Source organism: Gastrolobium bilobum, unplaced genomic scaffold (assembly GCF_033153095.1).
Source record: "Gastrolobium bilobum isolate Gb01-03AN ecotype WA unplaced genomic scaffold, APGP_CSIRO_Gbil_v1 utg1051, whole genome shotgun sequence".
Taxonomy (NCBI): Eukaryota; Viridiplantae; Streptophyta; class Magnoliopsida; order Fabales; family Fabaceae; genus Gastrolobium; species Gastrolobium bilobum.
Genome location: NW_026897568.1, coordinates 190,409 through 334,587, shown reverse-complemented (window position 1 = coordinate 334,587; position 144,179 = coordinate 190,409). Strand labels below are relative to the sequence as shown.

The following is a 144,179-nucleotide window of genomic DNA, read 5'->3' as shown; positions in this document are numbered from 1 at the left end:
TCTGCATCATTTACAATTTGATATGGCCCAGTCCATCTTGATTTGAGTTTTTCTGGGAATAGTCTGAGTCTGGAGTTGAAGAGTAGCACTTTCTGGCCAATTTTGAGATCTCTGTTTCTGATCCTTTTATCATGCCACTTCTTCATCTTCTCCTTGTACAATTTATGATTTTCATACTTGTTCCCTCTGAATTCTTCTAACTCTTCAAGTTGTAGCAGTCTTTTTTATCCTGCTACTTTTTCATCCATATTGAGGGCATGGACTGCCCAGTAAGCCTTGTGTTCTAGTTCGAGGGGAAGGTGGCATGCTTTGCCAAATATCAATCTGTATGGAGAACATCCTAGAGGTGTTCTGTATGCAATTCTGTAAGCCCATAATGCTTCATCTAACTTGAGAGACTAGTCTTTTCGAGAAGGATTGACTACCTTCTCTAAAATCCTCTTAACCTCTCAGTTAGAGGCTTCAATGAGACCACTGGTTTTTGGATGATATGGAGTTGCAACCTTGTGTTTGACTCCATATTTCTCCAACAACCTCTCGAGTTGGCGGTTGATGAAATGTTTCCCACCATCGCTGATGAGACAATGTGGGGTCCCATATCTGATTAAAATGTTCTTCTTTAAAAATTTTATAACCACCTTAGCATCATTAGTGGGTAAAGCAACTACTTCTACCCACTTAATTACATAATCCACAACCATTAATATGAATCTGTTCCCACAAGAAGGAGGGAAAGGCCCCATAAAATCAATGCCCCAGACATCAAATAATTCAACTTCTAGAATTGGGTTGAGGGGCATTTCATTTTGTCTAGTTAGGTTACCCTCCCTTTGACATTTATCACAATTTTTTGCATATTGAAGTGCATCTTTAAAGAGGGAGGGCCAGAAAAAACCTGATTGAAGAACCTTGGAGGCTGTCCTGATTCCACCTAGATGACCTCCATACGGGGACGAATGGCAGTGTAGAAGGATTTGGGGCTGTTCTTCTTCTGGGATGCACCTCCTTATCATTTGATCTGCGCATCTTTTGAACAGTAGTGGTTCATCCCAGAGATAGTTCCTGCAATCCTGAAAGAATTTTTTTCTTCTGCATTCTGTTTGCCTCGTAAGGTTCCAGCCCTGCTGCAAGGAAGTTGGCTATATCAGCAAACCAAGGGACATCCGCTTCTATGTGATTGATGCCAAACAATTGCTCATCCGGGAACGTCTCCTTGATTGGTAGTCCCACTTCAGTGTGTTCTAATCTGGACAGGTGATCTGCAATTTGGTTTTCACACCCTTTTCTTTCTTTGATCTCTAGAATTCTTGCAGGAATAAGATCCATCTTATCAATCTTGGTTTTGCTTCTTTTTTTGAGAAAAAGATACTTGATAGTTGCATGGTCAGTATGGATAGTAATTTTTGATCCTAAAATGTAAGGCCTGAATTTTTTGCAGGCATATACTACAGCCAACAGCTCTTTCTCAGTGACTGTGTAATTCACCTGAGCTTCATTCAAAGTTTTATTGGCGTAGTATATGCTACGAAAGATTTTGTCCTTCCTCTGGCCCAGAACTACCCCAATAGCATAATCACTTGCATCACACATTAGTTCAAAGGGTAAGTCCCAGTCTGGAGGTTGGATGACAGGCGTGGTAATGAGCTTGTTTTTCAAGGATTCAAAAGCTTTCAAGCAATCAAAGTTAAACTCAAATTTCATATCTTTTTCTAACAAGTGGCACAAAGGTCTAGCTATTTTGGAAAAATCTTTAATGAACCTTCTGTAGAAGCCTGCATGCCCGAGAAAAGATCTCAGGGTTTTTACATTCACTTGTGGTGGCATTTTTGCTATGGCTTCTACTTTGGCTTGATCCACTTCTAATCCTTTTCTGGAAATCTTATGTCCCAGGACTGTTCCTTCTTTCACCATGAAGTGGCATTTTTCCCAATTAAGCACTAGATTAGAGGACAGACATCTTTAGAGGACTTCTTCTAAGTTGTCCAAGCAGTGGTTATATGACGTTCCCAGCACAGAAAAATCGTCCATAAAAACTTCTACTCCTTCACCTATTAGATCAGAAAAAATTGAGAACATACACCTCTGGAACGTTGCTGGTTGTAAGAACCTGCACCGTTAATTAAGGTATTTAATTAATTAATTATGAAAAAATAAGAAATGATTCCATAATTGACCGTAATAATTAATTATGAGGCTTAATAATCATAATAAGTGATTAAGAATGCTGAAAGTCGCTTTTCGGAAGAAAAGTGCAGATACCAGTTCTGCTAGTCGGTATAAATGTGTACCGAAAAAGTATCCCAGAAAATTAAAGTAAGTGCATGATAATTACTAGAATAACATGTAGGACTTGTAAAACGAGTTTCAAGTCCAAATAATGAGAACTGGTGCTAGAAACCGGTACTGGCTTTGAAAAGCGCGTACCGGAAAGGTGCTCAGAAAAATATAAGAAAAATATGATAATTCTTAGAAAATTATGTAGTTTCATAATCCAAAGTTTAGGATTAAAATTCTAAGCGTAGAAATTAAAGTTAATACTGTGCGCTTAAGTGAGTTTTGGCTATATATATGCATTTTAGCACATAACCCTAGGCACTCAGATTTGTCTACGTGACTTGGTGGCTAACTTGCACCTTATACACTGTTCCATTGCCTTCCCTTCCATTTCTTGAGCAAGCTTCCACCTTTGAGGCTTGTTCTTCCATTTAAACACTTGGTGAGGGTGAGGGTTGGCCTTGGGACTACATTGGGGTGGTGTTTCTGAGTTAGAGAACCTGTGTGAGGGAGTTTGAAGAGCTGTGTTTGCTGTTCTTGAGGGGTGTGACCTTTTGTTGTCATTTTGATGCTTCAAGGTGTCTTCTTGTTGAGTAAAAGAGTCATCTTGTGTTCATTTTCGTGCATCCTCTTGTGGCAGTAGCTTGAGTCTGGTTGTGAGCTCCAAGAGCATCTCCATTTGCTGTTTTTGAGCTTTGGTATGTATATCAACCTTTAACTTGAGTTTTAAGGCTTAAAAATGAAAGCTTGATCAATGTTAAGGTTAAAAGATGATAACTTGTTGTTGGGTGAGGCTCGACACATCTAGAAATGCATGATTAGGTGTTTAAAATCGGTAAAAAGGGAACCTTTAAGGGATATCTTCACGAAAATGCAGAAACTGCATTCTGTCGTGAGATATCCGGATATTTGTCGAACTGATATCCGGATATTGGATATCCGGATACGTGGTTTTGGGATATCCGGATATTGGATATCCGGATATTGGATATCCGGATATGTGAATCTGTATATCCGGATATGCATATCCGGATATGAACAATGAGATATCCGGATATTCTGGGATTTCGCAGAACAGTAGCTGTGCTGTGCATACAGTAGGCTATTGGGGGTTTGTAGACCCTAGATTGATGAAGTTGAACTTCTGTTTTTAATGGATTAAGCCAGAATCATGGGATTTAGGGCTTGTGGCTTTGTTAGAAGCTTTAAGACTTGAAAACGTAATGAAAAGGCGTTGTCTTTAATTTGTATGCATGTGGTACATGTTTATTGATTTATATTTGGTCCATATCAGATTGTGATCTGCTGTGATTGGACTTTGAGCTTGTGGCATTGGATAGCTAGCTTAGAGGTAAGCTTTCGTGTCCTCGGTTTAGCCATGTTGTTGTTCCACCATGTCCCATGGGGATATGGTATATGCATGCTGTGTTACATGCTTTTGATGTTTTAGAAATGCTGTTGAGCTATTGTATGTTAGTGCCTTGTTGATATGCATGGAGGCGTTCCACCTATACGGTAAGCCTGAGTATGTAGGACATACAAGAGGGTGAGGCTGTGGGTGAGGTGCAAGCGGTGTTCCTTGTACTTCATGTAGGGAATAGACGTATTCCTACATTTCTCTGGCCAGTAGATAGTGATTACACACATGCCATAGATATCTGTTGCACTACATAGTTTTTGGAACTGATAATGATATAAATGCTTTTGAACTTATATTGCACATGTAAGTGAACTTGGGGTGGAAGATCCTTGAGGACCCATTGTCTTACTGAGATTTCTAGTTTAGAGATCTCACCCCACGTTTGGGGAATGCTTATTTCAGGGTCAGGTAATGTTGAGACCTCAGGCGGCAGGAGGCCGGAGCTGAGTTAGATTGCTGTTATATTATGCTGCCTTGATTGGATGCTGGATTTGCATGCTGCTTTTATGCTTATAGCTTCAGTTTATGTTTTGAAGATTTATGTTGAGACTTGTTGTTTACTATGTTTATTTGGTGAGCATGAGGATTGTCCATGACACATAGTATTTTTATGTCTTGATTATGTCTTGAGTCTTTTGGAGTTGTAATAATGTATCAGGATACTTGTCCGGATTACTTGATGTAATGCCGTGATTTAGATACACACTTTATCTATATATTGAGGTATTTCAGTAGATGTCTTATTGCAATTTACATACAGGCGATATTTTATGAAATTGATTAAGTAATCAAGTTGGTAATTGATAATGACGTCATAATTGAAAAGAAAAAGAATATTCCGCATTTTTAATTAAGCACCGCTTAATACGATGTAATGTTAATATTCCGGGTATACACGGGGTGTTACACTGGTGCATTACATAACCCGAAGGGCATCCTTCTGAAGGCGAACGTTCTGTATGGGCAAGTGAAGGTGGTCTTATGTTGATCTTCTGGTGCTAGAGCAATCTGATTATACCCCGAATATCCATCAAGGAAGCAGAAGTATTCCTTTCCTGCTAGATGATCCAACATCTGATATGTAAAAGGGAGTGGGAAGTGGTCCTTTCTGGTGGCGTGGTTGAGCGTAAGAACCTGCACCGTTAATTAAGGAAATTAATTAATTATATATGATAATTATGAAATAATTCCATAATTGACCCTAATAATTATTATGAGGCTTAATTAATTATGATAAGTGATTAAGAATGCTGAAAGTCGCTTTTCGAAAAAAAAGTGCAGATACCGGTTCTGCTAGTCGGTATAAATGCGTACTGAAAAAGTATCCTGAAAAATTATAAAAAGTGCACGATAATTCCTAGAATAATATATAGGACTTGTAAAATGAGTTTCAAGTTAATATAATGAGAACTGGTGCCAGAAACTGATATTGGCTATGAAAAGTGCGTACCGGAAATGTGCTCCGAAAATTATAAGAAAAATATGATAATTCTTGTAAAATTGAGTAGGTTAAGAATCCTGAGTTTGGGATTAAAATGCTAAGCGTAGCAATTAAAGTTAATACTGTGTGTTTTGTGGTTAAGTGGATATATATACTCATTCTTTGGGCACAAAACCTAGACTCTTTTTTCCTACGTGACTTTGGGCGGCTGAGGGTCTTCAAACACTGTTCCATTGCTCTTATTCTTTAATTCTTGAGCTTTGAAGCCTTTTCTTCCATTCCCTTCATCTAAACACTTGGTGTGAGTGAGAATCACCTTTGGGAGTGTGTTGGTGGCCTTGTTCTGGGTCTAGAGAGCTGTTCTTGTGGTGTTTAGTTGCTGACCTTGCTGTTTGGGGTTGTTGGAGCCATTGTCATGGCACTTGGTGCACCAATGAGTGATCTTTGGGTGCAAGAACCAAACTTGTTGCTCTATTTTCGTATTTCCTAGAAGTCAGAACTGTGAGGACCTTTTGGTGAGCTCCAAGAGCACTCTCTCCTCTGTTTTAAGCTTTGGGGTGAGTTACCTTATCATGATCATGAGTTTTTATGGCTTAAAGGTAGTGTCTTTGCATGTAATGTGTTAAGCAAGTAACCAATTGTCTTATGAACCTAAATGGACCTTAAGATGCATGTTAAGCTTCTGGAAGTGTTAAAAATTGTACCTTGGAAGGATATCTTCGCAAAATGCATAAACTGCATTCTGTCGCAAAATATCCGGATATGGGATATCTGGATATGATATCCGGATATTGATATCGGGATATGCCCCCGACATATATCCGGATATTTTGGGATTTCGAAGAACAGTAGCTGCATTGTTCATACAGTAGGCTATTGGGGGTTAGTGGACCCTAGATTGATGAAGTTGAACTTCTGTTTTAATTGAACTAAGTCATAATCAAGTGGTTAAGGGCTTATGGCTTTGTGTGAAGCTTTAAGACATAAATCGTAAAAGGAAAAATGTAGTCTTTATGTTTATGCTTTTGAGCTTTGTTCTTGATATGCTTGCTGGTCCTAATCAGATTGTGATCTGCTGTGTGTTGGACTTGAGCTGTGTGGACTCTTGGCATTGGATAGTGAGCTTGCAAGGTAACCTTTCGTGTCCTCGGTTTAGCCGTGTTGTGGTTCCACCATGTCCCATGGGGGTATGGTTATATGCATGTTGTGTTACATGCTTTTGATGTTTTGGAAATGCTGTTGAGTTGTTATATGCTAGTGCCTTTATGATATGCATGTGGTGTTCCACCTATACGGTAAGCCTGAGTATGTGGTACATACAATATGGTGAGGCTGTGGGTGAGGTGCAAGCGGTGTTCCTTGTACTATCTGTAGGTAATAGACGTATTCCTGCATTTCTCTGGCCAGTAGAATAGTATTGACACACATGGCATGAATATCTGTTGCACTGCATTGAGTTTTGGAACTTATACTGAGTTACTGCTTTTAGAACTTATATTGCACATGTAAGTGAGCTTGGGGTGGAAGATCCTTGAGGATCCCTTGTCTTACTGAGATTGCTGGTGTAGAGATCTCACCCCACGTTTGGAGAATGCTTATTTCAAGTTCAGGTAATGCGAGGGTTGAGACCTTTAGTGGCAGGAGGCCAAAGCTTAGCTGATAGATGTTACATGTTTATGCTGCTTTGCTGATAGGCTGTTATGATTGGATGTTGGATCCTATTTACTGTCTTATGCTTTTAGCTTCAGTTTATGGATTTATATGTTGAGACTTTGTTGGTTATGCTGTTGATTTGGTGAGCATGGAGATTGTCCATGCCACGTAGACTTGTTTATTGTCTTTTTTAATTTGGAGTTGTATTAATGTACCAGGATGTTGTCCGGACTATGTGTAGTAGATCTGTGACATAGATACTCACTTTATCTATATTATGAGGTACTCCAGTTAGATGTCTTTTTGCAATTTACATACAGGCGATATTTTATGAAATTGATTAAGTAATCAACTTGGCTAAGTATAATGACATCATAATTGAAAAGAAAAATATATTCTGCAATTTTTAATTAAGCGCAGCTTAATACAATGATATGTTAACAAACCGGGTATGCACGAGGTGTTACATTTTATGGTATCAGAGCAATGGTTCGAGGGAAAAGCCTGTATGTATTGCAATGATTAGGATGTTTGGTTGTGTCTATCTTGTGTGTTTGCTCCGTTGGTTTGTATTATGATGATGCATACGTGATCACTTTGCGTGGGTCTGATCAACTCATAAATTGTGTAACTTGTGCAGAGTCATGGTAGGATCCAGGAAAACACGAGAGACTAATGAGGGTCAACCCGACTCGGTCCTGGCTGCATTGGCTGAGATGTAGGCGGCCTGACAAGCCGACCAGGAGGCCATGAGAATGGCAAACCAGGCCATATTGGACGCCGTCAGAGAGGAGAACAGGAAGGCCATTGAGGATGTGTTGGAGGCCAACCGGCTGGCAAACATGACGATGATGAGAGTCATGTTAGAGGAGTTGAGGGTTGGTCCTGCTATTGGCCAGTTTCCTCCGCCACCACCTCCGCCTCTACCCAGTCTACAGGACGACAGTCAGAGTCAGATGGGTGATGGCAGTCACCTTACAGGGGCCGTGCAGACCGTCCCTGTTTTTGTTGAGGATCGAGATGAGATCGATCGCCGGCTGAATGCTTTTCGTAAGCATAAGCCACCTACCTTTGATGGATCTTATGATCCTGTTGCTGCGGCGCGTTGGCTACAGGCGTCGGACAAGATTTTTCGGGTCATGCAATGTACTGATCCGCAGAAGTTGATGTTCGCTGCCTACATGCTAGAGGGTGATGCCCATGAGTGGTGGACGAACACTTCTCATGTCTACGAGATGCAGGGCCTGTGATGACTTGGCCATTCTTCGAGGATTGTTTTCTGGGTCATTACTTCCCATATGACGCTCAGGAGAGGAAGCAGGGGGAGTTTGACAGGTTGGTTCAGGTCTCGTTGTCTGTTGCCGAGTACCTGGCCCAGTTCAACCAGCTGGTGAAGTTTGCACACTTCCGGATGGCGAGGCCTATTCCGACTTTCTTGGCTGCTAAGTTCCGCAGGGGACTTAGTGAGGATATTGTTGGTTACCTAGCTGGTTCTGCTTCGAGAGACTTTAGGACATTGGTACAGCAGTGTCGGGATATCAAGGACTTCTACAGCTCGAGTAAGGTCAAGAGGGCCAAGGTTGCTGAGGCGACGAAGGTAGCTGGTAGTTCCACTTCTTGGAGAGACAGGAAGTTTGGGAACAAGGGCAAGGGAAAGCAGATGGCAGCTCGGCAAGCGCCGAATCAGTTTAAGAAGACTTCTGCTCAGGGGAGTGCAGTGAGACCTCCTGCTCCCAAGTGTTCGGGATGCAGGAAGACTCATTTTGGGTCGTGTTCTACCGGCCAGTTGATTCGTTTCCAGTGTGGCAAGGAGGGCCACTTTTCCAGAGACTGTCCATCGACGACGGCGAGAGCTACTGCAGTGCAGGCAGTGCCACTTCAGATGGTTCCCCTTCCACATACTTTGGTACCGGCAGTGCCACCGTCTACTGGGAGTGTTTATACCCTGGATCGTCAGCAGTCGGATCGAGCTCCGAACCTAGTCAGAGGTATTATTACTATTGGTGCATCATCTATTGATGTCTTGTTTGACTCTGGGGCTACGTATTCGTTTGTTGCAACCCCGATTGCTGTGGGGCTTGAGTTGCCTATGTCTGTTCTTTCTCCACCGTTGCGGGTGACCACCTCCACCGGAGAAAATTGTAATTCTACCATTGTACATCGAGATGTCGTGTTTCAGTGGGATGGCCGTGAGTTCTCGGTAGATCTGATAGGATTACCGATGGCCAACTTGGAGATTATTCTGGGCATGGATTGGTTGTCGAGGAACTGTGCATTGACTGACTGTTGTGCCAAGCGTGTGGTGATGTCTCCGTGTGATTCCACAGCTAGTTCCTCGCCGTACATTTCTTTGCTGCAGGCTAGGAGAGCCTTGAGAGCTGGGGCATTTGGATATGTCATGTTGGGAGGTTTGGGGAGTGGGACACAGGAGGATATCACTGGCATTCCTGTGGTGAGGGAATTCCTCGAGGTGTTTCCTGAGTTTCCGCCACAGAGGGAGATAGAGTTCTCTATTGATCTGTTGCCTGGTGTTGGGCCTATTTCATTAGCTCTATACCGGATGTCGCCACCGGAGTTGGCTGAGCTGAAGAGGCATATTGAGGATCTTTCAGCAAGAGATTTCATTCGACCGAGTGTGTCTCCTTGGGGAGCACCGGTCATCTTTGTGAAGAAGAAGGACGGGACAATGCGATTGTGCACCGACTACAGACAGCTGAACAAGGTGACGATCAAGAACAAGTCCCCTTCCTCGGATTGATGATCTGTTGGATCAGCTCAGGGGTGCTTGCGTGTATTCGAAGATTGATCTCTGAACCGGATACCATCAGATTCGGGTGAAGCCGGAGGATGTCCCTAAGACCGTGTTTCGTTCGAGATACGGTCATTTTAAGTATTTGGTGATTCTGTTTGGACTCACCAATGCACCTGCTGTGTTCATAGATTACATGAACCAGATTTTCCAACCGTACCTGGATCAGTTTGTGATCGTCTTTATTGACGATATTTTGATTTACTCCAAGACGGAGGAGGAGCATGTGGAGCATTTGAGAATTGTTCTGCAAGTGCTGAAGGAGAAGAAGCTGTATGCGAAGCCTTCCAAATGTGAGTTTTGGCTCAAGTCTGTGAAGTTTCTTGGGCATGTTATTTCTGCTAAAGGAGTTGCAGTGGATCCGAACAAGATCGAGGCCGTGCTGGATCGGGAGAGGCCCAAGACAGTTACGGAAGTGAGGGGCTTTCTGGGTTTGGCAGGTTACTATCGGAGGTTCATCAAGGGTTTCTCCACGATGGTCCTCCCTTTGACTCGTCTTACCCGGAAGGAGACTCCTTTTGTGTGGACTCACAAGTGTGAGGTTTGCTTTCAGGAGTTGAAGGAGAGACTGACTACTGCTCCTGTGTTGGTCCTTCCTGATCCTGCACTTGAGATTGAGCTTTACACCGACGCCTCCAGGAAGGGGCTAGGTTGTGTGTTGATGCAGTTGGGCAAGGTGATTGCCTATGCTTCGAGGCAGTTGAAGCCTCATGAGGAGAACTACCCTACTCATGATTTGGAGTTGGCTGCTATTGTGTTTGCTTTCAAGAGTTGGAGGCATTATCTTTTTGGTTTGAAGTTTATGGTGTTCAGTGACCACATGAGTTTGAAGTATCTTTTCGACTAGAAATAGTTGAACATGAGGCAGAGGAGATGGATAGAGTTCCTTAAGGATTACGACTTTGAGTTGAAGTACCATCCTGGCAAGGCCAATGTGGTAGCTGATGCTTTGAGCCGGAAACCCAGGAGCTCATCCAGTTTGTTACTTGGTAATTTTGATGTGGTTGAGAAGTTCTGAAACCTGGCAGTGACCGCTCCATGTGAGAGTGCACTTCTCGAGATGGAAGCAGCAGACGTTGTGAATGAGAGGTTAGAAAAGATCAAAGAGGCACCAGTGTAGAGAGAGTGCCTGGATTATGTGAAGAACCAAGACGGTGTGTCTTGGAATGAAGATGGACTTCTTTTGTTTCAGCAGAGGATCGTGGTTCCTCGAGTTCCGTTGACCGTAGAGGTTATGGCAGAGGCCCATAAGGGCCAGTTTTCTATCCACCCTAGTGCTACTAAAATGTATCAAGACTTGAAGAAGGACTTCTGGTGGCCGGGCATGAAGAAAGATGTTGCTGTGTTTGTGTCTAAGTGTTTGGTTTGCCAGAAGGTGAAGATCGAGCATCAGAAACCGTCTGGTGAGCTTCAACCTCTTGAAGTACCACAGTAGAAGTGGGAAAGTATTTCCATGGACCTCGTGGTCGGATTGCCTAAAACTCAGGCGAGTTGTGACTCTATTTGGGTCGTTGTGGACAGACTGACGAAGTCTGCCCATTTTCTTCCAGTGAAGGTGAGCTTCACTATAGAGCAGTTGGCCAAGCTTTATGTTCGCGAGATTTTGAGGCTTCACGGGGTGCCTGAGAGTATCATCAGTGATAGGGACCCGAAGTTCACATCTCGGTTCTGGGAGGCGCTGCAGGAGGCTTTTGGTACGCAGTTGAGATTGAGTACCGCCTATCACCCTCAGACTGATGGATAGACTGAGAGGACCATCCAGACCTTGGAGGACATGTTGCGGGCTTGCACGTTGGAGCAGGGCTCGGCATGGGATAGTTACCTTCTGTTGGTTGAGTTTTCGTACAACAACAGCTTTCATGCTAGCCTGGGCATGGCGCCCTACGAAGCACTGTATGGTATGAGGTGTCGGACTCCTACCTGCTGGTCTGAGGTTGGAGACAAGGAGCTTTTTGGCTTGGACTTTGTCCGAGATACCACCCAGCAGATCCTGTTGATCAGAGAAAAGTTGAAGCAGACGCAGAATCGCCAGAAGAGCTACTATGGTGTCAAGCATCGTCCACTGGAATTCAGTGAGGGTGAGCACGTGTTTGTGAGACTTTCACCTGTCACCGGTGTTGGTCGAGAACTCGGAGTGAGGAAGCTGAGCCCGCAGTTTATTGGGCCATACCAGATTCTTGGTAGAGTAGGACCTGTTGCCTACCGGCTTGCCTTGCCTCCGAACTTGGCCAACATCCACGACGTGTTTCACGTGTCTCAGCTTCGGAAGTACATAACAGATCCTTTGCACGTGGTGCAACCTGATGATGTGGAGGTTCGGGAGAATCTAAAGACTCCCGTCGGACCACTCAAGATTCTCGATCATGGCGAGAAGCAGCTGAGGAGCAAGATCATTCCGATAGTCAAAGTGCAGTGGACTGGAATAACTCCTGAGGAGTGTACTTGGGAGCGTGAGGACGAGCTTCTCTGGCAGTACCCGAGTTTCGAGACAGGTATGTTTCTGATTTTGAGGACAAAATCCTAAAAAGTTGGGGTAAATGTAAGAACCTGCACCGTTAATTAAGGAAATTAATTAATTATATATGAGAATTAGGAAATAATTCCATAAGTGACCCTAATAATTATTATGAGGCTTAATTAAGTATGATAAGTGATTAAGAATGCTGAAAGTCGCTTTTCGGAAGAAAAGTGCAGATACCGGTTATGCTAGTCGGTATAAATGCGTACCGAAAAAGTATCTCGAAAAATTATAATAAGTGCATGATAAATCCTAGAATAATATATAGGACTTGTAAAACGAGTTTCAAGTTAAAATAATGAGAACTAGTTCCAGAAATTGATACTGGCTATGAAAAGCGCGTACCGGAAAGGTGCTCCGAAAAATATAAGAAAAATTTGATAATTCTTGTAAAGTTGAGTAGGATAAGAATTCAAAGTTTGGGATTAAAATACTAAGCGTAGCAATTAATGCTAATACTGTGTGTTTAAGTCTTGAGGGACTATATATACACTCATTATTGGGCACAAAACCCTAGAACCACTACTCCTACGTGACTTATACGACTGAGTGCACCCTTGCACTGTTTCATTGCTTCCTTCTTCCTCTTTGAGAGCCTAGGGGCCATTTCTCCCTTATTTTCTTGGTTTCATCATCCTAAACACTTGAGTGGATGTGAGTGTGACTTTGTGAGGGAGAGGAGTACCCCATTGCTGACTTCCAGCCACTGTTTTTAGTGAGGGGTGGGCTGAGTTTCCTTGTCTTGAGTTGTTGGAGCCTTTCCTTGGTTGTAGAAGCTCCAAATGGACATCCTTGTGAAGGAAAAACCTAGTCTTGCTAGCCATTTTCATTTTCTGTACAAGGCAGTACTAGAAGAGTGGTTTGGTGAGCTCCAAGAGCAACCTTTGCTTCTGTTTTGAGCCTTGGGTGAGTTGTTCCACCTTTGATCTTAAGTTTTAATGCTTAAAAGAGGTGTCTTTGCATGTAAATGAGTTAAGCAAGTAACCATCTGTCATATGAACCTAAATGGACCTTAAGATGCATGTTTAAGCTTCTGGAAGTGTTAAAAATGGAACCTTGGAAGGATATTTTCGCGAAATGCAGAATCTGGGTTCTGTCACGAAATATCCAGATATTTCATTGTGAATATCCGGATATTGATATCCGGATATGGGATTTGAATATCCGGATATTGGAAGAGAGATATCCGGATATTGATATCCGGATATGCCCCCGACGAATATCCGGATATTCTGGGATTTCAAAGAACAGTAGCTGCACTATTCATACAGTAGGCTATTGGGGGTTTGTGGACCCTAGAGTGATGAAGTTGAACTTATGTTTTAATTGAACTAAGTCAGAATCAAGTGGTTAAGGGCTTATGGCTTTGTGTGAAGCCTTAAGACATAAATCGTAAGAGGAAAAACGTAGGCTTTATGTTCATGCTTTTGAGCTTTGTTGTTGATATGCTTGCTGGTCCTAATCAGATTGTGATCTGCTGTGTGTGGGACTTGAGCTGTGTGGACTATTGGCATTGGATAGTGAGCTTGCAAGGTAAGCTTTCGTGTCCTCGGTTTAGCCATGTTGTGGTTTCACCATGTCCCATGGGGGTATGGTTATATGCATGCTGTGTTACATGCTTTTGATGTTTTGGAAATGTTGTTGAGCTGTTATATGCTAGTGCTTTTATGATATGCATGTGGTGTTCCACCTATACGGTAAGCCTGAGTATGTAGTACATACAACATGGTGAGGCTGTGGGTGAGGTGCAAGCGATGTTCCTTGTACTATCTGTAGGTAATAGACGTATTCCTGCATTTCTCTGGCCAGTAGAATAGTATTGACACACATGGCATGAATATCTGTTGCACTGCATTGAGTTTTGAGAACTTATATTGGATTACTGCTTTTAGAACTTATAGTGCACATGTAAGTGAGCTTGGGGTGGAAGATCCTTGAGGACCCCTTGTCTTACTGAGATTTCTGTTTAGAGATCTCACCCCATATTTGGGGAATGCTTATTTCATGTTCAGGTAATGCGGGAGTTGAGACCTCTAGTGGCAGGAGGCCAGAGCTTAGCTGATTGACGTTACATGTTTATGCTGCTTTGTTGATATGCTATTATTATTGGATGTTGGATCCTGTTTATTGTCTTACGCTTTTAGCTTCAGTTTATGGATTTATATGTTGAGACTTTGTTGGTTATGCTGTTGATTTGGTGAGCATGGGGATTGTCCATGCCACACAGACTTGATTATGTCTTGTTTCTTTTGGAGTTGTATTAATGTATCAGGATATTGTCTAGACTATGTATAGTAGATCTGTGACATAGATACTCACTTTATCTATATTATGAGGTATTCCAGTTAGATTTCTTTTTGCAATTTACATATAGGTGATATTTTATGAAATTGACTAAGTAATCAACTTGGCTAAGTATAATGACGTCATAATTGAAAAGAAAAAAATATTCCGCAGTTTTTTTTAATTAAGCGCAGCTTAATACGATCGTATGTTAACAAACCGGGTATACATGGGGTGTTACAAACACCTCTCAAGCTTATGAGATGCAGAGTCATGTCATGACGTGGCCATTCTTCGAGGACTGCTTCTTGGGCAAGTATTTTCCGTATGATGCTCAAGAGAGGAAGCAAGGAGAATTTGATAGATTGGTTCAGAGCTTGATGTCTGTTGATGAGTACTTGGCCAAGTTCAATGAACTGGTGAAGTTCGCACACTTTCGGATGGTTCCACCTACTCCGATGTTTTTGGCTGCTAAGTTCCGCAGAGGACTTAGTGAGGTGATTGCAGAGCATATTGCTGGAGCTGCTTCGAGGGATTTTGGCACACTGGTTCAGCAGTGTAAGGACATTGAGGATGTCTGCATTACAAGCAAGGCTAAGAGGGCCAAGATTGATGAGACCAAGGGAACGGGCAGTTCCACTTCCTGGAAAGACAGGAAGTTTGCTGGGAAGGGCAAAGGTAAACAGTTGGCGACTAGGCAGGCGCCTGGTCAGTTCAAGAGGACTGCTTCACAGCAGGGGAGCTTCACTAGGCCTCCTTCCACTCCTAGATGTTCGGGGTGTGGAAAGGAGCATGTTGGTCATTGTGCTACGGGTCAGCTGATCTGCTTCCAGTGTGGCAAAGAGGGCCAATTTTCTAGAGAAGGTCCGTCGTCGACAGCGAAGGCTACTGTAGTTCAGGCAGTTCCATTTCAGATGGTTCTGATGGCATCTACTTCGGCACCTGCAGTGCCACCTGCTACTGGACGTGTGTACACGTTGGATCGCCAGTACTCGGATAAAGTTCCGAACCTTGTTAGAGGTACTGTGCTATTGGTGATTCACCAGTTGATGTATTGTTTGATTCCGGGGCTACACATTCTTTTGTTGCAACCCCGATTGCTTTCGCGCTAGAGTTGCCCATGTCTGTGCTTTCTCCACCGTTGCGGGTGACTACCGCCACCGGAGAAAAGTGTGATGCTACTACTGTTCATCATGATGTAGCGTTCAGTGGGACGGCCATGAGTTCTCGGTGGATCTGATAGGATTACCGATGGCCAACTTGGAGATTATTCTGGGCATGGATTGGTTGTCCAGGAATTGTGCTTTGATTGATTGCTGTACAAAGCGCGTGGTGATGTCTCTGTGTGATTCCACAGCTAGTTCCTCGCCGTATATTTCTTTGCTGCAGGCTAGGAAGGCCTTGAGAGCAGGGGCATTTGGCTATGTCATGTTGGGAGGTTTGGTGAGTGGGACACAGGAGGATATCACTGGCATTTCTATGGTGGGGGAATTCCTCGAGGTGTTTCCTGAGGAGATTCCTGACTTTCCGCCACAGAGGGAGATAGAGTTCTCCATTAACTTGTTGTCGGGTGTGGGCCTATTTCATAAACTCCATATCGGATGTCGCCACCGGAGTTGGCTGAGCTGAAGAAGCATATTGAGGATCTTTCAGCGAAAGATTTCATTCGACCGAGTGTGTCTTCTTGGGGAGCACTGGTTATCTTTGTGAAGAAGAAGGACGGGACAATGCGATTGTGCACCGACTATAGGCAGTTGAACAAGGTGACGATCAAGAACAAGTATCCCCTTTCACGGATTGATGATCTGTTGGATCAACTCAGGGGTGCTTGCGTGTATTCGAAGATTGATCTCCGGTCCAGATACCATCAGATTCGGGTGAAGCCGGAGGATGTACCTAAGACCGCGTTTTGTTCGAGATACGGTCACTTTGAGTATTTGGTGATTCCGTTTGGACTCACCAGTGCGTCGACAGTGTTCATGGATTACATGAACAAGATTTTCCAGCCGTATCTGGATCAGTTTGTGATCATCTTCATTGACGACATTCTGATTTACTCCAAGACTGAGGAGGAGCATGCAGAGCATCTGAGGATTGTTCTGCAAGTGCTGAAGGAGAAAAAGCTTTATGGTAAGCCTTCTAAGTGTGAGTTTTGGCTCAAATCAGTCAAGTTCCTTGGGCATGTGATTTCAGCGGATGGAGTTGTAGTGGATCCCAACAAGATCGACGCCGTGCTGGATTGGGAGAGGCCCAAGACAGTTACGGAAGTGAAGAGCTTTCTGGGTTTGGCAGGTTACTATCGGAGGTTCATCAAGGGTTTCTCCACGATGGTTCTCCCTTTGACTCGCCTTACCCGAAAGGAGACTCCATTTGTGTGGACTCACGAGTTTGAGGAATACTTTCAAGAGTTGAAGGAGAGATTGACAACTTCACCTATGATGATCCTTCCTGATCTTGAGGAGCAGTTTGAGCTTTACTGTGATGCTTCTGGAAAGGGGTTGGGCTGTGTTTTGATGCAGTCTGGTAGAGCTTTTGCTTTTGCTTCGAGGCAGTTGAAACCTCATGAGGAGAACTACCCGACTCATGATTTGGAGTTGGCTGCGATTTTTTTTGCTTTCAAGATTTGGAGGCATTATCTATTCGGTATGCAGTTTGCTGTGTTCAGTGACCACAAGAGCTTGAAATATCTGTTTGATCAGAAGGAGCTAAACATGAGACAAAGAAGATGGATGGAGTTTCTGAAGGACTACGACTTTGAGTTGAAGTACCATCCTGGCAAGGCCAATGTGGTAGCTGATGCTCTGAGCCAGAAATCCGTGAGTCTATCCAGTTTGACGATGGGTGACTTCGACATCATAGAGAAGTTTCGAGACCTGAAGGTGAATTCCTTGTTTGGAGGTTCACTTCTCGAGATGGCTGTGAGAGTCAGGAACGAGCTTATGGAGAAGATCCAAGAGGCGCAAGTGCAGAGATAGTGTCTCGATTACGTGATGAACCAAGACGGTGTGTCTTGGAATGAGGATGGACTTCTGTTGTTTCAGAAGCGGATCGTGATTCCTGGAGGTCCTTTAACCGAAGAGGTTATGGTAGAGGCCCATAAGGGACAGTTTACTGTTCATCCTAGTGCTACAAAGATGTATCAAGACCTGAAGAGAAATTTCTGGTAGCCAGGAATGAAGAAGGATATAGCTGTGTATGTGTCCAAGTGTTTGATTTGCCAGAAGGTGAAGATAGAACACCAGAAGCCGTCTGATAAACTTCAACCTCTTGAGATTTTGGAATGGAAATGGGAGAGCATTTCCATGGACTTCGTTGTGGGTTTGCTGAAGACTTAGGTTGGCTGTGACTCTATATGGGTCATTGTGGACAGACTGACGAAGTCTGCCCATTTTCTTCCAGTGAAGGTGAGCTTCACTACAGAGCAGTTGGCCAAACTGTATGTTCGCGAGATTGTGAGGCTTCACGGGGTGCCCGAGAGTATCATTAGTGATAGGGACCCGAAGTTCACATCTCAGTTCTGGGAGGCGCTGCAAGAAGCTTTTAGAACTCAGTTGAGACTGAGTACAGCCTATCACCCTCAGACTGATGGACAGACTGAGCGGACTATCCTGACCTTGGAGGACATGTTGCGGGCTTGCACGTTGGAGCAGGGCTCGACATGGGATAGGTACCTTCCGTTGGTTGATTTTTCGTATAACAACAGTTTCCATGCTAGCCTGGGCATGGCACCCTACGAAGCGTTGTACGGTAGGAGGTGTCGTGCACCTACCTGCTGGTCTGAGGTTGGGGATCGTGAGTTTTTTGGCTTGGACTTCGTCCAAGATACAACCCTGCAGATCCAGATGATCAGGGAAAAGTTGAAGCAGGCGCAGAATCGCCAGAAGAGTTACTAAGATGTCAAGCATCGCCCACTGGAGTTCAGTGAGGGTGAGCACATGTTTGTGAAACTTTCACCTGTCACTGGTGTTGGACGGGCACTCGGAGTGAGGAAGCTGAGCCCGCGGTATATTGGGCCATACCAGATCCTTGGTAGAGTAGGACCAGTTGCCTACAGGCTTGTCTTGCCTCCGAACTTGGCCAACATCCACGACGTGTTTCATGTGTCTCAGCTTCGCAAGTATGTAGCGGATCCTTCGTACGTGGTGTAACCGGATGATGTGGAAGTTCGGGAGAACTTAAAGACTCCCGTCGGACCACTCAAGATTCTCGATCGTGGCGAGAAGCAGCTGAGGAGCAAGATCATTCTGATGGTCAAAGTGCAATGGTCCGGAAGGACTCTTGAGGAGTGTACCTGGGAGAGAGAGAACGAGCTTCTCCGACAGTATCCCTTTTTCCGAGACAGGTATATTCTTATTTTGAGGACAAAATCCTAAAAAGGTGGGGTGAATGTAAGAACCCGCACCGTTAATTAAGGAAGTTAATTAATTAATTATGTGAAATTAGAAAAAATTCCATAATTGACCCTAATAATTATTATGAGGCTCTAATAATTATAGTAAGTAAGTAATAATGCTGAAAGTTGCTTTTTTGACGAAAAGTGCAAATACCGATTCTGCTAGTCGGTATAAATGCGTACCGATAAAGTATCCCGGAAAATTATAATAAGTGCATGAATATTCCTAGAATAATATATAGGACTTGTAAAACTAGTTTAAAGTTAAAATAATAAGAACTGGTGCCAGAACTGATACTGGCTATGGAAAAGCGCGTACCGGAAAGGTGCTGCGAAAAATATAAGAAAAATATGATAAATCTTGTAAAATTGAGTATGTTCAGAATCCTGAGTTTGGGATTAAAATGCTAAGCGTAGCTATTTATGATAATATTGTGTGTTTAATTGTTAAGTGACTATATATACATTAGTTTGGCACTAAACCCTAGGCCATACACTCTTCATACGTGACTCTTGAGGGGCTGGTCAGCTGGTGCTTGGTTCTATTGTCTTCCTTCACCATTTTCTTGACCAAGTTGTCACATTTGCTTGAGTTCTTCACCTTTGAGCTTGTATACACTTGAGAGCTATCATTGTGAGGCGGTGAGGGTGCATATTCTGAGTTCTTGCCACTGTGTGAAGTCAGTTTTGAGAGCTGAGTTTGAGAGTTGGGTTGTGGGAACCTTGGTGATGGCATTTTGATCTTCAAAGTGTCACCTTTGTGAAGAAAGAACTCATCTTGTGTGCCATTTTCGTGCACCTTCTTGGTCTGCATCTTTGGGAGCTTCAAGTGAGCTCCAAGAGCCTTCTTTTCTGAGTTTGAAGCCTTGGGTAAGTGTTGAACCTTTGATCATGAGTTTTAATGATTAAAAGAGGTGTCTTGGCATGTTTAATGAGTTAAACAAGCAACCAACTGGTACGTGGACTTAAAACAGAATAAAAATGCATACTTTAACGTTGGAATGGGTTAAAAACCCAACCTTTGGATAGATATCTCGCGAAATGCAGAAACTGCAATCTGTCGTGAAATATCCGGATATGGATATCCGGATATTGATATCCGGATATGTACCCGACCAATATCCGGATATTCTGGGTTTTCGAGGAACAGTAGCTTACTGTTCATCCAGAACTGATGTTTGGGGTATGGACCCTAGTTTGAGGAAGTTGAACTTCTGTAATAATTGAATTAAGTCAGAATCAAGTGATTAAGGGCTTGTGGCTTTGTGTGAAGCCTTAAGACGTAAAACGTAAAAGAGAAACGTTGTTTTTATGTTTAAGCTTATGTGCTATGATTATTGATGATGAATTATGATACAAACAGATTGTGATTGTGCTGTTTGTGGGCCTTGAGCGGTGTGTGGACTCTTGGCTTGGATTGTTAGCTTGCAAGGTAAGCTTTCGTGTCCTCGGTTTAGCCATGTTGTGGTTCCACCATACCCCATGGGGGAATGGTTTATATGCATGCTGTGTTACATGCTTTGGATATTTTGAAATGCTTTTGAGCTGGTATGTGCAGTGGCTTATAATATGTATGTGTTGTTTCCACTTAGTCGGTAAGCCTGAGTATGTAGTGTCATACAAGATGGTGAGTCCGTGGGTGGGTGCAAGTAGCGTCTTGCATATTGTGTGGGTAATAGACGTATTCCTGCATTTCTCTGATCAGTAGAATAGAATTGACACACATGACATGATTATCTGTTGCATTGCACTATTTTATAACTGATGATGATAAACTGCTTTTGAACTTATATTGCACATGTAAGTGAGCTTGGGGTGGAAGATCCTGGAGGACCCCTTGTCTTACTGAGATTTCTTGTTTAGAGATCTCACCCCACGTTTGGGGGCGCTTATTTCAGGTTCAGGTAATTTGGGGGCTGATGCCTCTGGCGGCAGGAGGCCGGAGCTTAGTTGATGATTATTGTTGTTTATATGCTGACATGTTTAGATGCTGGATCTATCTGCTGATGTTATGCTTTAGCTTTATCTTATTATTATGTTGTTGATGTTGAGATTATGTTGGGTTTGATGCCTTATTTGGGTGAGCATGGGGTTTGTCAATGCCACTTTGATTCTGTTATGTTTAAGTTTAACTGGGTTGTATAAACTATTAGGGTTGTCTGGTCTACGTTTTGTAGTTCTGTGACTAGAGACATACTTATGTTATTTATGTTATGAGGTATTTCAGTTAGCTGTCTTTTGCAATTTAGGTACAGGCAATGTTTTGAAAATGAATTAAGTATTCAACTTGGCTAAGTATAATGACGTCATAATTGAAAAGAAAAAGATATTCTGCAATTCTAATTAAGCGCAGCTTAATACGATGATATGATAACATTACCGTATATATACAGGGTGTTACAAAATGCAATAGCAGGCCTATTGCAATTTGCAGAGTATGATAGTGTTCCTATAACGTTTAAGATTAAGAGCTTCAGGTTCTAGTTCCTTCTCGTTAGATTCTTTTTCCCTAAATGGATCTGTATTCACTTCTAGTGAATTGACCATCAATAGGTCATCATATAGTAACATTGGTGAAATAACCACTTTTGGAAGATGGTCGATCCGCAGGCCAAGACAATAGTATATTTGAGACCAGCATAAAGTGATCTTTGCAGCTTGATGCTAAACAACTTGCTGTGAATTTATTCTTTCCATATAGGGTATAGGGAATTCTTCAGGGATTTTCATGTAAATATCGTCGTCAAGTGACCCTGCAGTCGCAAAGTTCATTAAATGCATCTCAAGGTGCATATTAGTTGCCATGCTGATCAATTAACGAAACATAATAAAATTCATTTCGGGAAATAAACATTATAATTGATGTAGGGTCTCTGCGAAAACCCTTGTTCTTTCTTAATTGTCTCCTTCCATTCATTCCAATCTGAATGCTTCTGGCTTTCTTGAATGGTTTAATATTCTGGATCCAGATTTTCTCTTAAGATAACAAGAGCTACTGAGAAGGCAATGGTATCGCTAGCGGCAGATAATATTATCATATTTTCACCTTTATTAATATAGTTTATTGCATACTTTTATGTCAATATCAACCAAATCTACGTCATTTCCCAAGAAATTCAGATTCGGCCATTCCGTATTCCCGGGATTGTTCCAATTAGCAGCTGCATTTATTTCACCGGGTTCGCTTTCTTCAGGATTAACCTCTTCAGGAGACGTGATGAGTGACTTATTTTCATTTTATGTTGATTTATGTCTTTAGTCTCATTCATGCTTCCAGCATTGACTAGACTCAACCAAATTTTTATCTCATTAAATTCTCCACTACAAGTGGCTCATTTTCTGCAGGGATATAAGACTTACTCACTCCTTTGTGATCAGAAATATTTGGCATTTATCTTGCTAAAGTTTGCAAGGTAATTATATTTTGAACTTCAAGTTTAATTATGCTTGTACGTGGATCAAAATAATTCATTTAGTTTTTCTTTCAAAATAACTTCTCAAGATTCATTAAGCTTCTGGCTTTCTGCCCCTAATGCCGGAAAGTGTCCTCATTAAATATTTAAGTAAGACGTTCATCAAGGACCCAAGCACTTGATTTTGTATTAAGTCTAAAAAACTCACGTAAATATCAAACCTACAAATGACATAAGGACATATATAATCCAATCAAAAATGTGCAGATGGAAAACATACAGTTCACGTCCACGTATAAGTTCAAGAAAGGAGTATGCTTAAAAGCATATGAGATAGTGAACATCAGGTTCATGATTAATTTTTAAAATCAATGACAAACACAAATATTATTTCATATTTTTCTTTCATATTTCTAGAGATTAATGAGATAATTTTTTCTATATCAGGTCCACTTTTGGGGGCCCTTTCTAGAAATACGAAGTAACTAGTCTATTATTGACCTCTTCAAGAGTATCACTTTGAAGTCTAATTCCTTTTCTCAAAGAATAAAATTATTTTTGTACTTTAGACTTATTAGCCATGATGTCCTTTAGGGACAATCAGTCATATAATAATATTTGTAACTGTTTGCAATATTCTGCAAATTAATTATTATTTTGAATTTCAAGTTCACAATCATTTGGGCATATAACTAGATGGATAATTCATTAAATTGATTTATCTAAATAAATAATTAGCACTTCTAGATCTATTGCAAATATTGTTACAGACATTCCCATGACCACATCCATGATTATGTTATTGTATTGCATTCACGTCAAGGAATAACACAAAAATTGGCAGAAATTTTGCATGATCTAATTAACCTTTTGCCATATTTGGTTTTGATATCATCATAGAAATGATAAAGAAATATTATTTCACCGGCATGCTCCTGCTGGGAGATCTTATCTCAAGGTAACATTACGAACATAATCTAGAATTATAGTTTTTTGATATGATTGCTTCTCAAGGTAACATAATACAAGCTCTTTTGGATCCTTCAATCATGTCTAAAATTATAGTTTGAAACATTCGCTTCAGGGAATATGCTTTAACTCATTGGCCAAACATTACGAACATATTTTCTTGATATGACTACTTCTGGAACATATTCAAGAGGCATAAAATTAAATAATATTTTCACTGAAAATTCTATTTCAAATTATTAATCAAATTGGTTAGATCTTTTCAATCATGATATGGAGCTATAGTTCTTCAGAAATTATACCATATATATTCATAAGAATAATAACCAAGAAAAATTATTTGTTTTTCTAAAGTAAAGATGACTAAACAATCACACAAGAGGGGCGAGTTATGTGATACTTCTTTTTCAAAAAATAACTAAAAATACAACTTTTAATATGCAACTCAACCAAAAACAAATTCAAACAGATTGTAAACCTTTTTCCCAATATAGAATAGAATTAAAACATTCCAAATAACATAAATTCAGAAGTAATTTATAGATTATATGCAGCGGTATCAAATTAATGGGAAAATAGATGAAGTTCAATGTTTATGCCCACCTTTTCCAAGAAATCATTCAAGAACGAATTAAAATAGAATTCTTATGTTATCCAACCTTCATACAGATTCAATTTACACATATTACTGGAATCAAAAACAAAATCAATTGATAGAAATCAAAGAGATAAGGGTAAGGAAGAATCACATCGGGGTTTATCCTAGTTCACTCTCTAAACCACGTGAGAGTTATGTCTAGACTGATGTCGATTGTTTCCACTCTCTTCTAGCTTTTAACTGGTGCCAGAAAAACCAATTTACACAAGTTTTTACAAGTCTATGATCAAACATTTGATCACACTCAACCTATCACCTATAGGGTCTCTCTAAACGTTCAAGATTCAATTACAGCAATTCACTCTTGCCAAACAGATGTAGAGCTATCTCTCTATGTTCAATAGAAATAGAAAGAATAGAAAAGATTGAGAAACGAGAGAGTTATTCAGATTCTCCTATAAGATATACAAAAAGGGTCAAATGACATCAATTTTGTGATTTATGTGATTCTGAGTTTTTCAGTGTGTATTCTTGTGTTCAAAACCCTAATGATATGTATTTATAGGTGCCCAATGAGTTAGTAACCGTTTATAGTCGTTGGACATCTAAAATTTTGAAATCATGTCACTTTAATGAATTTACTAGGGTAAATGTCAATGCCTTCCCCGGGTAAATTGTTCTTCGATATTTACTCGGGTAAATCAAATCATTTCCCCAAGTAAATAATTTACTCGAGTAAATGTCCTGTTTTACTCGGGTAAATATAGAATAGTGACTAAGGTAATATGCAATTTCGATCCAAATCACTTCTATATGATTTCTAATCATTTCTATATGATTCTACGTGACTTCTGATGTATGTATGGTCATGTTTCACATTTGTATAACAACTTTTAATGTGGGTGAACTTGTATGCATGATGTAAATGAATATGTGTCACTTTTTGTGAGTTTTTTTTGTCTAACTTTGCAATCCTTGAGTTAAACCTCAATAACCTCATTTCTATAAGTTCTATAACGAATATAAGACTATTTAAAAGTAGTAGCTCAATCAATCTTCATTGTCTTCTTGATTTAGCCTTCTAGTACTCCATTTAGCTTGAGACTTTGACTTGATGGTTGACTTTGTCATTTTGAGTTTTCTCTTCAACTTTGCACTTTGTTATAGGCTTCTTGCAGCACTTGAAACTTGTTGCCATGCCGTGTATTGAGAGCTTCCATGTTGATCCTTTGTTGATGCTTTGTTATCATCAAAACTTCATTAACATGGTCTTCTTGACCTATGGTTCAACAATCTCACCCTTTTTGCCTGATGATAAACACTTAATTGAGAAATTGGGTTAGTAGTATTAGCAATTAAAATCAAACTCCCCCTACATATATGCTGCTCCTTACTAGGAAAGGAAAAGTCAACAATTTCCATAAAAAGTCAATATTTTTCATTCTTTGTAAAAACACTAAAGGAACGTAAGGTAATCAATAAGGTAGGAACATAAGGTAATCAAAATTTCTCAATTACAACATATTTCTCCCCCTTTTGGCAACATCAAAAAGTACAAAAATATGAAAATATCATATAATGTCAAAAAGTCAACTTAAAGTCAAACTATCTTCATATATATCAAGATTTTGCATCAAATCCTTGAAGTACATCCAAAACTCATTCAAAAACACTTAAATTTCCAGATTTGACAGTAATTACAGAAATGCCATAAACTTTTTTTAAAATTTTCAAAAGTTACTTCTTTTGTAAACTAGTGACATTAAAGTAACAAGTAATCATCAAAACTCACATGAATGGTATCAAAACATTAAAATAAGGTATTAGAGCATTAAAAACATCAATACCAAACATTAAATCATATAAGTATTAAGAGATGGTATTTAACAAACCTAATTCCAATTTTAGCTTTTCAATTGATCTTTTGGTAATGGTTTGGTGAAAATATCCGCTAATTGAGCATGTGAATCTACAAATTTCATATTTACATCTTCTTTACGAACATGGTCTCTAATGAAATGATGCATAATATCAATATGCTTAGTCCTTGAGTGCATAATGGAATTCTTAGTCAAATTAATTGCACTAGTGTTATCACACTGTGATGCTTTAGCTCCACTCTCCAACTTTGTCCAGAGGCAAGCATGAAAATAACTTAGGAAAGCTTGGTTCTTTCTTTACAAAGGAGGTTTCTTGATGGTCAATGGTGGTGTAAGTTTTTCAAACTAGCAAGATAATGAAAGGGTAGCGCTCAACTTCAAAAGACAGCATCTTGCAACCTCACAGGAAAAGTTTTTCTCCTTCCCAATGCTTGCTCTCAAGTGTTTGTCAAGGTTCCATGTTGAAAAAGTGTGTAAAGGTGGTGTCTTGGTGATTTCCTTAGAGGAGAAGTCATGGAACCATGATGAACAGAAGATGGCAGCAATGAGAGATGTGTGAGGAAGGAGTCTACATAGGTGAAATAAGAAAATGAGAGTGAGAGAGTAGCTTTTGCTATTTTAGGGAGACTCACAAACTTAACTGGTACTAATTTACAAAACCTCACTCGCTTAAATCTCTAATCATTTTGGACCACCGAGTCAAATAAAATTTATGGCGCATAAATCTATAATTTATTTTCAGTTCCGGGTATTTTTCTATACCTGCATTTTCTAACGTGGTACCCGCAGTATCAGCATTTTTCACCAAAAATGACTAAATTCCAATAATTAATATTTCCTACTAATATTATCATAATTATTTTATTGTCATTAACTTCATAAAATTTATGGAATAATAATTGCTAATCATCTTTAAGTTTCAGGCAATTTTGCCTACTGCATTTTTAATGTGAAACCCTCACTATTTATCCTTTTCTCAAAAGTGCTTTAACTTAAATTAATTAACATAATTAAATCTTCCATTTAATAATTCTCATTTAATTATTACTTAATTTCTAAAATTATAATTTAACAGTGCGAGTTCTTACAACAGACACCTTGGATGGTGTGATAAAAAAATAAAATTCACATCTTAACCCAAATAAATAAAATAACAACTATGCTAAGTGATAGTATAGAAGTGTTAAAGAAAACTTGTTTTCCTTTGACCAGAGGTAAGGAGTTTTTTTCAAAAAATAAAATAAAATAATTCTATCCATTCTTTCACTAATTTTACCACATAAAAGAAGGGCGTATTAATTAATACTATAGATTTAAAAGAACATAGTGGCATGACCACTGTTGAAACGGCATTAAAATTGTCGTTGATGTGTAGAAAGGATGATCCAAATAATGCACTCTTCTTGAGTAGCAAACTTCAACGAGGTCCTTATTTGAGGTGCCTCAGGTTATTCATGAGTTTACAGGCCCTTGTAGGAGGCATCATAAGTGAACGATAATAACAAGGGAGTCAATTGATTCACCAGTAATCCCCACAAGAACAGCTTCCATTCTTAAAATGATGGAACCTACGCAAATCACGCACTATAATTTCCCTTCCTGTAACAAGTGATATGTACTTAGTGGCATCATGGCAATCACCACAAACTCTTAGATTCTTCCTCACATGTATTGTTGTACCAGGGCTTGTATTCAAAAGTCCAAATGCAATAGCAAGCCTCTCACTATGGCTACTCAGCAATTGTTCCTTCACATCTTCTTCCACATCATGAATTGAATTGGTGTCCGGTACATAACCAGCAGCTTTTATCTCATCTCCAAGAGTCTCTAGAAAAGCATAGATTCTTTTGGATTGAGGATGATTGGTACTTCCTGAATAGAATGTGTGAACTTCATTTCTCAACTCCACCAAACTGCATCCTGGTGTTTTCTGCAGCCCCTTCTTCTCCATGGCCGTCCTAACCCGCGCCACTTTGTCCCACATTGAAGCAGAAGCATACATGTTTGCAAGCAACACATGATACCCACCCTCATCTGGGTCTAACTCAAATAGTTTGTCTGCAACATTCTCGCCCAATTTTACATTTTTATGAATTCTGCAAGCACCTAGCATTGCACCTAAAACAGTAATCCCGGGTTTGATAGGCATCTTCTGGATGAAACTCCAAGCTTCATCTAGCCGGCCAGCACGACCAAGGAGATCAACCATGGCACCATAGTGATCCATTGCAGGCTCCAAGCCATAATTTTCCTTCATGCTTTCAAAGTAGTAGAGGCCCTCTTCCACAAAACCTGAGTGACTACAAGCTGAGATAACAGACAGAAATGTTATATCATTAGGCTTAACTGCTCCCTTCTGCATTTCATTGAAGAGATCCAGAGCTGCTTGTCCAAGTCCATGTGTCCCATATCCATCTATCATGGCATTCCAAGTTATTACGTGCCGCTCTTGCATCATGTCAAAAAGCTTTCTCGCGGTTCGGATGGCTCCGCATTTTGCATATGTGTCAACAAGAGCTGTAGAAACAAAGACATTCTTGTCCATAGAAGTTCTTATGGCAAGTCCATGTATCCACTTAGCCTGGCGGGTAACTGATAAATCTGCAAGAGCAGTGATTACACTCACTAATGTAAAGGAATCAGGTTTAATGTCTTGAGATTGCATCATACAGAATAGATTTAAAGCTTCATTTACGCACCCATTTTGTGCATAACCTAATATCATGGCATTCCATGTCACGTTTGTTTTCGCTTTCAAATTATGAAATACTGAGGCTGCAATATCAACTCTCTTACACTTTGAATACATGGATATTAAAGAGTTCATAACTGACACATCAAAATCAAGTTTCTTCTGCTCCAATAATTTATGAACAAATCTCCCCCGTTCAAGATCACCTAAATTAGCACAAGCATGTAATGCTCCCATCATACTAACATTTGTAGGTTCCACCCCTTCATTCAACATCTTTAAAAATGTCGCAAACGCTTCTTCAGATTCACCATTTTGTGCAAAACCATCGATCATTGTATTCCACGAAATAACATTCTTGCTACTCATCCCCTTAAAAACCAACCTTGCAGTCCTTACAGACCCACATTTGAAGTACATATCCAGAAGCGCCGTCGCAACATTAACCAGAGATTCAAATCCTGATCTGAAAGCATAGCCATGAATAGACCTTCCAATACTCAAAGCCTTGATATCCGCCACAGCCGGCAAAATACTCACCAATGTGATTGAATCAGGCTTTTGGCAAGCTTCCTGCATCTGCAAAACCAAATCCACAGCTCTCCTGGCAAAGCCATTCTGCGCATATCCTGCAACCAAAGTATTCCAAGAGACCAAATCTTTTTTTGGCATTCTCTCAAACATCTTATACGCATCATCAATCTGCCTACATTTCGCATACAAGTTCACAACAGCAGTCATGGCAAATAAATTGGACTCATACCCATTAGTTATTAGCTGCCCATGAATCTCTCGACCCCTTTTGAGGTCCAAATTCTCACCACACAATTGCAACAAGTAAGTGAAATCATACACCACTGGTCTAACCTCATCACACTTCATCCTATGGTAAAAGGACAAGGCATCACCTAAAGTTGAGTTTTTTGCATACCCTTTGAGCATAGTGTGGTAAAGCACATCAAGCTTGTGCTCAACAGGCTCAAAGACACGAAGTGCTTCACTGATGCTGCCATATTTGCAGAACAAGCTTACAAGCTTGGTCTGAAACAAGTGCTCATTGTAAAAACCGTTCTTGATGATGAGGGGCAGGATTTGGTGAAGCTCTTTCATGGAAGTGCAGAGTTCTAACAGTATAGCAGAAGGGTGCCTATAGACATGGGTAGGGATGAAGATTCTTTGATACAGAGGTGTTGTTGGCGCGGTTGTTTTGGAGTTTGAGTTGGTGTTGGTGTTTGTGTTGGGAACGGGTGCAGGGTGTAGAACTAAGAGCTGTGAGCTCATTCTTCTTCTATCTATCTCACCTTCGATTCAATGGGGAAAATTACCAAGTTCTCGAGGTTCGTAACATTATACCTGCATAAAAACGAATCTAAAATTTTCACCACCATAATAATTAAGGGATTCTATTTGGTCATCTTATATGATATAAGTCAGGTCTAGAGATAAAGTTGTTAAGATTCACTTTTTAAATAAAAAATAAAAAACAAATTAAAAAGTGGATCTATTAATTTTGTCTCTGCGACGTGACGTAACTTGTGTCGTGTAACACGATGATTATATTTTCCAATAATTAATCATAATATGTTTATGTATGAATAATTTTGACTAAATATACAATTTTGTACCTAAAATATGTTATTTGTTTTGGTTTTTAAAAGTTTTTTCTATACAAGTTAGTTTTGAAGTTATCAATTTCTTATCAAGTTTAATGTATCCAAAACTGTTAACTTGATATTGTACTTTCAGGGTCTATCCCTGGCCAGGCCAATAATTTAAACTTAAGTGATATGGTGATATAAGAGTGTAAATAGATTTGGTTACTCTTTGATTTAAATAGCTCACAACTATATGATTTTATTTTATTTTTGGAATCGGAACCTATTAGTCCTGTTGAGACTACGTTATTAACCTAGACCTATTAAACTATTTAAATATATCATGGGATAGGATATTATAATAATTAATTAGTGTTACTACCAATCAATTTTATTATTAGATCGATTATGTTGATTCAACGGTTATATTTATTTCCATCTTTGTATGGTTATCATCTCTGAAGCATGGACACGCCTTTTTTGGGAGAAAAAGCGTGTCGGACACTGACACGTTCGGACACGCTCTGACACGCGTCCGACACGCGGTCAACTTTTTGGGACACGTTGACTAAGGGGACACGCGATTTTGACCGAATCCGACACGCGGTCAACGTATCTGGACACGTTTTGGCATTTTTTGTAAAAATAAAATAAAAATAAAATTTAAAAAAAAAGTAAAAATATTTAATAAAAGTTATTGGATTAGAACCCTATGTTCTGTCTTCAAGCTGGACGGCGCTGCTACCCTTTTCTTCTTCGTCGTCTCCGTCGCCTCTCGCTCTTGCTCTCGCCTCATCTCTGCTCGTCTCCGAATCAGAAACCGTTCCTTCCTTTGATTTTGATTTCAACTGTTTAAGGTATGTAATGTTCTTATGATTCTTTTGACCACAAATTATTAGAAACCGTTCCTTCTTCGTCATCGCCTCTGGACCCGATTTTGATTTCAATTAAATGGCAGATATTCTTATGATTATTATTTATTATCCGTTCATAGCAACTATGCATACATAGAGTCGCTGTCACTCCCAAGTGAATATGGTGTAAGCATGAAAACACCACCAACAGAGACAAACCAGAAGAATTGTGGTATGTAATGTTCTCTAATTCTTTTTTTTGTAACTTGTTCATCTCTGTATTCATCTTTCAACTGTTGATGTACAATTTATTATCTTAAAAACTAGTGATTATCAGTCTTATGTCTCTTGTTGCTTGGCTGTTGGTGAAGAATTAAGATACAATATATGTTTCGGGAAATGAAAGTTACTGAACCTTGGAATTGTTTCTCTTTCAAATCCTTTGCATTGTACATTTTTTAATATATTATGGTAGAAGTTTTGGAGGAGCTGGAAAGAATTAAAGGTGGGGATGATAAGCCTAAGCATATAGAGGACGCATATGTTCAGGTGCTATGAACTCCCTGTGTAACATACATATAAATGAAGAGATTTCTTCTTTTCTTGATTGGTGCCTCGGTGTGTTTCAGTTCCTGTGCTCATCAATGCTATTACATAGCTTATCTATTTTAATTTAAGAAATACCAGAATTTCAGACATGGCTATCATTTTGATTATATATATTAAAAATATTATTTAGTATCAAAACGTGTCCAGCGTGTCCAAATTTGATATTTTTTAGAATTAACGTGTCAGCGTGTCGTGTCCTGCCGTGTCCCGTGTCAGTGTCCGTGCATCATAGGTTATGATTCCACATATTTAATCCTTTATATTTATTTTCACCTGTGTATGGTTATGATTTTCCATATTTAATGCTGGGGAATCATAACCATATAAATATGGAAATAAATATAACCGTTAGATCAATATAATCGATCTAACGGTGAAATTGATTAGTAGTAACATTTGTAGTAACACTAATTTGTTGTTAAAATATACTTCCCCATTTATCATACCTTTAAGATTATGGATATAAATGAGTTAAGTCAAGTTGGACTTTAGTCTAAATAGGTCAGTCATGTGTGAAATATTTTGAGCCAAATCTAACTTATTAGCCTAACATTTGTTAAATTATAAGTTTGACCTAAGTTTATTAGCTTATTAAACCTTCAATATCTATCAATAATTATAAAAAATAAATGTATTAATTTATTTTTTAAATAATTATTTATTTATTTTAATTAAAATAAATAATACGATATAGGTTAGCCTATAAACTTGTAAGCCAAGCCTTGTAAAACTAGGTCTATGACTTATTTCTAAATAAGTTTTGTTAAGGCAATTCCTTATTTCTATATATACTAGGCCAGACCTGGCCTGATGTAGGCCAAGTATAAGCCCTTAATAGGTCGTTTGACCTATTTATAATCCCTATCTTAGAACTATCAAGGTTTAGAAAAATAACTAAAATAATATTATTTTATTATTCAAAATTATTTATGCAATATATTTTTTATTTTATTTAAAATAAGAGTAAAGCTCATTTTGGGTCCTTAACAAAAAACACGGTCCTTACTTTAGTCTCTTACAAGAAAAAATTTAGTAGCCTGGTCCCAATGAAATTCAAAGTGGACCCATTTTAGTCTTTTTAAGGAACTAATGTGGGTCTTTTTTTGAATTTCATAGGATGGCGATTTCAACTAAATTGGTCTACTTTAAATTTCTTAGGAATCGCGGAACTAATTTTTTTTTGTAAGGGACTAAAGTGGGAATCATATTTTTTTTAGGGATCCAAAGGGGCTTTACTCTTAAAATAAATAATATGATATAAATTGACATAAAGACTTATAAGTTAGGCCTTTTCAAAGCAGACATGTTTTGTAAATAAGCTATTTTAAAGGCCGACTATTTTATTTTACTAAAAGTATTAGGTCAAACATGATCTAATGTATGCTAGGTTTTAGCCCCTAATAAGCCATCTAACATATTTATATCCCTAATGATAGTTCAATCTATATTGTGATTTTGAGATTTAGTTATACTTAGTGACTTATACTAGAATTTCTACTTCTGTATTATTGAATGTAAAAAAGTAAGGATGACAAAATAAGTCAACTAGTCAGGTTTGTGACGTGTCAAGGCTTGATCTACAGGTGAAATCGTCCAACCCAAACAAAACATGTATTCATTGACAACTCAAAAATTCAAGCTCTGACATGATGTATCACAGGTCATGAGTCATATAGGTTGACACACAAAAATTTAAAAAAAAAAATTAACAAAAATATTCAAATAGCAAGAAAACATGAATAAAATATGTGAGTTGACTCATACCCGTAGCAAGTTCTGTCAAAATCGCCAAAATTCTATCTCTTTTTTTTTTGACAAAAAAATTTACTACTTAAAACTCATGTTATCTCGTGATACTATAATAACCCTAACCTGTGAATTGGGAGTTCGTAAGTTGATTAAGAGTTTAATCATGGTTTAGATGGATTAATTAGATGAGAGGTATCGTGATACATATAATAACCCTAATATGTGAATTGGGAGTTCGTAAGTTGATTAAGAGTTTAATCATGGTTTAGATGGATTAATTAGATGAGAGGTCTAATTATATGAATTTAAATCACTTTTGAGCAAAAGTGAAAATAGTGAAAGTTTTGGGGCTAAAGTGCAAATATGCAAAAATTTCCCTCAACTTAAAAATGATGTCATAACATGATAATTCAGAAAATTTTGTGGGATCAAAATACAATTCTTAGATGTTTAATCGTTGGCCAGGATTGATTGAAATTAAGAAGGATTAGAAAAGGAAATTATGGTAATTAATTAAAAAGGTATTTGACCAAGTCAAAACTAATCGTTGGCTTCATGTTTTCACTTCTTCTCCTTCGTGTGACCAGGTCAAGGCCGAACCATTATGCTTGGAAGAGCTTGAAACTCATTTCTTGATCTAGCTATTAAAACACAAAACTTCCAACATGATAAATACTTAAAATCACTTGGGGATCAAAACCTAACCATAATTTACCTTTGGGGGGCTGTATATTGAGAGAAAAATGGAAGAGAAAGTGGCACCCTATTGTGACCATGAAGCTAGGAGAGGTGCTTGGTTCATTTTGGATGTTGGAGAATACTCCTTGGAACATTGTTAAGCCATTGGTGGTAAGAAATCTTAATTTCATTGAAAGTTTGACGATGATAAATTTGTAGGTTTTCATGGAATTTGTTGAATAAGTTGATGATGTTGGATTGTGATTTAAACATATGTTGGGAATTATGCTAGGAAGCATAAATAAATAATGAAAATGAATTGAAAACACCATTTTGACTATGTTGATGATTTTCGAAAATATAACATATAACAGTGTGGTTTACTTGTATTCCAAGTAACATATGTTGGGCTATTGATGATGGATTGTGTTCAACGGTTGTGGAGTGGAATCAAGCAATGGAGGATTCCATGGAGATTGACTAGAATTCTTGAGGATTCAAGTATCAGTTAATTGATTGTGTAGTTTGCAACCAAGTGGTGACTTGGTGGTGTGGGAAGCTTGGAACAAGTAATGAAGCTTGATGGAAAAACATGAAGGATTCAAGATTAGGTAAATCCTTAACCTAGAGACTTTGGTATGGAATTGCGTAGTTATGATGTGTGGATATAGATTTATGTTCACTTGTTTGCAATTGAATTGTATTTTGGAATTAAATTGCAAATTCACCTTGTTAGTAGGTATTGATTATAGCAAGGTTGATTGTTGGTGTTTTGGAGATAAAGCAAGCATTGTGAGATTTATTTGGTGTGAAGAAATCAATTGGTTAAGAAGCTTCAAGAGGTAAACTTTCGGACCTTGAGATTTATCCCTTTATTGTTCCACCAAGCCCTAAAAGGGTTGTGGTTTATATGGTATTTGTAAATGCAATGAATTGCAGTATAATGCATGATATATGTTTGCTTGGTTATGGACACAAGATGTAGTCTATAAGAACTCGCACTGTTAAATTAGGAACTTAAATAATTTAATTATGAATTTAAGAAAGGATTCCATAATTGACCTTGAATAAATATAGAAAGATTAGAATAATTACCGAGAAGGTCAAATAACGCTTAAATCGCTTTTTCGATGAAAAATGCAGATATTAGTTCTGCTTCACGGTATAAATGTGTACTAGAGAAGTATTCCGTAAAATTGCAATGAAAATACAAATATTCCTAGAAAAATATATAGGTCAAGGATATCAAGTTTGGAGTAAAGATAATGAGCGGTGATGTCCGAACTAATACTGGCTATGTACAAAACGCGTACCGGTAAAGTGTTTCAAAATACTATAACAAAAATATGATAATTCCTAGAAAAATGTCTAGGTTCAGAATATTAAGTTTGGTAGAAAAATGATTAGCGAAGCTATTAGAACTAATACCAACGGATTAATTACGTGCACCTATAAATGGGAATTGCACACACTCTAACAGCCCGTTGTACACCGGTGTTGTTAACATTAATTATGATATTAAACGCAGTTGCAATCACAACAATTCATTTATAAAAATGCGAATAATTTTTTTTCGATTATTACGCGAGCATTTAAAACTATAAAAAGCGTAATAATAAAAAGTTGTGACCGCAACTGAAAACTCTTGCGGAATACTTATTTAAACTATTTTTATGTCTTACTTTACTTATTATAAGTTACTAAGGGGTTCTCATAAACTCACTTAGCCAATTTCTCAACTTTACGTTTTTACCTTTATGAACATATTTCACTAATTATTTTTTTGCGAACACACCGCTTAAAACCATACTTTCCTCTCAGGTTATATTTTTTTATTACTTGATTCTTTTTCTAAAAAGCTATCACACGCTTTAATCGGAGCTCGTTTGCTCCGGTTATCGCCGTTTGAAGTTGGATAAGCAAAACAGCCAACCAACCCAACAGCTCAAAACCTCTCTCACTCCACGAATTTCTGCAGCAAATCCACTCTTCCAATTGTTCTCAAATTTGTATGCTAAAAACTAGGCACCTCAACCTTCAATTTGGTATATCATACGCTTAATTTGACTGTTAAACGAAGCGGGAATTAATTTCCCAAAAACTGCCAGAAACAGCCCCTGTATAAGGGGGTTCTGGACAGTCTGTGTTCAACGACTCCTACAGGGCTGCGTGCAACCAAGAATTTTCTCATATTTTAACACCGTGTAGGGGATATCTCAAGATTTAAAATGGAATATGGAATGTCCCTATCGGACCTCTTTGGAGGGAGATATGCTCTCGTGAAGTTCGTCTAAAATCTGCCAATTCTACCGAAAATTCGCCAGAATTTTCTTTGTTTTTCTAAAAATCCCCAAATTTGCATAAGCTCTCTAGTACCTCAATGTACCTAATAATCCAATGGGTGGCATACACAAGAACCAAAATGCCTTGGGGCACTTACTACCCAACTCAGTTTATATTTATTACACAATATAACTCACTTTATAATTCTTAACTTGTTTCAATCATCAAGTCCATTTTCATACAATTAATCATAAACCTAAAATAGGCATAAAGCCCTTCCATCATAGTATATCATGCATCTCTTGTACATTTACAAATTACAACTTACAATTTGGTATATCATACGCTTAATTTGACTGTTAAACGAAGCGGGAATTAATTTCCCAAAAACTGCCAGAAACAACCCCTGTATAAGGGGGTTCTGGACAGTCTGTGTTCAACGACTCCTACAGGGCTGCGTGCAACCAAGAATTTTCTCATATTTTAACACCGTGTAGGGGATATCTCAAGATTTAAAATGGAATATGGAACGTCCCTATCGGACCTCTTTGGAGGGAGATATGCTCTCGCGAAGTTCGTCTAAAATCTGCCAATTCTACCGAAAATTCGCCAGAATTTTCTTTGTTTTTCTAAAAATCCCCAAATTTGCATAAGCTCTCTAGTACCTCAATGTACCTAATAATCCAATGGGTGGCACACACAAGAACCAAAATGCCTTGGGGCACTTACTACCCAACTCAGTTTATATTTATTACACAATATAACTCACTTTATAATTCTTAACTTGTTTCAATCATCAAGTCCATTTTCATACAATTAATCATAAACCTAAAATAGGCGTAAAGCCCTTCCATCATAGTATATCATGCATCATAATTGTTTTACTATACTACACATATACCTGGAAATTTCACCAATATCATAAACTCATCTCAATTATATGTTTATTATTCACAGTACTACAAAGTTCGTCTATGCTAATACCGTACATATCATAAATTTATTTACAACTTTTACTTATAATACAATTTTATAAATTTCATCAAAACTCAGACAAAATACTTAAGTCTGTTTTCCTTAAGTCCTCTAATCTTCACATTTTACTCGATGTCATCTCTTGTCCATGGAGCAGTCAACACTGCAGCCACGATATCAGGCTAAGAACTTACATTCGGTGCTCCAGGGTTGCCACGCAGGCTTCTTATGATGACCACACATGCAACACAAAGGAATGGGTTGATCAGACCCACACTAAGGAATCACATATGTAATAATCGATAAAAGTCTACATACAACTATGCAGCACATGACACAGCTATACATTATCAGAGTTCACTAAAAAAAACTGCTCTGATACCATAAAATGTAACAGCCCGTTGTACACCGGTGTTGTTAACATTAATTATGATATTAAGCGCAGTTGCAGTCACAACAATTTATTTATAAAATTGCGAATAAATTTTATTCGATTATTACGCGAGCATTTAAAACTATAAAAAACGTAATAATAAAAAGGTGTGACCGCAACTGAAAACTCTTGCGGAATACTTATTTAAACTATTTTTATGTCTTACTTTACTTATTATAAGTTACTAAGGGGTTCCCATAAACTCACGTAGCCAATTTCTCAACTTTACGTTTTTACCTTTCCAAACATGGTTCACTAATTATTTTTCTGCGAACACACCGCTTAAAACCATACTTTCCTCTCAGGTTATATTTTTTTCTTACTTAATTCCCTTTCTAAAAAGCTATCACACGCTTTAATCGGAGCTCGTTTGCTCTGGTTATCGCCGTTTGAAGTTGGATAAGCAAAACAGCCAACCAACCCCAAAACAGCTCAAAACCTCTCTCACTCCACGAATTTCTGCAGCAAATCTACTCATCCAATTGTTCTCAAATATGTATGCTACAAACTAGACACCTCAACCTTCAATTTGATATATCATAAGCTTAATTTGACTGATAAACGAAGCGGGAATTAATTTTCCAAAAACTGCCAGAAACAACCCCTGTATAAGGGGGTTCTGGACAATCTGTGTTCAACGACTTCTACAGGGCTTCTTGCAACCCAGAATTTTCTCATATTTTAACACCGTGTAGGGGACATGTCAAGATTTAAAGTGGAATATGGCACGTCCCTATCGGACCTCTTTGGAGGGAGATATGCTCTCCCGAAGTTCGTCTAAAATCTGCCAATTCTACCGATCGCCAGAGTTTCCTTTATTTTCTTAAAATCCCCAAATTTGCATAAGCTCTCTAGTACCTCAATGTACCTAATAATCCAATGGGTGGCACACACAAGGACCAACAATGCCTTGGGGCACTTACAACCCAACTCAGTTTATATTTATTACACAATATAACTCACTTTGTAATTCTTAACTTGTTTCAATCATCAAGTCCATTTTCATGCAATTTCCACATACAATTAATCATAAACCTAAAATAGGCCTAAAGCCCTTCCATCATAGTATATCATGCATCTCTTGTACATTTACAAAGTACAACTTTAAACTTTAAATTACAACTTACAATTTCATGCTTTAATTTACAACTTGAAACATAAAACTCAAATGACATAAACAACTAGACTTAGGCAAAACGACATGAACAAATATGACATGAAACTCATCCTACATACATATGGGATGTTCATGCCCTAAGTCTAACCTAGGCCATTAGGCCAACAAAATGCAAAATGATAAAGATGCTCCCACTAGTCATCCTACGGGCTTTTGCCCACCGCTCCAACGCCACTGCTAGCTCCTGAAATAAATTCCCCTAGACGGGGTGAGATATACGGATATATCTCAATAACCCAGAGGCTCCGGAGAAAACTCTGTCCAATGGCTCACTTCGATGCATATAAGTAATATAAAACAACCACTTTCAAAACGGGATATAGCAAGGGATTTAGAGAAACTGGGAATATCGGGATATAAAATACGACGAAGCGGGATGGTAGCTACCAATACCACGCAACGTCCTCGGCATATATAAGCCTACGGGTACCCCTACCATCCATATACACCCGAGACATTCCTAGTGTGCTCCTACCCGGATGACACACCACGACCCTAGGTCAACTGGAACACCTTCTTGGAGACCTATCCAGTGGAAGTCCGCACTGCCCGAAGGCTACACTGTCTACTGGCCAGAGACTCGGTACATAAGTACCCTCATAAATGCTACATGCATGCTCATGTTGTTCTACACTACTCATATACACTTCCTACCATTACCCTCAACAGGTATGGTGAAACAGAAAAGGGGAACAAGCCCCAATACCAAGAGGTTACCTTAATACGTTCCTCCACTTAGCTCTATAGCAACTTATTTCCCAAACTTGTTACTCCACAGAATGCCTACAAAGAGGACATTCCCAATTACTCAAATTTCACACAACACATGCTAATTCACAATTATATATGCATTGATCCAATCACTTACCTCAATCCACTTGGTCCAGGACCAAGGGAAATCCACTGATTCACGGTTCGGGATTCAAATCATGCAACCATGTACAGCCATCAGTATATGTAAATTCTATCAAAACGCTAAAAACCACAAAATCACCTCCCCTCCTTTGGAAGGTTCGGCCAAACAAGGCCATTTTTCAAATTTATTTTTCTAAATTTTCTTTCTCATTTTATTACACATCCATAGGTTGCCAAGAGGCTAATTCAATTGTCGTTTCTCCGTTTTACGTCTTTTAAGCATCGTTTTGCTAAATAATTCCTTCTAGGTTCTTTTATGTCCATAAATATAATTTATTATTCTCCTTTGATTCCACCACTTTCCGACCACCACACAACCCATTTTAATACCATTCAACACTTGATATATCATCCAATCAACACAAACAACCTCAACTCCCTAAAGCTCTCTATATGGCCGAATTGCACACTTGGAATTTCTAAAGAATTCTCACTCAATTTTAATCATTCCACACCTCATACAACACCATTATATCAACATATAATCATCCAACAACTCACCAATAAAATCTTAACACATTTTCCAAAATCCAAGTCATGACACCTCAAAAATATCCTAAGTTAAAAATCCATATTTTTCACCTAAAAATTTCATTGCATTTATCACTAATACACATTATCTCTAACATCACACATCAACAATTCAAGGTTTAGGGTTCATAAATATAATCTACAATTAAACCATCAAAAGTGTTGAAACTTACCCACAAACAAGTCACCAAGGCTCCACCAATTAATCTCCAAAGAAAGCTTGAACAAACCACCACAAAACTCCAACTTTCTCCCAATTTTCGTGACTGTCCAGGTCAGTTTTCTCCCAAATGAGAGAGCTTCAAGACTAATGGATACCACCAATGTGTTTGGAAGGTGATTTCCAACAAATTTCAAGCCAAGAATCGATGGATTTGGTGGAGAAATGAGTGATTTATGGTGAAATGAAATTTTGGATGCAAATGGTGATGGAGGGGCTGTATGGTGCGTGAAGAAGGAGGGAAGGAGAGAGAAAACCGTGGGTTTGAGGGAAAGTGAGGTGATTTAAGTGAATTTGAGTGGGGTGGGTCCCACACGCGATTTAACTTTAATCTAATTATCAATTTCAACCACAATTTCATAACCTACGTATTTTTCTCGTTCATGTCATATTTTTGTTTCCTAAAAATACTGATAAAATTTTCACGCTCATCGGTACAATTATACCGCAGTATTTTACACCGGAAAAATCACTATTTATCAATTTTTCTCAAATTTGCCTATCCACTCGATTTTTCGTCCTGAGTTCGTTTCCGGCATTATTTTTGTCATTTGAGGTCTTCAACTCAATTTTTATCTGCCTAGGGTTGCGTGTTGGCTAATTACTGTTTTGCCCTTTCTTTGTATTTTTGGCCTAATCTTCAGGATTTTCACTAATTCTTCACTTAAATCCTCGTTTTATATTTTAATACTTAATTTAGAATTGTAAGGTGTTATACACACCCCTAGGTCAGAAATTTCAAATCCTACGTAGCTCTTGGCTACCACCTTCTACTCCATTTGAAAAACTAAGTTTTTCTTCACTTACACACCCGAGGACTTCACATTTCTTCTTGAATATCCTCTTCCATCATAGTGCATACTTGTTAGCAAATATTGGGGGAGTGGAAAGAGTGTTCTTGTGAGGTTATGGATTCTGTTTTGGGACATTAAAGGGTTGCCTTCTATTGATGTGGAAGTGGAAGCTTGTTCACCTCCATTGAAGCTTCAAGAATCAATCTTTGGGAAGAAAGAACCTACCATGGTGTGTGATTTTCGTGCACCACAAAGTCAGTGGCTTGGAGCACCTCCTAGGTCCTCAAAGTTTCTCCATTTTTTTGATTTCAAAGGTCCCTAGGTAACTACAGGTCATTTCCTTTGTAGTTGTTGCGAAATCGGCAAGTATATCGTTCGTTTCAAGTAATAAAAGTAATAAGTAAAGATCGTTCCCTCGAGGATTAATGCACCAAGTATTAATTAAACTATTCCCCTTAAGCTGGAAAAGAAAATTGGTTTGATTGTGAAAGTGATTAATTATTGTAATTTCAAAACAGAATTTTAAAAACAATAATAGTAAAACGCATGCAAGAAAAGATCAAGAACGTAACAGAAAATATGAGATTGATTGAAAGTTGTAAAAAGACTGTAGCCAGGATGCACTTCACCTCCGATCCTCCCTTATATTCCTATATTGTATTTTATAATTAACTAATTGGTTTGATCAGACAATTCATTATTTCCCTATAAATTAGTTGAACCATAATGTCTTAGTGATTTCAACCATTTAACCCAATTAGAATCCTAGTGTCCTAGTAATCCCTCTTGAACTAAGCATTAAGCAAATGAATTAAAAGTCTGCAATCTATGCAAGCCTATGTCTAGGTCATGCACAAATTGTTATTCTACCCTTGTCCAGACTAAAACACGAATATGTCTATTGTGAGTCCTAACCCTCAAAGCCCTATAATTAGAGTGGCCAATTCTAATCAGGATATGGAAAAATTAACACAGGTAGAATAAAACAAACTAACTAATTAACTTATAAAAACAATATAGAAAATATAAAGGATTCACTTCGGGTCCGTGATCCCAACTACAAAAAAAAATTACCCAGACATATTCATATCTGACTTAAACAAATTAAAAGAACAAAAAATGTGCATAAACGAAAAAGAAAAGAAGAAGAAGATAGAAGATCAATGTCTTCGGTCTTCAACTCTGGCAGAATCTTGATCTCCAACGCGAATCTCCAAGAATTCTCTCAATTCTTTGATCCTCACTACTCTCTCCAGCCAAATATGTGTGTCTTCTAGGGTCTGAGTCTCTATTTATAGAGTTTACGCCCTTGCTTAGAAATCTTGATCGAATCTTCATCATATATCTTGGTCTAATCTTTCTGATATAGTCTGAAATCAGCTTTAAGATTTTCCCGTACTTCTCGCGCTACTAGCGTGGATCCCACGCTGATAGCGTGGGAGTTTTGTTCAAGTACTGGAAGTTCACGCTACTAGCGTGGTTCCCATGCTGACAGCAAGGTTGGCAAGATTGGCTGGCGCTGCAAGCGCGAATGCCACGCTAATAGCGTGGAGTTTTTGGATGAAAATTACTTATGGAGTTGACAGCGCCACACCCACGCCAGTAGCGTGGGGCTTCAGTTTTGTGCTTCCAAATTGGGCTTCTTTCTATCCTGTTTTCCTACAAAATCAAAAGGAAATGAGTTACAAGATCTCTTATTGAGATTTATCCATTTAATAGCAACTACAACCCTTTTTTATCCAAGATTGATCAAGATTCTTTTTCTTTTTGGCTTAAATTCGTATATATGCTGGAGACATATCAAACAATTGCCAGATTTGAAGTTGATGTCCTCAGCAATGTACTAGATCAAAAATAGAAGCAAGGATTAATTCTGTGGAGAAAAACATGGAACACAATTATCTTAAGAGATCAGAATGCTATGCATGTATAACTTCCTTGTTAAAGACTTCAGACAATGCTTTTCAGTTTAATCAAGAAATTCAGATCATAACTTAAATGTTCTTCACTAGATAATTATACAACTCTCATCGCTCTAGTTCTGACAATGCTTCCTTCTCAATCTTTATTTTTGCCACTTTTCGTCATTTCAGGATTCTTATTCCCTTTTTCACTACCTTTTTCTTTTCTTTCTTTGTTTGCAGATGTTTTCTTTCTTTTCTCTTTTTAAGCTGCATTTTCGAAGACCATTTTTCTCCTTCCTTTTTCAACTTACTTAACTTTTTCTTTTTGAGAAGTACCTTGACTTTTTTCTTTGATCAGCATTTCAATCTCTTTCAAGGTGTGTCAATAGAGAAAGGGTTAAGTAATTTTTATCAGGTTTTGGAATAAAATGGTCTAAGGCTCAAAAAGGGCTTAACAATGGAAATTCTTTTTAGGTAGATTGTTTGGCTCTAAGTTAACAAGAATAAACATGCCTTTATCATGTCAGCAATGAATGCAAGCCAGAGAAACAGTTCAAGTTCTAGAAAACTACTACAGTGAGGCCTCTCTGAAAAAAATATTTCTGTTTAGGCTCAATCCTGACAGTTAGAATCAAGCTAGAATCTAATTTCAAAATTTCACATCAAGCATTATCTAAGAATTTTCATCAAAATAGTTATACAAACGAGCAATCATCATTCTCAGATTATAAAAATAATTTAATGCTCCACAGATATCATGCTTCTTATAATTCAATCTATTTAATCATTGAGTAAGCTTTGTAAAATCTTAGGAACGTTTGTTCAGGAATTCACTATTTTTGGGTTTTTTTAATTTTTCTAAAAAAACAAAAAATTGAATTAAAAATTAATTGAATTAAAACAGCAAAAATTAAATAAAAAATTAAAGGTTGAAATATCTCCCTTTTTTAATAGAAAGAAATTATGTTTGATGTCTCTGTTGTGTAATTCCACAGTTAGCAGGTATTGCATACGGTATGCGCCCAATTTCCAGATTTAGAAAGTTGATGTCCTCAGCGATAGACTAAACTAGTCGAGTGAAGCTAATTCTGCGTAGGTGGAACACACACACACACACACTTGTTAATCAGTCAAACAAAATAATCATAACTTAGCATGTAAAAAAGGAAAATAATCCAACCATAATATCCAAAGAAAATAATCAAAACAGCAAAATAAAATGCTAAAGTGAAATAAATGGTGAAGTGTGTGTGACATGTCATGCAAAATAATCATGAGTCCTCCATGGTGTCATCTGCATCAACTGTTGCGGCGGCTGGAGGATCATCCTGCTGAGGAGGTGAAAACTGAGGTCGGTAGCTGGTGGTGTCAATCCCACGGGCTAAGCATATCTGCTCCATCATCCTCATAATATAATCATTATGGACCATTATCTGCTGTGTCTGACGATCAAGAGTCTGGAGGAGAAGAGAATCCGCATAGGGGGCTACAACTGCTGCCGGTGCTAGCTCATCCTCTGGCTCTGGCTCTGGAGATGTTGGAGGTGGTGGAGGTGGGGCTTCATCTGGTCCTTGAGAAGCTCTCCACAGTGCATGTCTGATGGACTCATTCCGCATGGCAGTAAAATGTTGCTGGCTCATGGCCCGCAAAATCTTTACATCTAGGGGTTCCTCATCGGGTATCTCCACTCCAGCCTGCAAACATAGTTGTGTAATCAATGAACTATGTGCTAGGTGAGCATCAGGCTTCCCATTAGTGATGACGTATACTATCCTATCTGACAGGATAGCTCCAATGTTGAGATTCTCCTCCCCCATGAGGGTATATAGCAATACCGCTCTCTCCCCATTAAGATTCAGCCTGTCAATCTTTTCTGGCACCTCCGATTGCCCACTCTTTTTCTTCCATGCAGAATGTGGATGAGTGATGGAAATCCGGACACTCTCATGAATATCTAGCATGTCGTCCCTGTCAACATTGGCACAAAACTCCTTCAAAATTATGTTGGAGCTGGGCTCAGGGAAACCTACCAATGTGTTCCATTTTCTTCTCATAATTGTTTGCCACACTGGACAATCCTTATCTAGGAAATAGCTTATTGGCCTCTCTGATATTATTTTCTTGGGTAGGAACCACTTGATGTACCGGTCCTGGTAGTCAGGTGTCAGGAACTGGTACTGTCAAATTCAGAAGAAGAAGAGGCTCTGGGCCTCTTAGTGCCAGATGTACTGCCTCCTTTCTTGCCACACGGGCTAGTTCCTTTTGTGGTCTTTTTCGCCTGCTTTCCCTGCACATAGAAAAGTGCCAACCTTAGAATGCAATTCAGTTAAGAAAATTTAATGTGAAGAGTTTAGACCAGCTATAATAAAATTCCCATATTGAACTTAACACTAATTCAAAACATGCAGCATATAGGAGTTTGGCTGTCTACATGTGCTTACAATCATTGTCATTCAGAATTAATCAAGGTTATAAAATTAAGAACCCATGAAAATTAGAGCATAGAATCAGTCTATTCCAAGTTTCCTAAGTTTTTACTTAGTACATAATGACTCATGAATATTAACTCGAGTAACAATGCAATATCAGAATTCCATATGTGCATGTAATTCTTGAGTGTGTAAGGTAAGACCATTAACACAATGTGATGTAATGTACTAGTTTAGCATGTAGTTTCCAGTCAGGTGCTCACATATTCATGAAGATTGGTTTTGCCAATTGTCATGTGACTTCAGAAATGTAATCACTTAAAAAAATTGGATCTATTAAAGTGGGATTCTCAACTATATTTGCCTTCCGGAATATGTAAGTCATCACATTTTCATTCTATAACTTTTTAACCATGGCATGAAATGATCATTTACGCAGTTAAGATCATGAATTAATCAGGCATATTTTTATCACTTTTTAGTCACTAAGTGCATGAGGAACACACCCTATATCTATTGAACTATATCTTATGACTTGATGCATATTATCTGTTAGGTAATTCTAGATCATGAGTAACAAGTGGTCACAATAGATTATTGTATCATATGCTTTAAATTATCATCAATAATGCATCACCATTAACATGTATGCATGCTTCCCCATTCTGCAACAATACCTCATACCAAATCACCAGATACAACAGCCACTGATTCAAATCAAAACATTCAATATGCTATATAGGATTTCAATCAAATATTTCACAGTGACATGTACAATTTCTGGATTTAATTTCAAGATAATGGATAGAGGACTCACCTTATCGCCTGCCATGTTATTAATGGAATATTTGAAAAATTGAAAACCCTAGCTCAATACTGTCCCACACTCAGATTCATAGTGATTCCTAATGGTGGGGTGGTGGCCTGGTATGGTCACCGGTGAAGAAGTTGAAGAGAAGAGGAAGGAGGTGGTGGTTGTGCCGCTGTTGGCTTGGTGGAAGAAAGAGGCTGAGAAAAAGGGTGAGGGATGAAGTTTTGTTGGTGGTGTGAGGGTGGTGGTTTAGGGTTTTTCAGGCGGTGGCTTAGGTGAGTGTATTAGGTGGTAAATGGTGGTAACCGAAGGTTGGGGAGAGAGAATGAAGATTAAGAGGGGCTTTTGGTTGGTGGTGGCTAAGGGTATGGTTCGTTGGAGAGAGAGATATGGAGAGGGATGAAGAGAGAGAAGGGTGATCGACGGTGGTGACTGGTTGTTGGAAAGGTGGGGGCTGAGGAGAATTAGAGAGGAAGAGAGAGGAAGAGAGGAGTGGGGAACGCGAGAGAGAGAGAAGGAAGAAAACAAGGGAGGGAAATTAGGGTTTCCGTTTCAATTCTGATTTTTAAATCTGGCGCTGACAGCGTGGAGTTCACGCTATTGGCGTGGATCTCACTGTAACTTTTGGACCCAGTGGCGCTATCAGCGTGAATCTCAGGCTGTTGGCATGGTTCTTTCGTGGATTTCTGGCGCTGATAGCGCCACCATGGCGCTGTCAGCGCGGATCTCACTGTATCTTTTGGACCTAGTGGCGCTAAGAGCGCGATCCCCACGCTTCTGGCATGGATATTCTTGTGGACTTCTCACGCTTACAACGCCATCATGGCGTTGAAAGTGTGAACTTACTGTGAAATTTTGTTTTCTGGCGCTACTAGCGCCAGTTCCCAGATTCATCTTTTTCCTTTTGTCACCAATTTTTCACCATTTAATTAATTGAACTTTAAAACTAAAAGAAAACATATAAAATAAAGAACATTAAACTTTACTACTGGGTTGCCTCCCAAAGAGCGTTTGTTTAACGTCACGAAACAGTCTAAGACTCAGGTGAAGTCAAAGGGACAGAAACCTTGTCCTAATTACCTGTCCTCCATAGTATAAATTCAGCCTACAACCATTAACTTTGAAAGGATTATCAGTGTCTATAGAAGAAATTTCTACTGTACCATAAGGATATACCTTTCTCACTACAAAGGGACCTGACCAGCGGGATTTGAGTTTACTTAGAAATAATCTCAGTCGAGAATTGTTCAATAATACCTGTTGTCCCGGCTCAAATTCCTTCGGAGCTATCTTCTTGTCATGCCACCTCTTTGTCTTCTCCATGTAGATCCTGGCATTCTCATAAGCAGCTAACCTGAACTCTTCCAACTCATGTAATGGCAGTAATCGTTTGTCATTAGCTTTAGTTGGTTCAAAGTTCAGAAATTTAGTTGCCCAGATAGTTTTATGCTCTAGTTCAACAGGGAGATGACAGGACTTACCGTACACCAGTTGGAATGGTGACATACCTATGGGAGTTTTGAAGGCTGTTATGTATGCCCAGAGTGCTTCATCAAGCTTTCTTGCCCAGTCTTTTCTAGTGTTGCTCACGGTCTTCTCTAGGATCCGCTCCAGTTCTCTGTTGGAAATCTCCACTTGCCCGCTTGTTTGAGGATGATATGGTGTAGCCACTTTATGCGTGACTCCACACTTTGTGATAAGACTCTCAAATTGCTTGTTGCAGAAGTGGGTTCCTCCATCACTGATGATGGCTCTTGGAACTCCGAATCGGGTGAAGATGTTCTTCCTTAGAAAGGCCACGACTACCTTAGCATCATTTGTCGGTAAGGCCACTACTTCCACCCACTTGGACACGTAGTCCACAGCTACCAAGATGTATTGGTTGGAATATGACATAGGGAAGGGTCCCATGAAGTCAATTCCCCATACATCGAAGACTTCCACTTCCAGTATGCAATTAAGCGGCATCTCGTCCTTTCGGGAAATGTTTCCTGTCCTCTGGCATCTGTCGCACTTCTTTACGTACTCCTTGGAGTCTTTGAATATCTTGGGCCAATAGAACCCACTTTGCAAGACCTTCTGTGCAATTATATTTCCACCAAAGTGTCCTCCATAGTCTGACGCATGGCAATGCCAAAGAATCTTTGGAATCTCCATCTCGGCTACACATCTGCGAATAATCCCATCAGTATATTGAAAATATATGAAAGGGTTATCCCAGTAGTACCGCTTTGCGTCATGCATGAACTTCTTTTTATGTTGTCATGTGAGTTCTTCGAGAATTGATCCTACAGCTTTGTAATTTGTGAATTCTACGAACCATGGTCCGAATCGAACTTCCATCACTTGTTCATCAGGGAAGGATTCTTTTATCTCAATCTCAGGTCCATCTTGCAATTCTTTGTCTTGAATCCTTAACAAGTGATCAGCTACTTTGTTTTCAACTCCCTTCTTATCTCGAATCTCCAGATCAAATTCCTGGAAGAGAAGCATCCAACGCAGCAGCCGTGGCTTTGCATCATGTTTACTCATGAGATACTTCAATGCAGAATGGCCAGTAAAAACAATAACTTTAGATCCTATCAAGTAAGGTTTAAATTTATCTAATGCATATACTACAACTAGCATTTCTTTTTCAATTGTGGCATAATTTACTTGTGCCTCATTTAAAACCTTGCTAGCATAGTAAATCACATGTAATAGATTATCCTTACGCTGACCGAGTACTGCTCCAATTGCGTATGCACTTGCATCACACATGAGCTCAAAAGAAAGGTTCCAATCAGGCGTCACCAGGATAGGCGCGGTTGTCAGCTTTTCCTTCAACAGATTAAAGGACTTCAGACACTGATCATCAAATTTAAAATCATTGTCCTTCACCAAGAGTTAACTCAAGGGCTTTGCAATTTTGGAGAAGTCCTTGATAAATCTTCTGTAAAAAACCTGCATGGCCTAAGAAGCTTCGAACACCATTCACATTAGCAAGAGGGAAGAGTTTTTCAATTAATAATAGTTTAGCTTTGTCAACTTCTATCCCTTTTTTAGAGATTTTATGGCCTAATACTATTCCATCTTTTACCATAAAATGACACTTCTCCCAGTTTAAAACCAAGTTTGTTTCTTGACAACGCTTCAATAATTTAGATAAATTAACTAAACATGAATCAAAACAAGAACCAAAGATAGAGAAGTCGTCCATAAATACCTCCAATGATTTTTCAATCATATCAGAAAAGATGGAAAGCATGCACCTTTGAAAAGTAGCAAGTGCATTGCAGAGGCCAAACGACATTGTTCTGTAGGCGAACACTCCAAAGGGGAAAGTGAAAGTTGTCTTCTCTTGATGCTCTGGTGGAACAAGTATCTGGTTGTAGCTGGAGTAACCGTCTAAGAAACAGTAGTATGAATGTCCGGACAACCTTTCCAGCATCTGATCAATGAAAGGGAGAGGAAAGAGATCCTTCCATGTGGCAGCATTTAATCTTTTATAATCCACACACATCCTCCATCCAGTTATGGTTCGGGTGGGAATCAATTCATTATTCTCGTTCTTGAACACTGTAACTCCACCCTTCTTTGGCACTGTTTGGGCAGGACTTACCCATGCAGTGTCTGAGATTGGGTAGATCATGCCGGCATCAAGGAGTTTCACTACTTCCTTCCGAACTACCTATTTCATGGTAGGATTTAGTCGTCTTTGAGGTTGTCTCACAGGTTTGATGATATCTTCCATCAGTATTTTATAAGTGAAAAAGGAAGGATTGATTCCTTTGAGATCGGAGATGGACCATCATATGGTTGTTTGGTGGTCTTTGAGCACTTTCATCAACTTGGTTTCTTCAGTCTCAGATAACTCATTGTTGATGATGACATGATACGTCTCTTCATCTCCTAAGAAGACATACTTTAGATTAGGTGAAAGCTCTTTTAATTCCACCTTTGGTGCTTCAGCAGTGATGTCTGACTCTTTCTTTTACAACTCTTCCGTTGGAATTTTAGCATCTTCCTTCGGAGGGTTTTCATCAAAGAATTCTTTCTCTTCTTCAAGAGTCTGATCTTCTTTCTTTTCTTGAAACAATTCTTCAAGAATGTCCACCCGGAAGCAGTCGCTATTATCTTCAGCGTGCTTCATTGCATCGAACACATTGATGGTGACCTTTTCGTCATCCATTCTCAGCTCCAGCTTTCCTTTCTCCACGTCAATCATGGCTTTGGCTGTTGCAAGGAACAGCCTACCCAACAGAAGAGGCATGTTTCCTTCTTCTTCCATGTCGAGTACTACGAAGTCAGCAGGGAAGATGATCCACCTTGACCAATACATCTTCAATTACTTCGTTTGGTCTTCTCAACGTTCTGTCAGCAAGTTGGAGCGATACCATTGTCGGCTTCAACTTGGAAATTTTGTGAGACTTCATCACGGACAGCGGCATGAGGTTGATGCTTGCTCCAAGATCGCACAATGCCCGGCCAACATTAATGTTGCCTATCGTAATCAGGATGTTGAAACTCCCTGGATCTCGAAGCTTCGGTGGAAACTTTTTCTGAATTATGGCACTGAATTCCTCTGTGAGAGCCACTGTTTCAAATTCCTGCAACTTATGCTTTCTAGACAAGAGTTCTTTCATAAACTTAGCATAGCTAGGCATGTTAGCTAAAGCTTCAGCAAATGGAATATTAATTTGTAATTTTTTAAATATTTCTAAAAACCTAGCGTGTTGTTGCTTCTGTGCTTGCCTTGACTTTATGGGATAAGGTAGTTTCTCAAAGCGAGAGAAATCTCATTGCTTCTTTGGAGTCTCTGAAGCTTTCTCTTTTGCAGGTGTTTCTTTTGCAGGTGTTTCCTCCTCTTTTTCTTGCTCTGGTTCAATAACTGATTCGTCGACCTTCTTTTTCTGAACCACTTTTGGTTTTTCTTGAGGAGTAATCACAATTCCATTTCTTGTAACAATTAACTTGCATTCTTCTCGCGGATTGACTATTGTGTTACTTGGAAACGGACCTTTAGTTCTTTCTTCTAGTTGTCTTGCCAGTTGGCCAATATGATTTTCCAAGTTTCTGAGAGATGCATCCTGATTTTTGTGATGAGTCCTTGTCTCATTCATAAATGTGTCAGTTGTCTTCATCAACTGTATCAGCGCTCCCTCTAGCTCAGATGGTTGAGTTTGTGGAATTTGAAGAGGTTGTAAATAATTGTTGGATTTGTAATCCAAACCTGTCCTTTGAACTCTCATTTGGAAGTTGTTCCCTGGAGCATTGTTCTGGTTTCTCTGGAAGTTCTGCTGTGGTTTTGGTTCATACTAGACTTCATTAACTTGTAAAGCCTCTAATCCCACCAGTGTTGGGCATTTGTTGGTCTCGTGCTCTCCTTTGCAATACTCACAGTTAACCGGGTTAACTTGAGCTGTAGAAAGTTGTATCTTGTCCAACTTAGCATTCAAACTGGCGATCTGTTGATAAAGGGTCTTTTGTTCTGCTAGCGATGCATCGTTGTTTCCCAATTGCACAATTCCCTTTCTTGGTTGAACTGGTGAACTGCCATTGATGCATTCTCAGTTCATGATATGTAGTCGATCAGCTCTAAAGTTTGAGTTGTTTTCTTCTTTCTTATGGTTCCACCAGCTGCACCATTGACAACCATTCTGCAATCTAGTGTCATTCCATTGAAGAATACTCTAACTTTCTTTCTGTCTAGCAAGTCGTACTGGGGGCACTTTCTGATCAATTCTTGGAATCTGGTCCAAGCTGCGCACAGAGTCCCCCTTGTTGTTGAGTGAAGTTGGTGATCTCATTCACCGACTTACTGTATTTCTCCATGGAAAAGTGCTCCGTGAAGAACTTGGCCGCCAGTTCATCCCATGTTTTGATACTGTTGGGGGCTTGTCTATCCAACCATCTGAGAGTTTTCCCTGTTACAGTAAAAGGGAACAGTCAGAGTCTAATTGCAGCATCTGACACCCCGTTATGCTTGGTAGTATCACAGATTCTCATAAATCTGTCCATGAAATCATGGGGTCTTCATAATCTTCCCCACCAAATGGATTTTTCTGAACCAAGGATATCAGTAATGGTTGGATATCAAAATTGTTAGCGTTGATTGGTGGTCTGACGATGCTAGAATTTGGCCTTGTAAACAGTGGAGCCAGGATTGACTCTATCAATTCTTCTCCCGGTGGTGGATTAGGTGCTGCCATCTCGGGTTCCACTTTTGGCTCTGAACTCGAGGATTCCTCTTACTTCCTTAGTTTGGTTAGCTTCTGGTTCTTCTTTGCAGTCTTTTCGATTTCTAGATCAAACTGTAAAGGTGTTAGTATATAGGTGTCCTAGAGACAATCTGTTTTATCATATGAACACCTTTTTCTATTTGGTATATCATGATTAATAAATTTGAGCAAACTTTATCTTTATCATATTTATGTGTCGCCAATATTTTATTGTTAATATACGTTTAAAGATAAAGACCCTAGGAATAGAGCATGTGTTCACTCAGGGATCTATGATAGGGATCATGATCATGAGGACACTGAATGTCTATTACCTAAAATCTGTTCCTGGTCTTGAATCCCCAAGAAAGGGTATTGGTGATTTCAATAAGACTAGTACGACATCATCTACTTGTATGGAGATACAAGGTAAGGACCTCATGGAATGCAGGCATGTTGATGCCTTAGCTGATGTCGTGGGTGGATCTGTTGGAGAACAGATAGCACTGAACTGACCCGCTTAGAGACTCCACAAGGATTCATTATAGAGAGTATCATTGGATTTGAAAAGTCTCTGAACGTTTGGTAGTGCGGATCGTCCTAGACTTTAGGATGTCATCGAATACTATGTCCTAGAGATATACTTTGACTGTACAACTCTATCCGCCTGAAAAATGGGGAGAACAGTGTACTCTTGGGTATAACTCGAATACATGAGTATAGATGGACATGCCGAAAGGACTCACAATCCCTTATAAGGGATTAGTCGTTCACAAAGACCGGTAGGGCTGAGATGACTTCTAGTTGACTCGGGAATCTATGCATAGTAAGAGATCATGAAGAGTCATGATCTGTCTTAGAGTCAATAGAAGAAGATTCCTAGTTCCTGTGAAATATTATATTTAGTCAATAAAGAGAGATGATACTCTATCCTTGCTCTCGACTAAATGTGAATGACGATGTGAGGGATAATGCTGGCACGGTATCCAAATCAGAAAGGTAGATCACTTGATCAACTCAATTAGTTCTGGGGCTACAGAGCATTGCTAGTGTATCATGTAGTCATTAAATGGATTGGGCCTTTTAAAGAAGTTTAAATGGTTCAAGTTTATTTAGTCAGTAACTAATTGGGCCTAATGGGTCACACACAAAGGTTATTCCTTATTGCAAGTTATAGCAAGTTTGGACCAATAGTGAGTTATTGGGCTTTGTCAAGACTATGAGTTAAGTTGGGTTGGAGTAGGGACTCCAAGCCCACTTGAACCATGTGCCTTTTTGGGGCATTAATGGTGAAAGAGTTTTCTCCACTAATGGGCCCAAATATGATGATAGGCCAAAGAGGCCTTGGGGCATGAATCCTAGTAAGTCAAAGAGTTGACTTGACCAAAATAAGGTTTAGGCAAATTTGAAATTTGAAATTTGAAATTTGAATTTTTAAAATTTGAAATTTGAAATTTGAAATTTGAAATTTGAATTTGAAATTTGAATTTCGAATTCGAATTACGAACTTGGATAAGATTGAATTTATATTTGAGTTTAAATTTCAAATTGGAATTTGAAATTTGAATTTGAATTTCAAATGAGGTTAGGTTGTTGAGAATAATTTAAAATTATTTAAAGCAATAATCCAATAGAGATTGGATGAATATTCTCTCAACTACTCTTTCATTTGAATTCGGAATTTAAATGAATACCGTTGCAACAAAATTTCTGAGGAAAGGAAAGATATTAAAGGGGCGCATAATTAAAGGGAGTGAATCAAGGAAAGTCCCTCTCATCATTCAATATGTGCGCCTAATTAAAAGTGGCTGATGAGGGGCGCCTAATCAAGGGAGAGAATCAAGGAAAGTCTCTCTCATCCTTTTAATGTGTGCGCCTAATTAAAGGGAGTTGATGTGGGGCGCATAATGAGATGGAGAGTATCAAGGAAAGTCTCTCTCGTCACTTTAACTTGTGCGCCTAATCATAGGAGGGGCTTATGTGGTTGATCAGTTCTTTATAAAAACCTGATGCATCATCTCTCCTAAAGGGTGTAGAATTCGAAAAAGAAAAAGCTCCAACCTTTCCTTCTCTCTCGTGTTGCACCATCACCTAACCTCAAGACACCATTATAGTCTTGAGAAAAATAATCCAAACACTTGGTAGCCTCTTCCTTGCATGCGCCTAGCCAGCCACCGAGGATAAGGAGGGATCAAGGAGAAAGAGTTCTCGCTAGCAAGAAGGAGATAACCGCGTGGATCACCATTGGAGGGCGTCATCCTTTTGCGCCTACAAGTGAAAAGGTAATTCTGAAACCCTATCATTTCAATGTAAAGCATTCATACATGGGGTGTATAGATGGTCTATGCTTCCGCTGCGAAATTTTTTTGTTTTCCACCCATGTATGCGCACCATAGTATGACTATGGTGCAGTCTTTCGAACCTGCAAAAGGTTCACTGTTAGCTTTACCTCGCATAAAAGAGAGAAATCAAATTAGTAACAAAATAAAAAGAAAAATTCCAATCTCAAAGATCGAAAGTTAAAACTAATATTGGCGTGATTAATCCCCGGCAACGGCGCAAAAAACTTGTTGCGAAATCGGCAAGTATGCCGTTCGTTTCAAGTAATAAAAGTGATAAGTAAAGATTTTTCCCTCGAGGATTAATGCACCAAGTATTAATTTAACTATTCCCCTTAAGTTAGAAAAGAAAATTGGTTTGATTGTGAAAGTGATTAATTGTTGTAATTTCTAAATAGAATTTTAAAAACAATAAGATTAAAACGCATGCAAGAAAAGATCAAGAACGTAACGAAAAATATGAGATTGATTGAAAGTTGTAAAAAAATTGTAGCCATAATGCACTTCACCTGTAATCCTCCCTTATATTCCTATATTGTATTTTATAATTAACTAATTGGTTTGCTCAGACAATTCATTATTTTCTAATAAATTAGTTGAACCCTAATATCTTAGTGGTTTCAACCCTTTAACCCAATTAAAATCATAGTGTCCTAGCAATCCCTCTTGAATTAAGCATTAAGCAAGTGAATTAAAAGTCTGCAATCTATGCAAGCCTATGTCTAGGTCATGCACAAATTGTTATTCTACCCTTGTCCAGACTAAAACCCTAATATGTTTATTGTGAGTTCTGACCCTCAAAGCCCTATAATTAGAGTGGCCAATTCTAATCAGGATATGGAAAAATTAACACAGGTAGAATAAAAAAAACTAACTAATTCACTTATAAAAATAATATAGAAAATATAAAGGATTCACATCGGGTCTGTGATCCCAACTACAAAAAGAAATTAGCCAGACATATTCATGTCTGACTTAAACAAATTAAAAGAACAAAAATTGTGCATAAACGAAAAAGAAAAGAAGAAGAAGATAGAAGATCAATGGTCATCGGTCTTCAACTCCGGCAAAATCCTGATCTCCAGCGTGAGTCTCCAAGAATTCTCTCAATTCTCTGATCCTCACTATTCTTTCCTGCCAAAGATGTCTGTCTTCTAGGGTCTGAGTCTCTATTTATGGAGTTTGTGCCCTTGCTTAGAAATCTTGATCGAATCTTCGTCATATATCTTGGTCTAATCTTTCTGATATAGTCTGAAATCAGCTTTAAGATTTTCCCGTACCTCCCGCGCTACTAGCGTGGATCCCACGTTGATAGCGTGGGAGTTTTGTTCAAGTACTGGAAGTTCACGCTACTAGCGTGGTTCCCATGCTGACAGCAAGGTTGGCAAGATTGGCTGGCGCTGCTAGCGCGAATGCCACGCTAACAGCGTGGAGGTTTTGGATGAAAATTACTTCTGGAGTTGACAGCGCCACCCCCACGCCAGTAGCGTGGGGCTTCAGTTTTGTGCTTCCAAATTGGGCTTCTTTCTGTTCTGTTTTCCTACAAAATTAGAAGAAAATCAGTTACAATATCTCTTATTGAGATTTATCCATTTAATAGCAACTACAACCCTTTTTTATCCAAGATTGATCAAGATTCTTTTTCTTTTTGGCTTAAATTCGTATATATGCTGGAGACAAATCAGTATTTTCTTAAAAATGAGTTAGTTTGTGAAGTAAAGTGTGGAAATATTAAGGATGCATGTAAAATATGGTATAATGATGTTTAAGCATGAAAGTTGAACTGTTGTTTTGAAAAAAAATTGGACCTTGGACCCTTGAAAGCCATGGAACCTGCGGATTATGCAGAAATTCTGCAATTTTCGTGTTCTGTCCGCGTGGTAATCGATTACCCTGTACATGGTAATCGATTACCCTGTTCATGGTAATCGATTACTGTAAGAACCCGCACCGTTAATTAATGAAGTTAATTAATTAATTATGAGAAATTAGGAAATAATTCCATAATTGATCCTAATAATTATTATGATGCTTAGATAATTATAGTAAGTGAGTAACAATGCTGAAAGTCGCTTGTAACACCCCTTATATATCTGGTATGTTATCATATCATCGTATTAAGCTGCGATTAATTAAAAATGCAAAATATCTTTTTCTTTTCAATTATGACGTCATTAATCTTAGCCAAGTTGATTACTTAATCAATTTTCATAAAACATCGCCTATATGTAAATTGCAATTAGACATCTAACTGAAATACCTCAATATACCGATATAAGTGAGTATCTAAGTCACGGACCTACAACACGTAGTCCGGACAATATCCTGACACATTATTACATCTAGAATCCAAACTAAGACATAACCAAGTCAACGTGGCATGGACAATCCCCATGCTCACCAAATAGCAACATACCAACAGAGTCTCAACATGGTAATCCAAAAATGAAGCTAAAAATCATAAAGCAGTAAACAGGATCCAGCATCCAAGTATAACAGCAAAGCAGCATAAGCAGATATCATCAATCAACTAAGCTCTGGCTTCCTGCCACTAAAGGTATCAACCCCCTGGTTACCTGAACCTGAAATAAGCGCCTCCAAACGTGGGGTGAGATCTCTAAACAAGAAATCTCAATAAGACAAGGGGTCCTCAAGGATCTTCCACCCCAAGCTCACTTACATGTGCAATATAAGTTCAAAAGCTTTTAACAGTATAAGTTCCAAAACTATGTAGTGCAACAGATATTCATGCCATGTGTGTCAAAACTATTCTACTGGCCAGAGAAATGCAGGAATACGTCTATTACCCACAGTTAGTACAAGGAACACCGCTTGCACCTCACCCACAGCCTCACCCCATTGTATGTACCACATACTCAGGCTTACCGTATAGGTGGAACACCACATGCATATCATAAAGGCACTTGCATATAACAACTCAACAACATTTCATAAACCAATATATCATGAAAACAACATCATGCATATAACTATACCCCCATGGGACATGGTGGAACCAACAATGGCTAAACCGAGGACACGAAAGCTTACCTCTTAAGCTAACTATCCAATCCAAGAGTCCACACAATCTCAAAGTCCACAAACAGCAAGATCACAATCTGTTTAGACCAATTATAACATTAATATTCATACTCTACAAGCATACTATAAAAGACAACGCCTTTCCTTTATGTTTTACGTCTTTAGGCTCCTCACAAAGCCACAAGCCCTTAATCACTTAGATTCTGACTTAGTTAATTATTACAGAGGTTCAACATAACCCATCATGGGTCCACAACCCATAAATATCATTATGTATGAACAGTGCAGCCACTGTTCATCGAAAACCCAGAATATCCGGAGATTCCTCGGGGACATATCCGGATATCAATATCCGGATATTTCTCGGGAACATATCCGGATATCAATATTCGGATATTTCCACACCCTATATCCGGATATCCATATCCGGATATCCAGAAACCCATACCCGGATATCGATATCCGGATATCAATATCCGGATATTTCTACCAAAATATCCAAATATTTCGCGACAGAATGCAGTTTTTCATTTTCGCGAAGATATCCCTTCAAGGTTCTATTTTTAACAATTAAACACGTTAAAGCATGCATCATTAAGTCCATTTAGGTTCATATGCCAGTTGGTTACTTAAACAACTCATTAAACATGCCAAGTCACCTCTTTTAAACAATTAAAACTCATGATCAAAGGTTCAACAACATATCCAAGCTTCAAACTCAGAAAAGAAAGGCTCTTGGAGCTCACTTGAAGCTCCCAAAGGTTCTAACTTTGAAGTGTACGAAAATGGCACACCACCAAGCTTCTTCCTCACCAAAAATGGCTTCTTGAAGCATCCAATGGCAAGAACAAAGGCTAACACCAAAGGATACACCAACTCAGCCCCTCAAAACAGACTCAAACAGTCACCCAAGCTCAGAATACAAAGCTTTTCACTCACCCAAGTCTCAACCACACTCAGCAAGGTGTTTAGATGAAGAAAGTAGAAGGAAATGGCTTCAAACTCACAAAAGAATCACCAAGGCAATGGAACAGTGTTTAGAGAAAATGGTCAGCCTCCATTCACGTAGGAGTCATAAGGTGTCTAGGGTTTTGTGCCCAACTTATGTATATATAGCCACTTAAGTCATAAACGCACAGTATTAGAAATAATAGCTACGCTTAGCATTTTAATCCCAAACTCAGAATTCTGAACCTACTTAATTTTACAAGATTTATCATATTTTTATTATATTTTTCGGAGCACCTTTCCGGTACGCGCTTTTCCATAGTCAGTACCAGTTCTGGCACCAGTTCTCATTATATTAACTTGAAACTTGTTTTACAAGTCCTATATATTATTATAGGAATTATCATGCACTTATTATAATTTTCTGGGATACTTCATCAACGCATTTATACCGAGTAGCAGAACCGGTATCTGTACTTTTCATCAGAAAAGCAACTTTCAACATTATTACTCACTTACCATAATTATTTAAGCCTCATAATAATTATTAGGGTCAATTATGGAATTATTTTCTACTTACTCATAATTAATTAATTAATTTCCTTAATTAACGGTGCGGGTTCTTACATTCACCCCACCTTTTTAGGATTGTGTCCTCAAAATCAGAAACATACCTGTCTCGAAGCATGGGACACTGCCGGAGAAGCTCATCCTCTCACTCCCAGAATTACCCTTCCGGAATTCGTCCCGTTCATCGTATTTTGACCATCGAAATGATCTTGCTCCTTCGCTGCTTCTCGCCACGATCGAGAAATCTTGAGTGGTACGACGGGAGATCTCAAGTTCTCCCGAACCTCCACATCGCACCACGTGCGAAGGATTCGCTACAACCTTGCGAAGTTGAGACACGTGAAACGCGTCTTGGGTGTTGTCCAAGTTCGGAGGCAAGGCAATCGGTAGGCAACAGGTCTTACTCTACCACGTAACTGGTATGGCCCAATGAATCGCGGGCTCAGTTTCCTCACTCTGAGTGCCCAAACAACACCGGCGACAGTGAAAGTTTCACAAATACGTGCTCACCCTTACTGAACTCCCGTGGACTACGACTTTGAGTTGAAGTACCATCTTGGCAAGGCCAATGTGGTAGCTGATGCTTTGAGTCGGAAGTCCGTGAGTCTTTCCAGTTTGACCATTGGTGACTATGACATCATTGAGCAGTTTCGAGATCTGATGGTGACTTCCTTGTTTGGGGTGCACTTCTCGAAATGGAAACCATGCAAGTTGAGAACGAGCTCATGGAAAAGATCAAAGAAGCGCAAGTGCGGAGAGAGTGCCTAAATTATGTGAAGAACCAGGACGATGTGTCTTGGAATGAGGATAGACTGTTGACCTTTCAGAAGACGATTGTGGTTCCTCGAGGTCCTTTGACAGTTGAGGTGATGACAGAGGCTCATAAGGGCCAGTTTACTGTCCACCCTGGTACTACAAAGATGTATCAAGACTTGAAAAAGAGCTATTGGTGGCCGGGCATGAAGAAGGACATTGTTGTTTTTGTGTCCAAATGCTTAGTTTGTCAGAAGGTGAAGATAGAACACCAGAAGCCGTCTGGTAAGCTTCAACCTCTTGAGATTCCGGAATGGAAATGGGATAGCATTTCCATGGACTTCGTGGTGGGATTGCCGAAGACTCAAGCTGGTTATGACTCTATCTGGGTTATTGTGGACAGATTAACCAAGTCTGCCCACATTCTTCTGGTGAAGGTGAGCTTCACTACTGAGAAGTTGGCGAGACTATATGTTCGCGAGATTGTGAGACTTCACGGGGTGCCCGAGAGTATCATTAGTGATAGGGACCCGAAGTTCACATCTCGATTCTAGGAGGCGCTGCAGGAGGCTTTTGGTAAGCAGTTGAGACTGAGTACAACCTATCACCCTCAGACTGACGGACAGACTGAACGGACCATCCAGACATTGGAGGACATGTTGAGGGCTTGCACTTTGGAGCAGGGTTCAGCATGGGATAGGTACCTGTCATTGGTTGAATTTTTGTACAACAATAGTTTCCATGCTAGCCTGGGCATGGCACCCTACGAGGCATTGTATGGTAGGAGGTGTCGGACTCCTACCTGCTGGTCTGAGGTTGGAGACAAGGAGCTGTTTGGTTTGGACTTTGTCCAAGATACCACCACCCTGCAGATCAAGTTGATCAGGGAAAAGTTGAAGCAGACGCAGAATCGCCAGAAGAATTACTACGATGTGCGACATCGTCCACTGGAGTTCAGTGAGGGTGAGCACGTGTTTGTGAGACTTTCACCTTTCACCGGTGTTGGTCGGGCCCTTGGAGTGAGGAAGCTGAGCCCGCGGTTCATTGGGCCATACCAGATACTTGGTAGAGTATGACTTGTTGTCTACCGCCTTGCCTTGCCTCCGAACTTGGCCAACATCCACGACGTGTTTCACGTGTCTCAGCTTCGCAATTATGTAGCGGATCCTTCGCACATGGTGCAACCGGATGCTGTGGAGGTTCGGGAGAACCTAATGATATGATCCCCAATAGGAATGGAGGAATGGATCTACTAGGAATGGAATTCTAACCCCAAATTCATCCACCAACACGACCTGTTAAGAACAGAGCGTATCTCACGCTACAGACCTCGGATTTGGGTGATTCCAAAACGAGGTGAAAGATGGCTTCCTGAATCACGATTTTGGCACAAGAATCACCGAAAAAGGAAAGGATAAGGAATTCGAGAGATATGAATCCAAGATAATATAGAACGAAATTGGAGTTTAAGGATTATAAGTAGGCGCCACAATTCGAAAGAGAAGAAAGAGTTCTATTCACTACCTAAGTTTGGCCATCAGTTTGTGGATGACAAGTAGTAGAAAAGAGAAGTTTAGTCCCCAACTTACTCCATAATGTCCTCCAAAAATGGCTTAAGAATTTAGTATCACGATCAGAGACAATGCTTCTTGGAAGTCCATGGAGTCTTACCACTTCCTTGAAGAACAAATCAGCAATATGGATTGCATCATCAACTTTTTTGCACGGAATAAAATGTGCCATCTTAGAAAACCTGTCCACCACAACAAAAATAGAATCTTTACCATTTTTAGACCGAGGTAGTCCTAACACAAAATCCATAGAAATATCAATCCAAGGGCAATCTGGAATAGGTAAAGGAGTATACAACCCATGAGGCAATAATTTAGACTTAGATTGCTTACATACAATGCATCTTTCACACAATTTATGTACATCACGCTTCATGTGTGGCCAATAAAAATGTTCATGCAGCATGTCTAGAGTCTTTTGGATTCCAAAATGTCCCATTAATCCCCCCGCATGTGCCTCTTTCACAAATAATTCCCTAATAGAACCTTTAGGAACACACAATCTCTTTTCTTTAAATAAGTAATCATTATGCCTAAAGAATCCATTTTGAGCAGCATCCACACAAGTTTCATAGATTTGTGCAAAGTCTGGATCATGCTCATACAATGCCTTAATATGATCAAAACCAATAAACTTAGTTTCAAGAGTAGAGAACAAAGCATACCTTCTTGAAAGTGCATCTGCAACTACATTAGACTTACCTTTCTTGTGCTTGATCACATAGGGAAACTGCTCCAAGAACTCTACCCATTTGGCATGCCTTTTGTTAAGCTTGCCTTGTCCTTTTAAGTACTTTAAGGACTCATGGTCACTGTTGATGACAAACTCTTTGGGCAAGAGATAGTGTTGTCATGTTTGCAAAGCCCTTACCAATGCATACAATTCCTTATCATATGTGGAATAATTAAGAGCAGCCCCATTCAGTTTTTCACTAAAATAGGCAATGGGATGCCCCTCTTGCATCAAAACAGCCCCTATCCCCACATTAGATGCATCACATTCAATCTCAAAAGATTTAGAAAAATTAGGCAATACAAGAATAGGTGCATGAGTTAATTTATCTTTGAGGGCAGCAAAGGCTTTCTCTTGTTTTTCACCCCATTTAAAACCAACATGCCTTTTAATCACTTCATTCAAGGGTGCAGCTATGGTACTGAAATCTTTAACAAATCTCCTATAGAAACTAGCTAAGCCATGAAAGCTTCTCACCTCACTTACATTCTTAGGAGTTGGCCACTCTTGAATAGATTTCACCTTCTCTTGATCAACTTGCACTCCTTGTGAGCTAACAACAAAACCAAGAAAAACAACATGGTCTATACAAAACACACATTTTTCCATGTTAGCATACAATTTCTCATGCCTTAGTGCTTCCACAACATACCTCAAGTGCACAAGATGATCATCATAGGATTTGCTATAAATCAGAATATCATCAAAATAAACCACAACAAACTTTCCTAGAAACTCCCTTAACACATGATTCATTAGTCTCATGAAGGTACTAGGAGCATTGGTTAAACCAAAGGGCATAACCAACCATTCATACAGCCCATATTTAGTTTTAAAAGCTGTTTTCCATTCATCCCCTTCTCTAATCCTAATTTGATGGTATCCACTTTTTAAATCAATTTTAGAGAAGAAACAAGCACCATGCAATTCATCCAATAAATCATCCAATCTAGGAATAGGATGTCTATACTTTACCGTGATGTTATTGATGGCTCTACAGTCAGTGCACATTCTCCAGGTTCCATCTTTCTTAGGCACTAAAAGGACTGGGACTGCACATGGACTTAAGCTTTCTTGCACCCATCCTCTTTTCATCAAGTCTTCAACTTGTCTCTGAATCTCCTTGGTCTCTTGGGGGTTACTCCTATAGGCTGGCCTATTAGGCAATGCAGCTCCCGGCACGAGATCAATTTGATGTTCAATGCCTCTTAGAGGAGGCAGTCCATGAGGCACCTCTTTGGGAAAGACATCTTCAAATTCCTGCAACAAAGAAGAAACCTCATTTGGAAGAGAGTTAGTAGGACTGGCATATTTGATATTATTACACTCTTTACTCAAAAGTAAGAGCATTGGCTTTTTCAATTGTATAGCCTTTTTCACCTCTTTTTCTTTTATAAACAAATTTTGTGTTTTTCTCTCTTTTTTTCTCTGATACCACATGATATGATCCCCAATAGGAATGGAGGAATGGATCTACTAGGAATGGAATTCTAACCCCAAATTCATCCACCAACACGACCTGTTAAGAACAGAGCGTATCTCACGCTACAGACCTCGGATTTGGGTGATTCCAAAACGAGGTGAAAGATGGCTTCCTGAATCGCGATTTTGGCACAAGAATCACCGGAAAAGGATAAGGAATTCGAGAGATATGAATCCAAGATAATATAGAACGAAATTGGAGTTTAAGGATTATAGGTAGGCGCCACAATTCGAAAGAATTGATAAGCCCAAGAACGCCACAAGGATTGATGCCCTTGATAAGTTCAGAGATTCTCAAAAGAACCCAAGAGAACTAGTCTCACCAAAATAGGTTAACTTGATATTCCAAATCTATCTTCAAAAGCCATGGTGTTCCCTTATATAGTGGGCAACAACCATATTGAGTTTAACCTAAAAGTACTTACACATAAAAGAAGATAGACAACCCAATAATCCAGCTCAATAAGCCTTATTACAAAAAGTTTAACTAAATATAAGAAAATAAAAAATTAAGTGCAGAATTTGGGCCAAGTAAAATAAAGCCTTCATGCATATCCATTGAGGCTTATTCTTCAAGGTCTTCAATTTTAATTAAGTGGATCATTTTGGGCTCTTCTTCCTTTAGACTTGGGCTTGTCTCATGTAAAGTGGTCACCAAGAGATTTAGAGCCTCTTTAGCCTTTTTAGCTTTTGCTCTTGTCATTGGGCCTCCAAGACCTTGTATGTCCTCCAAGTTTGTTGTCTTGGTCATGCCACCTCCTATGTCCTCATCACCTAAAGACTCCCATCGGACCACTCAAGATTCTCGATCGTGGCGAGAAGCAGCTGAGGAGCAAGATCATTCCGATGGTCAAAGTGCAGTGGACCGGAAGAACTCCTGAGGAGTGCAATTGGGAGCGAGAGGACGAGCTTCTCTGGCAGTATCCTGACTTCCGAGACATGTATGTTTCTGATTTTGAAGACAAAATCCTTAAAAAGGTGGGGTGAATGTAAGAACCCGCACCGTTAATTAAGGAAGTTAATTAATTAATTATGAGAAATTAGGAAATAATTTCATAATTGACCCTATTAATTATTATGAGGCTTAGATAATTATAGTAAGTGAGTAATAATGCTGAAAGACGCTTTTCGGACGAAAAGTGCAGATACCGGTTCTGGTACTCGGTATAAATGCGTACCGATGAAGTATCCCGGAAAATTATAATAAGTTTGGGAATATTAATAGAATAATATATAGGACTTGTAAAACAAGTTTCAAGTTAAAATAATGAGAACTGGTGTCAGAACTGGTGTCAGAACTGATACTGGCTATGGAAAAGCGCGTACCGGAAATGTGCTGTGAAAAATAAAATAAAAATATGATAAATCTTAGAAAAATAAGTAGGTTCATAACCCTAAGTTTGGGATTAAAATGCTAAGCGTAACAATTAATGATAATACAGTGCGATTAAGGCTAAGTGGGCTATAAATACCTCTCTTGCTCAAAACCCTTGGTATTCTATCAGCCTCTACGTGACCTTCTTGAGGAGCTGACTTGTTGTCACTGTTCCATTGCATTTCCTTCTCTTTCTTGAGCTTTGAGGCTTTTCTTCCATGAAAGCTTCTCCTAAACACTTGTTGTGAGAGAGAGTTATCATTGGAATAGGGTTGTGGTCTTGTTTCTGAGTAAGGGAGTCAGTTTGAGGGAGAGTTGGATGCTGACCTTGGGTTTGGAGAGTGTGTGAACCTCGTGCTTCATACTTTGGAGGTCCAAGGAGCCACCTTTGATGAGGAAGAACCTTGTTTGCTTCTCATTTTTGTGTACCTGTGGAAACAGAGCTTTGTGAGCTTCAAGTGAGCTCCAAGAGCACCTTCTTGCTCTGTTTTGAGCTTGTGGTATGATCATCACCCTTATGCTTGAGTTTCTTTGTTAAAATGGAACCTTGATGCATGTAATGAACTAAAGTTGATAACTTAAGGTTGGGTAATGCTAAACACACCTTAAATCGCATGTTTAAGCTTCTGTATGCATGAAATGAACCACCTTTGAGAAGGATATCTCGCGAAATACAGAACTGTATTCTGTCGCAAAATATCCGGATATGGATATCCAGATATTAATATCTAGATATGGGGTTCTGAATATCCGGATATTGATATCCGAATATTGACAGTCAGATATCCGGATATTGATATTCGGATATGCCCCCGACAAATATCCGGATATTCTGGGTTTTTGAAGAACAGTAGCTGCACTGTTCATACAGAATGATGTTTGGGGTTTGTGGACCCTAGACTGGTTAAGTTGAGTGTAACACCCCGTGTATACCCGGTTTGTTAACATATCATCGTATTAAGCTGCGCATAATAAAAAATGCGGAATATCTTTTTCTTTTCAATTATGACGTCATTATACTTAGCCAAGTTGATTACTTAATCAATTTCATAAAATATCGCCTGTATGTAAATTGCAAAAAGACATCTAACTGAAATATCTCATAATATAGATAAAGTGAGTATCTATGTCACGGATCCACTACACGTAGTCCGGACAAGAATCCTGATGCATTAATACAACTCCAACATAAAACAAGACATAATCAAGTCTATGTGGCATGGACAATCCCCATGCTCACCAAATCAACAGCATAACCAACAGAGTCTCAACAGAGAAATCCATAAACTAAAGCTAAAAGCATAAGACAGTAAATAGGATCCAACATCCAATCATAACAGCATATCAGCATAAGCAGCGTAAACATGTAACATCTATCAGCTAAGCTCTGGCCTCCTGCCACTAGAGGTCTCAACCCCCGCATTACCTGAACCTGAAATAAGCATTCCCCAAACGTAGGGTGAGATCTCTAAACCAGAAATCTCAGTAAGACAAGGGGTCCTCAAGGATCTTCCACCCTAAGCTCACTTACATGTGCAATATAAGTTCCAAAAGCAGTAATTCAATATAAGTTCCAAAACTCAATGCAGCGCAACAGATATTCATGCCATGTGTGTTTAACTATTCTACTGGCCAGAGAAATGCAGGAATACGTCTATACCTACATATAGTACAAGGAATACCGCTTGCACCTCACCCACAGCCTCACCATATTATATGTACTACATACTCAGGCTTACCGTATAGGTGGAACACCACATGCATATCCAAAAGACACTAGCATATAACAGCTCAAAAGCATTTCCAAAACATCAAAAGCATGTAACACAGCATGCATATAACCATACCCCCATGGGACATGGTGGAACCACAACATGGCTAAACCGAGGACACGAAAGCTTACCTTGCAAGCTCACAATCCAATGCCAAGAGTCCACACAGCTCAACGTCCACAAACAGTACAATCACAATCTGTTTGGACCAATAATTATATCAATAAACACAGCTCATACACATAAACATAAAGACTATGTTTTCCTTTTACGGTTATGTCTTTAGGCTTCTCACAAAGTCACAAGCCCTAAAACACTTAGGTTCTGACTTAGATAATTTATCACAGAAGTACCACTTCATCAAACTAGGGTCCACAAACCCATACAAGACCTCTGTATGAACATCACCTTACTGTTCATCGAAAACCCAGAATATCCGAATATATGTCGGGACATATCCGGATATCAATATCCGGATATTTACAACCACATATCCGGATATTTCGCGACAGAACCCAGATTCTGCATTTCGCGAAAATCCAGCCAAAGGTCCAACTTTTATCATTTACAGAACATCAAAGCATGCATTTTTATGTTCATTTAGGTTCAACTAACAGTTGGTTACATGTTTAACTCATTTACATGCAAAGACACCACCTTTAAAACATTAAAACCCATGATCAAGGTTAGGCAACTCATCCCAAACCTTAAAACAGAGGAAAGAGTGCTCTTGGAGCTCACAATCAGCTCCTCAAACTCTGACTTATACAGAAAACGAAAATGCCTTCACAAAGGTTGGTTCTAGCATCCAAAGATCACTCCTTGGACCTCAAAGGGCCATGATCAAGGCTCGCAACATTCAACCCAACAAGTCAGCCCTCAAGGTACCCCAAGACAGTCCCCAAACTCAGAAAATGGTTGGCCTTTTCACTCACAATGTTCACCCTCACCCCAACCAAGTGTTTAGGATGAAGAAAAGAGAAGACTCAATGCAAAAGAAGCCAACTTGCTCAACAAATGGTGAAGAAAGAGAAATGGAACAGTAATCAACACTCAGCCACCAAAAGAGTCACGTAAGAAATCTGAATGTCTAGGGTTTTGTGCCTTAACAAGCCTATATATAGTCACTTAAGCATTAAACACATAGATATAACATTAATTGCTACGCTTAGCATTTTAATCCCAAACTCAGGATTCTTAACCTACTCAATTTTACAAGAATTATCATATTTCTATTTTATTTTTCAGAGTACCTTTTCGGTACGCACTTTTCCATAGCCAGTATCAGTTTTTGGCACCAGTTCTCATTATTTTAACTTGAAACTCGTTTTACAAGTCCTATATATTATTCTAGGAATTATCATGCACTTATTATAATTTTTCGGGATACTTTTTCGGTACACATTTATACCGACTAGCAGAACCGGTATCTGCGCTTTTTGTCCGAAAAGCGACTTTCAGCATTATTAATCACTTTCTATAATTATTTAAGCCTCATAATAATTATTAGGGTCAATTATGAAATTATTTCCTCATTCTCATATTTAATTAATTAATTTCCTTAATTAACGGTGTGGGTTCTTACATTGAGCTTCTGTATTGATTAGTTAAGTCAGAATCTAAGTGATTAAGGGCTTGTGGCTTTGTGAGAAGCCTTAAGACATGAAATGTAAAGGAAAGATGTTGTCCTTGTGTCTTATACTTGTTGAGTATGATTTTGATATGATTGTTGGTCCAAAACAAATTGTGATTCTGCTGTGTTTGGACTTTGAGATTGGTTGGACTCTTGGCTTGGATTGTTAGCTTGCAAGGTAAGCTTTTGTGTCCTCAGTTTAGCCATTGTTGGTTCCACCATGTCCCATGGAGGTATGGTTATATGCATGATGTTGTTTTCATGATATATTGATTTGTGAAATGTTGTTGAGCTGTTATATGCGAGTGCCTTTATGATATCATGTGGTGTTCCACCTATACGGTAAGCCTGAGTATGAGGTACATACAAGAGGGTGAGGCTGTGGGTGAGATGCAAGCGGTGTTCCTTGTACTTATTATGGGGTTGTAGACGTACGTCCTGCATTTCTCTGGCTAGTAGAATAGTTAAAACACACATGGCATGAATATTTGTTGCACTGCATAGTTTTGGAACTTATACTGTCAAATGCTTTTGAACTTACATTGCTCGTGTAAGTGAGCTTGGGGTGGAAGATCCTTGAGGACCCCTTGTCTTACTGAGATTTCTTTTAGAGATCTCACCCCACGTTTGGGGCACATATTTCAGGTTCAGGTAATGCGGGGGTTGAGACCTCTGGCGGCAGGAGGCCGGAGCTTAGCTGATTATATATGTTGTATGCTGACATGACTGAATATTGGATGTTGTTTATGTTTTTTGTCCTTATATTGATATTATTGTTGAGACGGTTGTGGGGCTTGTTGCCTTATTTGGTGAGCATAGGGATTGGCCATGCCACATTGACTTGACTTTATGTTTAGTGGTTTCTAGTTGTAATTAATAATGTATTAGGATATTGTCCGGACTACATATTGTAGATCTGTGACTTAGATACTCACATCTATGTTACGAGATATTTCAGTTAGCTGTCTTTTATGTTTAGTGGTTTCTAGTTGTAATTAATAATGTATCAGGATATTGTCCGGACTACATGTTGTAGATCCGTGACTTAGATACTCACATCTATGTTACGAGGTATTTCAGTTAGCTGTCTTCTGCAATTTACATACAGGAGATGTTTTATGAAATGAATTAAGTAATTCAACTTGGCTAATGATAATGACGTCATAATTAAAAAGAAAAAGATATTCCGTATTTTTAAATTAAGTGTGGCTTAATACAATGATATGATAACAAACCGGATATATACGGGGTGTTACAATTACCGTGTGGAGTAATCGATTACCCCCTGTCAGAAAGATTAGAAACCAGTTCTGATGCGTGAGAAAGTCCCAATTTGGGTATGATACCCTATGGAGTTAGTGTTACTGATGGAAAATATTAATACCAATAATAGTGAGGATTAATATGCGATAATTATGATTTAGAAAGGATTTAAGTCACTAAACAAAAAAGAAAACATTGCTCAATTAATGTGAAAATTGGGATTCAGAATATTGATAATGTTCTTGATATAAAACAGATTGTAATTATTGGATTGTGTGACTGTTGGTGTAACTGTATATATCGAGCCTTTGGATAGAGATTTGGGCACTACAGGTAAGCTTTCGTGCCATCGGTTTTACCCATTAAAGGTTCCACCATACCTCGTGGAGGGATGGTTTATATGCATGATATGTTTTCTGAAAAATATCTGTTTATAATATGAGTATTAAAAATGTTGTTGAGCTGGATTATTATTATATTGCAATTGCCATATGCATATGTATGTGGGGTATTCCACACGAGACGCTAATCCCTTAGCATGTCGGGCCACATACAAAAAGGTAACTCCGTGTGTGAGGTACATGGTGGACTCATTATACTGTTGGTTGTAGACGTATGTAATTCCTACGTTTTATTCTCTGGCCAGTAGGATGCACACACATGACATGGACATATGCTGCATTGCACAAATTTTACTATTATACTATTGTATCACTTTTGAACTTATATTGCACATATAAGTGAGCTTGGGGTGGAGAGATCCTTGAAGACTCCTTGTCTTACTGAGATTTCTTGTTAGAGATCTCACCCCATGTGGGGCATATTTTCATGTACAGGTGTTCCTGAGGTTGAGACCTCTGGTGGCAGGAGGCCGAAGTTGAGTTGAGATGATGCATGCACCTTGCCATATTATCATGATTTTTGTCTTGCTATTATGTTTTATGGCCATTGTGTTTGATACACGATTTGCTGATTATGTTGCTTTATTTTGTGAGCATGGGGGTTGTCCATGCCACATTTGAATAAGCTGTATTTATTCAGACTGAGTTGTATTATTGTATCAGGACATGTCTGGTCTACATGTTGTAGTTCCATGACTTGATACATTATTTTTGTTATGAGGTAGTCAGTGTAGTTATTTATTGCAATTTAGATACATGCGGCTTTTGAAAAAGAATTAAGTATATCCACTGGGTTAATTTGATAATGTTCATAATTGGAAAAATTTAGCTCATTTATTTAGCTACGCTTATTACCATTATATGTTTAATACACCGAGTGTACACGGGGTGTCACATAGTCCCTTGTGTAACATAAGATGTAGTCCCTTGTGTGAGGTATACCATGTGGTGTGTTGTATAAGATGAAATGTCTTATACTTGGTATGTTACAAGATAGAGTTTCTTGCATAATGCATACTTTATTCTCTGGCCAGTGGAATAATTATTTATGGTATTCTAGTGAGGGTTGATGGACCTGAGGAATGACCTGACGATATGGATATATGTCACCCCGTGTGGGGATTGTACTGAGTTTGTGAGCATTCTGGTGATGGCTGATAGTCTAGAGGAATTTATTGATGAGATGGATATATCTCACCCTGTGTGGGGATTGTTTGATACACTTGGCAATGATGCATATATTCTATATTATTCTGTTTATTGCTTTTCTACCTAAAGTGAACTGCGAGGTTGGAGGAATCCTCTAAGGACCCCTAGTTTACTGAGATATTTATTTCACCCCACGTTTCAGGGATCCACCTTTCAGGTACTGATATGGATGATGTTGCAGCATTATGTGGCAGGAGGCTAAGATAGAGCTATATGATATGACACGAGACTCTTTTGATGCTTATTGTTGTATTTATATTTAACACATGATGAGTGTGTATTTTGATAGAGCATAGAGGGTGTTTATGCCTATGTTGTATAAGACTTGTACATTTGTTAGTGGAATATGTATAGGTTATGCAAATAAGTATGTGTAATACTTTTATTGTATGATGTTTATCATTGATGATATGTTGTGTTATGTAAATGTCTTGAAGCCTAAGTAATTCCATCGTTGGAGGAGTATTTTGTAACATGATATTGTAAGGCTTTTATGCCTAATGTTAATTTAAAGACTTAAGTTTGAATGATGTATGTGGATTATTCATGAAATATGTTTCAAACCTTATAGATGGAAGCCTAAGCAGTGGATTGCTAGGAAATGGGGTTATGCAATGTATGATTGGTATGAATCCTATGGAATTAATGCAAATTTATGTTCTTATGGTGTATGAGAGAGATCCATTGATGGATCAATGAAATATGCCTAGAAATGGCTAAAGAAAGGTAATATAAAAATATGAAGATATAGGTTGAAACCATATTTGAATGAGTTAGAATGAAAGATGATTCCAATAAGCCTGTGGAAATAAGTATGATGATAGGTCATTGTCATAAGGTTGATGAAATGTTAAACATCATAACAATCTCTTTTGAGGTACTAAAGTTGATGAACAAATACATAAGGATTTATGTATGAATGATTTAAAAAACATGGTTATATAATCATCACATAGGTGAGGCATTATATAAGAGACGTGATTTATTCCATTGGAGAGAAAGATAGATGTAGAGCATGTGCAGGGATGTCCATTTGGGACAATAACTTATAGCAAGACACGGGAAAGAACTGTCATTTATAAGGAACACAGGTTGCTCGCTTAAGTGAGCAGTCTAGCAAGCAGAATTCATGTTGGGCAATAGCTACTGCTTGGGAATTAAGTAGCTCGATGTTCTCCTTGCGTAAGCGAGCAGTTTGGCGAGGAAATACAATCTACTAGCTAGCTTGCAGTCCAGCGAGTAGAAGCAGACAAGTTAAACATGATTTAGTAAAATGATCATATCTTGATCTACGATGCTCCAAATTGAGTGATGTTTGGACCTATGTGTGGCTAATATATAGGGATATAACCATGTAAAATATCAGGATCATTGGGTATGTGGATCATTACCAGTTTAATTTGGAAGTTTTTGTCTTGTTTTCAAAAAATTTGGTTGAAGCAGTTAGCTTGTGACAGACGTATCTTGAGTTATATTGATCCAATTGAGGCTTGTTATGTCGTTGGAAAACTCAAGATGTCAAATTTAACATGGCAAAAAATCATAATTTATGATGAGGACTAGTAGTCCCAGTTTTAGAAAACAAAAGGGTTGTTCACTGTTGAGAAAAGTACAGAATGTGATTTTCAACATGTTAGTCTATAGTGGCTACATGGTGAATGACTTAGAGTATGTTTGTAACCCTTGGGGCTCATAGTATTGTCTTATAGGGGAATGTAAAAAGAAAGATTAACGCTTCCGAATTATATACAATTTATAATTAAAGTATTTGATATAATTGAATATAGAGTATATTATTTGCAGTGAATGTAAAAGTAAAGGAAAAAGTTTATCCATAATTCTAATTAATTACTTTGATTGTAAATGTGCTTAATATCATAAATAATGATAACATACCCGTTCATGAATGGGGTGTTACAATACAACACGATAATAATTCATGTCATTTTTTTAAACTCGAACATGACATATTTAAGCCCGCAATCGACACCAAATACATTTTGACATATCATGTCGTGAATCGACTAGTGATGCCACCGTTAAAAATGTTCTTTTCTAAATCCTCAATTAATTTGGAGGATTTAGGTGGTGGGGGTAGTAATTTAGCTCATGTCCAAAATTTCTCAATAAATCCCTGTTTCCAGACCATGGTTTAAGCTCCTTTAATAAATATTTATTGTTATCTACAGTTTGCTTCGTTTTATTGTTACAGATTTTAAAGGTTTAAATATAAAATTTTGTTATTAATAAGGATATGACAGAAGACTTAATTATATTTAAAACTTGTTTATAATTCTTGGGAACATAAAACCAATTGTTTTTTTTTAAAAAAAAAAATTGTACTACTTAAAAACTTATATAAGTCAGTTATATTTGTTGCTTTAGTATAATTTTTTAAAATCTTACGTACAATTTAGAAGTATAAATTATGGGAAATTGAAAAGTTACGTTACAGGAATATAATTTTTTTTTCCTACATATAGATAGATAACAACGCTAGCCCTTTTCTTTTTCTTTTTTCAAAAAAATTTACTGTGGACCCCACAGACATTGTATCTAAAAGAAAGTGGAGGTTTTGTTCTGTAACATTACAGACATAAACCCCATAAATTATATGTAAAAAGTTGTACGGAAGTCGGCAACAAATAAAACTAATTGATTTAAAAAAATTTACGTAAAATATGGAAGTATAAATCATATGTAAAATTTTTTACACAAGTAATCAACAAATAAAACAAATTGATTTGAAATTTTTTTTGTAAGTATATATCACATTGGTTAGATATGACTCATACTTTTGGATGCTGATGATGATTTTTATTGTTGTGGTCAGCAACAACACAATAGGAGAATGTATAAAGGCATTGAGTGATGAGAGACTGGAGAAATGAGCTATAATTGTTTGTCCAATACCTCACTATTTGTGAGTGAGGACTTGCACCGTTATGTATACAGTTATGCACCAGAGTAAAAGATAATCTAAGATAAAGTCCATATGTTCATTATAAAAAAAAGAAATGTGACACCTTAATGGGCCTTTATAGTCCGGCCCATACATATTAAGCTATGAAATCCGGTCCAGATTAGTATATATTTGATACAAAATTTCATTACAAAATATTTGGATTACTTACACAATCACATCATTTCAATATTTTGACTGCTTACAATACCATTCCATTAATGAATAACACAATCCTCTCTGCGTTCAACATCACACTACCAACATACAAACTATCAAAGACCAAACTCAGTACAATGGTACATATTTTCCTTATCGGATTTGAACCGATGACTTACTCTACCACTGAGTTAAAGGGGCTCCATAAATGTGCTATCTTCCTTCTCACAGCCCTTTGACTAAGTTGAACATTAAGGGGGCGTTTGTTAGAGCTGAAGTATTTTTTTACAAAGAAAATATAATTATCAGGGATCTTCAAGGAAAGTGAGATAAGTAGAAAAATTAAAAAAAATGTTGTTTGATTGAGCAAAATATTACTGAAAAAATTGAATTAAATATCCCAAATCTATGTTTGGTTGAAAATAAAATATTAATGAAAAACCAGGTTGAAATTACAAAATCCTTCACAATATTTGAATCAGAGTAACTATTGCCTATGTCATTGGATATCAGTTGTGCCAACGGCAATATTGAAGTTTCCATATCTCTGTCTTTGTCTCCATCTCTCATTTCAAAGTCAGCAACCATCTGGAAAGGCAAAGAAGTATTACATGAACCCAACAAGAAAGCCAAGAGAAGTGTGCCAGTATATTTGATGATGCAGCGCAAGTCAGTCCTGAAGAGAAGCAACGAAACAACAAGAGGGAGTAGAAAGCGCATAACATCGTATGCGTCAGCTTCAACAGAAAAAATCCCCAAATTACTTGCTACAAGTCCCACCAAAATGCTCACCAGAGAACCACTCAGGGTGCTTCCAATCTTGGCCCTTTCTTACCTTACAATAATAATACATCCAATCCCGTAAAACAAAACCTAATGCTATTAATTCTGGCAACTAAAATAAAAAAATTGAATAAAAAAGTGAAAGGAAAGGAAGAGGAACAAGTACCAAATTCCAAAAGCAGCGGCGGTGAAAGAGAGCAGTCCAGTTTCCCCATGTGTCGTGAGGAGAAATGAGAGGGACATATCTCTTTGGCGGGTCCTTCACTTTGGTGGTTTCCATATCTCTATCTCTGTCTCTGTCTCTCACTTTGGCACTAGGTTAGAAGAGGATAATTTTGATAGGTCATTCTTCCTCTTTTTTTCATTTAGCTGGTTATCGTCAAATACCACCTTGGAAGTGGGATTTGAGCATAGTGTATTTCGTTAGATTTTGCAAACAATCATCAATCGTTGGGCAAATTAGTTTGCTAGGAAAAAAATTTGATATCTTGTATCAAACATGGACAACACACATTCCCAATCTCAGATGCCTGGGTATATTTGAAGAAAGCTCTTACCAAACACAACCTAATAGACGTTGTTACATTCTCATTGTCAGTTTTGGATTGATAAGTTTCACTAGCAGGATCTAACCAACGGTAATAACCACACTACATTTGTTTGAGTTCTTTTATTTAATTTTTTTTTTTTTTTTAGAAAGTTTATATGATGGCGGTTAGGGGTGTTAACAACCAAGCCGAGCCAGACTTTGGTTTTAAAAGACTAAGCTATTGTCTAAATGTGTCAGTCTGACTTAGCCTTAAATGTTATGAATATAATTGTCAACCTGTAGCCTGTTTTATTTACAAAATATAAAAGTTTGATATAGTCTATTAAAAAAAAAAACAAGATAACAAAAATTTATCTAAATAGAATATACAATCAATAACAGTAATAATTTCACAAAGATTCATAAATTCAATATATATGCAAACATAATGATATAGAACAAAATTATTCAAAAACACTGTTTAACTAATAAAATAGAATGAAATAAATTGAGGAGAAAGAGAGAGTTATTACGCATAGTATAAAAAATATAAAATATAAAATAAAAATTAGTATATTAGATCAAACTCTAAGTCCAAACTTTTAAATAGGAGCATAAGACATTTTTATTAAACGAGTTTGATTTTTTTATGAGTAAATACTATTTTTGGTCTTCAGCAAATTTCATGATACCTGCTTTAGTCCCTAGCAGATAAAAAAGCTATTCGTGTTTCTTAAGAAATTCAAAATGGACCCATTTTAGTCCTTTTGAGAGACTAATGTGGGTCTTTTTTGAATTTGTGATGGACTACGATTTCAACTAAATGGGTCCATTTTGAATTTCTTAAAGACTACAAATAGCCTTTTTATTTGTTAAAAACTAAAGCGGGTATCGTAAAATTTGCGAGAGGACCAAAAGGAGTATTTTTTTTATTTTTTATTTTTATTTTTTTTTGATATATCAATTTTACACGTATAAACTCACCGCTTCAACGAAAGCTCCTGCCTAGTTTACCATCCCCTAAATTGCCGGTTATGTCTTTAGAAGACTAATATAGAATGGTTTCATGCCTTCATTTCATGCAAATACTGCTTTATTATTTGATTCCAAAGAATGAGCTCGCAGTTCTTAGTTCTACACCATTTACCTGTTCCCAACACAAAAGCCAACACCAAAACTACTACAACAACAGCCCCTCTCTACCAAAGAGTCTTCATTCCTAACCATGCCTATTGTCACCCTTCAGCTATACTGTTACAATTCTGCACTTCCACGAAAGTGCTCCTCCAAATCCTGCCCCTCTTCATTAAAAACGGCTCCTACAATGAGGACTTGTTTCAGACCAAGCTTGTCACCTTGTTCTGCAAGTATGGTAGCATTAGTGAAGCAGCTCGTGTCTTTGAGCATGTTGAGCATAAGCTCGATGTGCTTTACCACACTATGCTCAAAGGGTATGCAAAAAACTCAACTTTTGGTCATGCCTTGTCCTTTTACCATAGAATGAAGTGTGATGAGGTTAGATCAGTTGTGTCTGATTATACTTGCCTGTTGCAATTGTGTGGCGAGAATTTGGACCTCGAAAGGGGCAGAGAGATTCATGGACAGCTAATAATTAATGGGTATGAATCCAATTTGTTTTCCATGACGGCAGTTGTGAATTTGTATGCCAAATGTAGGAAGATTGATGATGCATATAAGGTGTTTGAGAGAATGCCGCAGAAGGATTTAGTTTCTTGGACCACTTTGGTTGCTGGATATGCACAGAATGGATTGGCCAAGAGAGCTCTGAATTTGCTTTTGCAGATGCAGGAAGCTGGCCAAAAGCCTGATTCGGTCACATTGGTCAGTATTTTACCGGCTGTGGCAGATATCAAGGCTTTGAGAATTGGAAGGTCTATTCACGGTTATGCTTTCAGATCAGGTTTTGAATCTCTGGTTAATGTTTCAAATGTGCTTCTGGATATGTACTTAAAATGTGGATCTGTAAGGACTGCGAGGTTGGTTTTTAAGCGGATGAGTAGCAAGAGTGTGGTTTCATGGAATACAATGATAGATGGTTATGCTCAAAATGTTGAATCTGAAGAAGCATTTGCAACTTTTTTGAAGATGTTGGATGAAGGGGAGGAACCTACACATGCTACTATGATGGGAGCTTTACTTGCTTGCGCAAACTTGGGTGATCTTAAACGAGGGAGTTTTGTTCATAAGTTATTGGATCAATTGAAGCTTGATTTTGATGTGTCAGTTATGAACTCCTTAATATCCATGTATTCGAAGTGTAAGAGAGTTGATATTGCAGCCTCAATATTTTATAATTTGAAAGAGAAAACAAACGTCACATGGAATGCCATGATATTAGGTTATGCACAAAATGGGTGTGTGAACGAGGCTTTAAATCTTTTCTGCATGATGCAATCTCAAGACATTAAATCTGATTGCTTCACATTAGTGAGTGTAATTACTGCTCTTGCAGACTTATCAGTTAGCCGTCAGGCTAAGTGGATTCATGGACTTGCAGTAAGAACATTTATGGACAAGAATGTCTTTGTTTCTACTGCTCTTGTTGACATGTATGCAAAATGCGGAGCCATCCAAACTGCAAGAAAACTTTTTGACATGATGCAAGAGCGAAATGTGATAACGTGGAATGCAATGATAGATGGATATGGGACAAATGGCCTTGGAAAAGAAGCTCTAGATCTCTTCAATGATATGGAGAAGGAAGCTGTTAAGCCAGATGATATATCATTTCTGTCTGTTGTCTCAGCTTGTAGCCACTCTGGTTTTGTGGAAGAGGGCCTCTACTACTTCAAAAGCATGAAGGAAGATTATGGATTGGAGCCTGCATTGGATCACTATAGTGCCATGATTGATCTTCTTGGTCGTGCTGGCCGGCTAGATGATGCTTGGAGTTTCATCCAGGAGATGCCTATCAAACCAGGGATTTCTGTATTAGGTGCAATGCTAGGTGCTTGCAAAATTCATAAAAATGTAGAATTGGGAGAGAAGGTTGCAGACAAATTATTTGAGTTAGACCCAGATGAGGGTGGGTATCATGTGTTGCTTGCAAACATGTATGCCTCAGCTTCAATGTGGGAAAAAGTGGCGCGGGTGAGGACAGCCATGGAGAAGAAGGGGCTCCAGAAAACACCAGGATGCAGTTTGGTGGAGTTGAGAAATGAAGTTCACACATTCTATTCAGGAAGTACTAATCATCCTCAATCCAAAAGAATCTATGCTTTTCTAGAGACTCTTGGAGATGAGATAAAAGCTGCTGGTTATGTACCGGACACCAATTCAATTCATGATGTGGAAGAAGATGTGAAGGAACAATTGCTGAGTAGCCATAGTGAGAGGCTTGCTATTGCATTTGGACTTTTGAATACAAGCCCTGGTACAACAATACATGTTAGGAAGAATCTAAGAGTTTGTGATGATTGCCATGATGCCACTAAGTACATATCACTGGTTAGAGGGAGGGAAATTATAGTGCGTGATTTGCGAAGGTTCCATCATTTTAAGAATGGAAGCTGTTCTTGTGGGGATTATTGGTAATCAATTGACGCCATTGTTATTACGATGGAACCTACTTTTATAATTCTGAAATTGCAGAAAACATAAATTGAGCCAAGCTTCTTACAAAATAAAATACAGAAAATAAATCCAGAAATCTCAACTCCCAGAGATTCTCAATTTCCTCATAAGCCAACACTGAATTCATGCATACCCACACTACACACACTGCTTACCTTTTATCCTATACTTTAGGAATAGTCTAGAATAGTTTCCATAACAAAATAACTAATTCATTAACTTTCGGGCCCATGGCCCATCAATACTCCCCCTTCAAAATTTACCTTGTCCTCAAGGTAAGGGAGAGAGTAGATAATGTGAGAAAACATCTATCGGGATCCCACTGCTTGAAGCATATTGACCAAAATTCTTTAGTGATTTTCACTTCTGGCAATGGTAGTATCACATTCCTACACAACCCTTGATTGTTGACACTAGGTACATCTCCACTTCCCACAGAGTACGCGTCCCCTTGAGTCAATCCTTGTCCTTCTACCTGATTGTTTCTTTAATGCCTTTAGGTTGCTACTTGGTTATTAGGCTGCGTTTGAGACCCATTAAGCCCAACAACATTTCTGTGTGTTTGCCTCCCAATGTTAATGGACTGTGAAGTTCAATAAGTGTAACATCCCCGTCTCGAGCCGGTTCAATTAACATACATATGATAAAACAGAAAACAGCGGAAGACTTAACTTACGAAAATATGAGCTAACTTTTTCTTTTTCTAACTTAATTCTTTCTCGGCGTAAACGAAAATCGGGCAGAGTTTCCTCTATAAATCGGACAACTGGGGATTTTCCAATCCCACTCAGAAGCATTTCCTGATAAACAGTTTATACAACATATCAATTCGGAAATACCAGATATCCAAATATAATCGAATACCCATACATGGGCGCATGCATAACATGGCTCCGTGCCACTAAATCTAACAGCATGCCATCAAAACATAAACCTATCTGAATACTACATCATCATATAACGTTCCTGAATACTCAAATGTACATGCATCAAACTGACAGACATGTACAAAACATATACAGGCCATATACAAAATAAAGGATCAATATCATGATCCATCAAATGCGAAAATACTAAAATACATCAAACACTCCAAAAAGGTAGCAGCCTACAGCCACTCAAAATCCGGTCTGTCAACTGCCTCAGCCACGTGTCGTGTCCCTGCCTAGTGAGGACTCACCGGAAATCTGGGCACCTGAAAATGTGTCCCCAAAGAGGGGTGAGATTACAAATCTCAATAAGCTCCAGGTTTATAGAGAATTCTCCATACCCCTGGCTCACTCCTGCATGAAAGTCAGATACAGAGTATACAAATACAACATATAACAGATATCATAACAGAACAGAGCATATATCCATATCTTATCAGAGATGTGCGCCGTCATTCCCAAGGGAGGACCCCAAGCGGAAATCAACGCACGTGTTCCCGAGGGAGGACCCCAAAGCGGAACCAGACATATCAGAGGAGTACACCATCAGTCCCGAGGGAGGACCCCAAAGCGGACGTCCGGGTACTATACAATCAATGGCCAGAGATTGTTACAGAAGTCACATCAGAGCAAAACATATCATGTTATCAAATAACTCTATATGAATGCATCTATACAAAGCATCTAAATCACAGTCATACAGTCCAACCATAGTTCACTAACCATGGTGGAGCACTCAAGCAGGAAAAGACTCCTTAAACATAGAGCTTACCTCTTGAAGCTTTACCAATACGCTTACTTGTGGAACAAGTTACTTTTATCGCTTCAAGAGATTTCCGATCCTTCTCAATCCCTAGGCACACCTAGAGAATAATTTACAATGCATCAATAAAATGATGCAATACCATAATTATTTCATAAGCATACATTTTATCGCTTATTTTCCTTTCTTTGCATTTTTGCCAATCCTATGCCAATACACAAGTCTAGACCTCTTTATAACCGTTGGTGTTCTTTAATTTAATCAACCATTCCCTTAGGAATTTTCAACATAAATCATGCTATTTTTCTTCAAAACTCATCACCTTTATACAATTTATTACAACACATTTTATTTAAAATAAAATGTACAAAATATGTCCCTAAATACCCTATAGGTCGAATCCTACAAGGGGAATTTCCAAAGATCCTTCTCTTTTACAATGCATTTTCGTTACTTCATTACAACTTGCAAACACCTAGGAATGCTTCCACTAAATTCCTATTTTGAGTTTAGACACCAAGTCCTTTTTACTTAGGCATTCTTACTAACTCATCCATTTTCACTCATTTCCAACACACTATACCTTCACAATACATAATATAATTTTTTTCCACAATAAATCCTACTCACTCCATGATGGCCGAAACCTAGGAGGAATATGCAATAGGACTTTTAAATTTTTATATCACATGTGGATGCTTACTCAACACTATAACTTCCTAAACAACAATAATCCATCATAAATTTCACATTCTAACATCAATTATTTCCCAACAAAATATGCTCATCAATTTCATAACTTAAATCATCAAAATAATATCATGGAAATAGAGGTTTCTTACCTCTAAACACTTGTACAAAGCCTAGAGAGCAATCTCCAAGCCAAGCTCCATCCAAAAACTCACTTTTTCTCCTCCAATGAATAGTAACTCGAAAATGAGAGGAGGAATAACTCTTCACACACTCAACTATAGCTCAAATGGATAGGTGGAATGGATTCATTGAGTGGTTTCCAATCAATTTCATGTGGTGGGTCATTGGATTTGGTGGATGGATGATGAAGAAATCAAAGAAGGAAAATTTGAAACCCTAGCCCCTTCCCCTCCATGTGCAGCTCGGCCATGCAAGAGAGAGAAGAAGAAAATCTGAAATGAATAGTGTTTCATTTAAGTGACAAGGCTATATAGGCACATGTGGCCATTTTCATCGGATGTTTTTTTATCGCGTATTTTAACTTAAATTGACCCGGAACTAACTCAAAGCTACAAACATATTTTTTATTTCCTAAAATCATTTACATTAATTTTTATTTCCTAAGGAACAATATTCATAATTCACAGTATGGTTTTTGCACCGTTTTTGACGAAATGCACTGTGCATCACTAATTGTACTTCCTTTATTTACGAAACTTAAAACTTATAAACTTATCATTTTCTTGGGCCTATATTGACTTGCTTGGCATATATTGGACTTTCTTATTCTTATTTCATCAATTATTTATTTCTGGACTCTACCGGTTGCTTAAACAGCAGTACAAAATACCCGGTAGAAACACTATTCACGAGATTTTCACGGAAAGTGCCAGACTATACAATTTTTCGTTCTGAACTCATATTTGTCATCAGAATTTTCAAATTATGTTCCTAAAATTATTTTGCTCATTTTAAGCTCTACCGGTTAATTCACAAAACTGTAAATTCTCCGGCAGAACGCACTGTTCATAACATAGTCATGATTACAGTCAAAATACTCGAAATCGCTCACTGAATCTAATTATGGCATTTAAATCCTTAAATTAAATCTCTAACTAAGATTTACCAGTTAGGGTCATTATAATAAGGCCCAACACTATTTCCAGAGCCCATCCCACCTAAGTTGTCCACACTTATGTTTCGGGTAGTTAAACCCACCCGCGGGAAATTAGTGGTGATTATTGGTGAATCAATTTTAAGAATGAAAGCTGTTCTTGTGGGGATTACTGGTGAATCAATTGACGCCATTGTTATTATCATTCTCTTATGATGCCTCCTTCTACAAGGGCCTGTAAACTCATGAGTAACTTGAGGCACCTCAAAAAATGACTTCATTGAAGTTTTCTATTCAAGAAGAGTGCATTATTTGGATTAACCTTTAATGCCCTGTTTCAACGGTGGTCATGTCACTATATTCTATATTCTTTAGCTGTATATTTGGTACTTAGTCTGGAAAGGAGGCTTAATATCTTATTACACGACTTAAACACATTTTTTTGGATCAATGATAAGATAAAAAATACTAATAAGTAACAAACATAAATATAAACTATGATTGGTGTTGCTTTTGGATAACTAGTATTTAACAATTGTTTTCAAGAAAATGTTAAGAGATCAAACAAATAAATAATAAATTGGCTAACAAATCAAGTGACGAGGCCCAATTCCAAAAGTATGATATACACACTTTTCAAATTTGGATAACTAGAATTTAGTGGAGGTTTAAATCTACAGAATAATAAATAAATTGTAGCCGTCTATGCCCTCTAAAAAATGATGAATTTTGTGGAGGTTACTAAATCCAATAAATAATACGACATTTGTGGGGGTCTTAAACCTCCAGAATGTGCAATATTTGTGAGGGTCTCGAACCTCCAGAAAATACTTTAACAAATTGTGGCACTGCACAAAAAACCCTCACAAACTATGTTGTGGCGAAGGCAGAACTGAAAGTTTGGGTGAATGCCACAGATGTTTTTTGTGGGGGTCAAAGACCTCCACAATATAAAAATATGACCTCAATAAAATGCCTAAATTTTTGTAGTGTGTATTTAGAGAGTTTAAAATGGTTTAGAGCATCGGTCAAAGTAACAATGCTTATTGTCCATCTTCCTTTTGGACTTTAGCTATTTATAGATTTTGAAAATTATCCACCTGCACTTGCTTCAAATGTCTTCAATGAACAATTCAACTAGTCATTTTCTTGTCCATTAATGGCAAGATGCGTTAGAGCTTTAGTTTTGTACGAGCGACAGAGAAAAGGGTCTTATATAAGGGGGCGTTTGGTAGAGTAGAAATATTTTTTTACTTGGTAAATATAATTAATGGAGAAATGATGGGAAAATAAATTTGCTGGTAAAGTTGAAAAAAAGTTGTTTGGTAGGGCAAAATATTACCAGGAAAATTGATTAAAGTTTTCCAAGTCTATGTTTAGTTGAAGGTAAAATATTGATGGAAAAATTGGTTAAAATTACAAAAGTAACCCTTTAATTTTTGAAAGACATCCACTACAGAAATGATCCATTTGTCATGAAAAAATAAATCGCTTCACTTCTGTGTCTGAAAAAATAAATATCTGCACTATCCAAATCTGAGCTTGAATCCCTAATGGAGTTTTCTGAGTAGTGTACAGAAGATAAGGTGCTCTTGTATTGGAAATTTTTAGTTACAGAGTCAATTTTTCAGGATTGAGACATGGATTAAGCTTGGGAGAGACTAGTAACATATCCTCGTTGCTCTGGACTACGTGCTTCTCTTATTTTTCTCTCATTTCCTTTTCTAGCATTGCTGTAATTTTCTTGAGACATCATGTACTTAAATCATTGCGCCTGATTTGGATTCCACCTTATCAATACCATTTCAGTTCTTTCCTTTCTGCTCTGGGTTTCTGGTACATATCACATATAATTTCTCCCATTAAGCACAAGTTTGGTTAAATTTTATTGTGAAATTTTAAATGTAAATGTATGCAAAACTAACAAGAGCATGAACACAAATGCAGTCCACATCTTCATTAAACCTTATCAGAATATTGTTAGAAGCATTTGTGTAATTAGGTGAATTTACACTGAATAAGCAAAATGAGTAGAATGAGAAAAGAGACTCGACAGTACATGAGAGGGTCATTTTTGTCTTCAATTCACCTCCTTTTTTCCTTTGCCCAGTAAACCCCAAAATACCACTTCCCATTTGTTTTTTTGGAACAGTACTTCTTATGAAATTTTGCAAAGAAATCAAAATGGCTGGGCAAAGGATTTGCCTAGTTAAATTTTTTGAAGTCTTGTACCAAACATGGTTAAGCTGAAATACCAATAGAAGTTGCCTAGGTATTTACCACAAAAACCCCTACCAAACACCCCCAAAATGTTTTGAGGTTGACTTTTCTTATCTTGACTCTTCGTAACTCATTTTTTGTAACCACCAATATATAGATCAACTGGTAAGAGGTTGTTTCGATTTAATCAATGCTCTTGAATTCGAGACCTTAGGAACGCAACTGTGTGGTTTGATAAACCATGGATAATATTTACCCTTTCTTTTCTGGACACAAGATTCTTTAGATCATTAGAAGCTGAAGTTGATAATACTTGTCCATTTGACTTCAAACTATAAGATCATTAATTTCTACATCAAATACTTATTGCACTAAGACCATTAAATGAGCTTTGGAGCTCATAAGTGTGCCTTTTCAATAACTTATTGGGAGAAAAAAAAAAAAGTGGTGGATTCTATTCAATATTGGTTACTATATTTCAAAATGAGAATACATTTTGTCAAAATTATATTTTTATAGACATTAAAAATAGACAAAGTTCTATCAAAATTTTCTGGTCGTATCAATTTTAAAAACCTTAGTACTGGTTCTGTGCATTGTTCTCTTATTATGTTCAAAACTATTTTTCTATTCATAGATGCAACTAACGGGCCGTGTCAACAAAACCAATCTATTTTCTTCACAAATTATACATGATAATACGATCACTTACACAAAATACTGTTGTTAAACTCAAATTCCTATATTAGGAGTGTAAATGAGACAAACGACTTGTCATGATATATGGTCTGACCTGCTTTTTGCATGACTTGACTAATTTTAAAATCAATGAAGGGTTGAGCTCATTAAAATACTTATTTAGAAATAAGGTTAAAACCCTATTTTATCATGTCTTGTTTATAAATCTCCAGTAATATTTTATTATTTTTATTGTTATTTTTTAGTGAAATAATATTTTGGGATATTGTGTGACTTCAATTATTATATTATTTTTACTTTCTATCATTTTAAATCTACAAAGTAAATAAAAAAATCATTACCTATATTTTATAGGGAGAGGTTATAGTTACTACCTTTTTTTCTTACTACTTGTTACTACCAAATCTTAATCATTGATTTCCGTCAATCTAACGGTTATAATTTATTAGAATTAATAATTAATTAATAAATGTGACTTAATAAATTATAGTCGTTAGATTGACAGAAATCAACAGTTAAGATTAGGTAGTAACAAGTAGTAAGAAAAAAAGGTAGTAACTATAACCTTTCCCTATTTTATATAATGCAATATGTAATTTTTTAAAACTTGGTAATTAATACGTCAAACCAAACCATATATTTCTTAAAAATAAGAGTAAGCCATATTAACCTTATAATTTGATTTATACCAAGCTAATAAGGCAAATCAGTCTTGAAATATTTTACATAAATTTAGTTATTTAAACTCAAATTTTTCACCCCTTCCCTTGTAAGCTTCTAGAAAAAATTCAGACTTTCAACGAAGCCATATCTTACCTTTATGCAATACTTTAATATGAAATTAATATGATGTGTGAAGTAAAATGAAGTATACAAACAGGATTTTTCTATGGGTTATATAAGAGTTGTGTTGTAGGAAAAGTGATTCCGTAATGTTATAAAGATTTGTTTTGCATGCCGTAATTTTTTTTTTCTTCAAAAAGTGTGGACCCCACAAACTGTTATGTGTATAGGAAAGTTTGTTGTGTCATATTAAATGATAGATGCAAACCCTTTTCCTATACATAAGATTTCAAAAGAAATCCCGAGAGGCTTCGTCCATTTCAAGTTATTAATATTCTAACCTGTCATAGAAACAGAAGTAATCATACCACTAGCCAGCTTCTTCTAACATTCAATTTTAAAGTCAAAGTGTTGCTTTCTTCAGTTAGCATAATTTATAGGCACTTCAAACAATATCATATTACTATGACAACCATTTCATGAACCAACAATGATGGCAACAAAGCTCACCATGAGAACAACAAATCTCATTAACATCCTTAGATTTCTTAGCTTCATGACCCTCTTCACCACAACAAGTGCACAATCACCAAACTATGTAGGTGATGATTGTCGCAACTCAACAGAAGAAGCTCTCACAACTACATACCAAACCAACCTTAACAAAATCCTCTCATGGCTATCCTCCGATGCTACCACAAGCAAGGGATATAACAACACCATCATAGGAAACAACACAGTTGATGCAATCTATGGCCTCTATGATTGTAGAGGTGATGTAACAGGATCTTTCTGCCAATTCTGTGTCTCTACTGCAGCCTCAGCAATTTCTCAGCGTTGTCCTAACAGATCCTCTGCTGTTATATGGTATAACTTCTGCATTCTAAGATACTCAAACCATGACTTTATAGGGAACCTTACAACAAACCCATCATGGCAAATTGTGGGGTCCAAGAACATCACTAATCCAGAAGAACTTCAAAAAGCTGAGAATCATATGCAAAGTTTGGTAAGAGAAGCTACTGTGGAGACCAACCAGTTGTATGCAATGGGTAAGTTCAATTTGAGTCCAGCTGAGGAAAGGTATGGTTTGGTGCAGTGTAGTAGGGACCTTACTAATGATGAGTGCAGCCAGTGTTTGGAGGCTATGCTTAACGAAGTTCCAAAATGTTGTGGAACAAAGCTGGGATGGCAGGTTTTGGCTCCAAGTTGTTTGATAAAGTATGATGATTTTATGTTCTACCAGATTACTAACCAAACATCTTCTCCTTTGCCTAATCCAGGTACATGTGACACATTAATTTATTCACTTTTTTTGCAAGTGGCCATATTTGGTTTTTTTGGTTCCACCTTATACTTTGCACTTACGCTAGTCTTTTAGTTGGTATAGTAAGGACAAAAACACTTCAAATGTTTAGGTTCAATTCCAGCTGATGAAATCTTTCTTACACACTAGAACAACCATACACACAATTGGGAAAAAAAAATTAAAAAATAAATAAATATCACTTTTCAAGCAAATTTTACTATATCCGCTTTAGTCCCTAGCAAATAAAAAAGTTATTTGTGGTCTCTAAGAAATTCAAAGTGGATTCATTTTAGTCCTTTTGAGGGACTAATGTGGGTCTTTTTTGAATTTGTGAGGGACCACGATTTCAACTAAATGGGTTCATTTTGAATTTTTTAAGGATCGCGAATAGCATTTTTATTTGCTTGGGACTAAAGCAGACATCATAAAATTTATTGAGAACCAAAAAAGGTATTTACTCCAAAAAAAAAAAAAAATTGACGAAGAAAAGCACGAGACACATAGTTTACCATGGTTCACCTTTGTAGGGCTATATTGAGCAAGTCTATTGCTATAAGCTATATTTTCCTTACCCCGTTTGTCGTTTGTTATAAGGATTTGTTTTTCTCATGTTGCATGAGAAAACAAACTTTTCCTGTACACACCATAAAAAGATGTATCACTTTTTTTTTAAATAAGTGAGTCTTACACTTGATATATCTATAACATGAGATTAAAATCCTCCTACAACATAAAATTTATTTTTCCCTTCGTTATAATACAGTTATACAATAATATAAATTGGTTAATATTTATAAAATAATATAAATAGGTTAAGATTTATAAAATAATATAAATAGGTTTAAAAAATCTTAAGCTGTCGCAGCTACTCATGGGCCAAGCCGGCAAGACTAAAAATAGAATAAGATTTCTTTTGGCTTTTTCTGCATTAGGGGGATTTTTCAAAGTAAAGAAAAAAAAATGTATTGTTTAATCTTTTGACCCGGTCCAGCTGGATGAGCTAGCCATAAGTCAAAGATTAGGTGAGTTTATGTGGTGAGCGTTGTCTTTTGAATTTAATGGACACTAGACTTGGGAAAATGCGCGGTGTTTAGTTAGACTTGTTTATTTGTACATGGGACAAAAATGAAAAACTTTTTAACTTCAAGAAATCTTAACCTTTTTTCTTTTCATTTTTTTTTTTATTGTTAAAATGAAGCTTTCTTTTCAAGATTGAAAATTGATATTTTAAAAAAATCTTTCAAAATGATAAAGCACATAAATTAAGATAATTTTCTCTTAATTTAAATTAAAGAACATTGTTATTTTAACTTGATAAATTTTAAGTACGGGTACGTACGCCTATATTTATACAGTTTGGAAGCAAGTTTACTCAAAAAATGTTTTACGGGTCATTCTGTCACTTTTGTGCATAAGAATTAGTTTAAGTGAATAGGTCTCCTGTGTAGAAATTAGATAGATTAAGTTCTGAGCGAAAACATATAAGATGTTATTACACATTTACATGATTCTAATGACGTAGAAACGTTGAATTGCTTATAGAAATACTCCCAAGTGTTTTTCGGGTCCAGATGCACATTTATTACTTGTCAAACCTAATATTGAACTCAAGAAAACTTGTTATGATGCCAATCTGAACAACGGGTCAAAAATGCATTTGAACAAAGACCGACTTGTTGTGACATGCTTTATCGGATGTTAATGTGAACAATTTGTGAAGATAACATTTGTGATTATGGTCGACAACAGGCTCCTAAACTCGTAAGCATGTTTCGGCAACATTTTCTTAATAGTGCATGTCCCTGAACACCCAACATACAACTCCTGTTTCTATTTGGTAGCAGTCTTCCCAGAGAAAATATCAAGAATAAATTATGGCTGGACATATTCAGCTCGGTTTTTGGTTTGGGTGAACCAAATCGGTTAAACTTGAAAAAGGATATTCTAATATATTATAGAATTGTAAATAATCTGTACAAAAGGTTCTCTATTTATAGAGAATACTTGACCTAATTTTGACCTAATGGGCTTGGCCCAATACAACAAATAAATGACTAAATAATAATTATTTACAACACTCCCCCTCAAGCTGAGGAATAGATATTTATTATTCCCAACTTGCTAGTAAGTTCTTGAAATCTGTCTGAAGGAAGCCCCTTTGTTAATAGATCAGCTAATTGACGCCCAGTGGGAATGTATGGAGTGGTAATCAACCCGCTATCAAGTTTCTCTTTGATGAAATGGCGGTCAACCTCAATATGTTTAGTCCGATCATGTTGAACTGGATTATGAGCTATACAAATAACAGACTTATTATCACATAGCAGCTTCATAGGTCCCTCACATTTTATTTTGAGATCATCAAGTACAATTTTCAGCCACAATAACTCACAAATGCCTTGAGCCATAGCTCGAAATTCAGCTTCTGCACTTGATCTGGCAACCACATATTGTTTCTTACTTCTCCATGTCACCAAGTTATCACAAAGAAACATGCAATAACCAGTGGTAGAACGACAGTCAGTCACGGATCCAACATAATCAGCATCTGTGTAGACTTCTAAAGATAGATTGCCATCACGTCGGAATAACAATCCTTTACCAGGAGTACCTTTAAGATACTGCAGAATTCTCTCTACTGCCTGCATGTGTTTTTCTTTTGGATCGTGCATAAACTGACTGACAACACTAACAACATAAGCTAGGTCTGGTCTAGTATGGGCCAGATATATCAATTTCCCAACTAGCCGTTGATCCTTTATCAACTGGAGGACTCTCTTCTTCATAACCCATCTTGTGATTCTGCTCAATAGGAGTATTAGAGGGTTTACACCGAGCTTTCCTGCTTCTTTGAGAAGATCAAGAACATATTTTCTCTGGCTGATAAAAATTCCTTTGCTTGAATGAGCTACTTCTATCCCTAGGAAATATCTCAGTTTCCCAAGGTCTTTGATTTCAAACTTAGAGGCAAGCCGTGTTTGCAGAATCTGTCTCCCCACAAAATCATCACTTGTGATAATAATATCATCAACATATACAAGGAGCACAGTAAGCTTCCCATTTTGGGAGTGCTTGAAGAAAAGAGTGTGATCTCCTTGACTCTGTCTGTATCCTAAGGTCATCATAACCTTGGTAAATCTTCCAAACCAAGCACGAGGTGACTGCTTCAATCCATACAATGCCTTTTTTAATCTACAAACTTTATTTTCCCCCTTCACAGAATCAAAACCAGGCGGGATTTCCATGTAGACTTCTTCTTCTAACTCACCATTGAGGAAAGCATTTTTCACATCAAATTGATTTATATCCCAATTGTAATGGGCAGCAAGGGATAACAAGATTCTCACTGTATTCATCTTTGCAACTGGAGCAAAGGTTTCTTCATAATCAATGCCATAGGTTTGAGTGTAACCTTTGGCCACTAATCGAGCCTTATGTCTCTCAAGAGTACCATCAGAATTATATTTCAGGGCATAAACCCATCTGCACCCTACTGTTTTTTTTTCTGTTGGGTCTATCAATAACCTCCCATGTTTTATTTTTCTCCAAAGCATTCATCTCCTATTGCATGGCTTGAGCCCAATTCCTACCTTTCAAGGCTTCATGTACTGAGTTTGGGATTGCAATAGAATCTAGTGCTGAAACAAAGCTTTTGTGCTGCACAGAAAGATTAGCAGAGGAAACAAAGTGGGAGATAGGGTATTGAGTACAAGAGGGACATGAGGAACAAGTTTTCTTGTGACAAGATCTTTTTCCTTTTCTAAGAGCAATAAGTAAGTCATCAGAAGTAGAAGCAATGGGTAAGTCATTAGAGATATCAGAAGAAATAGACAAATCATGAGAGAAAATAATATTAGAATCAGAAACAGGAGATTCAGGAGACTCAGAAGAAATAGGAGATTCAAGACTTACCAGTGGTTCAGACGATTAAGGTTGCTGGTGAGACAGTATGGGTTGTATCTCAGGTGTATTTGAAGGTTCTGACACACCAGGAGCAGACACACTAGGAAGAGAGAAGATTGATCCAGACTCAAAGAAGGAAGGGGACGAGTCTTCTGAAGAACTGTTCTCCCCCTGACGATGAGGACCCAGGAAATAAGATTCAGATTCTTGAAAGGTGACATCCATAGAAACAAAAAAATTTCGACTTGGTGGATGATAACACTTGTACCCTTTTTTATAAGGGTTATAACCAAGGAAGACACACTTAAGAGCCCTAGGATCCAACTTACTCCGATGTTGTTTATGAACATGGACAAAGGCAACACATCCAAACACTCTTGGTGGAAGGCTCTGCAATATGGGAACAGAAGGAAAGAAGGAAGTCATGGAATGAATAGGACTGATATTGTTAAGGACCCGTGAAGGTAAACGGTTGATCAAAAAAGTTGCAGCTAATACTGCTTCTCCCCAATAAGAACTAGGAACAGATGTCTGGAAAAGTAGTGCTCTAGCAACTTCAAGAAGGTGACGATTTTTCCTTTCAGCAACCCCGTTTTGTTGAGGAGTATCAACACATGTGAGCTCATGAATCATACCTCTGTCTGAAATGAATTGTGACAGGCGTTGATTGACGTATTCAGTACCATTATCAGATCTGAGTCTTTTAATACCCTTACCAAACTGAGTCTCAACCATGTGATGAAACCGAATAAATATCTCTGGTACTTCAGACTTGTCTTTCATCAAGCATATCCATGTTATCCGAGTACAATCGTCAATAAAAGAAACAAATCACCTTGCACCTGAAATACTGTGCACTTTAGAAGGGCCCCACACATCAGAATGGATAAGAGAAAAAAGTTCCCTGTGCTAGAAGGAAATGACACTCGATGGTGTTTTGCAAATTCACAAACATCACAATGAAAGGTCTCAACCGACTTATTGAGAAACAGAGAGGGGAACATAGACTTCAAAAGACTAAATGGTGGATGCCCCAGACGCTTGTGATGGAGCCAAATCATAGACTCTGCAGTAGAAGGATGACATGTCATTAATAACTGATTTTTGCTAGCATGGTCTGGAAGGAGATGATACAACCCATCCTGTTCATTAGCAACTCCAATTGTCTTCTTCGTGGTAAGATCCTGAATAAGACAATGAGAAGGAAAAAATGTGATAGAACAATTCAAATCAGTTGTAAGTTTCTGAGTGGAGATAAGATTAGTAGAAAGCTGAGGAACATAAAGAACATTTTTAAGAAACAAGGAAGGTTGAATTTGAATGTTACCAGAACCAATAACTGATTTATGGGATCCATCAGCTACGGATATAGTATGACTACCAACAGTAGGATGATAAGAACAAAACAACTCAGTACGACAAGCCATATGATCAGTTGCATCAGAATCCAAAATCCATGAGGTTTTAAAATCAGTGCATGAAGCAAGAAGAGATATAGAACGTGTGCTCTTACCAGATAAGATCGAAGAACTATCATGCTCGGCCATTCTTTAACAAAAAAGTTAACAACCAGCGATAAAATCAACCAAACAGAATATCAAATGACCTCTGATCAGAAAAGTAATCACAGATCTAGACAGAAGACAAGAAGACGAGATCAATGGTGGTGGTCCGGTCCAAAAACACGGCCGCACGCGCCTCCACGCGCCGGAGAAAGGAGCTGCGCGTGGGATTCACTCGCCGGGAAAGGGGCGGTGCGTGAGAGCGCGTGGAGGGGCTTCTCCGGCTGAGATTTTTCTGGTGTGGTCGTCCGGTGAGCGCGCACCTGTCTGTGGGTGGTCGCGGTTGAAAAGTCGCTGGAAAGTGGTCCAAACGGTGAAGACAGATCTGATTGGAGGCTGTCGGAGGTGTTTCGGTCATTTGTGGCGGAGGAACAGTGCGTAGAATGATAGAACGGAGGAAAAATAAGGTCAACAATGGTCCCCTTGGTCCAAAAGGTCCCCGGAAAAATTTTCCGGTGGCGGCTGATGGCGGCAAGAGGCAAAGAAATTAGGGTTTTGTTAAAAAAAGAAGATAATATGTGCGGAAGCAAAGCCCTCAGATCGAGAGCTCTGATACCAACTTGAAAAAGGGTATTCTAATATATTATAGAATTGTAAATAATCTGTACAAAGGATTCTCTATTTATAGAAAATACTTGACCTAATTTTGACCTAATGGGCTTGGCCCAATACAACAAATAAATGGCTAAATAATAATTATTTACAACAGTTAACTAAAACCACTGTTCATTAAATCCCAGTGAAAGTGAGGTGAGAGCAATATTTATATGCAACTTTACTCTTAAATAATTGTAAAGTAGTTATTTTTTGAATTCGAACCTGAGACTTAGATCTTTCAGTCACAAACTAACAACTTTATCAATACTCCAGGCTCATCCTCTTAACTGAACCGGGTCACTAATTTCTAAAAGATGGTTCGGTTTATAAAGTGCTCTGGAAAAATGTGATTTGATTCATATAATTTGTACACACTCGTAGAAATGGGTAAAGTTTGGTTCAGTTTGATTTATTTTATGGCTTTTATAGTTCCGTTGTTGCTGCAGAAGAAATTTTTTGTAGCAAACACATAGAAATTCTAGATATGTTGACGGATTGTAGTTTTTATTTTATTTTTTAAAAAAACCTAGTGAAATCTACTTTTTCTGTGTTTGCCGCACCAGAAAAAGTGGTGCAATTACAGCAAAAAAAAAAGACACCCTTATTTTATATCCCAAACCAAACCAGTAAAGAGATTTGGCTCTCAATTGAAAAATGGTTTGGTGCTTGAATTAGTTCGGGAAAATCTATTCACTTTTTAAAATGATTAAAACAATATGATTATTTTTGGTATAGTTGGGTTTGGTTCACACTTTGATTAGGTTCATATTTGACAGCCGAAATCATAGAATAAAAAACCATAGACAGATAGAATAAATCAGGCCCTATTTCATATAATTTATTGAAGAGGTCGTACAGACACCACAGATGGAGGTTTAAGATGTGAGCAATCATCATTCAGTAATATCTTCTTTTTTTTTTTTTTTAAAGAAAAAGTGCCTTTGGAAAGTTTGTTAATTAGTTTTTGTAGAATATTTTAATTGTAAGGCTTCGTTATCTATTTTCTGATTTGTAGTATTTTGAAAATGGAAAACTAAATCCAAACAAGAATCATCGACTCTCTCTCCGTTGTCATTGGGAATCTTTTGATAAATGGGAACCTCCTTAAATTATATCTGTTTATTAATGGAAAGAATTTGGTGTAATAGAAAAGAAATGTGTCATGTTCATCTTTGCTATTGTTTCACTTGCAGCCAATCAGGGAGGTAAAAGTACGTCAAAAACCTTGATCATCACCATTGTGAGTGTGTTGGTGGCACTAGCTCTACTAAGTTGCTGTATCTACTACTTATGGCGGCGGTATCTATCAAATAAAGGTAATTAACAACAGTTACACACTTGCTAAAAGTTATGAGATCATTTGATATACCCACATTGGACTTGAAGCATCACCATGCACAAAGCCATCTATCTCGTATTGAAATTTTACTTTTTCTTTTATTAGAAAGATAGAGTGGTAAATTTCGAACTCTATATCATTTGATCGTTGAGGCTCTTATATCATATTATTAACCAACTTTTTTTTAAAATATTATTGTTAGGTGGAGATACATAAATAGCTTTTTTATGAGTTTAATATTTCTCCTGCAAATAGGAGAAGAGAACTTTATCTCTTGCACACAAATGAGAGTGAGTGACACCCTGTTGAAAAGAGAAGAGAGAAAGAAAAAAATGGATCTCAACCACTTTCATGTGTGTGTAGCTATAGGAGATAAAATTTTCTTGCGTTTGCATAAAAGAAATTAATCTCTAATTTTATATTATATTTGTAAGTGAAGGTTATACTGTGTTTAGTTATCGTTGAATCAATTTGAAATCAATAATTGAAAAAGGAAAAAAAAAAAAATTGCTGCTGATTTTAAATTGATCCAATGATAACCAAATAGGTAGCAAGAGTGATAAGACTAAAATGCTCACCCATATTTCTAACCAAAATAAAAATTCACAAGTTTACTTGGCAGATGGACTGCAATTAGAGACCACTCCTATATCTTATCATGACCATGTTCAAAGAGAGGATTCACTAAATGTAGACCTTCCTATGATCCCTTTGATTTGGATTCGACATAGCACTAATAACTTCTCAGATTTCTGTAAATTAGGAGAAGGTGGATTTGGTCCAGTTTACAAGGTATCATTGAATTGGATATGCATAAAATTTATGTATTAGATTTTGCTTTGACTCCTAATTTGTCATATTTATTTGTCCTTTTCTTTATTTTAAACATTTCTTCCAGGGAAATTTAGAAGATGGAACAGATATTGCTGTCAAAAGACTCTCTAAAACATCTGGTCAAGGTTTAGAGGAGTTCAAGAATGAAGTAGTATTCATAGCTAAATTGCAACATAGGAACCTTGTGAGACTCTTGGGTTGCTGCTTTGAGGAAAATGAAAAGCTTCTTATATATGAGTACATGCCAAATTCTAGCCTTGACTCTCACCTGTTCAGTATGTTTTAACTAAATGCTTTTTATTTTTATTTGTGGTTTTTTCATTTTTTTACCTTTTTCTCTTGTTCCAATTTATTGTTTATAAAAGTCTGCAGAGATCAGTAGTAAGGATGGTATTGCCATGTGGTAGAAGGAGTTTAGAGGTAGAACTTCAAGAAAAAATTGAATTTTCTATTAACAACTCTTACTGTGCCTTTCAAAACAGAACCGTATATATAAGGTGTTGAGATATATAGTCCTACATTGGTTGTATGTACAACTAATGTGGAGTTTATAAGGTCTTGGGCACTCTTACTCTCTGAGCTAGCTTTTGGGGTGGTGTATCTCAAGGTTCTTTACATAGTATCAGAGCCTCGCTGTCCCCCACTTTCTCTCGTGGAATTTCTTAGCACAGGTAGGCTGGGCCTGTTGCATTATCCACTCTTCAAGCCCAATGGGCTCTCGTGTGAAGGGGCGTGTTGAGAAATATAGTCCTACATTGGTTGTATGTGCAACTAATGTGGAGTTTATAAGGTCTTGGGCACTCTCACCCTGTGAGCTAGCTTTTGGGGTGGTGTATCCCAAGGTTCTTAACATGGTATCAGAGCCTCGCTATCCCCCACTATCTCTCGTGGAATTTCTTAGCACAGATAGGCTGAGCCTGTTGCATTATCCACTCTTCAAGCCTAATGGGCTCTCGTGTGAGGGGGCGTGTTGAGAAATATAGTCCTACATTGGTTGTATGTGCAACTAATGTGGAGTTTATAAGGTCTTGGGCACTCTCACCCTTTGAGCTAGCTTTTGGGGTGATGTATCCCAAGGTTCTTTACATGGTATCAGAGCCTCGATGTCCCCCACTTTTTCTCGTGGAATTTCTTAGCACAGGTAGGCTGGGCCTGTTGCATTATCCACTCTTCAAGCCCAATGGGCTCTCGTGTGAGGGGGCGTGTTGAAAAATATAGTCCTACATTAGTTGTATCCCAAGGTTCTTTACATGGTATCAGAGTCTCGCTGTCCCCCACTTTCTCTTGTGGAATTTCTTAGCACAGGTAGGCTGGGTCTGTTGCATTATTCACTCTTCAAGCCCAATGGGCTCTCGTGTGAGGGGGCTTGTTGAGAAATATAGTCCTACATTGGTTGTATGTGCAACTAATGTGGAGTTTATAAGGTCTTGGGCACTCTCACCCTTTGAGCTAGCTTTTGGGGTGATGTATCTCAAGGTTCTTTACATAAGGGAACAATACTTGAACAATTTATTATGCAGTAGGATTAACTAGCATATTATCCTTGATCTTAATTGTTAATTCAAGTTACATCTAACGATTCTAATTTATTAATTATGTGAGTTGTTAAATACAAATGAGATTAACAATTAAGTTTGAGTGTAAAACTTATCCAAAGGGTGAGCTTAGCGCACTGGTAAATTTGTTTCTTGTGATTGACAGAAGGTCACATATTCAAGTTTAAACATAACCTTTTATGAAAATATCAGTATAAATCTGCCTACAATCGACCTGCATATCTAAGTTTTTTATTTGTTCTCTGATTCATATATTCTAGTGTCAAAAAACATTTCCTTTGTTACTTGCTTTTCAGATGAGGAAAAACGAAAGAAAATAGATTGGAAGTTACGATTGAACATTATTAATGGAATTGCAAAAGGACTTCTATACCTTCATGAAGACTCCAGACTTAGAGTAATCCATAGAGATCTGAAAGCCAGCAATATTCTTCTTGATCAAGACATGAATCCTAAAATATCAGATTTTGGACTAGCAAGGACATTTGAAAAAGGCCAGAGTGAGGACAACACTAGAAGAGTTATGGGCACCTAGTATGTGTAATTGGCATTTCTTTTTTTCTTGACTCATATTAATATGTATTTAATTAAAAAACTTTGATACATTGACAAACTAATGGTTTTTTATTGATTTCAAACAGTGGATACATGGCTCCAGAATATGCTATGGAAGGGTTATATTCAGTGAAATCTGATGTTTTCAGCTTTGGAGTTCTTTTATTAGAAATCATTTGTGGAAAAAAGAATAGTGGATTCCATCTTTCAGAACATGGTCAAAGTCTTCTTGTTTATGTGAGTTTTGTTGCACTCGTATCATTGAGAAATTGATGTAAAAAAAGTGATAGCAAGTGTTTCAGGTAGAGTTTCTAAATATTCAGATTTGAATGCAGAGTTGGAGACTTTGGTGTGAAGGAAAAAGTTTGGAATTGTTAGATCCAACACTTGAAAAGACATACATAGCCAATGAAGCTATGAAGTGCATACACATTGGTTTGTTATGTGTACAGGAAGATGCAGTAGATAGACCAACCATGTCCATGGTTGTTGTCATGCTTGCAAGTGACAGAATGGCCCTTCCTAACCCTAACCATCCTGCATTTTCAGTTGGAAGAAAAACCAAGGAAGAAGAATCAACATCAAAAGCTTCCAAGGATCCTTCTATTAATGAAGTAACATTATCAAATATTTTACCCAGGTAGTGGATGTAAATGGATTTGAGCTCATGAACTTTTAATCACAGAGGAATCACAAAGGAGCTGCTTTAACCATGCACAAGGCTTGCCCACTCAGATGGTGGATGTAACTTGACAAAATTTTTGCATTGAAAATAACTAGATAGTACAATCAATTACAACAAACTGGGTAGCTTCCTCTACAAATGATAAGCATTTTCATTTTTGGGGTTGTGATCCTAAATTTTGTAGATAGATACTATGTTCATATTGTTGATTACATAATCTTGCTTTCTAATTGTATTTTGGTTCAATTTTTGTCTCATCATAACCACCTATTTGAATTAAATTTTGCTTGCACACTAATACACATCCATCCCTTAAAAGGTATTTTCGAAAGAAGTTCAGGGCCAAGATGGGTACTCAAAATGGCCAAAATAACAACCCCACATATGCCGCAATTGCTGACTTAGCAGCAAATCAGTTAAAGGAGGCCACTCACCACTTTTCAGTTGGTGAAGGATCACATGTAAGGGTACTTAAATAGAAAAAGAGAGAGGAGAAAATGCTAAGTTCATGAGGAAAATTGGGATCAAGTTGGGATTTCTGGGAGAAAACAGGGTTTCCCGAATTGTCTTGATTACTTTTGATTTTTCTGCCATTTCTATTTCAGTTGTAATTGAGAATCTCCAGTTAAGTATTTTTGCTCCTGTTATCGTAGTTTTCATTTTTTCTAGGAGCGACTTATATGGCTAGTTAAGTCAAGTTGAAAGGTATTTTCAAATCAACCGAATTCCCGACAGGGAGAAGCTCCTTGCCATTATACTGATGTTACAAGGGAAGGGATTAACTTGGTATCACTGGTGGGAAACTACTACTGATGTGCGTGGGTCAGATCATCTGAGTTTTTTTTTTGCCAACTCTACCCAATTTGATTTTTGTAGGTCAGGTATTTTGACCTGATCCGCTTTAATTTGATTTAAGTCAGGTCTGACTTGGTTTGAATTTTTTTGAACTAGTTCAGAACCGGGTCGGATCTGACCTGAATTGGTTTCTAAAGTGGGTCTGACTTGACTTATGAAGTGGGTCAAATTTGACCTGACCTGTTTTTGACTTGGTTTCGTCACAAAATTTCGTCGCAATTTTTACGATGCAAACGACAAAAATTTTGTCACAAAATTATTTTTTCAGAATACTTTTTGTTGAAAAGTGACAAAAAAAAATTCTAATGAAAATTTTACAAAAATAAATTTTTTAACGAAATTTAGTTTCCGTCAAAAGTTTTGACGAAAATGATTTCCTCCATCAAATGTTTTAAACAAAAAAGAATTCAGTCAAAAATTTTGACGAAATATTTTTCGTTCAAAATTTTGATGGAAATGTGTTCTGACGAAAATTTCGACGGAAATTGTTTTGAGGGAAATGTTTCATTCGAAACTTTCGACGAAATTTAGATTCTCTAAAGAATTTTTGACAGAATATTTTTTACGTCAAATTTTTTTATCGAAATATTTTTTGTCAAAAAGTTTTACAAATTTTTTTGACAGAAATGTGTTCTTTTGAAAATTTTGAGGGAAATATTTTTTATCAAAAAACTTGACGAAAATATTTAGTCAAAAAATTTCGATGGAAATGTGTTTCGCTAAAAATTTCGACAAAATTTTTTTTTTGTCAAAAAGTTTAACGAAAATGTTTCCGTCGAAAACTTTCGCCGAAATTTGAATTCTGTAAAGAATTTTGATGAAATTTCTTTCTGTCAAAAAATTTCTATGGAAATGTGTTTTGTTGAAATTTTTGATGAATATGTTTTTTTGTGAAATATTTTGACAAAATTTAGATTCTGTAAAAAATTTGACAAAAATAAAAAAATTTGCGAAGTATTTTGATGGAAATATTTTTCGTAAAATTTTTTAATGTAATTGTTTTACATTAAAACTTTTCTTCTAAAGTAATTGTGATTTTTTTTCTTTTTTTTTTCACATAATGGGTATTGGTCAAGTTTTGGGTCAATGGGTCATTATTAAAACAAGTCAGGTCTAAAACTGACCCAAATAAAAGTGGGTCAGTATTTAAACCGGTTCAAAAAAAATAGGTATATTTATTTTAGGAGAAAAATAAAAGGAATGTGAGGGTTTTATTAATCTATTTCCTTATTTATGAGTTTAAAAATGAGAAGGAAAGGAATTGGGAATTTTCACAAAACCCTTCTTATTCTTAAAATTTAAGTTCCCCCATTTTGGGGATTTTAAGTGGTAAAATATTTGAATTTACTTATTTACCCTTATCATTAATTATGTGAGTTGTTGAATACAAATGAGATCAACGGTTAAGATTAAGTGTAAAACTTTTCCTGAGGGTGAGTCTTAGAGCAGTGGTAAATTTGTTTCTTGTGACCAGCAGAAGGTCACATATTCAAGTTTAAAAAATAACCTTTTGTGAAAATATCAAGATAAAGCTGCATACAATCGATCTAACATATCTAAGTTTTTTATTTGTTCTTTGATCCATATATTCAAGTGTCAAAAAACATTTCCTTTATTAATTGTTTTTCAGATGAGGAAAAACAAAAGAAAGTAGATTGGAAGTTACAAGTGAACATTATTAATAGAATTGCAAAAGGACTTCTATACCTTCATTGAGATTTTGGATTAGCAAGAACATTTGTAAAAGGCCATATTGAGGACAACACTAAAAGAGTTATTGTAACGCCCCGTCTGCAGCCGGTTAATTAACATTCATATGATAGTAAGCGTAGCATGCTTTACTTAATTAGTGCGGAAACTAACTGAATAAATTATCTCTTTTTCCTTATGTTTGCAAACCTTTTCACTTCCATGGCCAAAATAAAACGGACAACATTTCCTCTGTATTTTGGACCATTGAGGATAATTCCCACCAAGATAATTTCAACCTGATTGACAGTTTGATATAATCCAGACATAAATCATATTACCTAGCCATCCATGGCGTAGGCTATCTCAGAATCATAACAGATCTCAAAATAATATCCATAGAGTTACTTACATGATTACATCAACCAACCAAAAGAGATGTAATCAAATAAGTAACCTAGACATATACATATATAACTATCAACAGGGCATAGACATCTCCTATGCTCTCAAAATAATGACATGGAATATAGATACGTATCCAAAATAAATTCATGTCAAATACTCATCAACATATCAAGTCAATCCTGACTATCAGGTCAGGTAATATCTCTCGTCTGGCTTCTTGCCACGCTATGCCTCAGCATCATCAGCTCATGTACCTGAAATGGTAGTCCCCATAACGCGGGGTGAGATAATATAATTACCTAAGTAAGCCAGGGACCCTTGGAGGGCTCCTCCACCCCTAAGCTCACTTCTGGTATAATCACAGTATAAAAATCTATGCATGCAACAGAATATGTATGACAATGCAGTGTGCAATAACATAATCCTACTGGCCAGAGAATACAACAAGTATGCATTACGCAAGGAAACACCGTCTTGCAACATACCGTATGAGGTAACACCGTCTCATACTATGCATAAGGAAACATCGTCTTATGCCTCACACACACAAGGAAACACCGTCTTGTGTGGCATACAAACATCCATACATAAACATGCACCATATATCATCATTTTCACATACCATATGAAACTACTAACCTCCCTCGGAGTTTGGTGGAACAAATGGGGGATTAGTCCCAAAGGATCGAAAGCTTACCTGGAATAGCTCTTTTCCAAGTCAAAGGTCCACAAGCTAACAAATGACCAACATACCTATCCACGGTGAATTCATCATAATTAAACATATATGCATTTCATATAATTTCCACATCAAACCATTGTTTGATACTCACCTCAATCTCAATTGATCACGAGTCTTGCTCAACAGCCATACTCTTGCTTCACGAGTCCACTTGGTATTATACTAAAACCAAGGAACACATTTCCATTAGTATACAACATTAATGTATGCATACTGCACTATTCATGTATATGTTACTATTCACGTATATGGTACTATTCACGTATACGGTATACTAAATTTTCCAAATACATTTTCACCGTTAAAATTCTCATCTGAACACTTTTCTCAACATGAGCTAAGCCTCAATCAAGCTCTAACATGCTCAATCAAATCAAACTTTCAAAATTGAAAACTATATCAAATCTTCCTCAAAACTCAAAGAAAATAAGGATTTCTTAACATAAACTTACCTAGAACGAAGGGGAAGGCTTACTTCAAGCTTCCATGGCTTCAAACTCCATCAAAATCCATAATATCCATGAAATCCGAAATTTAAAGGAGGAAGATCTCTCTCTACAGTGAAACCCACCCAGAAATACTGGTACCAATGGATTCCTCTTAAAGTTTCTCACAAGTTTGGCTTTGGAACGAAGTGATTTGGAGGTCTCTAGCTCAAGTTATGAATTTAGGAAGAATTTCCTTCAATTTTTCTATTTTCCTTTCGTTTCTCTCCGTGCGCTCTGTCTCACGTCCGTCGAAGAATCGCGAATTTAAGAAGGTGAATAGTGACTTATTAGTCACTTAAGTCAGTTCACTTCACCAGCGGGTATAAGTTCATCTATCTACATACCTCCATTCGTTACCAAACTTTACCCAATAGACTAGAATATTTTTCTAGTCATATTTCTTTATTTACTTTCACTTTTTGGATAACTTTATCTACCCGCATTTTTACCACTTAACTAACTTTTTAACTCCTTTTTTTATCAAAGGTGACTTTATTTCTTTTACTTCTGATTATTCTTCAATATTAAATCCCATTTACTAGTGAGGGGTTATTATACTCACCCCACCTTTTTAGAATTTTGTCCGCAAAATTAGGATCATACCTAGAAAACAAACTCAGGATATATCCGGAGAATATCATCCTCATGCTCCCAAGTAGTCTCCTCAGGTTTCCTACCTTCCTATTGAATCTTTATCATAGGAATTATCTTATTTCTCAACTTTCTTTCATCTCTGTCAAGAATTTTCCACAGCCCCACGGAAGTCTTAAAATCCTCCCGTATCTGAACCTCGTAAGGATGTACAACATGGAATTCATCCCAAATATCTCTTCGAAGTTAAGACACGTGAAATACATCACCAATACCAATAATTGTGGAAGATATCCCAACTGATAAGCAACCGGTTCCACCCTTTTATTGTCTGATAGGGACCGATATATTTGGAACTTAGCTTTCTTACTCCAAGAACACGCCCCACACCTGTCACAGGTGATAATCTCATAAAACATGCTCACCCTCTGCAAAATCCAGAGGTCGATGCTTATAATTATAATAACATTCCTGGAAACTCTATGCCTATTTAAATTAAATCTGATCATTCTGATCTGATTAGAAGTATCATGTACCAAATCTGGTCTAATCAATTGCCCCTCTTCAACCTCAGACCAACAAGTAGGTGATCTGCACCACTGGCCATACAAAGCCTCATAAGGTGTCATGCCCAAACTAGAATGAAACTATTATCATATTAGAACTCTACTAGTGGAAGGTACCTATCCCATGTCTTACCCTGCTACAGGGTACAGGCTCTCAGCATATCCTCCAGGGTCTGAATAGTCCTCTCTGTCTGACCATCAGCCTGAGGATGACAAGCCGTGCTCAGTCGCAACTGAGTACTGAAAGCCTGCTGCAATGCTCCTCAGAAGCGAGATTGAACTCCGGGTCCCGCTTGCTCACAATGCTCTCAGGCACCCCGTGAAGTCTCACAATCTCCTTCAAATAGAGTCAAGCCAACTGCTCTATAGTAAAAGTCACCTTCACTGGCAGAAATGGGCAAACTTCGCAATTCTATCAACAATAACCCATATAGAATCATATCCATCCTGAGTCCTGGGCAACCCAACAACAAAATCCATGGAAATACAATTCCGCTCCATAATAGAATATCCAGAGGTTGAAGCAAACCACCATATCTCTGGTGTTCAATCTTAACTTTATGACATATTAGACACTTCTCAACAAACTTTTCAATTTCATTTTTCATATCCAAAATCCTTATTTACATGTCTCATAAATTCTCAATTGTACATTAATTTTTCTACTAATCATACGATCTTACATTCATTGTACCTTAGCTCTTCCACTAAGTACACAACTCTTTATTTTTATACTCATACTTCATAGTATAAGCAGTAGAAGTCCATATGATGCAAAAACATATATATCATGTATGTGTGCTAACAGGTCTACTGACCTAAGAACGCATGTTTTACGCACATCTGCTACATGCATAAGAAGCATAAGGCATCTACCTTATACCCACACTCAGGAATTACCGTCTTGTGCAACTTCACACTACACTCAGGAATTACCATCTTGTGCAGCTCTACATTACACTCAGGGGTTACCATCTTGTGTGTAATACACCACATAACATACATATATATAAGAATGCATCATTTCAATAATCACATTTATACCTTGTTCACATCTTTCTTAAATCAGAATTTCTCTTTCTCTAATTTGGCACTTCTACGAGTCTTACTCAAAGAATTCAATTCTTTTAATTCGGGTATGTTCGGGTTACTTCCGAGAATCATTACTCGTAAGAATCATTCCTATAAGGAAATCCTAAATTTTCAGATAACCTTAATAGAGTATATTCTCTCTCTAGCCAAAACATCCAAGACAACCTCTTCCTTGTTATGCCACAAAGAAAGTATCTCACTTTTCTATAATCGATAGGGTATCTCACCTTTTACACTTTAATCAAGGCCCACTCATATTCATGTCATCATGAATATATATAGCTTATTTTCCTCAAATTGGAAAAACTTAGATCTTGTTTATCAATCCAACATCGCATCACCATGCAACCAATAATTAATTACACTGTGCACTGGGCACACCAGGACCACCCGATGAGTCCCAACTCAAAACAGTATCCACATGGCACTTCTAAAAGCCACACCTCTTAGGTTACATTCTCCAAAGGGAGGTCCATGCTACAGATTATTGGCCAAAGAACTAACAGGCACATTAGCCTTCCGTGTACCTCGTACACAAAAACAACTCAATGAGTCTCAATCAAGCAAATCTCCAGGCCTTCAGCCGTTACAAGATTGTTCATACCACTAGACCATTCTCCCAAGTTGTCGTGCCATCATAAGAATACCCATGCAACCAGGTCATTCCCCAGTCCTCCAGCCATCACGAGAATACCTATGCAACCAGGTCATTCCCCAGGCTAGCACACCCTCAAAGTAATATCCACAGGTGGCACTATCACAAATTTCTTTCAAAAATACTTTACTAGGTCTATCCACCTAATCCTTAAACAAGGAAAATTGATTAGACTCAACCTGCAAGTCTTTTAATTTTCATAACTCTGACTGGATTGACATTATCCTTTGTATTGAGTGATTATATTGTGTGCACTCAACCCCCAACTTGAGGCACTGATACAAGTGGTATACTTGCAACTCGTTCGATCCTTTTAAAACACTCATTGTCCAAGTTAAATACTATTCTGGTATCATATTATCAATTGGTACAACTTATCAATTCAATCACATGGTCGTTCAATCATCATTGGACCATTTCTAAAAGGAGTTGATCTCTCAGTTACCTCTAGCAGTTCATCACACGAATAAGTATTCAAACTTATGTTCTCGATCCAAGAACAAACAATTTTACTTTTGCAGTCAAAACAAAATAAGCACAAATAGACTCTCGTGCCTCTACCTGTTCCAATTACTGACATAATAATGCCACATACAGTCATGTATGCACCAAAAATCTTGACCTTTAACATTCCTATCTCATACCATATGAGATAAAACTTAGTATCACAATATCCATTATTTCTCCCAATTAGTGCATCAAAATTATCCATCCACTAAACAATTCTTCAAAGCATTCCGCTTAGAAAGTATTTCAACCATCTTTCATACCAAAAGTAGAACACAGATCCATCAATCGTCCTTAGTCCATCTCACTAAGTGAAGACATTTAGGTAGCGAAAATTCACTTCTATTACTCCCTCTTTGATTGTCTCTCTTCTTAACTTATTATCAACTTATTTAACTTGTAAATCTTTACTTCATTTATTCATCCAAAAAGTAGAGCCACTTGCTTTTCTAGGATCAGACTCTTTAGCATTCTTTATCTTCTGCCTTTTATGAAGATCCTTAACAGCACGACATTAATTAATCAAGGTGTGGAAATTTCTACAACCACAACTAGCAAGACTCTTTGCAATCTATCCTTAAGACCCTTTTTGAAATTTGACAGCCAATGACTATAAATTCAGCATAACCTGCTTGAAATGAGTATATTTAGCCAACTAATTAGACTTAACTAAATATAATCAACATACATGTCTTCCTGCACAAAATCATCATACTCATCCTTCGTCCTTCCCTAACATCATGGGAAAATACTTGTTAAGAATGTGCCTCTCAAACAAAGGTCAAGTAATAGCATAACCCTGCTATTCAAAAGGGCGGACAATATTCACCCACAAATCTATAGCATCACCCTTCAACATGTAGGTGGCACATAATAGTCTCCTGTTAACATCACAATCCATCACTCAAAAATCCTCTTTAAATTTTGAAACCAAGCAGCAGTAGCAACAACAACAGGGTCATAACTCCTATCAAAAGTAAGTGGTTGATGTTTCCTAAAAGCATTCATCTGTCTATCCTTACGCTCAGATTCACCATTTGGGTGACTGCTGCACATCAGTGCGTCGAGTATGACCAACTCTAGCAATACTAGAAGTATGATGGCTATTTTAACCTTCAGCATTAAAATCGACATTTACAATCCTGGCACCCTCTGGTGGTAGCGATGGTAGTGGAGACTAACTTCTCACTCTGCCATTTCTCATGGCTCTCAACTCTGCCATAATCTGATTCGTCAATATAACTGGTTGGCATCAATAATGTCATAATTATCTTCACTAAAGTCTCATTAGCTTGCATACTAACAGCCAACTTCGACTGCACATCCACCAAAGCAACAACAGTCGGATCCTAACTAGCGTTTGCATTAGATGCCTCAGGGTTACTTCGATTCTTAACCAAATCAGATAACATGATATCTAGCTATCAATCAGATGTTGCCTGAGTCTTTATAGGAAATACCATGACTCTGCACATGTTACACAAAGGAATGAGTCGATCAAACTCACACTAAGTGGTCACATATGCATTATCCTAGAGAACCTGGAAAATATCTCACGAACAACATAATTATTGCAATACATCAAGGAATTCCCTTTTTAAAACTGCTCTGATACCATAAAATGTAACGCCCCGTCTGCAGCCGATATATTAACATTCATATGATAGTAAGCGCAGCATGCTTTACTTAATTAGTGCGGAAACTAATTGAATAAATTATCTCTTTTTCCTTATGTATTGCAAACCTTTTCACTTCCATGGCAAAAATAAAACGGACAGCATTTCCTCTGTATTTTGGACCACTGGGGATAATTCCCACCATGATAATTTCAACCTGATTGACAGTTTGATATAATCCAGACATAAATCATATTACCTAGCCATCCATGGCGTAGGCTATCTCAGAATCATAACAGATCTCAAAATAATATCCATAGAGTTACTTACATGATTACATCAACCAACCAAAAGAGATGTAATCAAATAAGTAACCTAGACATATACAGACATAACTATCAACAGGGCATAGACATCTCCTATGCTCTCAAAATAATGACACGGCATATAGATACGTATCCAAAATAAATTCATGTCCAATACTCATCAACATATCAAGTCAATCCTGACTATCAGGTCAGGTAATATCTCTCGTCTGGCTTCTTGCCACGCTATGCCTCAACATCATCAGCTCATGTACCTGAAATGGTAATCCCCATAACGCGGGGTGAGATAATATAATTACCTCAGTAAGCCAGGGACCCTTCGAGGGCTCCTCCACCCCTAAGCTCACTTCTGGTATAATCACAGTATAAAAATCTATGCATGCAACAGAATATGTATGACAATGCAGTGTGCAATAACATAATCCTACTGGCCAGAGAATACAACAAGTATACATTACGCAAGGAAACACCGTCTTGCAACATACCGTATGAGGTAACACCGTCTCATACTATGCATAAGGAAACACCGTCTTATGCCTCACACACACAAGGAAACACCGTCTTGTGTGGCACACAAACATCCATACATAAACATGCACCATATATCATCATTTTCACATACCATATGAAACTACTAACCTCCCTCGGAGTTTGGTGGAACAAATGGGGGATTAGTCCCAAAGGATCGAAAGCTTACCTGGAATAGCTCTTTTCCAAGTCAAAGGTCCACAAGCTAACAAATGACCAACACACCTATCCACGGTGAATTTATCATAATTAAACATATATGCATTTCATATAATTTCCACATCAAACCATTGTTTGATACTCACCTCAATCTCAATTGATCACGAGTCTTGCTCAACATCCATACTCTTGCTCCACGAGTCCACTTGGTATTACACTAAAACCAAGGAACACATTTCCATTAGTATACAGCATTAATGTATGCATATGACACTATTCATGTATATGTTACTATTCACGTATACGGCACTATTCACGTATACGGTACTATTCACGTATATGGTACTATTCACGTATACGGTATACTAAATTTTCAAAATACATTTTCACCGTAAAATTCTCATCTGAACACTTTTCTCAACATGAGCTAAGCCTCAATCAAGCTCTAACATGCTCAATCAAATCAAACTTTCAAAATTAAAAACTATATCAAATCTTCCTCAAAACTCAAAGAAAATAAGGATTTCTCAACATAAACTTACCTAGAACGAAGGGGAAGGCTTACTTCAAGCTTCCATGGCTTCAAACTCCATCAAAATCCATAATATCCATGAAATCCGAAATTTAAAGGAGGAAGATCTCTCTCTACAGTGAAACCCACCCAGAAATACTGGTACCAATGGATTCCTCTCGAAATTTCTCACAAGCTTGGCTTTGGAACGAAGTGATTTGGAGGTCTCTAGCTCAAGTTATGAATTTAGGAAGATTTTCCTTCAATTTTTCTATTTTCCTTTCGTTTCTCTCCGTGCGCTCTGTCTCACGTCCATCGAAGAATCGCGAATTTAAGGTGAATAGTGACTTATTAGTCACTTAAGTCAGTTCACTTTACCAGCGGGTATAAGTTCATCTATCTACATACCCTCATTCATTACCAAACTTTACCCAATAGACTAGAATATTTTTCTAGTCATATTTCTATATTTACTTTCACTTTTTGGATAACTTCATATACCCGCATTTTTACCACTTAACTAACATTTTAACTCCTTTTTTATCAAAGGTGACTTTATTTCTTTTACTTTTAATTATTCTTCAATATTAAATCTCATTTACTAGTGAGGGTTATTATAGTTATAGGCACCTAGTATGTGTAATTGGCATATCTTTTTTTCATACTCATATTAATATGTATTTAATTCAAAAACTTTGATACATCGACAAACTAATGATTTTCTATTGATTTTAAACAGTGGATACATGGCGCCAGAATATGCTATGGAAGGGTTATATTCAATGAAATCTAATGTTTTCAGCTTTGGAGTTCTTTTATTAGAAATCATTTTTCAGAAAAGGAACAATGGATTCTATCTTTCAAAGCATGGTCAAAGTCTTCTTGTATATGTGAGTTTTGTTGCACTCATATCATTGAGAAATTGATGTAACAAAAGTGATAGCATGTGTTTCAAGTAGAGTTTCTAAATATTCAAATTTACATGCAGAGTTGGAGACTTTGGTGTGAAGGAAAAAGTTTGGAACTACTAGATCCAACACTGAAAAAGACATACATAGCCAATGAAGCTATGAAGTGCATACACATTGATTTGTTGTGTGTAGAGGAAGACGCAGTTGATAGACCAACAATGTCCATGGTTGTTGTTATGCTAGCAAGTGACACAATGTCCCTTCCTAACCCTAATCATCCTGGATTTTCAGTTGGAAGAAAGACCAAGGACGAAGAATCAACATCAAAGGCTTCCCACGACCCTTCTGTTAATGAAGTAACAATATCAAATATTCTACCCTAGTAGTGGATGTAAAAAACCAGTCCCCGACTAATAAGGGTAGAGGTTAGGACAATTCTTATACACAACCTTACCATTACATATTTACAAAGAACCTATTTCCTGTATCAAATCTATGACCTTTCAATCACAAAAGAGTTATTTTACAATCGCTCGAGGCTTGCTTTCTTACGTAATGGATGTAACACAATGAAAATTTTGCTTTGAAAATATAATACCCCTAACCCAGTTAATTAAAAAAGGGCATGTGATTAAACATTTAATCATGCATAAATGGGTTAAATTAAGTAAAAGACCTAATTAAATAAATTAGGGTTCCTTTTTACGTAAAAAGTACAACCAGTGAGATTTTTGGGGCAAAAATGGGTGTAGGAAAAATTACCTAGAATGCAAAAGTAAAGTTAGAAATATGACTGAAAAAATATTATAGTTCATTGGGTAAAGTTTGGTATTGGATGGAAGTGTGTAGATAGATAAGTTGTTACCCAGTTAAAGTAACTTCAACTTACACACCGTAAACTCCTTTATTTCTTTCCTCCTACGCACTGCCTTTCTTCTTCTCCTTCTCTGCATGTCGAAGTTCTTCCATGGGTGGGGTTGGGTTTCAAATTTATTCCCTTGAAGCATCCAAATGAAAAAGTCCATTACATGAAATCAATAGGAAATCATCCAATGAATCAGTTCCACCCCTTATTTTAGGCTGAAAATGCTTGTGTAAAAAGTTCTCCTATTCCCCTTGTGCGAGTTACTATTCATCAAAGAGAAAAATTGTGGTTTTTCATGGAGCTTTGCTTGGAGGTTATTCTCTAGGCTTGGTATAAGGGATTAGAGGTGAGAAATCTCTATTTCCATGGTTTAAATTTTGTGATTTAAGTTTTGAAATTTTGAAGTATGTTTTGGTGGAAATTTTGAGTTTGAAATTGGAAAATTGTGATGAATTAGTGTTGTGTAGTAAGTTGTAATGTAGAGTAATCATGAACATGTGTTTAAAAAAATTAAGAAAAAGTCCCCTTGAACCACCCTAGAATTCGGTCATGATAGGTATTTAGGGTTGATGTGCAAAAATTTAATTGCATAAATTGTGAAGGTTTGAATATAGGTGTATGTTGAGATTAAGTGTGAAAGTGAGATTACATAGTGGAAAATCCCTTGGAAACCTACCCTATGTGTTTCGGCCTTTAGGGTATTATTAGGGAAAATTATGTTAAAATTATTTTGATGATGTATTTAAGTCCTAATGCATGGTTTTAGTATGATTTGGAAGTTAAATAGTTTAAGACAAAATGAGAGGCACCTTAGCTCCCTTGTATGAGTTGCCATGACCTTGTGAACAAAAATTAGGCAAAGTTAAACTTAAAATTGTTATGAGAATATTTGAATAATTTAGGGGCTATGTGTGGGTTCTAGGAACTATGAGTTGTATCCATTGATTTGATGCAAAATTCTTGTCTTTCCCTAGGTGTTGATTCGCCATATAGGCCTTATGGGGCTAGGGAACGTTAACAATTATAAAATGGTAAAAAGGAAATTATGAAGGCATGGTCTTGACTTGCGTATTGGCATAGTTTTGACATAAGTGTAAAAATGGAAGTAGGCAATAAGATGTATGCCTTGTGTAAATTTCATGGCATTAAAGCATTTTATTGATTTTGTCTTGGATTTCTTTCTCTAGGTGTGCCTAGGGACTGAGAGGGTTTGAATTGCCTTGGAGCTAAATAGGTAACTTGTGTACAAGTGAGCAGGTTGGCAAAGCTTCAAGAGGTAAGCTCTATGTTTAAGGAGTCTTTTCCTGCTTGAGTGCTCCACCATGGTTAGTGAACTATGGTTGGATTGTATGATTGTATTTGATGTTTTGTATAGATGCATTCATATAGAGCTATTTGATAACATGATATGATTTGTTCTGATATGATTTCTGTATTGATATTTGGCCATTGATTGTAATGTACACTGATGTCTGCTTGGGGTCCTCCCTCGGGACTGACGATGTACGCCTCTAATATGTTCTGGTTCCGCTTGGGGTCCTCCCTTGGGAACACGTGCGCTGAGTTCTACTTGGGGTCCTCCCTTGGGAATGACTGCGTACGCCTCTGTTAGGATATGCTTTGTTTAGTAATGATATATGTTATATGTTGCTTTGTATACTCTGTATCTGACTCTCATGCAGGAGTGAGCCTAGGGGTATGGAGAATTCTCTATAAACCTAGAGCTTATTGAGATTTGTTATCTCACCCCTTTTTGGAGACATCATTTCAGATTCTCAGATCCCCGGTGAGCCCTCACGAGGCAGGGACACGACCCTTGGTTAGAGGTGTACGATAGACCAGATTTTGAGTAGCTGTAGGCTACTGCTATTTTGTAGTATATTTACGTTGTTTCGTATTCCATTATTTTGTGGATCATGATATCTGATCCTTTATTTTGTATATGGCCTGTATATGTTTTGTACATGTTTCCACTTTGATGCATGTACAATCGTGTATTCAGGCATGTTTATATTATGATGCAGTACTCAGTTATATGTTTACCTGTTGGATTTGCATGCTGTTAGACATAGTGGCACGGAGCCAAGTTATGCATGCGCCCATGGATGGGTATATGATCCTATATGGATATCTGGTAGTTCTGAAAGTATATACTATATAAACTGCCTATCAGGGTCCCTTGAGAGTGAGATTTGAAAATCTCCAGTTGTCCGATTTACAGAGGTTACTCTGTCCGATTTTCGTCTCCGCCAAATAAGAATTAAATTAGAAGAAGTATGCAATGTGTTATGTCATGTGAAAAAGGATTAAAGAAAAAAGAAAAAGTTAGCTCGTATTTTCGTAAGTTAAGTCTTCCGTTGTTTCTGTTTGTATCATATGTATGTTAATTGAACCGGCTCGAGATGGGAATGTTACAGAAAATACTAGGATTGTAATATCAATTACAACAAACTGAGCAGCTTCCTCTACCTATGATAAGCATTTTCAATTTTGGGATTGTGATCCTAAATTTTTTAGATATATACTCTCTTCGTATTATTAATTACATAATCTTGCTTTCAAATTGTTCTAAGTTTCTTTATTTTGGTTTGATTTCTGTCTTATCATGTCCCTCTATTTGAATTAAACTTTTCTCACACACCCCTCTAAATGCAATTAGACCCCTATTTGAATATTTTTTGTTAATACTTAATTTTAAAAAAAATGTAGCACAAAAGATCTACATGATCAATAATTCTAACCCATGAAAATTACATTTTATATAAAATTATTATATGATATATATATATATATATTATTACACTAGGGTAAGTATATGTACAAGAATTTTTTACCTTTGTACTTCATATTCAGTTTACCAAGTTTCTCCTTTAAATATTTTATTTTTCTTTTTGTCTTTCGCCAAGTATCGACGCAAGTATTGGGAAGACCCTTCCTTCAAGTATTTGCTCTAAACTTTTAGGGTAGGCATAACAAATATTTTATCGCCTAGCCCTAAACTAAAAAAAAATGTTTGTTTTGTTTTTTTTAACATAAATAAATCAATTTTATCAAACGCAATTTTTAAAAATATATTTATTAGTTTGTTTGTTATATACTATGTAGCACCGATACCGACACAGGACACGTGACACGATACGACACGACACTCCGACACGTAAATTCTAAAAAAATTAGATTTCGACACGTTAGGACACATTTTGATATCAAATAATATTTTTAATTTATGTAGTGTATATTATATTTAATATTCAATAATTTAACAAAAAAATAAAATTAAACTTAAAATATTCATCAATTTTGCAAAGAAAATTAAGATATCCTAAATATTTATATTAAATGGTAATTGTAATCCAACGAATCTAATAGTTGGAACTAAAAACTCAACGCAACGCAATCTTTGAACTTTTTTTGAATTTATATAATGTGTGTTGGAGTGTCGGAGTGTCGGTGAGTGAGTAAATAGTCACCATACAACTAACAAAAAATGGGGGGAAAATGGATGTAGATAATGTTTGAATTACCCAATCCATATTGTTTTCACAATATTAAAGACGCGTATGCTTCTTGACCAAACATGATGCAGATGTTCCATCGCATTTTGGTATATATCAAACACTTAATTAACATTAATCCAGTTATCAACAAGACAAATAGAGGCCCAAAAAATGGTTTACTTTTCCAAATGTTGACCAAGTATTAAAATATTTCATCATTTTCAAATGTTCACATAGTTTGTCCTCTGCAAATTACAACCTTACATTATTGATTTTTCAATGTGAGAATTTTCTATCCTACCTCACCTAACCCCACATGCTTTGTGATATGAAGGTGGTTATTTCAAGTTGAATAACGTAATATAATATAAATTACTTGCATGGTTTTGCTGAGTTTTTCCAATATTCTTTGAAGTTTTCGAATATTATGTGGGTTCAAATTTACTATTCTGTTTGGTCAAAAAAATCACGCCACAAGCAATCATTTCATGATTCTATGAACATCTAAAATTTCATGGTACATCAATGTCAAATGTTTGACAAATTGATCATATATTACCATGAAATCAAGACCTCTAAATCACTAGCCTCACATAAACTATGTTGATCAGACACAGAATGCTCTATCAATGGTTATTTACCATCAAATTGATGCTCCTTATTTACTTTGTTTCTGGTCAGAACAATAGCAATACAGAACCACTTGATTATAGATATGCTTGTTTGGACCAATCTTCTGTTCCTCCTTCTAACACATATCAAACCAACCTCAACAATCTCATCTCATCACTCTCATCTGATTCTGCTACAAGCAATGGTTTTGGGAATAGAACTTCAGGCAATGATCAAAGCAACATAGTTTATGGACTCTACCTTTGCCGTGGTGATGTTAACACAAGCCTTTGCCACTCATGTGTCCAAAACTCTAGCATATTGCTCAAGCAGCACTGCCCCAATAATGCTTCAGCTATTTTGTGGTACCCCTTTTGTCTTTTGAGGTACTCAAACCAGAATTTCTTTGGCAAACTCACCATACAGCCAAGGATTCCTATGTTTGATGCAAAGCAAAATTTTACCAGTTTTGGAGAATTTGACAGTGATGCTAGGGTTTTGATGAATGGTTTGATACAAATGGGTTCAGAGGCACCTTTAATGTTTGGGACACATATGTTCAATATAAATGGTACTCAGAGAAGGTATGGATGGGTACAGTGTAGCAGAGATATTACTAGTGAGGAATGCAGAACATGTTTGAGTAATATGCTTGAAGATGTTGAAAGTTGCTGTGAGGAGAAGAGGGTGTGGCGTGTCTTTTCTCCAAGTTGTATTGTGATGTATGAAACTCAGCCATTCTTTTTGAATGATACACTGCCCCAAGGTATGAGTTTATTTATTTTAGCTTTGACTTCAGTTCATGCTAATACTTTTTGTACTATTTATCTAGTGCCAATTTGCTAAGATCTATAAGATGCAAAGAATGAAAATTCATACCCTTAAAATCTGGATTGATGTTTAAGACAGTTTTCAAAAGCACTTTTTATTTTTATTTTTAGTTACAAATTGGTCTAAGGCCTAATATGGGGAGGATGGAGGTGAGCATATCTTCATTACTCACATAGTAGATTCTCCTTCACTGATCCATGTTAAGTTGAAATAATCCCTTACCAGTTAATCCACGTACTTGGTAGTATTCAGGATGCATATTTTAGTTATGCATATGTTTGCATCTCCTATTTTAAGCTACGTAGAAAATAAAGGCAAGTTCCTGAAAAGTTATATTTGAAAGACCTAAAATAACAAATGTTTCCACTTTTCTCAAAATTTTCACAATTGGAGCATGTTGTTCTGTCTTATTAACGCAGGCAAAGAAGGTAACAGCACAAGGTCGTGGATTACAATAGTCATTGTTGTAACTGGAACTGTAGTAGTAGCTCTATTGGCTTTCAGCACATACTTCTGGTGCTTGAAACGGAAAAAAGGTAAGCTCTAACTCTTAACAATTCTTGAAGCTGAGGCTATAAATAAATTAATGTTTGTGTTTGATAGTTTCATCTTTGCAGACAAACCAGCTATGCAAGAAGATGGACTAAATCCAATGTTTTCTCAAGATCAGAGTGACAAGGAGGAGAGTGTGAATTCTGACCTTCCTATGATGCCTCTGAGTACTATTCTGAAAAGTACAAGTAATTTTTCTGATGAATGTAAACTGGGGAAAGGTGGATTTGGCCCTGTCTACAAGGTAATAAATTAGGATATCTAACATGATATTTATTTGTTTGGTTTCTCCTCATGCAACATTTCTTACTAATTTGAAAAAATGTTTTAGGGTGTTTTACCAGATGGAAGGCAAATTGCTGTTAAAAGGCTTTCAAAAACTTCAGTTCAAGGAGTGGAGGAATTCAAGAATGAAGTAATATTGATTGCAAAATTGCAACATAGAAACCTTGTGAGACTGTTGGCTTGCTGCATTGAGCAAAATGAAAAGCTGCTTGTCTATGAATACATGCCCAATTCAAGCCTTGATTTCCACCTATTTGGTATGACTCCCAACCAAATGGAATATCTTAATACATATATTCATACATATTTAAAACCTTCAAGATACTGCAAAAACCAGAATAAGTGAACTCAACATCACATCTTAATCTAAAATCCTAATGCGATGAGTTTATGAGTTCTATTTATATCGTCCTCATTTAGTTCATTCCTAACCAATGTGGGGCTCCCTCACATTTGAATTTCCAACATTATGGATACTGCTTTGGTTTGAGTCATATTTCTTAAGAACTGCATTGCTTTATATTTTGCCATCAGATATGATGAAGGGTGCACAACTGGATTGGAAAAAGCGATCAAACATTATTAATGGGATTGCTAAAGGACTTCTATATCTTCATGAGGACTCTAGACTAAGAGTTATTCATAGAGACCTGAAAGCTAGCAACATTCTATTAGATCATGAAATGAATCCAAAAATCTCAGACTTTGGACTGGCAAGAACATTTGGAGGAGACCAAAGCCAGGCCAACACAATTAGAGTTGTGGGAACTTAGTAAGTATGAACTATTTTGCTTTCTTTCCACTGTTCAAGAATGCATACCCTGCCAAAGTCTTCACATGAATTACTTAAGAATGCATTTGTGAAGCACAGACACTGTTGTTTTGCTTAACCGGTATCCAATTTAAAAAATATATATCATCTTGTTTTGGAATGTTTGTGTGAATTCTGCTAACATTCCCTATATAACATTCCCAATATATATAGGGACAGGATCATCTAATAGCGATATAAGTTTCATTCTCAATCTTAGTTGTTAATTCTGCTAACATTTAATGGCTCACATGACTAATAAATTAGAGTTGTTAGATGAAAGCTGGATTAATGTTTCCTCTTCTCCGTTACTGCATCACTAAAATTGTGATTAATGATCTGTCTATGAATGATTGAGAATAATGTTAAATCAATACATAAGAATATCCATTTCCATATATATAACATCGTGTGCCACCATGTCTGTTTGTCCATGTTGTGTTTGGTGTCTGTATCTAATTAATTTTTAGCCTGCTTTAAGTAATGAATTATAAGAAAAGGTGATAAAGTTTACTGATATAATGATTTTGAGCAGTGGATACATGGCTCCAGAGTATGCTATGGAAGGGTTGTTCTCAGTGAAGTCAGATGTTTTCAGCTTTGGTGTTCTTTTGTTAGAGATCATCACTGGAAAAAAGAACAGTAAATTCTATCTCTCAGACCATGGCCAAAGCCTTCTCATATATGTAGGTTTCTTAATTTATTCTTGTATTCATTAAGAAAATAAAAAAATAAAAATAAGAGTACGAGCCTGGAGCCAAAGTTGTTCTTTTGTGACTAAAAAGTCACAGATTTAAATCTGGAAAACAGTCTCTTTGAAAATACGCAAGGATATAGCTACTGATAAAAATTTCCCTCACCCCTATTCTTGCTAGTCGGGATTTAATAAAGAGTGATTTAAATTACTTCTAACTAAAATCTAATACATTTACAATTACAGGCATGGAACCTGTGGTGTGAAAGCAAAGGTTTGGAATTGATGGATCCATTAATAGAAAAATCATGTGTACCAAGTGAAGTTCTCAAGTGTCTACACATTGGTCTATTGTGTGTACAAGAAGATGCAGCAGATAGACCAACAATGTCAAGTGTAGTTCATATGCTTGCAAGTGACACAGTGAGTCTCCCTAAGCCAACACGCCCTGCATTTTCTGTTGGAAGAACTGCCATTGAACAAGGGTCTTCATCAAATGCTTCTAAACATTACTCTGTCGATGATGTAACCATTTCTGTAGTGAGACCAAGGTGATCAATAGAAACTTGACTTGCTTTTCTTCTTAGCTTTTGTAGGATGGAAGGAATCTGTGTATGTAAGTTACTCCAAAGACAGAAAAGAAATTTTTTGGTAGAAGGCATAATTTTTGGCATCCATATGCATTTATTATGGGTTCTTTTATTTGTACACGAGGTTGCTAAATTATTTTTTACACTTTTCTTGTTTTAAAAAAATAGCATGTTGAAATGTGTGATTTTCTTTTTTCATTATCCAAAAATCAAGTAGTGTAAGAATTGTATAGCGAAATATGATTATTGATTTTATATCACATTATTGGGATAGTTTGATTGTTCTATAATTACATTGGAGGTGCGAGTGGGAAATGTTGTAATTACGTCGCTACTTTCACATAACATGGATAGGGTAAAGTAGGAGACATTTCTATTTCTCTCTTATACTTAGAATTATCACTTGTTTAGCTAACTCGTCTCTTACTATTTAGTTTTTTGTTTAGGTATATCTCGTACAAGTACTTGTAAATAAATAATTTTTTTTTTTTTTTTTGATAACATAAATAAATAATTTAACCTCAGAATTCAAGTTATTTGGTGAAGCTACATTAATTATTTTGTATTTTTTTAATATGTCCCCATACACAAGAGTTTATTGGGTTTAAAGGGTGAATTATGTATCAGACTCACTCTACCTGTATTAATAAAGCTATAATACAATGTAAAAAACTAATTCAACTCAAAAATTTAAGTTGGTTGATAACACTACATTTGTTACAATTAAGTTTAATTAATTGTTATCTGTAAAATATTTTTAGAAGTTTTCAGTTGAGTAATTAGTTAGCTTTCTGTTATTAGGTTGTTAGTGGAGTTTGTTATTTCGCTGACGTGGACTTTAGAGAGTTAGCTAGTATAAGTATTAGAACTTTACAAGTTCAATGTTTTTTTTACAGAACTATTTTCATTTTCAATGCATTCAGTTCGTAAGAACATTAATAGTTTTATATTTATTTAACAGTACTCTAATTGGATCAGTGATTTCTAAAATAATTTTTTTTTTGTATGAATCTATTTTATTTTATTAAATATATCAGACGATGTAACATAAGCTTGGGTGTAGACTTCAAAAAAAAATAGTGTACAAGGTTATTTATTTAATTATTAAAATATATACAAATTTATATAATATTCTATCAAGGGTTTAGAATATTTATTTATTTATTTTCTTTATTAATACATTTTTTTCAAATTGATTTTTGAGTTTAAATCACAAATTAAATATTTATTTTGTTTTTCTTATTAATAATAATTTTTTAAATTTTTTTGGTAATACACTATAGGCAAAAAAAATTAAAATATTACTATTTTAATAAATAATTACGAATACATAGTTATTTCGAAACTATTTACGAATTTATTGCACTCATTCACGTCCAAATTAAGCGTGACTCCCATTGTAACGCCCGACCACTTCAAAAATCAATGACTATCCCCACGTACTAACACGAGACTTTTCAGTGTGCTTTTTTCTCACTCGCACACTTCTTGGGAAAACTTCGCAGGAAGTTACCCATCCCAGAATTGCTCCAAGTCAAGCACACTTAACTATGGAGTTCTTCCGTTCCAGGCTACCGAAAAGTAGATGCATCTTGTTAGTATAGGTAGTACCAATTAATTCATATAAGTTATCCCAAACTGTGCAGTCTCATTCCTGCACAATCTTTGGAATCCCTTTCTTTCGGGTGTCGATTCGATTCATTCATGCATGTAACCCCCCGCTGGAAGCCTGTCAGGAGCCGCTCCTTGTCTGTGCCTCTTTGCCCCGGTGATCACTCTCCGCCCTCGTCAGCGCTCGGGATGTTACATCCAAGGCATTCAAGCCTAATTTAGGCGTGATTCATCTGGTGTTGACACGTGGCAAAAAAAGTCAACTTACGAACTATAAAACTTTAGAAAGCCATAACTTTTGACTCGGGTATTCGAATGAGGTAATTCTTTTTTTGATTCCACATAACTTTTCGAGATCTACGAATGACATCTCATTTGATATATTTTATCTCTCACAAACACAATTCAAATCTGCAATAATTGTATTACATAGTGTATGGCAAAAAAATCAAAATATTACTATTTTAATAATTAATTACGAATACATAGCTATTTCAAAACTATCTACGGATCTAATACACTCATTCACGCCCAAATTAGGCCACGCCTAAGTTAGGCGTGACTCCCAAGGCATTCACGCTTAAATTAGGCGTGACTCGTCTGGTGTTGACACGTGGCACAAAAAATTAATAGTTTAACTGTAAAACTTTATAAGGCCATAACTTTTGACTCAGGTATCCGAATGAGGTAATTCTTTTTTTGATTCCACATAAATTTTTGAGATCTACGCAATGACATTTCATTTGATATATTTTATCTCTCACAAACACAATTCAAATTTAATTGAATTGGCGACAATAGTAACCAACTCATAAAATTACAACGCAATCAGCTCCTATTAAATACAAAAACAATCAAATCCTATTAAATACAAAATGCAATCAACTTATTGGAGGTTATTTGAATTTTGAATTAATGTTATAGTACCATTATTGGACGTGAATGAGTGCAATATATTCGTAATTAGGTTCAAAACGACAACTTATTCGTAATTATTTATTAAAAAAGTAATATTTTAATTTTTTTTGCCAATATAAGAGTATCAATTCCAGTTTGATAAAAGTTTGTAACATAATGTTATCAAAAAAAAAAAAAAAAGTTTGTAACATAAATGTCAAATTCATGATTTTAAAACGAGGTAAACCTGTACGTGTCATCTTTACTTATGGAACTCTTAAAAGTTAATTTTATGGATTTTTATATGATTTGAATTAGAGTTTATTTTGTTTTGAAGGACACATATTTTTATTTTCATTTTGACTTTGTGGTTTTGGTTTTATGTAAGGATACCTTAATTATAAAGTTAAAAAAATCACAAACGAGTTTTTAAGAAATGAGCAACTTTTCTAGACTTGCATGCTCTCATTATGAGTTAAGTGGGTAAAATATTAACTTATTTTAAACAACATATTTAAGCCACTAGGTTGGATCTAGTGGTGAGGCATTTGGATAGATTGTATTAGATTATGTATTCAATTTTTACTTAAAAAAAACATACTTTTAACTGAACCAGTTTGACCCGCAAGTTAAATGGGTCAAGCTTAAGCCAACCTGTTTAACAGCCTTATCGCTTTTCATTAAAATCGACCTTATAACGAAGGAGTAATCAAGAATCGGATTAAAACAGTTTTGGTCAAAAATAAAAATTAGAGACTTGTTTCATTGTGTTCAGTTTTGTTAAAGAGTTCGCTTTTTCTTCAGTTACTGCAGATAAGTTATCTGCAGTAAGCCCAATACAACGTCATTTTGAGGCAGAAATCATGGTGTTTTTATAATTTTAATTTATTTCAGGGTTATAATAGTCTTTATATTTATAATTTTTTAAGATTTCAATACCAAAACGACGTCGTTTTGAGAATAAATGCAGATAACTTATCTGCAGTAACTGCAGAAACATTTTTCCCTTTGTTAAAACACAAAACAAAAACAGCCCGCTTAACAGCCCTATTGCTTTTCATTAAACCTAACCTTATAATGAAGGAGTAATCAAGAATAGGGTTAAAACAGTTTTGGTCAACAACAAAAATTAAAGACTTGTTTGATTGTGTTCTGTTTTGTATATTAATTAATAAAATTGGTGTTTTCTGTTGTTAAAACACAAAACAAAATAACTTTGTTCTATCCTGAAGATAGAGATGTCTAGCCCAATAGACTAGTAAGTTTCTTTTGGATCTAAGTGCTCTCTAAGGTATTTATAGTTTAGCATATCACTTTGCACAAAGAGCAAAGAACAGCTTTCGCGAAAGGGATGGTGTGTGTGCACAGTGACAGCATAACAGTAAGAGAGAAAATAATCATACTTGTAGGCTTTACCTCCTATTTATAGAGTTTACTTGTGGGTATTGAATTCTGGACCTTCTATGCCTCTTCCAGCAGCTCAAACCCATGTTTAATGCTGTCGTATTAGGATTAATATCTTTTATGGATATCCTCATTTAATTATATCAAATTTATATTTGGATTGCTCATTGTTGGGCTTGGTGATAAATAAGCCTCATATATGAGTCCATAATAGTTACCCCTCAGTCAGCTCGGTGTCCGGGCTGCCGGGGTGCATATAGCTTTAAGTATATCCCGACTTTCTACAAGTTTCATATCTGTCCAGATTTCTTGGAAAATTATACGGATTTTTCTAGATTTTCAAAAAATTACATTGATTCCTGTATCAGGGTTAAATAGAAAATTCTTCAGATTTCCCATCAAGACGCATTCGGGAATTTCCATTTGGGAATATCCAGGATTTTTATATTAGTTCTAAGGGGTAATATATCTATCATATACCTCGACAAATTGAATCTTCAACTTGCCGAGATATAATTTATATTGTTTTAATCCAAGTTGTAATCAACTTGGATTGCTTTCACTTCCTGATAATGAGTTTCCCCAGGTCCATCTTTTATCAACCCGGTTCATCTGCTCAATGTAAAGCTTACCATCACTTTGTTATGTGAGGAAGTATCTCTCTTGAAACCCGGCTCTTAGCCTTTGTATTATTTCTTATATCACAGTTCTATATGAACCAGGATGATCTCTGTCTGTCTGCAAAAATTATGGATCCGAGACAAAGGCATCATACTGTGAAAGCAATGGTGAAACCGTTACACGTGGTAAACATTGATATTATTAGCTGTAAGCAGCATATGTCGTATTCGTATTTCGTGCACATTAAATGCGCAAATCGTATCACCTATCTAATCATTGCTTTTAGGGGTGAATTAGCGCTTATGCCCTGACCTTTGCTATTCGAAACGCCAGCGGTTACTCTCACTATTCACATTCCCCCCTTTTTCCTATTCAATGACAGCAGTTATACTTTGCTATTCATATTTCTTTCTCAAGGATTAATCGTTTCTCAAGGGTTTTCACTGCGCTCTTATCTTCCCTTTGTAAAACACAAAGTTCTGGCATTTGGCCTTCTTCATTTGCAACGCATTTGATCTCCATTCCCTTCTTGTTCAAGTACCTTCGTTTATGCTTCAAACCTTTCATCTATTTGTTTATTTTGGAGATACTCAATATTTAGTGTTTTGTATGTTCACCTTGAACCTTGAATCTCTTTCGTGCGTTTCTGAATAGTTGTAAATTGCTTTGAGTTTCTAGCGTTTATGGGAAGATATTCATATTATCTGTTTGAAGATTCTGGGTTCATTACCATAGTTCTTTTGTCCCCCTTTGTCTCGGAGTAATAAGGTTATTGTCTTATTCCTTCCCTTTATCAATGAGAGGGAAGAAAAATCCTCAAGATGTTGTTTGTGATGAAGCAGAGCTTCTCAAGAAGATTCCTCCTGGTTTCCGGTATTCATTCTGGGAAATGCCCAGGACTGAAAAGGAGAAACGCAAAGCAATGGTTCGTGGATATCGTGGTGGAAGTAGCAGAAAGAGATCCGGGTTATCAAATCCCCGGATTTGTGGGAATCCTGGTGGAAGGGGTCGAGGTATTATGGGCCGGAGTAAAGGTCATCCTTTGGCAATGCAACCCTTTTCTATATAGTTGAACCTCCACCACTGTATACAATGTTGCATCTCGGATTAATTTCTTGGACTCCACTGAATCCTTTGGCAATGTGCCATTTTCCAGGTAAGCAACAATTGGCTGCCTCAATCTTCTGATGACGTAATTACCATTATGCAACTCGACTGCACTATGTTGTGCTGAACCATGGTTCTGTGATTACTCGGGTTCTTTGTACTTGCCAATTTGGACAAGATATTAGCTCTGTTGTTCTCTCCTTGAGGAATATGAGTGATCATAACTTTATCAAACTCGGATATAATTTCTTTCACTTTATTTAAATATTTCATCAGCAGATGACCCTTGGGTTGATATTTCCCATCAACTTGTGAAGTGACAAGCTGGGAATCACTAAAAACTTTAACTATTTTTGCCCCATGCTTTTTTACCTGCATCATACCAACTATCAAGGCTTCATATTCTGCTTGATTATTTGAACTTGAAAAGTTCAGATGTAGGGAGTATTCTATTGAAGCCCCTTCCAAACTTTCAATTATGATTCCAGCTCCACTCCCTTTATTATTTGATGAACCATCAACATAAACCTTCCAGATGTCGTCCTTCTTAGGGCTTCTTCCATTAGATGGAGTGAGCTCAATTATAAAGTCAGCTAGTGCTTGAGACTTAATAGGATGCCGAGTTTCATAAGTTATATCATATTCAGAGAGTTCTATTGCCCAGTTAGTCATCCTTCCAGCCAAGTTTAGCTTACGCAACACCTGCCATATTGTCTAGTTAGTTCTGACTATTATTTGATATCCTTGAAAATATAGTCTTCTTGTTGTGGTAAGTAAGGCAAATGCCACCTTTTCTAACTTTTGGTATCTCAGTTCAGGGCCTTGAAGAGCCCTACTAACAAAGTATTGCTTTTGGCCTTTATTTGTTTCTCTCACCAACACAACGCTTATTGCTTCTTCTCCAACAGCCAAATATAAGATTAGTGTCTCTCCTAGTTCCGATATTGAAAAAACCAGTGGTGCTGCTAGACATTTCTTGATTTTTTCAAACGCGGATTCACAATCTGGGTTCCACTCGTGTTCAGCTTCTTTCTTTAGCAATTTGAAGAATGGGAGGGCATTCTCAGCCGACTTTGGCAAAAATCTAGTCAAGGCGACCAGTCTACCTGTCAATTGTTGAACTTCCTTTTTGCTTCTAAGGGCCTTCATGTCCAGCACAACTTTGTACTTATTTGGGTTTGCTTCGATCCCCCTATGGGTTAATATAAAACCCAGAAATTTTTTAGCCAGAGCTCCAAATGTGCATTTAACCAAGTTTAATAGAATGCGATGAGCTCTGAGCTTCTGAATATGGATAGCAGGATCTGTTGATTTAACAATCATATCATCTATATAGACTTCCACATTCTTTTCGAGTTGATCCTCAGATACTTGGTTCATCATTCTCTGATATGTGGCTCCAGAATTTTTCAATCCAATAGGCATTACGTTATAGCATAAATTGGCCTTTTCAACAATAAAGGCAATCTTCTCTTGGCCTTCTAGATACATAGGTATTTGGTTATAGCCAGAATAAGCATCCATAAAGGATAACAGCTGAAACCCGGCTGAGTTATCCACCAGCTGGTCTATGTTAGGCATTGGGTATGAATCTTTAAGACACACTTTGTTGAGATCAGTGTAATCCGTACAGACCCTCCATTTCCCACTAGGTTTCTTAACCATTACCATATTAGAAAGCCATGTAGTATATTGAATCTCTCTTATGAACTCGGCATCAAGAAGCTCTTTCACATGTTCCTCTAAAATCTGTCTTCTTTCAGGTCCCAGCTTCCTTTTCTTTTGTGCAACTGGGGTTGATCCGGGATATATTGCCAGCTTGTGACAACAAAATTTGGGATCAATCTCGGGATTTCGGTTGACTTCCATGAAAAAATATCCTTGTTCTTCTTCAAAAATTCTATCAACTCGGCTTTTATTTCTGAGTTGATAGTTTTCCAATTTTGGTAAATTGTCCAGGCTCATCCCCTAGAATAAGATCTTTCAACTCATCATCTGGCTCAGGAATTGGGATGATAGCTTCTTCTCTCATGTCCAATTCAATCATGTTAATTGGTTTACTTGAATGTTGAGAGGTCATCTGCTTCCCAGCTTTATCTCCTAGACGAATCTGAGGTGGAGTTAAACGTCCACCTACATTTTCTTTAACAACTTCAAAATAACATTGTTATGATTCCTTTTGATCCCCTTGAATGGTGATGACCTCATTTTTATTGCTCACTGTGGTGCAATTTGTAATCAATTAAATCTACCACACAAATACGCAAGTGCACGTGTCACAAGTAATAAAGGGATGTGTGAGTCCAAGTATCGTACCCAGGGAGATAAGTATAAAGCGTGAACTATTTAAGTAAAGAAAGTAGGAAAATTGATTGATTTTGATGATTGGATTTATAAAATAAAAGATAATTAAAACTAAGAAAATAGTAAACTAAAATTAAAGGTATTAAGATGATGAATGAGATATAGGTCGGGTTCAATTTCCCTGATACAATAATACTGAAATAATGCTTTAACGATGATATATCAATGTTTAACTAGTAACCGAACACTAAGGTATGCTGGGGATTTTGGTCAACCTAACATATATACCCAATAACTAATTCTCACATCTCTATGGCCAAACTAATTATTGAATTGTTAAAGCTCAAGTTCAAAGGCAATGTAGTGTGAATGATCTCCCTACCCACAACTTAATCAAGTTAAATTTCTTAACCTAATTAATCCACACAATTCAACAAGGGTCTGTATTAGGAAATCTCTCGGCCCCAACCTCCTCAATATCACATATGTATCTCTCGACATGCATACATGAATAAGAATAAGCAAACTCGTTGAAAAACTAATTAAACATTAATAAAAACAAAGTTTAGGCATACATCTCAATGTTACAGCATAGGTACTTTATCACCTAACCTATAGAGCAAATTAGCTCATAATATAATTAAATAAAATAGAGAAGAGGAAGAAATAACTCATTGGAAAACAGAAAAGAAGATGAAAACGAATGTTGTTGTAAAACTTTGTCATGGTCTTGCTCCAGCGGCTCTTCCTCCTCTAAGAATCTTACTTTTTCTCTCTAAAACGTCCCTTCTGACTTCTCGACCTCTTTCTTACTTCGTCTAACCTCGAACTAAAAACTAAAACTAAAAATTAAACAAAAACTCTCTTTGAATCCATGGGGTACTCCTTTTTAAATAGAAAAACTGGTTGGATGATTAAGTCTTAGGTTTGGGAGTGAGATTCCATGAATCGTGTTGCTGCAGCCTTATCTTATCCCTATTTTCTTGGGTTCTTGGCACTTGATTGGATAAGATCTTGATCTTCTTGAATTTCTTGTGCCAATATTGTTGTTGACTGAATACGAGTTTGTTGTCCTTGTTTCTTGCGATTTTAGGATAAGAGTTAATCTTGAAAACATTCTTGATCCTTGCTTGCTGGTGTTTTATCCATTTGTTAAGGAATAACTAACTTTTGAATTTTGAAATTCAATTGTTCCTCTGTCCACGCTGTCATGCTGTAGCGATTGCTATATCATTACTTCGTCAGCTTCTCTGCTACAACATTATGACGTCAACTTTTCCTGCAAAGACAAATACTCAACAAGTCATCTTTTCTTACACAAAATTAAGGAATATTGTCTCGTTTTCCATACTTAGTCATCTCAAAGCACTTAATCATAAATATACAACAATTAACTCAATTATCATGCAATTAAGACACTTTATATGGAATTTATGCAACAAATTCATCATAAAAATACAAAATTAACTCTCATTTAGGAGAGTTAACACTCAGCAACTTTAACTTTTGATGCTTAGTGAAAACCAGCATATCCCACTTATAGAGGGTTGGCCTTCCTAAGATTACATTGTATGGAGAAGGAAAGTCAGCTACTATGAACCTTACTCGTTCTGACTTAAACACCTCCTTCGTTCCCAGAGTTAATCTAAGATCTATATATACCTTAGGGGGTGTATTTTCCCCATTAAAGGCTATCAAGGTAGTCTTACATGGCTTAAGGTCTTCTTCATTCAAGTTCATCCTTTTGAAAACATCCCAAAGGATAATATCAGTACAATTGTCGATGTCTACGAAGATCTTCTTAACCTGGCAGTTCACCAAGGTTCCCGCAATAACCAAGTCCATCTTCATGTCCTAGTACTACATCTTTCAAATTTTCTTTGGTGAAGTATAATAAAAGAGCATCCGATTTGCTGGTATCTTCCTTAAACTTTGGTCGATCCCTAACCGAAAGCAACTCCTTGAGATATTTTCTTTTTGCACTTACAGTATCTCCACCTTCACCAAGGGCTCTGCTGATTACATTACAGTCGAACTGGACTTCTGGGAACATCATCATTGAAGTCTTCCTTCTTTTCTCTATCTTCCTTCTTTTTCTTTCCAGGAACTGGACTCTTCCTTTTACTTCGGCCCCTGAATTTTCTCTTATTATTTTTCCATCCCTGAGTCTTGATTACATATTGACACAGCTTTTCATCTCTGATGAACTTCTCCACGGTGTCTCTAAGGTCCCTGCATTGATCCGTAGTATGCCCAGGTCCATTATGAAATGCACAAAACCTGGACTGATCTTTGTTGAAAAGAAGTCAGGGTCACTCTACTCTCTTCATCACGATCATTGCAACTTCTCTCCATATTTGTGACCGTGGTACATTTAAGGGAGTATATTTTGTTAGGAATGTGGCTTCCATACTTAAGAGGGGGGTGAATTGAGTATTATAAGATTTTCGCAAAAGCCCCATTCTAGTTTCTAAATAATCATTTCAAGTAAACTTTGATATGTGGAAAGCTAATCAATATATTCAGACAATTCATAATATATAATATATCACAATTATAGAACTTATACTAGCACATACAAGATATCAAAGAAGCAATTAAAGTGCTAGAAATAGAGAGTTTAGAGTTTAGAGAATTGCAAACTCAATATATCCTGGTTCGGTCACCACCACTTGTGACCTACGTCTAGACTGAAGCCGCTCCATCAATTCTTTCACTAATGGTCAAGCTTCACGGGTGCTTGACAAACCTTTACAATATTCCAAGACTTCGGGTTCTTGGATACCTTTCAATCTCCAAGTTTACGAGTACTTGGTAACCTTACAATTCACTCCAAATGTACTTAGGTATTTGGCCAACTCTCAAACAATGCGTCTCACAACCCTTTCAACTCAAGAATACAAGGAAGGAAATATTTAGAAATGAATATACACTCTCAAAGTGTGGATATACAACTTGAAGCACTATGGGTATATAGATTTTCAAGATATGAGCTTAAATATGTTTGATCTTTGAAAGATATAAAAGAATGTGCAAATGATAGTGTAGAAGCTCTCAAAGTATGCCTAATATGTGTAGAAATGATGTCCAATGTTTTTGAGTCATTGGGAATGCATATATAGTGTTTTCATTGAAAACTAATCGTTTATAGCCGTTGGGATCTCATTTGAAAACTAGCCGTTTATAGACGTTGGGAAACTAGCCGTTTATAGCCGTTGGGAAACTAGCCTTTTATAGCCATTGGGATCTCATTTGAAAAACTAGCCGTTTTATAGCTATTTATAGCCGTTGGGATCACTTTTGAAAACTAGCCGTTTTATAGCTGTTGGGATCTGTTTCCCAACTTGACTGCAAGAACATTGTTTCGTATTTTGGCTATAATTTGAGTTATACATGTCGGCTTGATGCGATCTTGGTCTCGTTGGAAAGATAAAAGATAGATCTAAAACTGTTATGAAGAACACAAGATCCAAATCCATCATCTTAGATACGAAAAATTGCATGGAAGACAGCAGCGAAATTAAGCAACAAATTTTAAGTTCAAATGTGTTCTATCTTGCTTCCAACTACTTTTTGTGAAAGATCTTGACCTGATAAATATGTTTTGAAGTTATAAAATATGTCAAGGATCTTTCCCATGGATTTTTCAAATTTCTTTTAAGTATATAAAGTTTATGATTATGAAATTTGAAAAACACGTTTAATTTGAGAAAAACTTTGAGCACATGCAATGCAATCTATCATATACCCTCACATATATTCTAAGTCCTAAAGATATATTCTAAATATGATTTTAGACTTAGCTTCATCTCTTGTGTCTTGGATCTTTACCTGAACTTGAGGCTTTGACTTGTTGAATATGACAATACTTGACACTTTGTTGGTTTTGATCATTTGTCACCATGGTTATGATATTGAGCTTCTCTTAGATGTTGTTCATGGTTAGTTGTATTTGATCTTGATGTTGCTCTTCTAATTATTCCTTTTTGCTCTTGATCTAATGATCTTCCCACTTTGATGTGACATCACTCTTCTTGTGTGGCTACATCATACATCTTCAATATCCACATATGGTTGATGCTTTTTGCTCTTGATCACTTATCTTTTTGTTGTTGCCACTTTGTTATCATCAAAACATACCTTGTATCTACAATCTCCCCCTTTTTTATGATGACAAACTTAAAATTGAGAAAGGGTTAGTGTAACAAATATTCCCAAATAATGTATATCATGCTCCCTCTCATTTTATGAATGATTTAAATCAACATATATGTATATGGTGGAAGAATGTAATTTTCTCAATTTTCATATTCTTCTCCCCCTTTTGGCAACATCAAAAAGCATAAATCAAGATAAGCACGCAAACTTGTGAGCAATAAAATTCCATTGAGCATGTTAATAAAGAACATTTGTTATTTAGCAACAAAATAATGATATCAAAGCAACTATCAAAGCTCCCCCTTAATCCATGAATGGTTTCAAAGACAAAAGTATGGAAATTCTAGGGTCAACAAACCTCATTTTTACCTTTTTAGTGCATTCTCCCTCTTTCATCTTTGATTTTATCTTTTTGCCACATGTTGGGTAGAAGTGTATTATATTTTCTCAATTAGCACTTACTCTCCTTCTTAGGCAACATCAATGGCATTGAATAGATTAAGATATATAACAAAGCATTCAAATGATTCAAGTAAGTACAAATATGCCATGGAAGTGGATTTAAACCTCGAAGTGCTCAATATATCATAAATCCAACACAAATGATCCGTACAAGTCAAGATACTCAATATGAGCATATAATCCAAGTATATAGCCAAATTGCCATAATATCTAGGAAATAAAATCAATAAAGCAAGAGATATCAAAACAAATGATTACTCTGATTTTTGCTAGCGTACAAGTATATGTGCAAATTGTGGGCATATGACTAGCATGACTTTGATAATAGCAAGCAAATAGAGAGATTAGGAGACTTAGCTAACTTATGGAGTATTTTGCAAATTAAACCTTTTTGAAGTATCTCCAATATCGTTATTCTCCATTCTTTTTGTAAGCTCTTAACTTTGTTCTTGTTGTTAAGGTGAATTTTCAATTATGACTTCTTTCTTTTGTTCTCTTTTTCACTTTTCTTATCACCAAAAGGATGCAGGTCAACTTTCCTACAATAAAATCATCACAAACATCATTTCTAGGCATAATGGAGTTAGTCTCTTTAAAAGCAAAAATTATTGACTCTTCCATTGTCATAATTATTTTATAAGCCAAGTGATGGATATAACAAATAAATGCTAGGCTCCCCCTCAAATCATGCATACAAGTAAAATATAAGTCATATGATTACACATGCATGTATTAAGAGAAATGTATCCATTGTTATGCATGATATGAAAGGCACTTGAATCAAATAATTAATAACGATAAGTTATAAGAATTTTCTTAAACAAAAAAGTTGAACTTTTTCTTTTTGGAACACAAAATAAATCAAATGAAGTATGTTTGTCAAAACCAAATAAGCACATTATCATAAATAAGAGCTTGGCAAAATGTACTTTCTCTTAATCCATTAAATATAGATATTCTTAAACTTAATTCTCATTTCAAAAACATTTATGAAAGATAAAAACGTTTTCCATTTAAGAAAGTATATCCCTTGAGTGTAATCAAAAGAATATTGAAAACATCTCTCGTCCTTTTCTCATTAGTTAAAAAGCCTTGAAATAATATAGAAATTTTGAAGACTAAGACTCATCTTTTGAATTTTCAAATGTTCACATTTGTAAATCATTTTAAAATATTGATGTTTGGAACTTCCTTGAATTTTCTCTCAATATTTGATAGCACTTTTCAAAGCAAGTAGAGAGACTATTACATTTATATTATGTATCCAAACATTTTTCCAATTTTCAAGATAACAAAAAGGTGAAAGATACTTTCGACATCTTGAAATAGTTCTCAAGGGTATAAGATTTTCAAAAGCTTCTCTCAAATGACATAAGAGGTTTTTCTTCAAAATCAAGTCAAAAGCTCATTTCATAACAAAAAGATTTTCATAAGAATTGTATCACTTAGAAACAAGATGATTATTGATTAAAGTTCCATCTTGCTATTGGAATCAAAATACGTATATATTCAAACAAGGTTTACTCTATATGCAATGACAAAAATTCAAGATATAAATCTAATTATACATTTTTGTCATGCTAAGCATATTTCTCATGTAAGGAAGGAATAAGAATCATATCATTCATACTATAGAATTTCATAAGAGTTAGGGATAGTGATACTTATCGTGATCAAATATGATGTGATGCTCCTTATTCATGGTGATCCTAGCCACTTGAGCTTTCTTCCTTTGAGTTTTTCATTTCTGAGCAAGTGAAGAAAGTCTTTTTTGGTGCTATTCATTCATCTCTTTCTTTGTCCACATATGCTTGGCACTTCAATATTTGGTTGCCATATTTGATTATCAATTGTAGAATAAACTCTTAAAGCTTTTCAAATCAAAGGTTAGCAACAAATATCATTTAAGCACATTTCCAAGCATAAATTAGATTGATATACAACATAAGCCATTTATCATATTATCAACCATAAATATATATTCAAACATAAATGAAGCACATATGCTCTTGAATCTTAAAATATATATTTAAGCATAGTCAAAGCATGATTCAAGATTAGCAAGAAATATATGGTCATCATCAAAACATATTAGGACATTTTGAAGCAAGTAATGATCATATAAGTCATGTTATTATAGATGAGAAATTTTAAACATAATCACATGTCAATCCAAAAGATACAATTTTTTTTCAATAACCAATACTTGAAAGATCATGGAATTAGCATTTTACACATATCTTTCTTGTTTCAAGAGTATGGCATATGTCAAGCAATTAATACAAGAAGATATTTACTTTTCTAATCTTCAAGTAAGCATGTGATACATTTAACCACATAACAAAGAAGTGAAATCATTTTTGTGCATGTATAACTCCAAGTAAAAACAAGGATATACTCTAAAGCTCAAGCTCAAAAAGATTATCATGCTATTGTAACAAATATATGTGCCTACTAGCATATATAATAACATTTAGGGCATATTGCTAGAATAACACAATCAATAAAATATGTAAGCATAGCAATTAAATCTCAAAGAATTCCCTAATTATCATGTATATAGCATTTAGAGCATAAAGAGGGATAAAAGTAACCGAATTTGAATTCTTTCAATTTAGAATATAGCTCCTTGAGATTATCATGAGTATCCTTGTACTTTATCATGCTTGCATCCCTTCTTAGATGTTGGATACTTTCATGCTTTCCAAGTTTCAAGTTGAATAAACTTATTTCATTTGAATACATTCTTGAGGTAGTTATAATCCTATAATTCAAAATACTTTTGGTATCCACTTTCGATCCATAGAAGTTATTCATTGATCATCAATTCATTATGCTCTCATAAAAATCAATAATACCACACACAAATTGATCATAATAAGTTAAATAATCAATTTAGCATTAAGCACAAAGTCAATAACATTTCCACAATTTCTTTTTCACAAACCCGTAATCTTGTAATTAAAACTGGGAATTCATCAATACTTAAAAAATTCTGAATTTTGGATATGTTATAGTACACATCTCAAGCTTTCTAACAAGATATAGATCATGTCAATCGGAGTTCTATAGCTCAAGATATGATCAGTTAAATTTTCTGCATTGAAATAGAGTATTTAACAAAATAATTATAATCATGAATTTATTGGGAACAGTGTACATATCCAAAAATTCAAAAAATTTCTAGTATTAAACTTGATTGAGTTATCTTTGTAATGCCACTGACTTCATGCTTAAAGAATTTGTATAGCTCAAGTTATGCTCATTTAAGTAAACTAGTCCATAATAGAGTTTATGACAAAACAACTATGTTCACGAGATTTCTGGGAGCATTATACTCGACTAAAAATTATGAAAATTTCCAGAATTAAAGTTTGTCAAGTTATCTTTCAATGGCCACTGGTTTCACTTAAAAACAATTTTTGTAACTCAAGATATGCATTAAACAATTAACTCTGCCCATGTGTGCTTGCATGCATGGCCTGTCCCAAGCCAGGATAAAGGAGGAGGGTTGGCGTCAGGTGTTGCGAACCGGCCGTAAAAAATAGCTATATTTTTATGTGATGAACCTATATGATTTTTCGTTGGGGCGTACCCTTCATAGCGACGCGTTGCACCGGGCCCCGGGTGTAGCGAAAAATGGGCTAGGGTCCTTGCCACAAGGCAAGGCGTTGCATCGGGCCCGAGGTGTAGTGAAAAGTGGGCTAGGGTCCTTGCCCCAAGGCAAGGCGCCAGGTCTTCACCCGGATTTGGTGAGAAGTATGCCAGGGTCCCAACACGCAGATGGGCGAGCGTGGCGGGCAAGCACAGCCCATGGGTTAAGGATGAGATTGGGAAGCTGGAACATAGGAACCTTAACGGGTAAATTGAGGGAGTTGGCAGATGTTTTTGCTAGAAGGAAAGTGAATATTGTTTGTTTGCAAGAAACTAAGTGGGCTGGAGAAAAGGCCAAGGAAGTGGATGGAACTGGTTTCAAGTTATGGTACACAGGTACGAACAAGAGTCGAAATGGTGTTGGAATTATGATCGACAAAAGTTTCAGAGATAAAGTTGTGGACGTCAAAAGGAAAGGCGACAGGATTATTCTGGTTAAGCTTGTTGTGGGTGACTTAATCCTGAATATCCTCAGTGTGTATGCACCCCAAATTGGATTGCAACCAACTGATAAAAGCCAATTTTGGGAAGACTTGGAGGAGGTTTTGAGGGGAATACCTCGAGAGGAGAAGATTTTCGTAGGAGGAGATCTAAATGGTCATGTTGGTAAAAGCAATGGAGGTTTTGATAGAATCCATGGAGGTTTTGGCTATGGGACGAGAAACGAGACTGGAGAAGATATCTTGAATGTTGCACTAGCCTACGATTTGATGTTAGTGAACATCTTTTTTCAAAAAAAGGAGTCACACCTGATCACTTATCATAGTGGCCATAATCGTAGTCAGATTGATTTCTTTCTGGCTAGAAGAGAAGATAGAACTTCTTGTGTCGAATGTAAGGTCTACCCTGGAGAGTGTGTTGCTACGCAACATAAGCTGGTAGTCTTGGATGTTCGGTTCAACAAAGTACGTACAATGAAGAAGAGGGCTCAGAATCCAAGGATAAGGTGGTGGAAGCTTAAGGAGGGAAAAGAGAGAGAGTTCAATGATAGAATGTTGCACGAAGGACCTTGGGAGTTTGATGGAAGAGTAAATGCAATATGGAATGAGATGGCTAAGTGTATTCAAAATTTGGGAAGGAGGGTGTTGGGAGAAAGCAAAGGAAATGGATTTCATGCAAAGGAAACATGGTGGTGGAATGGAGAGGTGCAAGAGGCAATTAAACATAAGAAGGAGTGCTTTAGATCTTTGCATAAAAGTCCCAATGAAGAGAACCTGCAAAAGTTTAGATTGGCGAGAAAAAATGCAAAGAAAGCAGTGCGAGAAACGAGAGGCAAGGTTTTCGACGAGTTGTATAAAAGTCTTGGGAGCAAGGATGGTGAAAGAGGTATTTATAAACTTGCAAGGATAAGGGATAAGAAAAGTAAAGACCTCACTCAAGTTAGATGCATCAAGGATGAAAATCAAAAACTTCTGGTGAGAGATGAAGATGTAAATGAAAGATGGTTGAAATACTTCAAAAAGCTGTTTAATGGGGATGGAAATACAAGCGAGGTGGACTTAGAGGACGCGTATGATGATATGAATAGAAGATTTGTACGCAGAATTAATACACATGAAGTTAAGGAGGCTTTAAAGAGGATGAAGACTAATAAAGCCTTGGGGCCTGATGGTGTCCCTATTGAAGTGTGGAGAGGCCTGGGGGGTGTGACAATAAAATGGTTGACCAATCTTTTTAATAAGATTCTCCAGACGAATAAGATGCCTGATGTATGGAGGAAAAGTATGATTGTGCCTATCTACAAAAACAAGGGAGATATACAGAATTGTTCAAACTATAGAGGCATTAAGCTAATGAGTCATACTATGAAGCTGTGGGAGAGGGTTATTGAACATCGCTTGAGGAGAGATACCAAGGTTTCTGTAAATCAATTTGGATTTATGCCAGGAAGATGTACCATGGAAGCCATTTTCTTGATGCGACAACTAATGGAAAGATACCGAGAAAAGAAGAAGGACTTGCATATGGTGTTCATAGACCTTGAGAAAGCATACGATAGGGTTCCAAGGAAAGTTTTATGGTGGGTCCTGGAGAAGAAAAAGGTTCCATTAAAGTATGTAAAGGCAATCAAGGATATGTATGATGGGGTTACTACATGTGTAAAAGCTTGTAACGGATCATCAAGTTATTTTCCTATCACGGTAGGTGTACACCAAGGGTCGGCTCTAAGTCCTTACCTATTTGCCTTATTTATGGATGAACTAACAAAAGATATTCAAGAGGAAGTGCCATGGTGTATGCTTTTTGCAGACGATATTGTGCTTATTGATGAGAGCAAGGAGGGTGTTAATAGAAAACTTGAATTGTGGAGAAGCACATTGGAATCTAGAGGATTCACATTAAGTCGAAGCAAGACTAAGTATCTGAAGTGTGAGTTTTCTCTGGTACAAGATGAGGACCAAGAACCTGTGCATCTAAATGGTCAAGAGGTACCTAAAAAAAATGCTTTTAAATACTTGGGCTCCATTTTACAAAATGGTGGAGAGATTGATGAGGATGTAAATCACAGAATCAGAGCAGGGTGGATGAAATGGCGTAGTGCATCTGCATTTTTGTGTGACCGCAAAATTCCCCTGAAGTTAAAAGGAAAATTCTATAAAACGGCAGTACGACCGGCAATGCTATATGGAGCGGAATGCTGGCCAGCACATAGGCAACATGAGCATAAGATGGGAGTAGCAGAGATAAGGATGTTAAGGTGGATGTGTGGGTACACAAGGATGGATAAGATAAGAAATGAAGATATTCGACGAAAGGTCGGAGTAGTACCGGTAGCCGAGAAGATGAGAGAACATAGATTGAGGTGGTTTGGGCACGTGATGAGAAGACCCATGGATGCTCCTGTAAGAACAGAAGTTTGTTACCAAGAGCTAAACACAAAAAGAGGCAGAGGTAGGCCGAAGCTTACTTGGGGGAAAGTAGTAAAACAAGATTTAATGGAGTGGGATATAGATTGGCGGACAGTATGTCTTAGAAAGGAATGGAGAAAAGCTACAAGTATGGTGGAGGGTTAGACCCGCTGTTATTCCTATGTTCCAGATGGTCCTTTTTTAGTCCTTTTCCCCTTCATTTCCCCCACTTCTTCTTGTCCCTTTCTTTTTTTTACTTTTATTTATTTATATATACATATATTTTTATTTCATTTTATTTTATTTTATTATTTTATTTGTGTATTTTTATTTATTTATTTATTTATTTATTTATTTTTTATTTTTTATTTTTTATTTTTTTTTTACTTTTTTTCTACCGTTTTGTGTCTTTCATGTGGGTTCATCTACCACCGACCCCAATTAATTTGGGATAAAGATGTTGTTGATGTTGATGTTGATGTTGAAGATATGCATTAAACAATTCAGCTGTGTCAGAAATCAACATATAAGTGAACAACAATATATATAATCATGTTCTATTCATAATTTTCAACATTTAAACCAAGAACATATGATTTTATCCATTACCTAAGGCCTAAAAGATATATATCTCATATTCATTGGATTCACATGTGAATAAGCATAAGAGGTAATAATATTTGATACCTTGGCCCTTGTAATTTAGTGGAGACTTTTTCTTATCCATTGCTTATCTCTTTGGATTTTGAACCTTCTAGGTTCCACCTTGTGCATGTGAGAAGCTTTGGCTGAGGTTCCATTACTTCTTTGATTGATAATTCCATCATTGGGCCTAGGAAACCTTTTTCTTGATGATTCCTTTTTCTCTTGACCTTTTTGTCCATCATTTTGTGTAATTTTTTGAACATTGGAAAAGCTAAGAGGACTTTTTGGTACCCATCTCATCTTGGGTCCTTGAGCGTTAGGAATAACATTTATAGAAGTTTTGACAACCCAAACTAACTTATTTCTCATGTAAGAATTTCTTCTATGATAGCACAAATGAGAAATATGTCCTACTTTACCACAATAATTACATACAATGTGTTTGCAAGATAACTTGTTCTTTTCAAGCTCAACTTTCAAATTTTTGGCTTTCTTGCTATTATCATTATCCAATCTATTATTTCCACAATCATTTATAGGTTTTCCATGTACAAAAGTATCATTATTATTTTCATTTTCAAACATGGAATATGAGCATGTAAGATTATCAATTATGGAAAGTTTGGATGATAATTTCTCAACTTGATTATCAACATCAATGCAATTTTTAAGAATGGTTGAAGGTTCACAATTCAAGGATATGTCCTCTTCTTGAAAATCATATATATTTTTCAAAGATTCAATTTGATTTTCAATGAAGCAAATACTTTGTACAGAAGCCAAATTTCTATTTTTCAAGTTCAACAAGCTATCATTCAAATCATCATATGCACATTGCAAATTATCATGTTTAGGACTATAATCAAGGTTTGTATTATTTACCTCAACTTGAATATCATCATTGTCACAAAGAGGTTTTGAGCTTCTTTGATCACTTTTAATCTCTTCTTAAGTGCATTCATCATCTTTTTCTTCTTCCAATGGATTTTGCTCTTCTTGCTCTCTGTATGCATCTTTATGCACAAAATCATCATTGACAAGATAGATAGTAATAAGAGTATCTCATATATCTTTAGAATTCATGCAATGTTAAATCTTAGCATATGCATCATGATATACACTTTTTCTAAGCATTTGCATAGCCTCAAGATTGAAGACAAAACATCTTTTATTGAAATCATTCATGCATTCTTCTATTTTCAATGAAAAACCTTTATCTACAACATGCCACATATAAAGATGAATTGATTGAATAAAAACTTCCATTCTTTTTACCCAATATTCAAAATCCTCACCATCTAAGAATGGTGGTTTATCACATTCAAAGCCTTGCATTTTTTTTGTTTGATTTAAAATTAAATTATATTGGAAGCCCCAACAAGGATCTTTAACTCTAGGTGGTTAAATCTCTAACTGAGCACTAAGCTCTGATACCACTTGTTAGGAATGTGGCTTCCATACTCAAGAGGGGGGGTGAATTGAGTATTACAAGATTTTCGCAAAAGCCCCCTTCTAGTTTCTAAATAATCATTTCAAGTAAACTTTGATATGTTGAAAGCTAATCAATATATTCAGACAATCCATAATATATAATATATCACAATTATAGAATTTATACTAGCACATACAAGATATCAAAGAAGCAATTAAAGTGCTAGAAATAAAGAGTTTAGAGTTTAGAGAATTGCAAACTCAATATATCCTGGTTCGGTCACCACCACTTGTGACCTACGTCCAGACTGAAGTCGCTCGATCAACTCTTTCACTAATGGTCAAGCTTCACGGGTGCTTGACAAACCTTTACAATCTTCCAAGACTTCGAGTTCTTGGATACCTTTCAATTTCCAAGTATACGGGTATTTGGTAACCTTACAATTCACTCCAAATTTACTTAGGTATTTGACCACCTCTCAAACAATGGGTCTCACAACCCTTTCAACTCAAGAATACAAGGAAGAAAATATTTAGAAATTAATATACACTCTCAAAGTGTGGATATACAACTTGAAGTACTATGGATATATGGATATATGGATTTTCAAGATATGAGCTCAAATATGTTTGATCTTTGAAAGATATAAAAGAATATGCAAATGATAGTGTAGAAGCTCTCAAAGTATGCTTAATATGTGTAGAAATGATGTCCAATGTTTTTGAGTCATTGGGAATGCATATATAGTGTTTTCATTGAAAACTAGCCGTTGGAAAAATAACCGTTTATAACTGTTGGGATCTCATTTGAAAAACTAGCCGTTTTATAGCTGTTTATAGCCGTTGAGATAACTTTTGAAAAACTAGCCGTTTTATAGCTGTTTATAGCCGTTGGGATCATTTTTGAAAAACTAGCTGTTTTATAGCCGTTGGGATCTGTTTCCCAACTTGACAGCAACAACACTGTTTCGTATTTTGGCTATAATTTGAGTTATATATGTCGGCTTGATGTGATCTTGGTCTCGTTGAAAAGATAAAAGATAGATATACAACTTTTATGAAGAACACAAGATCCAAATCCATCATCTTAGATACGAAAAATTGTATGGAAGACAGCAGCGAAATTAAGCAACAAATTTTAAGTTCAAATGTGTTCTACCTTGCTTCAAACTATTTTTTGAGAAAGATCTTAACTTGATAAATATGTTTTGAAGTTATAAAATATGTCAAGGATCTTTTCCATGGATTTTTCAAATTTCTTTCAAGTTTATAAAGTTTATGATTATGCAATTTGAAAAACACGTTTAACTTGAGAAAAATTTTGAGCTCATGCAATGCAATCTATCATATACCCTCACATATATTCTAAGTCCTAGAGATATATTCTAAATATGATTTTAGACTTAGCCTCATGTCTTGTGTCTTGGATCTTTACCTGAACTTGGAGTTTTGATTTGTTGAATATGACAATACTTGACACTTTGTTGGTTTTGATCATTTGTCACCATGGTTATGGTATTGAGCTTCTCTTAGATGTTGTTCATGGTTAGTTGTCTTTGATCTTGATGTTGCTTTTCTAATTATTCCTGGTTGCTCTTGATCCAATGATCTTGCCACTTTGATATGACATCACTCTTCTTGTGCGGCTACATCATATATCTTTAATATCCACATATGGTTGATGCTTTTTGCTCTTGATCAATACTCTTATCTTTTTATTGTTGCCACTTTGTTATCATCAAAACATACCTTGTATCTACAATACTGTCCTTTTAAATCTTATAAATTCTATTAAAATCCTTTAAAATTCAATCTTATGAAATCTTAATTGTAAGAAAAGTCTTTAAAATTCCTCCCATTCTAAATAATCTTTTAAAATTTATAAAAAAATTTATCTAAAATTTTTATTTTTAAAATCCTAATCCAATGGTGCCCTTATTCAAATTATAAAAGAGAATTTGGCAAATTTTTAGACACAACAGCATATTAATATACAAAATACAAAACCACCCAAATTGTTTGTGGTCTAATCGAATCGAAAGTGTCAAAGTGCATACCTAACAAGTGAGAGTAGCATAGCAGCAAGAAGACCCTCTTGAATTGCATACAATTTTTTTTTGAATCGATGGCGACGAGTGTGGTGAGTTCCGCTGGTGGTATGCTAGCGATGCTGAACGAGTCGCATATGTCACTGAAGCTCCATGCTCTCTCTAACCTCAACAACTTGGTTCACATCTTCTGGCCCGAAATCTCAACCAGTGTCCCCCTCATGTCAGTAATATCTTCTTTCTTCATCTTTAGGGTTTCCCTTAATGGGTTTTGGTCAAAATCATATTTTTATTAGTTTCTTTTGTTAATTTCGTGTTTTGATATTATACGTGGTGAACAGAGAGAGTTTGTATGAAGACGAGGAGTTTGATCATCATCAAAGGAAACTTGCAGCACTTCTTGTATCAAAGGTATTGTTCAGTTAACTGATAAGCTGGAATTTTGCTATTGAAAATTTGTGTGGTGTCGTCTTTGCTTAATGAAGCCATTTCCTTTAAATAGCTTGGTTGTTAACTTAGTGTCAAATTAACTTATAAGAAGAAAGAATGAATGAAAGTATAGGAAATTGTTCACTAGTTTGCAATATTTGAGATCTCAACTAGTTTGGGATAAAGGTGTTGATGATGTTGATATTTGCAATATTTGAGATGCAGGAAATATGTATCAGTTTTACACCTTTTAATTTTTATCAGCATTGTATCTGAGGGGCAGATGTTTTCTCACTTCCATACAGTTTTTAATTTTTAGATACTGAAGTTGGTATGATGCTTTGTTTTTTAGATCTAATGTCTTAACTTTTGATCTTCAGGTCTTTTATTACTTGGGTGAACTTAATGACTCATTGTCTTATGCCCTTGGAGCTGGTCCTCTATTTGATGTTTCAGACGATTCTGACTATGTGCATACCATTCTTGGTAAGAGTTATGATACAGTTTAATTTAATTGCATAATGCTATTTGATCAAGGTGTGGTATCAAGACCTTGCTAAGGGCATCACTTTGCTCACTATGAAAATAGGATTTAGTGTGATCATTTTGGTTCAATTGTTGTTAGTGTTTGATTTCTTTCATCTTAATAAACTGAAATTGGTATTATTATTATTATTATTATTATTATTGTTATAAATTGATTTTGAGTTTCTGTAAAATCATGATAAGTTCTCAAGGACATTTTTTTTTTTTTTATCATCAGCTAAAGCTATAGATGAATATGCTAGTTTTAAGTCTAAGGCAGCTGAGTCAAGTGATGAATCTCTCAAGGTGGATTCTAGGTTGGAAGCAATTGTGGAGAGAATGTTGGATAAGTATGTAAACCTTAATCATTCTTATGGTCGGTCTGGTATTAAAATTTACCTTGTTTCTTATGGTTTCCTCACTTTTTGTTGCCTTTTCCTCATTTAGGTGCATTGTGGATGGAAAATACCAGCAAGCGATGGGAACTGCCATTG

At 36.9% G+C, this 144,179-nt stretch overlaps 8 protein-coding genes and 1 long non-coding RNA gene across 10 annotated transcripts in view; 7 read left to right on the top strand and 2 right to left on the bottom strand.

Moving 5' to 3' along the window:
- Positions 1-27,035: 27,035 nt before the first annotated feature.
- Positions 27,036-29,674, bottom strand: LOC133308191 (pentatricopeptide repeat-containing protein At1g11290, chloroplastic-like). Its single transcript, XM_061508794.1, has one exon. The coding sequence runs from the start codon at positions 29,622-29,624 to the stop codon at positions 27,171-27,173; it is 2,454 nt and encodes an 817-aa protein (XP_061364778.1). The 5' UTR covers positions 29,625-29,674; the 3' UTR covers positions 27,036-27,170.
- On the top strand, positions 29,655-72,007 carry LOC133308184 (uncharacterized). The gene is made up of 4 exons (XM_061508787.1): positions 29,655-29,680; positions 30,667-30,795; positions 30,933-31,024; positions 71,734-72,007. Exons 1-4 carry the CDS (start codon positions 29,655-29,657, stop codon positions 71,796-71,798), a joined length of 312 nt encoding a protein of 103 aa, XP_061364771.1. The 3' UTR covers positions 71,799-72,007.
- A 5,130-nt stretch (positions 72,008-77,137) lies between these two features.
- On the top strand, positions 77,138-79,579 carry LOC133308183 (pentatricopeptide repeat-containing protein At1g11290, chloroplastic-like). Its single transcript, XM_061508786.1, has one exon. It carries the CDS (start codon positions 77,138-77,140, stop codon positions 79,577-79,579), a length of 2,442 nt encoding a protein of 813 aa, XP_061364770.1.
- A 994-nt stretch (positions 79,580-80,573) lies between these two features.
- LOC133308168 (uncharacterized) lies at positions 80,574-82,583 on the bottom strand. The gene is made up of 3 exons (XR_009751137.1): positions 82,153-82,583; positions 81,320-81,410; positions 80,574-80,813 (listed from the first exon to the last, which is right to left on the bottom strand). It is a non-coding gene; the product is annotated as an uncharacterized LOC133308168 (long non-coding RNA).
- A 4,729-nt stretch (positions 82,584-87,312) lies between these two features.
- On the top strand, positions 87,313-88,200 carry LOC133308182 (cysteine-rich receptor-like protein kinase 25). Its single transcript, XM_061508784.1, has one exon. It carries the CDS (start codon positions 87,313-87,315, stop codon positions 88,198-88,200), a length of 888 nt encoding a protein of 295 aa, XP_061364768.1.
- A 7,875-nt stretch (positions 88,201-96,075) lies between these two features.
- Positions 96,076-99,154, top strand: LOC133308188 (receptor-like serine/threonine-protein kinase SD1-7). The gene is made up of 5 exons (XM_061508791.1): positions 96,076-96,321; positions 96,428-96,638; positions 98,216-98,453; positions 98,561-98,711; positions 98,810-99,154. Exons 1-5 carry the CDS (start codon positions 96,100-96,102, stop codon positions 99,116-99,118), a joined length of 1,131 nt encoding a protein of 376 aa, XP_061364775.1. The 5' UTR covers positions 96,076-96,099; the 3' UTR covers positions 99,119-99,154.
- An 11,807-nt stretch (positions 99,155-110,961) lies between these two features.
- On the top strand, positions 110,962-117,155 carry LOC133308181 (cysteine-rich receptor-like protein kinase 25). Its single transcript, XM_061508783.1, has 3 exons — positions 110,962-111,159; positions 115,847-116,543; positions 117,028-117,155. The coding sequence occupies exons 1-3, from the start codon at positions 110,962-110,964 to the stop codon at positions 117,153-117,155; spliced, it is 1,023 nt and encodes a 340-aa protein (XP_061364767.1).
- Positions 117,068-119,505, top strand: LOC133308190 (G-type lectin S-receptor-like serine/threonine-protein kinase B120). Of its 2 annotated transcripts, XM_061508793.1 has the most exons (6): positions 117,068-117,144; positions 117,212-117,404; positions 117,492-117,702; positions 117,980-118,217; positions 118,792-118,942; positions 119,197-119,505. In XM_061508793.1, the coding sequence occupies exons 2-6, from the start codon at positions 117,237-117,239 to the stop codon at positions 119,503-119,505; spliced, it is 1,077 nt and encodes a 358-aa protein (XP_061364777.1). In that variant the 5' UTR covers positions 117,068-117,144; positions 117,212-117,236. The 2 variants fall into 2 exon arrangements, with proteins under 2 accessions (XP_061364777.1, XP_061364776.1); XM_061508792.1 differs by having other exon boundaries at positions 117,137-117,404.
- A 23,226-nt stretch (positions 119,506-142,731) lies between these two features.
- The window catches only part of LOC133308169 (26S proteasome non-ATPase regulatory subunit 1 homolog A-like), a 6,664-nt gene continuing 5,216 nt past the window's right edge, over positions 142,732-144,179 (top strand). Inside the window, exons 1-5 of the mRNA XM_061508773.1 lie at positions 142,732-142,954; positions 143,073-143,142; positions 143,541-143,646; positions 143,924-144,035; positions 144,133-144,179. The exon at positions 144,133-144,179 is cut by the window's right edge and continues 122 nt beyond it. Of these exons, the coding sequence (XP_061364757.1) occupies positions 142,809-142,954; positions 143,073-143,142; positions 143,541-143,646; positions 143,924-144,035; positions 144,133-144,179 (481 nt within the window). The 5' untranslated portion in view covers positions 142,732-142,808. The remainder of the gene's footprint in view (positions 142,955-143,072; positions 143,143-143,540; positions 143,647-143,923; positions 144,036-144,132) is intronic.

Coding starts and splice junctions, on each gene's coding strand:
- LOC133308191 (XM_061508794.1), bottom strand. CDS start 29,624: ATGAGCTCACAGCTCTTAGTTCTACACCCTGCACCCGTTCCCAACACA.
- LOC133308184 (XM_061508787.1), top strand. CDS start 29,655: ATGGGGAAAATTACCAAGTTCTCGAG. Junction 30,796..30,932: donor TTTGATTTCAACTGTTTAAG/GTATGTAATGTT, acceptor ATCCGTTCATAG/CAACTATGCATACATAGAGT. Junction 31,025..71,733: donor GACAAACCAGAAGAATTGTG/GTATGTAATGTT, acceptor CCCACGTTTCAG/GGATCCACCTTTCAGGTACT.
- LOC133308182 (XM_061508784.1), top strand. CDS start 87,313: ATGGCAACAAAGCTCACCATGAGAACAACAAATCTCATTAACATCCTT.
- LOC133308188 (XM_061508791.1), top strand. CDS start 96,100: ATGCTCACCCATATTTCTAACCAAAATAAAAATTCACAAGTTTACTTG. Junction 96,639..98,215: donor CCTTGACTCTCACCTGTTCA/GTATGTTTTAAC, acceptor CTTGCTTTTCAG/ATGAGGAAAAACGAAAGAAA. Junction 98,454..98,560: donor AGAAGAGTTATGGGCACCTA/GTATGTGTAATT, acceptor GATTTCAAACAG/TGGATACATGGCTCCAGAAT.
- LOC133308190 (XM_061508792.1), top strand. CDS start 117,195: ATGTTTGTGTTTGATAGTTTCATCTTTGCAGACAAACCAGCTATGCAA. Junction 117,703..117,979: donor CCTTGATTTCCACCTATTTG/GTATGACTCCCA, acceptor TTTTGCCATCAG/ATATGATGAAGGGTGCACAA. Junction 118,218..118,791: donor ATTAGAGTTGTGGGAACTTA/GTAAGTATGAAC, acceptor GATTTTGAGCAG/TGGATACATGGCTCCAGAGT.
- LOC133308183 (XM_061508786.1), top strand. CDS start 77,138: ATGAGCTCGCAGTTCTTAGTTCTACACCATTTACCTGTTCCCAACACA.
- LOC133308181 (XM_061508783.1), top strand. CDS start 110,962: ATGAAGTGCATACACATTGATTTGTTGTGTGTAGAGGAAGACGCAGTT. Junction 111,160..115,846: donor ACGACCCTTCTGTTAATGAA/GTAACAATATCA, acceptor GTTTCTGGTCAG/AACAATAGCAATACAGAACC. Junction 116,544..117,027: donor GAATGATACACTGCCCCAAG/GTATGAGTTTAT, acceptor TTATTAACGCAG/GCAAAGAAGGTAACAGCACA.